This window comes from Balaenoptera borealis, assembly GCF_965194805.1.
Source record: "Balaenoptera borealis genome assembly, chromosome: X".
NCBI classification, from domain to species: Eukaryota; Metazoa; Chordata; class Mammalia; order Artiodactyla; family Balaenopteridae; genus Balaenoptera; species Balaenoptera borealis.
The window spans coordinates 20,788,779-20,906,391 of NC_138881.1; the positions used below are offsets into that span (position 1 = coordinate 20,788,779).

A 117,613-nucleotide genomic window follows, 5' to 3' on the forward strand; every position below is an offset into this window, starting at 1 on the left:
AGCTCCCCTGTGTTGAATAACAAACTTAGAGAGTTGAGAAGTAGGAGTATCAAATAACAGAATCTTACTAAGGTTTGGTAGTCTGATAGTACTCTTGTTTGCTTTTCTTAAATTTTCATTTAATGTGGGACTTGATGCCACAGTTGTAACCTTGTGCTCTTTTGGGCATTGGACATGCTGCCTTGTAGAAGTTTAAAAGCTGTGGTTCTGGTTGTTAACGTAAGTTTATAAGTTTTGGGGAAACATATTAATGTTACGTACTTGCTTGACTTTGAAGGGTTGTGTTACAGCATGGAGAACACACTTAAATGAAACAAGGTTTTAATCCAATCATTAATTTTATGTCTAACATGTCCCCATGTGTTTTGTAAGCACCTTCTACCAGAAATTCTGGAGTAACATAAGACCCAAGTTCACTAATTTATTGTAATTAATCTCATGTCAGAACTGAAACCAGAAGTCTTTTCTATTTCAAACATCCACATGAATTTCAACAAATTTGCAAAGCACTGTGCTTAGTGTAAACGGGAATACGCAAATACGAAAACAGTGGGCCTTGTTTTCATAGAACAGTGATTCTCAGCAAAAGTTGTACCTGGTTGAGAATCTGCCTGTAATGCGAGGTTATTGATGAAAGTACACTGTATATGTAAATCCTGTTGGCTCTCCTGTTAAGGTGTTTTCAGAATCTGACCAGTTCTCACCATCTGCACTGCTACTGTCCTAGTCCAAGCCACCAGTGGCTCTCACCTAGAATAGCGCTGTAACAACTCCTCACTTCCACACTTGCCCCACTGCAGTCTGTTCTCAACACAGCCAGAGTTACCCTTTTTGTAAGAGAGAATGCTGTGTACCACTCTGATAAATTATAAAGTTCATCTCACAGGAATGGGGGGCATCAGGACAGTAGCTTTGACATCTTCCAAATGATTTCCAGGTTGACCTAGAAAGCTCGCTCTACTATTTCACTCTTTGTATGTAACCTCCAAAGATGATGATGATGATGATGTGTGTGTGTGTGTTTTTGGTTTTTGCAGAGCAAAAAAAGAATTTTTCTTTTAATAAGAGTGTGCAAATAGCTGCACTCCCATAAAACTTCTGAAATTCTATTTCTAGAAAAATTTAATATGGTGAAAGGAAATGGATGCTTCTCTGGAAATACATAAAAATTTTTTAAATTACCAGAGATGAAGCAGATACCCTTAAAATATTGATAATCAAGAAACTGAGGTTACTAAAAAATTTCCTCTGCAGAAGTTTCCACAAACTCACAATACAAGGAATGGGTAATTCCTGTTGTTTAATTTGTACCAGAATGTAGGACACAAAAAGGAGGCAAAAAAGGAGACATTGTAATTCATTGTTCAAAATTATTATATCCTTGCTGCCCAAACGTGGAGAGAACACTACCAAAAACAAAGCAAAAGCAAACCACTAGAGACCATTCTCACAAAGTTATAAAATCCATACTAAAATATTAGTAAATTAAGTCCAGCATGCTATTGAAAGAGTAATGCATTCTTGTATGTACCTGGAGCTTTTAGAGGTGGAAAGGAAAAAGCATACCTTGAAGATGTATTTGATACAATTCAAAATTTTTTAAATGTAGGTAATGTAGAGAAGGACACTATTAACTTGATATAAGGTACTTAGAGAACTATCAGAATCATTGTTTTTAATGATGAAACATTGGAGCACAGTAACATCCTTCCATAATGCTGTAGGTGGGATAAAGTTTCAATTGGGTAAAATGTGGGGTTGTGAGGTTAATGAAATAACAAGGGTAAATTCAGAGGGTTGGGAAGTAGTCATCAGTTGCATTGCACTGTAATTCATATTATTGTTTGGTTTCTCTATATTCTCATTAGGGTCTGGAACAAGTCAAGAATATCAGCTACCACTTGAATTCTACAATATTGTTCTCTGGGGCTTAGCAAATGAGACAGAAATATTGAGAATGGAAGTGACAGAATGTTACTTACAAGGTATGATAAGATTGCCTAGAAAATACAACCCAGAAACTGAAAAACTTGAACTGCTACGAGAGTCCAGTGAGGTGACAGTTCAAAATAAACATGCAAAAATTATTAGTTTACTAAATAATTTACTAATTAGTTTACACCACACACATGTACACACAGACACACACACAAATCAGAAAATGCCATGGGTATAAACTTACCAGGTATAAATTTAACAAGATTATGCAAGATATATATGAATGAAACTAATTTGTTGAAAGACAAAAGAGGAGCATATGAGTAATGAGAAAATAGGCAGTACTCTTAGATGAGAATACTCGATATTATACAGATGACTCCTTTTTCTCCACCTATAAATTCAGTGTATTTTTTTTATAGTTTATTATTTTTTTAATTAATTTTTTATTTTTGGCTGTGTTGGGTCTTCGTTGCTGTGCACGGGCTTTCTCTAGTTGTGGCGAGCGGGGGCTACTCTTGTGGTGCGCGGGCTTCTAATTGTGATAGCTTCTCTTGTTGTGGAGCACGGGCTCTAGGCTCGCGGGCTTCAGTAGTTGTGGCTCACGGGCTCAGTAGTTGTGGCATGCAGGCTCTAGAGCACAGGCTCAGTAGTTGTGGTGCACGGGCTTAGTTGCTGTGTGGCATGTGGGATCTTCCCAGACCAGGGCTCGAACCCATGTCCCCTGCAGTGGCGGACGGATTCTTAACCACTGCATCACCAGGGAAGCCCAATTCAGTGCATTCCGAATAAAAATTTCAATAAGGTTTTTTAAAGAACTTGTCCAGTTGATATTAAAGATTTGGAAAAGTAAGATTCACAAGAATTGTAAATAAACCAGAATTCCCTGGCGGTCCATTAGTTAGGACTCTGCGCTCTCACTGCCGAGGCCCCAGGTTCAATCCCTTGTTGAGGAACTAAGATCCCACAAGCCACGCAGCACAGCTAAATAAATAAATAAGTGAATGAATAAAAATGTAAGTGTTCTTGATGGGGTTGGGGGGAATAGTAAATAAACTTGTTTAAAAGAATTATGATGGGAGAGTTGACATGTTTTAGAACATATGATAAAGCCACAATATAAGAAGTGTGGTATTGATGCAGAAGTAGATCAATCATTGGAACAAACTTTACAACCAGATACAAAATTTTAATAACACATGCTATAGGCAGCATTTTATGTCTGAGAAAATAGACTTTTTTAGTCAAAATCATGAGCCATTTGGGGATAAAAGATCTTTTATTTAAAACCTTATTTAAGATTTTTTTTTTTTTAATTTTTATTATTTATTTATTGGTTGGGTTGGGTCTCTGTTGCTGCGCGCGGGCTTTCTCTAGTTGCTGCGAGCGGGGGCTACTCTTCATTGTGGTGCGCGGGCTTCTCATTGCGGTGGCTTCTCTTGCTGTGGAGCACGGGCTCTAGGTGTGCGGGCTTCAGTAGTTGTGGCACGTGGGCTTCAGTAGTTGTGGCAAGCGGGCTTTAGAGCGCAGGCTCAGTAGTTGTGGCTCACGGGCTTAGTTGCTCCGCGGCATGTGGGATCTTCCCAGACCAGGGCTTGAACCCGTGTCCCCTGCATTGGCAGGCGGATTCTTAACCACCGTGCCACTAGGGAAGCCCTAAGATATTTTATTGAGACAAAATTATGAACAAAGAAATCTTAGGAGATTATTTTAATAGTTTGGATGAGGAAGGCAAAACAAACCCAAAAGCCTAAAGGAAAAGTTGGTAGATCTGATACATAAAAAGTTCAAAACTTACAGCCAAGGAGATTACAGATTTAAAAGATGATAGGTTGAGAGAAAATAATTAAAACTTACATGAAATGTGAAAGATTAATATTCCTAGTACAAATCAGTAAGATAGAATAGAAATGGGACAAAATACATATTGCATCACTTTAGATGGGCTAAAGACTAGCAGGAAGAGGGCTCATGTAGACTCATGAGCACACTGAGTGCTGCTGATTTGATTTGGGCAAAGATGGAAGTTAGTGGCAGTGAAGTCCCACAGGCAGGAGCAGACACGGCATCTCATCTCCATAGAGTTTTCTTTGTGCCTCAGGCTCCACAACAGGGAAGGGCTGTGCTGCTGCCAGTGACTCTTATACGGTAGGGTCTTGCCAGAGCAGAGAAAAGTAGTTCTGTGCTGAGCCATTGACTTTCATACTCAGGGATTATATCACTGTTCAGGAAGAGCTTAGACAAATACTCCTCTTAATGCTTGCATTTAAGGGAGTGTTTACAAACATTGGGCAGCAGGGTAATCACACTATTCTGGAGGATAAAGCACCATTATTGAACAATATGTCTGACTTCAGCTCTTTGGCAACAGGGAAAATCCAGCTTGCAAATATGTATAGACTGTATATAAAAGAAATGCAAGTACCCAATACACATTTGTGAAGTGTTCAGCCTGTCTAGTAATAAGAAACGTGAACAATGTGATTCACTTTCACTCATTAAAATTGACGAAAATTAAAAGGATTTATAGCAGCCAGTGTTGGTGAGGATATATTGTTGGTGAGAAGTATAAACTGGTACATTCTCTAAAGAGGACAGTTTGATTACATCTATCGAGATTTAAAATATCTCACCCTTCGACCCAGAATTCTGTATCTGGGAATGTATCATAACGAAATATTTGCTCATGTTCACAAAGACCTATGTAGAAGGATGTTTATTCCAGCATTGTTTAGTATGGCAACGATTGTAGGGCACCGAAATGTTAGTCAAAAGGGGATCATTAAGTAGCTTTTGTGGTACATTTATTCTGTTATGAAATAAAACTATAAGCCACCTTTGATTCAGCCCTGGTTAAAATGAAAGGTGAAAATATTGGTCCCAAAGGTGTTTTATGAAAATCCCGAGAGGGAATAATCTCTGTCTTAAAGTGCTTTGAGAATTCGTAATACAGTATAGGGTGTTGCTCACCTTAGCAAAAAGAATCGAGAGGAGTGTCAAAGGAACATGCTCCTTGTCGGTGTTAGCACTGAATCTGTTAGAATGACAAGTTTATTTTCTCAAACAAGTTTTTTGGGGGAAAGCCAAGACCAGCAAGTGAATTCATGCCACTTACATAATAGTGAAATTATACATTAAAGTTTATCACCATCAGGCTGGTATATCCGTTGCAATCTATATTCCTACAATAAATACATTCTATAAAATATAATTTCCTGTTACAAGCATACAGTGACTAATATATTTCCTACAACAAACATATAAAAAAACTAAGCAGAAATCATAATTTTAAGTAGTATACTCCAAGAGTTAAAAATCAACCCTTTATAAATGATATGTATGTCAAGAATATCGCAGTAGGAGCTTCAGTTAACCGGGAATGCATTTAATGATGCATTTAATGACGGCAAGATGCAGATTATAGCTCAGACTTAAAGAAAATCTTTCCCTTTCAAATTCTCTTCCCTTTCAAATTCTCTTAAGTCTTATGGGACTTTATGGTTTGTAAATCATCTTCAGACTTCTCCGAAGGGTTGTAAAAAATACAACAAAACCCATTAGTCCAGTGGGTTTTATTCTCGAAAGCACTATTCCAACGATCTTTTGTCTCAAAAGTTTCTCATCAACTACTATTATGCCTCATGGACTATTTTTTCAAAAATTGTATTGGCCTTTTCAAAGGACCAGTTTTTGGCTTTGTTGAGTCTCTATTGTGCTTTTCATTTCATTGATTTCTTACCTTTATTATTTCCTTTCTTCTACTTTCTTTGGATTTATTGCGCTATTTAATTTTCTTTTAGCTTTTCTTCTTTCTAATATAAACACTGAAGGCCAAGCATTTTCCACTTGGGACTTTCATAGCAGAATCAAACAAATCTTATTATTTATTTAGGTATAATCTACATTTAATAAAATGCACAAATCTCAAGTGCTCAGTTTGATGAGTTTTGATTATTTTATACACCCATGTATCCATCAGCCCAAACAAAATATAAAACATTTCCATCACCTCAGAAAATTCTCTCATGCTCCTACAATACATAGTCTTTTGGCATCTGAATTCTAATTAGGATGTTTTTCAGATTCAATAGTTTGTTTCTTTTTATTGCTGGATAGTATTACACTGTAAAGATAAAACCATGTTTTGTTTATCCATTCACCAGTTGGTGTACATTTGGATTATTTCCACTTTTTGGCTGTTAAGAGTAAACCTGCTATGAACATTAGCATTCAAGTCTGTGTAGATATATGTTTTCATTTCTCTTTTTTTTAAATTTATTTATTTGTTTGTTTTTAATTTTGACTGTGTTGGGTCTTCATTGCTGTGCGCGGGTTTTCTCTAGTTGCGGTGAGTGGGGGCTACTCTTCGTTGCAGTGCACGGACTTCTCATTGTTGCGGCTTGTTGCAGAGCACGGGCTCTAGGCGCACGGGCTTCAGTAGTTGTGGCACGTGAGCTCAGTAGTTGTGGCTCATGGGCTCTAGAGCACAGACTCAGTAGTTGTGGCGCATGGGCTTAGTTGCTCTGCAGCATGTGGGATCTTCCCAGGCCAGGGCTCGAACCCATGTCCCCTGCATTGGCAGGTGGATTCTTAACCACTGTGCCACCAGGGAAGTCCGAGGTCTGTTTAATATTGATTCTTTGAAATTTGTTGAGACTTCAGTTGTCACTTATATCTGGTCATTTTTTATAAATGCTCTATATGTAATAGAGAAGAATGAACAAAACTTTTTTATTGGTGAGTTTATCTTGTGGGTTTGCTGATCTTTATATATTTATGTCTTCAAATTTGGGGAATTTTCAGCCATTATTTCTTCAAATATTTTTCCTGTGCTAATCTCTTTCTGCTCTCCTGGGACTCCAGTGGTACAAATGGTAGACCTTTTGATATTTTTTTCACAGACCTGAAGTTCTGCTAAATTTCTTCAATTTTCTTTCTTTCCCTTTTTTGGATTGGATAATTTCTATTGATCTGTCTTCAAGCTCACTAACTCCTCTGTCATCTGTAATGGTTAATTTTGTGTGTCAACTTGGCTAGGTTATGGTACCCAGTGTTTGGTCAAAAACTGGTTTAAATATTCCTGTGAAGATATTTTAAAATATGTGATTAACATTTAATAAGCAGACCTTGAATAAAGCAGATTATCTCTATAATTGTGGGTGGGTCTTATCTAATCAGTTGAAGGCCTCAAGAGAAAAGACTGACCTTCCTTGAGGAAGAAAGAATTCTGCTTCCAGACTGCTTTTGGACTCAAGACTGCAACATCAATTTTTCCCTGGGTCTCCAGCCTGCTCTCCTGCCCTGAAGATTTTGGATTTGGCAGCCCCCACTATTGCCTTAAGCCAATTCCTTAAAATCAGTCAATCAAACCCTCTCTCTGTCTCTGTCTCACTCTCCATATATATATTCTCTTTATCACTGATGTTTTGCAGTTTGACTCCAATGTATCAAAAAAATGTACCCACAAGCTTCCAAAATGATCCCTAGAGGGCAGTGTTGTCCCCGTTGAGCCCATAGCACTTTTGAGACAATTGTCTCTTTTGACTGAGGTTGCTTTTTTTTTTTTTTTTTTTAATTATTTATTTATTTATTTTTGGCTATGTTGGGTCTTCGTTTCTGCGCGAGGGCCCTCTCCAGTTGCGGCAAGCGGGGGCCACTCTTCATCGCGGTGCGCGGGCCTCTCACTATCGCGGCCTCTCCTGTTGCGGAGCACAAGCTCCAGACACGCAGGCTCAGCAGCTGTGGCTCATGGGCCCAGCCGCTCCGCCGCATGTGGGATCCTCCCAGACCAGGGCCCGAACCCGTGTCCCCTGCATTGGCAGGCAGACTCTCAACCACTGCGCCACCAGGGAAGCCCTGAGGTTGCTTTTTGACCAGAGACTGGCTGGGTTGTAAGATCTGGGCTGTAGATCTCCAGTTTCTCATGGTCTCAAAGGCTAGACTAATCCCCTTTCTATAGACAAAATGACATGGATTCCAAAATTTTAAAGTAGGGGATGTACCTGCAGTCCACATAATCCTCATTTTATATAAACATAATTCACTAGATGAGCTCAGTAGAAGTAGGTATGTGATATATATATATATACACATATATATAATGAGGATTTTATACATATATATTTTATATATATGTATTACACATTTACTTCTATTGAGCTCATCCAGTGAATTTTTAATTTTGTATATTGTATTTTTATCATCTAAAACTTCCATTTGGTTAGTTTTTATAGTTTCTTTTTACTCTGCTGAGAACTATCTTTTCATTTATTTGAACGGTGTGTTTACCTCACAGAGCATAATTATAACAGCTTTAAAATCTTTGTTAATTTCAACATCTGCATCATTTTGGATTTGGCATCTGTTGAACGTGTTTTCCTTTGGGAATTAGTCACATTTTTCTTAATTCTTTGTATGTCAAGTAATTTTGGATTGTATACTGGATATTTTGAACCTAAAATAAGAATCTGGGTCCTGTTAAAGTCCTCTGATGGATGAGATTTTTTTTTAAAGCAGGCAATCAACCTAGTTAGCTTCAGTCTACAAGTTCTTGCTCACCTTCTGTGCGTAGTAGTCCCAGCGTCAGTTCAGTTTTCAAAGCCATTGCGCTGATACTTTGGGCTTATCCTACATATGGGCTCCTCAAAGGTTAGTTTGAGTGGTGTTTCATATAGTAGTTCAGTTCTCAAAGTCTTTGCTATGTTGCTTTGGGTCTGCCCCATGCATGCTCAGCTCAGAGGTGAGCCTGGAATTTATGCTGGTTCATACACAGAATTAATGGATCCCCTTCTCCAGCTCACTCTTTGTGATTCTTTCTACACTTTCCAGCTTTCGGGGGCACGTTTTCTCAGACCTCTGGCCAGAAGTATGGGGTTCCTTGGAGTTTTTCTCCTTGTACTGCCTACAGCAGCTCTGCTAGAGACTTCTCCTCTGACCAGTGCTGGGATAGAATGTAGATAAAAATTCGGTAAATCACCCCTGTATGAGTCACTTCAGGTTTTGACTTCCCTTCTCAATTCACCTCCTTTGCTTACTTTTCAGGATTCTCAAGTAGTTACTTTTTGTGTTCTGTTTTTTCCCCAGAGATTTTAGTTGTTTGAAGTGGGAGAGATAGACTGTAGTGGGCTTAACTCTATCTTGACTGGCACCAGAAATCGGTACATCCACAATATTTCTTTTAGTGAGAGTCTGTGAGTGGTAAATTACTTCTTCGTATGTCTGTAAATATCTCTATTTTGCCTTTACAATGGTAATTTACCTAGGTATAAAATCCTATGTCGCTAATAATTTCCCTTTTCACTTTGAAAATATCATTCCACTGTCTTCTGGTATCAGTTGATGGTTGATGCAAAGTCTGCTGATATTCTGATTTTCATTTCTTAGTGGTAATGCCTTTTTTCTCTTGTGGCTTTCAAGATTCCCTTTATCAAAGAAAAAGTACCCACAAACTTCTAAAATTCTCCCTAGAGGGCAGTATTGTCCCTGTTGAGCCCATAGCACTTTTGAGAAAACTGTCTCTTGACTGAGGTTGTTTGACCATAAACTGGCTGGGTTGTAAGATCTGGGCTGTAGATATCCAGTTTCTCATGGTCTCAAAGGCTAGACTAATTCCCTTTTTATAGACAAAATAACATGGATTCCAAAATTTCAAAGTAGGGGTTGTATCTGCAGACCACATAATCCTCATTTCTGGGTTTATAGCCTATTAATCCCTATTTCTTTCACTGATTCATGGAAATCTGCAGCTTTCACTTAAGGTTTTGGCTAGCTTCCTTCAGTCCTTAATTGCTTTGTATTTCTTTATTCCATTTAAGGTATTTAAATATATTTCAGACTAACTTAAAGCCACTTAAGGCCATCTCATTGGATCATTTGCCTCCCTTCCCCCAATTATCCATTCATTTATTTAACATTAATTGAGTTAATATGCCAGTTTCTATAGTAGACCAGGGGACAGAGCTAAATAAAACCCAGACCCTTTTCTCAGTGTTCCCTCAGCCTCTTCAATGCATTATTAATCCAGAGAGAAATTTCATGACGTAGAACAGTGTTTTAAGGAACATGTGAAGCTGTGCCAGAAAAGTCTTTGATTTAAATAACTTAGGGACTTCCCTGGTGGTGCCGTGGTTAAGAATCCTCCTGACAATGCAGGGGACATGGGTTCAAGCCCTGGTCCGGGAAGATCCCACATGCCGCGGAGCAACTGAGCCCGTGCACCACAACTACTGAGCTGGCACTCTAGAGCTCGTGAGCCACAACTGCTGAGCCCACATGCCACAGTTGCTTAAGCCCACGTGCCTAGAGCCCGTGCTCCCCAACAAGAGAAGCCACTGCAGTGAGAAGCCTGTGCACTGCAACGAAGAATAGCCACTGCTCGCCACAACTAGAGAAAGCCCGCGTGCAGCAACGAAGACCCAACACAACCGTAAATAAATTAATTAATTAATTTTTAAAAAACGTGTATTAAATAACTTAATCTGTTTCTTAGTGGGTGTGATAATTTTTGTCAGGAGAAACTTGTTCCTCAAGCTTCTATAAAGCCAGTCCTGCTACTTTCTATAAAATACATTACAGTAGGACTTCCCTGGTGGCACAGTGGTTGAGAATCTGCCTGCCAATAAAGGGGACACGGGTTCGAGCCCTGGTCTGGGAAGATCCCACATGCCATGGAGCAACTAGGCCCGTGAGCCACAACTACTGAGCCTGCGCGTCTGGAGCTTGTGCTCCACAACAAGAGAGGCCTGCGCACCGCGATGAAGAGTGGCCCCCACTTGCCGCAACTGGAGAAAGCCCTCGCACAGAAACGAAGACCCAACACAGCCAAAAATAAATAAATAAATAAATAAATAAAAATACATTACAGTAATATTTATTGATCCATGTGCAGGGTGGTTGTGAGATATTTTACAATATTTCCTGTCAAGTCTCATTCAGCAGAGAAATTGTTACTGGAAATAGTACTTTTGGGAAATGTTTTGTCAGGCTGAATTATTTGTTCTATAACATCTTGTGTTGAACCTGAAAGTATTAATAGACAAGTATTCAAAATGAATCTGAGTTTCTTCTTTCATCAATATTAATAATACCATTTCAAGTGGACGTTTGACAACATTTAATTTTTGAGCAGAAATAATAGAAATATAAATGTACTTGTATAATTTTGAAAATTAAATATTTGTTACCAAATATTCAAAAAAAAGGTTGTGAGGACTTCTCTGGCCGTGCAGTGGTTAAGACTCCGTGCTTTCACTGCAGGGGACATGGGTTCAATCCCTGGTTGGGGAACTAAGATCCCTGCATGCCACGTGGTGCAGCCAAAAAAAAAAAAAATCAAAAAACAAAACAAGGGCTTCCCTGGTGGCGCAGTGGTTGAGAATCTGCCTGCCAATGCAGGGGACACGGGTTCGAGCCCTGGTCCGGGAAGATCCCACATGCCGCGGAGCAACTAGGACCGTGAGCCACAACTACTGAGCCTGCGCGTCTGGAGCCTGTGCTCCGCAACAAGAGAGGCCGTGACAGTGAGAGGCCTGCGCACTGCGATGAAGAGTGGCCCCTGCTCGCCACAACTACAGAAAGCCCTCACACAGAAACGAAGACCCAACACAGCCAAAAATAAATAAATAAAAAAAAATTAAAAAAAAAAAAGATAAAAAACAAAACAAAACAAAACCAAACCAAAGAAGTTGATGGTTTAGGTTAGGGACATCTTTATTCATCATATGTGGTTGTTCAGAGCTTGGACTTTGAATTTCTGTTTAATATGCTAATTAAAAATATGAAGAATCAAAGTGTATTTAACTGTTAAAAAAATTTTTGAAGCATAGATGTGCCTTGTTTGGGGAAATAGCTATTGTTAGTGAGAAGCAAATAATTTGTATGATAATTTTGCCTAAATCAAATTTCTGTTAATTGAATGCTATTCCAAAAATTTATTAGAGAAACTTATACATGAACAAATTTGTTTTAAACCATGAAGTACTATATTAACAGGAAATATTACAGTTTGTAATAACAATTTAAAGGAATCCTAGGGCTAAAAGTATTATGAAGTGATTTCATAGACTTAGTTTACTTAAATGAGCAAGGCCATAAGAGAAAAAAATATGAATGAATAAATGTTCCCATTCAAAGAGAGGAAGAATGGAAAAATAGAAAGGAGAGGAGATCCCTCATTTTCAGTTTTTCATTCACAATTTGGTGTGCAGTCCTCCAGGGGATAGGACCAGTAGTTCCATTATTGGTAAAAATATTAGGATAAAATCCAAGAAATTGAAGAAAACATTGTAATATTAAAATGGAATTGAAAATATTCATGTAAATCCATCATTAAATAGTGTACTAGTTATCTGTTGCTACATAGCAATATTTCCACACACTTAGAGGCTTAACACAAGACATTTATTATATCACACTTTCTGTGGGTCAGATGTCTGGGCATAGCTTAACTAGACGCTCTGCTTCAGGGACTAACAAAGCTTCAGTCGAGGTATCAGCCGAGGCTGTGGTCACATCTGCTTCCAAGCTCACATGGTTGTTGGCAGGTTTATTCATTCCTTGCAGGCTGCTGAATTGAAGGCCTCAGTTTCTTGCTGGCTGTCAGCCAGAGGCTGCTCTTAGTTCCTTGCCAAATGGCCTTCTCCATAGGCAGCTTACAACATGGCAGTTGTCTTCTTTAAAGCCAGCAAGGGAGATAGTCTCCTTGTAAGGCTGGCATTAATCATACATACTATAATCATATATATTTGTGTGTGTGTGTGTATGTGTGTAATCATGTGCATCCTGTCACCTTTGGCATATACTACTGACTAGAAGAAAGTCATAGTTCTTCCCACTTTCAGGAGGAGGGGAGCACACAAAAGTATGAACACCAGAAGACAGGGCTCATGGGGGCCACCCTAAAGTCTGTCTGCCACAATATGTGTATTTTTTTTTAGCTCTGTCCATTGAAATGACCTAAAAGCAACGTCACCTCAGTAATAACGAACACCCCCTCGTGCTCAGGTTGTGGCTTCTGAAAAGCCATTCTGCCTTAAAGGGAAGCTGGGTGCTTTTGGAGAAATAGTTTATTCCAGGGCTGGGACACGGAAAGTACAAGGAGAGCTAGGGACATTTTCTTGTGCTAGAAATCCATAAAGTTCTTGAAGATCAATGGGGTTATGTTCCACTGACCACAGCCATGACATTTAGAACATTGTAAAGACTAATGGTGGCAATTAATTGAAACAAACGGATTCTATGAAAACCCGTGATTTGATAATGATGTTCAAAATAGAGAAAGTCTGAAAAATTTTATTTGTCACCATTTGAGGCAGCTATTAAATCAACTGTTTACTATGAAAATTGGTAGTTAATAGTAAAGAAGTAAGCATCTTATCCTGCCTTTTCAGTAGAATCTGTGTTTCAGGTAACCATATATCTCCAGTTGATGAGGGAAGCTCTACTTCACAGATGAATGCCAATTAGTAAATGTAGACGAGATGATAGATTTTGAAAAACATCACAAACTTTAATGAAATTATCAGGATCACTATCATCATCATAATGGTTATCAACTGGTGTTAAAATGAATGGATGGCATTGGATGTTTTTAAAATGCAAAAGTGAAATGGTCACTTCCTAGTTTCAGGGCAAAAATATAATTGTAAAATGGAGGGATTACGCAGTCATCACTTTAATCGAGTAATCAATCTTAAGATTATTAATGGATTAACCATATATTATGTGTTTCCTCTGATGCAATTCAATATGAATACCCATCGCCTATAAAATATTCTAGCCAAAAATGTTTAATAAGACTGTTACAGAAAATAACAAATAGAAGAACAAACTAAATAGCACCAAGAGGTAGCAACTAAACAAACCCAGAAGGTGGTATATCCTCAGAACAACTGTAGGACCATCTCTCCAATAGTCAACACTATAACGAAAGGTACCTAATAATTATATGCTATGGGTGGTCCTTGAACAGATCATGATTGGACCAAACAACTGATAAGGACATTTTTGTGTTATTTGGGAAATTTTTAATATAGTCTAGGTATTTGATGAAATGGAAAGACAGAGTTTGTTGACTTAAAAAAAGCAGGTTATAAAATAGCATGTACACTGTGATCCATTCTTGTAAAAAATACATACACACATATAATAGTATAGGAAAAGATCTCGAAGTACAGGTACTAAGGTGTTAACAATGGTGGATCTCTGTTTTGGTTGGCGGGGGAGGGGTTGTTTATGAATTTCCTATTGTTGCTGAAACAAATTACCACAGATGAGTAACTTAAAACAATACAAATTTATTCTCTCACAGGTTTGGAGGCCAGAAGTATAAAATGAGTCTTATGGGACTAAAATCAAAGTGTCTGCGAGGCTGGTTCCTTTTGGAGTCTCAAGGGGAGAATCCATTCCTTGCCTCTTCCAGCTTCTAGAGGCTCCTAGAATTCCGTGGCTCTGACTAAACATCACTCAGTATCTGTTTCTATCATCACATCACCTTCTCTGCCTTCTGATCCTCCTGCTTCCCTTTTATAAGAACCCTTGTGATTACATTGGGCCCACATGGATCATCCAGGATCATCTCTCCATCAAGATCCTTCACTTAGGGACTTCCCTGGTGGCACTCAGTGCAGGGGGCCCGGGTTTGATCCCTGGTCAGGGAAATAGATCCCACATGCATGCTGCAACTAAGAGTTTGCATGCCACATCTAAGGAGCCCACGAGCCACAACTAAGGAGCCCATCTGCTGCAACTAAGATCTGGTGCAACCAAATGATAAATAAATAAATAAATACATAAATAATAATAATAAAAAAAGATCGGAACTTCCCTGGTGGCGCAGTGGTTAAGAATCCATCTGCCAATGCAGGGGACACAGGTTCGATCCCTGGACCGGGAAGATCCCACATGCCACGGAACAACTAAGCCCATGTGCCACAACTACTGAGCCTGCGCTCTAGAGCATGCAAGCCACAACTACTGAGCCTGCGTGCCACAACTACTGAAGCCCGTGTGCCCTAGAGCCAATGCACTGCAACTACTGAGCCTGCATGTTGCAACTACTGAAGCCTGCATGTCTAGAGCCCGTGTTCTGCAACAAGAGAAGCCACCACAATGAGAAGCCCACACACCGGGCTGCACCCAACACAGCCAAAAAGAAAGAAATAAAATATACATAAATTTATTTTAAAAAATTTATAAAAAGATCCTTCACTTAATCACATCTTTAAAGATTTATTGGAGGGAGGAACCAAGATGGCAGAGTAGAAGGACGTACTCTCACTCCCTCTTGTGAGAACACCAGAATCACAACTAGCTGCTGGACAATCATCGACAGGAAGACACTGGAACTCACCGAAAAAGGTACCCCACATCCAAAGACAAAGGAGAAGCCACAATGAGATGGTAGGAGGGGCGCAGTCACAGTAAAATCAAATCCCATAACTGCTGGGTGGGTGACTCACAGACTGGAGAACACTTATACCACAGAAGTCCACCCAGTGGCGTGAAGGTTCTGAGCCCCACATAGGGCTTCCGAACCTGGGGGTCCAGCAATGGGAGGAGGAATTCCTAGAGAATCAGACTTTGAAGGCTAGTGGGATTTGATTGCAGGACTTGGACAGGACTGGGGGAAACAGAGACTCCACTCTTGGAGGGCACACACAAAGTAGTGTGTGCATTGGGACCCAGGGGAAGGAGCGGTGACCCCAGGGGAGACTGAACTAGACCTACCTGCTAGTGTTGGAGGGTCTCCTGCAGAGGTGGGGGGTGGCTCTGTTTCACCATGGGGACAAGGACACTGGCAGCAGAAGTTCTGGGAAGTACTCCGGGGCGTGAGCCCTCCCAGAGTCTGCCATCAGCCTCACCAAAGAGCCCGGGGAAGGCTCCAGTGTTGGGTCGCCTCAGGGCACAAAACCAACAGGGAGGGAACCCAGCCCCACCCATCAGCAGACAAGCGGATTAAAGTTTTACTGAGCTCTGCACACCAGAGCAACACCCAGCTCTACCCACCACCAGTCCCTCCCATCAGGAAACTTACACAAGCCTCTTAAATAGCCTCATCCACCAGAGGGCAGACAGCAGAAGCAAGAAGAACTACAATCTTGCAGCCTGTGGAACAAAAACCACATTCACAGAAAGATAGACAAGATGAAAAGGCAGAGGGCTATGTACCAGATGAAGGAACAAGATAAAACCCCAGAAAAACTAAATGAGGTGGAGATAGGCGATCTTCCAGAAAAAGAATTCAGAATAATGATAGTGAAGATGATCCAGGACCTCGGAAAAAGAATGGAGGCAAAGATCGAGAAGATGCAAGAAATATTTAACAAAGACCTAGAAGAATTAAAGAACAAACAGAGATAAAAAATACAATAACTGAAATGAAAACTACACTAGAAGGAATCAATAGCAGAATAACTGAGGCAGAAGAACGGATAAGTGACCTGGAAGACAGAATGGTGGAATTCACTGCTGTGGAACAGAATAAAGAAAAAAGAATGAAAAGAAATGAAGACAGCCTAAGAGACCTCTGGGACAACATGAAACGCAACAACATTCGCATTATAGGGGTCCCAGAAGGAGAAGAGAGAGAGAGGACCAGAGAAAATATTTGAAGAGATTATAGTCAAAAACTTCCCTAACACGGGAAAGGAAATAGCCACCCAAGTCCAGGAAGCACAGCGAGTCCCATACAGGATAAACACAAGGAGAAACATGCCGAGACACATAATAATCAAATTGGCAAAAATTAAAGACAAAGAAAATTTATTGAAAGCAGCAAGGGAAAAACAACAAATAACATACAAGGAAACTCCCATGAGGTTAACAGCTGATTTCTCAGCAGAAACTCTACAAGCCAGAGGGAGTGTCATGATATACTTAAAGTGATGAAAGGGAAGAACCTACAACCAAGATTACTCTACCCGGCAAGGATCTCATTCAGATTCGATGGAGAAATCAAAAGCTTTACAGACAAGCAAAAGCTAAGAGAATTCAGCACCACCAAACCAGCTCTACAACAAATGCTAAAGGAACTTCTCTAAGTGGGAAACACAAGAGAAGAAAAGAACCTACAAAAACAAACCCCCAAAAAAAGAAAAAGAAAAAAAAAACCCCAAAAAAACCAAAACAAATACAATTAAGAAAATGGTCATAGGAACATACATATCAATAATTACCTTAAACGTGAATGGATTAAATGCTCCAACCAAAAGATACAGGCTTGCTGAATGGATACAAAAACAAGACCCATACATATGCTGTCTACAGGAGACCCACTTCAGACCTAGGGACACATACAGACTGAAAGTGAGGGGATGGAAAAAGATATTCCATGCAAATGGAAATCAAAAGAAAGCTGGAGTAGCAATACTCATATCAGATAAAATAAACCTTAAAATAAAGAATGTTACAAGGACAAGGAAGGACACTACATAATGATCGAGGGATCAATCCAAGAAGAAGGTATAACAATTATATATGCACCCAACAGGAGCACCTCAATACATAAGGCAACTGCTAACAGCTATAAAAGAGGAAATCGACAGTATCACAATAATAGTGGGGGACTTTAACACCTCACTTACACCAATGGACAGATCATCCAAACAGAAAATTAATAAGGAAACAGAAGCTTTAAATGACACAATAGACCAGATAGATTTAATTGATATTTATAGGACAATCCATCCAAAAACAGCAGATTACACTTTCTTCTCAAGTGCACACAGAACATTCTCCAGGATAGATCACATCTTGGGTCACAAATCAAGCCTCAGTAAATTTAAGAAAATTGAAATCATATCAAGCATCTTTTCTGACCACAACGCTATGAGATTAGAAATGAATTACAGGGAAAAAAACTTAAAAAACACAAACACATGGAGGCTAAACAATACGTTACTAAATCACCAAGAGATCACTGAAGAAATCAAAGAGGAAATCAAAAAATACCTAGAGACAAATGACAATGAAAACACGATGATCCAAAACCTATGGGATGCAGCAAAAGCAGTTCTAAGAGGGAAGTTTATAGCTTTACAAGCCTACCTCAAGAAACTAGAAAAATCTCAAACAATCTAACCTTACACCTAAAGGAACTAGAGAAAGAAGAACAAACAAAACCCAAAGTTAGCAGAAGGAAAGAAATCATAACGATCAGAGCAGAAATAAATGAAATAGAAACAAAGAAAACAATAGCAAAGATCAATAAAACTAAAAGCTGGTTCTTTGAGAAGATAAACAAAATTGATAAACCATTAGCTAGACTTGTCAAGAAAAAGAGGGAGAGGACTCAAATCAATAAAATTAGAAAAGAAAAAGGAGAAGTTACAAGAGACACTGCAGAAATACAAAGCATCCTAAGAGACTACTACAAGCAACTCTATGCCAATAAAATGGACAACCTGGAAGAAATGGACAAATTCTTAGAAAGGTATAACCTTCCAAGACTAAACCAGGAAGAAATAGAAAATATGAACAGACCAATCACAAATAATGAAATTGAAACTGTGATTAAAAATCTTCCAACAAACAAAAGTCCAGGACCAGATGGCTTCACAGGTGAATTCTATCAAACATTTAGAGAAGAGCTAACATCCATCCTTCTCAAACTCTACCAAAAAATTGTAGAGGAAGGAACACTCCCAAACTCATTCTATGAGGCCACCATCACCCTGATACCAAAACCAGACAAAGATACTACATAAAAAGAAAATTACAGACCAATATCACTGATGAATATAGATGCAAAAATCCTCAACAAAATACTAGCAAACAGAATCCAAAAACACATTAGGAGGATCATACACCATGATCAAGTGGGATTTATCCCAGGGATGCAAGCATTCTTCAATATATGCAAATCAGTCAATGTGATACACCATATTAACAAATTGAAAAGGAAAAACCATATGATCATCTCAATAGATGCAGAAAAAGCTTTTGACAAAATTCAACACCCATTTATGACAAAAACTCTCCAGAAAGTGGGCATACAGGGAACCTACCTCAACATAATAAAGGCCATATACGACAAACCCACAGCAAACATCATTCTCAATGGTGAAAAACTGAAAGCATTTCCTCTAAGATCAGGAACAAGACAAGGATGTCCACTCTCGCCCCTATTATTCAACACAGTTTTGGAAGTCCTAGCCACGGCAATCAGAGAAGAAAAAGAAATAAAAGGAATACAAGTTGGAAAAGAAGAAGTAAAACTGTCACTTTTTGCAGATGACATGGTACTATACATAGAGAATCCTAAAGATGCCACCAGAAAACTACTAGAGCTAATCAATGAATTTGGTAAAGTTGCAGGATACAAAATTAATGCACAGAAATCTCTTGCATTCCTATACACTAATGATGAAAAATCTGAAAGGGAAATTAAGGAAACACTCCCATATACCATTGCAACAAAAAGAATAAAATACCTAGGAATAAACCTACCTAGGGAGACAAAAGACCTGTATGCAGAAAACTATAAGACACTGATGAAAGAAATTAAAGATGACACAGATGGAGAGATATACCATATTCTTGGATTGGAAGAATCAATTCTGTGAAAATGACTATACTACCCAAAGCAACCTACAGATTCAATGCAATCCCTATCAAATTACCAATGGCACTTTTTACGGAACTAGAACGAAGAATCTTAAAATTTTTATGGAGACACAAAAGACCCCGAATAGCCAAAGCAGTCTTGAAGGAAAAAAACGGAGCTGGAGGAATCAGACTCCCTGACTTCAGAGTATACTACAAAGCTACAGTAGTCAAGGCAATATTGTACTGGCACAAAAACAGAAATATAGATCAATGGAACAGGATAGAAAGCCCAGAGATAAACCCATGCACCTATGGTCAACTAATCTATGACAAAGGAGGCAAGGATATACAATGGAGAAAAGACAGTCTCTTCAATAAGTGGTGCTGGGAAAACTGGACAGCTATATGTAAAAGAATGAAATTAGAACATTTCCTAACACCATACACAAAAATAAGCTCAACCGCGATGATGAGTGGCCCCTGCTTGCCGCAACTGGAGAAAGCCCTCGCACAGAAATGAAGACCCAACACAGCCAAAAATAAAAATTTAAAAAAAAAAAAAAAAAAAAGCTCAAAATGGATTCGAGACCTAAATGTAAGACTGGACACTATCAAACTCTTAGAGGAAAACATAGGAAGAACACTCTATGACATAAATCACAGCAAGGTCTTTTTTGATCCACCTCCTAGAGTAATGGAAATAAAAACAAAAATAAACAAATGGGGCCTAATGAAACTTCAAAGCTTTTGCACAGCAAAGGAAACCATAAACAAGACGAAAAGACAACCCTCAGAATGGGAGAAAATATTTGCAAACGAATCAACAGACAAAGGATTAATCTCCAAAATATATAAACAGCTCATGCAGCTCAATATTAAAGAAACAAACAACCCAATCCAAAAATGGGCAGAAGACCTAAGTAGACATGTCTCCAAAGAAGACATACAGATGGCCAAGAAACACATGAAAAGCTGCTCAATATCACTAATTATTAGAGAAATGCAAATCAAAACTACAATGAGGTATCACCTCACACCAGTTAGAATGGGCAGCATCAGAAAATCTACAAACAACAAATGCTGGAGAGGGTGTGGAGAAAAGGGAACCCTCTTGCACTGTTGGTGGGAATGTAAATTGATACAGCCACTATGGAGACCAGTATGGAGGTTCCTTAAAAAACTAAAAATAGAACTACCATATGATCCAGCAATCCCACTACTGGGCATATGCCCAGAGAAAACCATCATTCAAAAAGACACATGCACCCCAATGTTCATTGCAGCACTATTTACAGTAGCCAGGTCATGGAAGCAACCTAAATGCCCATTGACAGACGAATGGATAAGGAAGTTGTGGTACATATATACAATGGAATATTACTCAGCCATAAAAAGGAACGAAATTGGGTCATTTGTTGAGACGTGGATGGATCTAGAGACTGTCATACAGAGTGAAGTAAGTCAGAAAGAGAAAAACAAATATCGTATATTAACGCATGTATGTGGCACCTAGAAAAACGGTACAGGTGAACCGGTTTGCAGGGCAGAATTTGAGACACAGATGTAGAGAACAAACGTATGGACATCAAGGGGGGAAAGCCGCGGTGGGTTGGGGTTGGTGGTGTGATGAATTGGGCGATTTGGATTGAGATGTATACACTGATGTGTATAAAATTGAGACTAATAAGAACCTGCTGTATAAAAAAATAAATAAAATTAAAAAAAAGATTAATTAATTAATTAATTAATTATTTTATTTCTTTTTGGCTGCGTTGGGTCTTTGTTGTGGCGCCCGAGATCTTCGTTGAGGCACGTGGGATCTTTCATTGTGGCACGTGGGCTCTTCGTTGTGGTGTGCGGGCTTCTCTCTAGTTGTGGCATGTGGAATTCTCTCTAGTTGTGGTGTGTGGGCTCTCTAGTTGTGGTGCATGGCTTCCAGAGCGCATGGGCTCTGTAGTTTGCGGCACGCGTGCTCTAGATGAGGCACAAGAGCTCAGTAGTTGTGGCGTGTGGGCTTAGTTGCCCTGCGGCATGTGGGAACTTAGTTTCCTCACCAGGGATAGAACACACATCCCCTGCGTTGGAAGGTGGATTCTTTACCACTGGACCACCGTGGGAGTCCCTAGTCACATCTTTAGAATCCCTTTTGCCATGTAAATGGTTCCAGGGATTAGGTCGTGGACATCTTTGAGGGGGGCCATTATTCTGTCTACCACAGAATATTATGTTTTTACTTTTTATTTTTGTGTCTATTTTATAATTTTATATAATGTGTATGTGTTACCTAAAATGTGTAAGTTAAAACTAGAAAAATGTTATAGTTTAATTTCAAGTGACATGAAATGTGGTTATTTATAAACTTTACCTGGCTCCATGTGAAGCTTGAGCTTCGCATCCAGTTATTTTCTTACTTTTTATTTATATTAAATCATAAAATTCAAATTCACAGTATGTTGCTAGAAATGGCAGCAAGTGTTTGGTAGCTGGGTCAGAGACTTTTGTATATTGGATTGAACAAGGACCCATGAATTGAAAAGTCATTTCTTCCATTTATTGTCTCCCCCAGCCGCTAAGGGGATGAAGTATCAGACTCAAATTCTGTAAGGATGAATGTTTCACCTTAGGAGAGTGGGTCTCACTGGGGGCAGTACCACCAAGGGTATGCTTTGAAAACACGTGGGGCTATTTTTGTTGTTACAGTGATTGACAGGAATCCCCTGGCAGGAATCTCCTGGCAGGAATCTCCTGGCAGTTAGAGGGCAGGGGCCAAGAATGTCATATGTTCTTCAATGCATGTGACATTCACAGGGATGAACTTTTCTACACCTTACATAATTTTCAAATGTCGCTCTAGCCAGTCGTGTATATCAGAAACCTATCTGTGATTGTCTCAGCCGAAGCCTAACCTCATTTTACATGTAAAGTCAAAGTACTTTTTTCTTTTTCTAAAATTTACTTTTAAAAATATGAGATGCTTCCACAAATGTGCATGTCATTCTGGTTCAGGGGCCATGCTAATCTTCTCTGTATAATTCCAATTTTAGTATATTGCTGCTGAAGCGAGCATAACTCAAAGTATTTTCTGAACAGTTTTAATATCCTGGAATTTTCCAGGAACGGAACTACTGTGTAAATTGAAAGGAGTGTGTGTTGTTTTGTTTGGAATGTTACCAAGAATGGTTTAATGTTTTAGAAAATCACACCAATGACATCAATGCCATTTATGGGCTGTGCTGGATATCTTCCATTTGCCCTTCGAGATTCACTCCGCCCTCTCTACCTCCCCTGGCCCTGGGAAGGGATTGTATCAACAGGTTTCCTAGCCCTCTAGCTTCTGGGTGGGTTCACTCATTGGAAAGCATGAGCAGGAGATCTGGAAGGTAAAAGGAGAGCGAGGTATGCTACTTGAAATGACCGTCAGGAACTAGGTGTTATCTGATCCATGGAAACATAAAGTTGGATGTGACAGCGGTATTCTGTTTGAAAATGATAACGTTATATATACGATTGAGTCCAAGCTAGTCAGAAGGCACAAGTAAACTGCCTGAAGAGGTGTTTTCAACTCCTACGGTACTTGCTCCTACCGATTTACTTCTCACTTAATCCACATTTATGGCTTCCCAGAGAGTTCTCTATGACTGGTTAACAGAGAAAAAGCACAGGCCTGGATTTTGCACAGTTTGCTGGAACCAGCTAAAGGCAGGAGGTAGCTGCATTCTAGCCTCTATTTTACCACTGAAAAATAGTGGTAAAAGAAAATATTCTAGGGACAAAACTTTGGGCAGTACATCTTATTGTTCACTTCATGTGGAAGGAGAGATGGCCTCTTTTCTCTCTGGGTATAATATTATTGGGAGATACAATCTGACACAGCCCAGAGTGTCCCTGCTTGTTCTTGTTTTATATGCCAAGAATGCAAGGCCCTGACCACTTTACCTGGCTCATTTCTCAGGGCTGTGTTTGCAGGGAGCTGTCTTGAGGGATGAGGTGATATTTCCTTCTGGGATAAAGAGCAGGCTTGCTGTAAAAGATGTGAATTTCCCAAGGCCAATATCCTTCGGCTGCGATGCAGACGTGCATTGTGTACACCTGGCCCCTCTGCACGGCCCCCTGTTGGACCTGGGGGTGTGGGGAAGCCACAGAAATATGCCGATGGTGCTCGCACTGCTTACTGTGCTGCTGGCGTCCAGGACATAGTAACAGGCTAACTTGTGAGCTTGTAAGTAGGAGAAAATCCCATACGCTGACAAATATCTGTTACACACTTTGAGGTTGGTTTTACAAGCCTTTTGCATATTACATGACTTGAACCTGATTTCACATTGAGGGGTGCAACTCAGAGTTCTTCCTCTGTAGTTTTGGTCCCTTAAGGAAAAATATTGCCACTTTTATGTTTGAATGGCTTATTTTTTTTCTCTATTCAGGCAAAACTCCCCTGGCAGAAGTGTCACTGCATATCTGTTGGAAAAAACAGGTAAATTTTAATGACTTCATGATACTATTTGACAAAGTTTCATAGCAAACAATACTAAGGACTAGGGGTGGGTAACATTACATGCTCCTATTCCAGTTGTTTGTAATTCTGTTTTGCCCCTTTCCTTTCCATAGTAAGTTTTTTTTTTTTTTTTTTTTAAATTTTTGGCTGCGTTGGGTCTTTATTGCTGCAGGCGGGCTTTCTCTAGTTGCAGAGAGCGGGGGCTACTCTTCATTGCTGTGGCTTCTCTTGTTGCGGAGCACGGGCTCTGGAGCGCAGGCTCAGTAGTTGTGGCGCACGGGCTTAGTTGCTCCGCGGCATGTGGGACCTTCCCGGACCAGGGCTCGAACCTGTGTCCCCTGCACTGGCAGGCAGATTCTTAACCGCTGCGCCACCAGGGAAGCCCTCCATAGTAAGTTTTAATCTTCTTAGAACTGTCCTTATTTCTCACAGTTCTAAATAATGGAATTTCATCATTTAGTCTGGAAAACCACAGGCCCTTCCTAATTGCTGGTGTAAGAAATCCCAGCAACAGAATAAGAAGATGATATTCTGGTTTCTTAAAATGTCCTTGATAATGTTATTTCTAACAAAGGGGACTTGTAAGACATCTGGAACTGAGAACTTATGGCTTGTTCTGTGAATGTAACCTTGGCCTTAAAAAGCCTGTAATTCTTTTTGTTTCTATTATTTAGTAATATGTTTCCCTGGTAATGATATTTAAATCGGCATCTCCATGGCCTAAAAGCTATGAATACCTATGATTTGTCTTTTTAATATTTATTTTATTTATTTATTTTCCTTATGTTTTTGGCTGCGTCGGGTTTTAGTTGTGGCACACCGGATCTTTTTGTTACCGCGCAGTCTCTTCGTTGCAGTGCGCGGTCTTCTCTCTAGTTGTGGCGTGCAGGTTTTCTCTGTCTAGTGGCGAACGGGCTCCAGGGCGCATGGGCTCTATAGTTTGCGACACGCGGGCTCTCCCATTGAGGCGTGCGACCTCAATAGTTGTGGCGCGCGGGCTTAGTTGCCCCGCGGCATGTGGGATCTTAGTTCTCCGGCCAGGGATCGAACCCACGTCCCTTGCGTTGGAAGGCGGATTCTTTACCACTGAACTACCAGGGAAGTCCCTTATGAGTTGTCTTTCATGGCCAAGTGAAATGAAAATTTATGTACACACAAAAACTTGTATGCAAATGTTTATAGAATCTTTATCAAAAACTGGAAACAACCAGATGTCCTTCAACAGGTGAGTGGATAAACAAACCGGTACATGCATACAATGGAATACTAGTCAGTCATAAGAAGGAAAGATCTATTGATTCACTCAATAACATGAATGAATCATTTTTTTAAGTAGTAAAATATGCATAACATAAGCATGGACGAATCTTAAATGCATTTTGCCAAGTGAAAAAAGCCAGACCCCAAAGACCCAAAAGTATTGTATGATTCTATTCATATGGCATTTTGAAAAAGGCAAGACTAAAGATATGTGTATTAGTTTCCTATTGCTGCTATTAAAAATTACCACAAGTTTATTCTCTTACAATTCTGGAGGCCAGAAATCTGAAATCAGTTTAACTAGGCTAAATAAAGTCAAGGTAGGGCTGGTTTCTTCTTGAACCTCTAGGGGAGAATTTATTTTCCATGACTTTTCTACCTTTTGGAGGCCACCTGTATTCCTTAGCTTGTGACTCCTTCCTCACATCACTCCAACCTCTTGCTTCCATCCTCATGTCTCGTACTACTTCCTTTGACTTTCTTGCTGCCCTCTTTAAGAACCCTTGTGATTACATTTAGGACCCACCTGGATAATCACATCTGCAAAATCCCCTTTGCCATATGATATAATATTCAACCGTTGTGGGGATTAGGACATGGCTATCTTTCCATATCACTATTTAGTTTACAACAGGACTAGGAAAGCAGATCAGTGGCTGCCAGGGATTGGGGGAGAGGGAAGGATTGAGTATGTAATGGGCTGCACAAGGGGTAGTGGATACATGACTCTACAATTGTCAAAACCTGTAGAATGGTACGCCACCAAGAATGAACTTTACTGTATGCAAATTTTTAAAAATCACTTTGGTTGTTAATGATCTCAGAGTGTGACAAAATAATTTAATTTTATTAAAAATGTATGACAACTTCACTAAAGAGGGTAGGGGGAAAAGCTGCTAAGAAACTGAAAAACAGTGTTTTCAAGCTCACGGATACAGAGAACAGACTGGTGGTTCCCAGAGGCGAGGGGTGAGGGAGGAGTGGGTGAAATGGGTGAAGGAGGTCAAAAGGTATAAACTTCCAGTTACAAATAAACAAGTCATGGAGATATAATGTACAGCATGGTGACATTTTTTTAAATTTCAAATTCTAGTAATGTATTTTCATCTTCGATTTCTTTTAATTTGCATTTGTTTTATATATTTCCACTTCATTTACATGAATCTTTTTGTTTCATTTTGTGCTTCATTTAATAATAGTTAATACTACTATATTGCATATTTGAAAGCTGCTAAGAGAGTAGATCTTAAAAGTTCTCATAACAAGAAAAAAATCTGTAACTTTGTATGGTGATGGATGTTAACTAGACTTATTGTGGGAATCATTTTGTAATATATACATATATCGAGTCATTATGTTATATACCTGAAACTAGTATAATGCTCTTTGTCTATTATACCCCAGTATATTAAAAAAAAAAAAGAAAGAAAAGAAAGCCTGTGTTTTGACTAGGTAATGTAAGGCTACCAACAAAAAGAACTGTACATAAATACTGTACTCTAGTTGGTAAATAGATACAGAAATATAGGTATGTCTGTATATGTAGGGTGGTATACTTAGATATATTTCCGGCTCTGACTGCTGAAATGGCCTAGAAACAGTGGCACTCCAGCAGCAGTAAGCACACCTAGCATCCAAATCTTTGTTTCTAAATACCTTTCTCCCATAAATGGAATCAGGGCTCCTTGAAGAAATGGCTAATTCTAGCACTGGGGCAGGAAGATACAAGATGAGTACAGAATATCTTGTGGGACCAGAGGAAAAAAAACAATAGGAGCCTACACTTGGCCTTTCTAGACCCCTGCTATGAATCATATGCTGTGATGTATATTCTGACTTTCATACTCTTGCTATAGTGTGTCCTTTCCCTGTAATAAACTGTACATTTGTAAGTTTTGTCATTTTGGGTCCTGTGAGTCTTCTTTAGTAATTGAACCCTGTTTAAGTGCCACTGTTAGTGCAGTTGTATCCATGTATTCAATTTTTGTAAAGGTTGCATGGGCACTGAGGGGGAAAAAAAGGTATATTTTCTAGTATACATGTTTCTTTCCAGGGAGCTATTAAATAGCAAGACTTATTAATGATATTATTATTTTTTATTGAAGTATAGTTGATTTATAATATTGTGTTAGTTTCAGGTGTACAACAAAGTGACTCAGTTATTTTTTTTCTGATTGTATTCCGTTATAAGTTATTACAAGGTATGGAATATGATTCCCTGTGCTATACAGTAAATCCTTGTTGTTTAGCTATTTTATGTATAGTAGTTTGTATCTGTTAATCTCATACCCCTATTTTGTCCCTCCCTCCCTCCCTCTCCCCTTTGGTAACTATAAGTTTGTTTTCTATGTCTGTGAGTCTGTTTCTGTTTTGTATATAGATTCATTTGTATTATTTTTAGATTCCACATGTAAGTGATATCATATAGTATTTGTCTTTTTCTGTCTGACTTACTCCACTGAATACAATATTCTCTAGGTACATCCATGTTGCTGCAAGTGGCAATATTTCATTCTTTTTTATGGCTGAGTTATATTCCATTGTCTATAAATACCACATCTTCTTAAGCCAGTTGTCTGTTGGTGGGCACTTGGGTTGTTTCCATGTCTTGTATATTATAAATTGTGCTGCTGTGAACATTGGGGTGCATGTATCTTTTTAACTTAGAGTTTTCATTTTTTCCAGATATATACTCAGGAGTGGGATTGCTGGATCGTATGGTAGCTCTATTTTTAGTTTTTTTAAGGAAACTCCATACTGTTTTCTGTAGTGACTGCACCAGTTTACATTCCCACCAACAGTGTAGGAGGGTTCCTTTTTCTCTACACCCTCTCCAGCATTTATTATTTGTAGACTTTTTGATGATGGCTATTCTGACTGGTGTGAGGTGGTACCTCATTGTAGTTTTGATTTGCATTTCTCTAATGATTAGTGATGTTGAGCATCTTTTCATGTGCCCATTGGCCATCTCTATGTCTTTTTTGGAGAAATGTCTATTTAGGTCTTCTGCCCATTTTTTGATTGGGTTGATTTTTTTTTGATATTGAGATGTATGAGCTGTTTGTATATTTTAGATAGTTACCCCTTGTCAGATGCATTGTTTGCAAATATTTTCTCCCATTCCACAGGTTGCCTTTTCATTTTGTTGATGGTTTCCTTTGCTGTGCTAAAGCTTTTAAGTTTGATTAGGTCCCATTTGTTTATTTTTGCTTTTATTTCTTTTGCCTTGGGAGACAGATCTAAAAAAATACTGCTGTGATTTAGGTCAGAGAATGTTTTGCCTATGTTCTCTTCTAGGAGTTTTGTGGAGTCATGTCTTATAGGTAGGTTTTTTTTTAAAATAAATTTATTTTATTTATTTATTTTTGGCTGTGTTGGGTCTTTGTTGGTGCATGTGGGCTTTCTCTACTTGCAGCGAGTGGGGGCTACTCTTCGTTGGGGTGTGCAGGCTTCTCATTGCAGTGGCTTCTCTTGTTGCGAAGCACAGGCTCTAGGCGTGCGGGCTTCAGTAGTTGTGGCGCATGGGCTCAGTAGTTGTGGCTTGCAGGCTCAGTAGTTGTGGCTCACGGGCTTAGTTGCTCCGTGGCATGTGGGATCTTCCTGGGCCAGGGCTTGAACCTGTGTCCCCTGCATTGGCAGGCGGATTCTTAACCACTGCGCCACTAGGGAAACCCTTATATGTAGGTCTTTAAACCATTTTGAGTTTATATTTGTATATGGTATGAGGGAGTGCTCTAATTTCATTATTTACATGTAGCTGTCCAGCTTTCCCAACACCATTTGTTGAAGAGACTGTCTTTTCTCCATTGTATAGTCTTGCCTTCTTTGTCATAGATTAATTGACTGTAGGTGTGTAGGTTTATTTCTGGGCTCTCTATTCTATTCCATTGATTTACACGTCTGTTTTTGTTCCAAAACCACACTGTTTGATTACTGTAGCTTTGTAATATAGTTTGAAGTCTGGGAGGGTTATCCCTCCAGCTGTGTTCTTTTTCCTCAGGATTGCTTTGGCAATTCTGGGCCTTTTGTGGTTCTGTATAAATTTTAGGATTGTTTGTTCTAGTTCTGCGAAAAATGTCATGGGTATTTTGATAGGGATTGCATTATATCTGTAAATTGCTTGTGGTAGTATGGCCATTTTAACAGTATTAATTCTTCCAATCCAAGAGCATGGGATATCTTTCCATTTCTTTGAATCACCTTCAATTTCCTTTATTAGTGTTTTATAGTTTTCAGTGTATAGGTCTTTCACCTCCTTGGTTAAGTTTATTCCTAGGTATTTTATTTTTTTGATGTGATTTTAAATGGGATTGTTTTTTACTTTCTCTTTGACATTTAATTATTAGTGTAAAGAAATGCAGCAGGTTTCTGTGTATTAATTTTGTGTCCTGCTGTCTTGCTGAATTCATTTATTAGTTCTAATAGATTTTGTGTGGAGACTTTAGGGTTCTCTCTGTGTATAGAGTATCATGAAATCTGCAAATAATGATAGTTTTACCTCTTCCCTTCCAATTTGGATAGGTTTAGTTTCTTTTTCTTGTCCTATTGTTGTGGCTAGGACTTCCAATACTATGTTGAATAGAAGCGGTAAGAGTGGGCATCCTTGTCTTGTTCCTGAACTTAGCAGGAAGGCTTTCAGCTTTTCACCATTGATTATTATGTTGGCTGTGGATTTGTCGTAAATGGCTTTTTTAATGTTGAGCTATGTTCCCTCTATACCCATTTTGGTGAGAGTTTTTATCATGAATGGATGCTGAATTTTGTCAAATGCTTTTTCTGCATCTATTGAGCTGATTATGTGGTTTTTGTCTTTCTTTTTGTTAATGTGCTGTATCACATTGACTGAGTTGCATATGTTGAACCATCCTTGTGATCCTGGAATGAATCCAACTTGATCATGGTGTGTGATTTTTTTTTTTAAGAAGTTGAATATTTTATTATTAAACTGTTTCTTATTTTCCTGCAAGGCTGTTGCTTCACTGTATAAAAATAGCACCAGCAAACACAGTATATTGCAAAATTAAGATAGTAATGTTCTTCACTGGACACTATACAACTAACAAACTTTTCTCCACTGTCATTTCTTTCCAGTGGCAAGTTCATTGAGTATTTTGACCCAATTCCAGGGATGGCTGTAAGCAAGTTACAATATTATATAAGGTTAAAATAGCAATGTTATCCTTGAATTACATAATTTTTATAACTAGTTTTACCACAGATAATTTCAGGAATTCTGAGTATTATAACTGGAGACTAGCCTAAAAATCACAGGGTGTTGTGAAAAAGATGCATAGTGTTTATCTGAAATCATTAGGAAGTTAAGGGGTATTTTCTTCAGGCAACATTGTTTCAAGTAGTTTCTTTTGCTAAAAGTTGCTTTTTAAAAATCTATCCACCACTAATTTAAGACAACTATGCTAGATTAAGTTGTTTCAAACTAGTTTATTTAGGGGTTCCATTTTCACTCCTCAATAGATGTTATGTATTTCTCATATGCTTCTTCACTCATTAGTTCATCTAGTTCTGAAGGGTTACTGAGTGTCATCTTGATCAGCCAACCATCTTCATAACAAGATTTGTTGACAAGTCCTGGATTTCTGCTAGAGCTTCATTAATTTCAGTTACTTCTCCTGATAGAGGAGAATAGAGTTCACTAGCAGCTTTCACATTTTCCAAAGCACCAAATTCCTCTTGTTCAATTTTGTCCCAACTTCAGGCAGACTACAGTAAATAACATCTCCCAAAGCTTCCTGTGCAAAATTGCTGATTCCCACTGTTCCAACACCGTTTTCTGTTGTTACCCATTCATGTTTGTCTGTGAATTTACGACCGGACAGCAGAGCGGGGCCGGTGCGCAGCGCTCGGATGGCGCCCGCCCGCAGTCCCCAGGGCCGCGGCGGGCAGGGCGCGTTGGGCGCGGAGACGGCGCACAGGCTGCAGATCGCGGCCCGCACGCTGCGCGCCACTTGCAGCGCCATGTTCGCCATGTTCGCAGGGGTGCAAAGGGTCTCCGCCTGTGTGATCCTTTTTATGTATTGTTGGATTCGTTTTGCTAATATTTGTGAGGAGTTTTGCATCTGTATTCATCAAAGATATTGGCCTGTAATTTTCTTTTTTTGTAGTGTCTTTGTCTGGTTTTGGTATCAGGGTAATAGTATCTTCATAGAATGAATTTGGGAGTGTTCCCTCCTCTTCAATTTTTTGGACTAGTTTAAGAAGGATAGGTATAAGTCATTCTTTGTATGTTTGGTAGAATTCTTCAATGAAGCTGTCTGGTCCTGGACTTTTATTTGCAGGGTATTAATCATATTGTTAAGCGTTTTTCTATCCTTCTACGTATAAATTTCTTTATAAATTTCAATGTCTTTTTTTAATGTCAAACTCTACTAATGTAAGTATTTTCATATTTGATTTCTCTTAATTTGTATTTGTTTTATATGTTTCCCCTTCCTTTACATTAATCTTTTTGTTTCATTTTGTGCTTCATTTAAATAATATAAAATTGAATTTTAATCCAATTTGTGAATCTTAATTTTTAATAAGGGAGTAGATTCCATTTTTATTTATCATGATCACTAATACATTTGTTTTATTATTCATGTCATATTTTTCTATGCTATTTTAATGTTTCCTTATTTTTTATGTGCGTTATGATTTTTAAATTTATTTTTCTCTTTTGAGTATTTGATTTTATCTTCTTTGTTTCTTTGGAAGGCCTACATATTCCTTTTGATGCTGGTAACTATGACTTCTTTTTTTTTTTTAGCCGCACTGCACAGCTGTGGGATCTTAGTTCCCCGACCAGGGAGTGAACCCCAGCCCTTGGCAGTGAGAGCATGGAGTTCTAACCGCTGGACCACCAGGGAGTTCCCTGGTAACTATGACTTTTAAGTTTTTCAAAAGCATTCTGTGGGTCTGCGGAAGGTCACGTACATAGTATTTTATTTTATTTTTATAATTTATTTTATTTTTATTTATTTTTGGCTGTGTTGGGTCTTCGTTGCTGTGCATGGGGCTTTCTCTAGTTGCGGTGAGTGGGGGCTACTCTTCGTTGCAGTGCACGGGCTACTCATTGTGGTGGCTTCTCTTGTTGCGGAGCACGGGCTCTAGGTGTGCGGGCTTCAGTAGTTGTGGCTCGCGGGGTCTAGAGCGTAAGCTCAGTAGTTGTGACGCATGGGCTTAGATGCCTCACGGTATGTGGGATCTTCCCAGACCAGGGCTCGAACCCGTGTCCCCTGCATTGGCAGGTGGATTCTTAACCACTGCGCCACCAGGGAAGCCCCATAGTATTTTAGTAGCAAGAAAGTTGTCCGTTACTGTTAGGGTCACTTCAGAAGGACTCTGGAGGCAACTTAAAGAAGTTCCCACTAGCCACAGTTGGGATAATTTGAACATCAATAAAAATAACTGCATTGGGGAATTCCCTGGCGGTCCAGTGATTAGGACTGCAAGCTTTCACTGCTGGGCCCAAGTTCAATCCCTGGTCAGGGAACTAAGATCCCGCAAGCCGCACAGCGCAGCCCCCCCCCAAAAAAAAATTGCAGTGGGTCGAAACACATTGAATATGTTTGAATCATGAGTTTATAATACTACCAAACAAACTTATTTTTTGCCTTAAAAAAAAACCTGATTAAGGTAGCAGACTTTCAAAATGGTGGGGTAAGGAGGTTGGGAGATACTCTCCCCGGTGAAATAACCATTTAACTAGTGAAAATTATTCTAAAAACCCAATCATTTAAAGTCTCTGGAATTTGTTCTAAGGACATACAGTGAATAGAGAAACATGTATTCAAGAAAATCTACTACAAACCTTAGTAAGAACCATGGGAGTCTGTGGCATTTGAGCCAAGAACTGCTTTCCATCCCCAGCTCAGTGTGATGGAAGCTCTATTCTTGGAAAATGCAGTCAGAAAGGTGCGGCCCCGTTTCCTCACAGCTCCTGGTCTAGAGCTATGGTTTCACTCCGGAAAGGGCAGGCCATTACCATCTCTCATCACAACCAGCTCTGTGTTGCAGAAGGTATATCCAGGCAGGTGCAGGGCAGAGGGCTGGAGCTCCCTCCCCCTGCCCAGCCTCCACTGTAGGACAGAAGTTCTACTACACGTGCGGGAGGCTGTGTAGTACTGGGCCGTGATCACTCCTGCTCCAGCTTGCTCACAGGGCAAAGGTTCCATAACAGGAGGAGCAAGATGAGAAGACCACGGGCTACTATCCCTGCCCACTTACCCTCTTCTAGAGCAGATGTGTCACTCTGGGAGAAGTGGGCCACCATCCTCCCCTCCCCCCAGCTCAGGTATAGTAGTGCAGAGGTCCCCTTAGAACTTAGACCTGTGCCTGCCACACAGGGTGTGTTTAATATCTGTTCCGTATTATTGTGAAAGACAATTTGGCAGAGCACGCAAATCTTTGGTTACAATCTTTTTCTCCACAAAGTCTAGCTGTTGCTCCATTTTCTTCTGAAAGCTGATGTTGCAGAGAAGCCTGAAACCAAACTGGTGTTGTTGCCTTATAGCAGAGTGGTTAAGAGCTCTGGTCAGACTGCCTCGGTTTGTGTCCTGGCTCTTCAACTTACCCTGGATGTGCGACCTTGGGCAAGTTACTCGACCTCTCTCATCCTTACTGTCGTCATCTGTAAAGTGGGGCAGCTCCTAGACCTCCCTGTCGTGGACCCGTTGGATTTGTTAGCCAAACCATCCTTCCTCTCTTTTATTTGTCTATTTTTTCTCACCCTAACCTGTTAGTTCTGGGACTTCTAATCAGAGTGCCCTCAGCCCCTGGCCAAGTATCTTCCTCCCTCCTCTTGGCCACCGTGGTGGATCCAAGGGCAAGCACAGAACATAAAGACAACCGGTGTCCTTCTGTGGTGAAACCAGAAGAGGGACCCTGCCTTTCTTCTGGGGTAACTGAGCTGGGACAACGTGAGCCCGGAGCTGCGTGTGCCGCTCTGGGGGAAGCCTGCCTGCTCCCACGCGGAATGAGAGAGCTGAGGCAGCTGGAGAGCACAGGAGTCCTGGCAAGATCGTCCGAGTTTCTGAACCCAGTCCCCTTAAAGGCCAGCACCGCCACTTTACTGGAACGCTATGAGGGTTAAACGAGAGCGTTCACGGAAAGCACCAAGTGGCGTGTGGAACTCAAGGTAAGCCCTCAATTAATGATGACTTGTTTTCTCCTGCCGTAATGATCGCAGGGTTTTTTCCCCCCTTGTTAAAAGTTGTCGCCAAATGTGTCTGTGTGTAGGTAGTTCATTTTCCCTGAAGTGTGGCAAGTTCCTGCAGTCTGCAGATACAGATCTTCCTCAAGCTTAGGAAGCCCTTTTTCTCAAAGATCTTTCATTGCATGTCTTGTCTGGGAACAGCGAGTACCTGGGTGCTGGTGCTTCCTCTCTGTTCTCCGTATCCATCGACCGTCTCTCTCGTCGTTCTCTCCTCCACCTGTGCCTGATGAGTTCCTGGGGGCGTGCACGTGGGTGACAGTGTGAATCCCAATAGCGCTTGACTCCTTCCTTGTTCTACCCCCAACCCTCCTGGGCCACAGAAGGCCTGGGAGGACGAAGCCCCTGGCTGCCATGAGGCAGCCCCTTTATCCGGAGGGGTCCCGGGGGGATGGGCTTCGGCCATTTCCCGGGCCAGGGCCTCTGTCTTTCTAGCAGCAGTGCTGGCAGGTACCTGCCATACACGACTTCTCAGTGACAGACTTCAGGCAGAGTCGGGGGAAGAGCGGCAGCTCTGCAGGATCCCACAGACCACTGTTGCACAGGCCTAGCCTGGGCGCTCAGAGGAAATGCAGAATCTCAGGCCCCATTCAGGACCCACTGCATCACAAGGAGCGTTTCTCACAACATCCCCAGGCGATTTGTGTGCCCGTTAACCTTTGAGAAGCTCTGCTCCAGAGCACAGGCCACTTTAACCCTTTTGTTCATAATCCTTTTTTTTTTTTTTTTTGGTCTACTCACAAAGTCATTCTTTACAGCAAAAACCTTCCCAGACTTTATCACCAGACCAGATCATGTCATGTCCTCTTTATTGCTTAGTTCAGCTTCATGTGAATTTTCCCTTAATGTAATGTTATTATCATAAAGTGGGGGCTCCATTGCCAGAGACTAGGAGTCTTACATGCACAGTCCACACTTCACTGAAACTTTAACTTTACTAGGTCAGATTCCTGCTGTGTCCTTGGCTCGCCTCACCTTTTGGAGAATTACGAAACTTTCCACATTTCTGCCAGATGCTTCTTCCTGTTTTGTTCTCAATTTGGGCTGTTTGTTTCTATTTGCTTGATGTCTGTATGCAAAAAACAATCAAAAAACATTTGTGGTTCATGTAAACACAGAGCACAATTCAAATTTGTTCCATATGAGATTCTCTAAAGAAGAATTCTTATGTTTGTAGTTGGTGAGAATATTTTTGCTTTAAACTTAAGGTTGAATGATCATTTCTTTTAGCATATTTATTTAATGTATTTTGGGGTGAAAAGTCATTATGTCATTAAAAAGGAGTCTTTGTTCAAAATGTGGAAGGTTTTTCAAGAGCTGCTTTAACAAACGTTGCTAGCTGAAAGGTCATCCTGTAAGATAGTTATGTTCTTGGCAAAAATTTAAAAGCATTAGCACATCAAGAGTTGGCGAAGGAATGGGGAACTGGGAATTCTCTTCTGCTGGAGGGAATGTATATTAGTACAGTCATTTTGGAAAGTAATATTGAAAATGTACCATATCCAGAAATTTTACTTCTTTATACTCCAAGAGAAAGTCTTATAAATGTGAGCAAAGAGGCATTTACCAGGATGTACTAGTATTTCTTAAAGCACTGTTGGTGTGTGGGCTTGGTTAAATTGCAGATTCCTCAGCCCTATACTGTACCTACTAAAAATCAGAATTTCTAGGAATTGAGGCCCAGGAATTTGCATCTTTAGCAAGGTGTTGTTCCCTTCCAAATTTGAAAAACATTGCTGTTTTCCTAATGTTGTTCTAATTTTATTTATTTTATTGCTTAATTATGCTAACTGTTTTGAAAATAAGTGGTGTTATATGGTCCACAGAAAAGTGAGAAAGGAAGCAACTAATATCTGTAATGCTCGCCTTACTCCAAAGATTCTTTGAAATTTGAAGATAATCTTTTCTTTGTATGTTTATTTGTGTTTGTTTTTTAAACTTGCTATGGAAAATTTCAAATATATACACAAAGAGAATAATGCATCAAGCCCCCATGTGCCCATCCTACAGCATCAACAACTGTCTGCTCAAGGGCAATCTTCTTTCATTTATATCCCCCACCCACTTAACCCTCAACCTCTTTCCCGCCCCCAGCCTCCCAGATTAGCTTGAAGGCCATCTCTCATAGCGTATCATTTTATCTGTAAATATTTTGATAATGTATCTCTAAAAGATAAGGGCTCAAAGATATAATCACACCATCTTTACACTTAAACCAGATTAACAATAATTTGTTTATATCAGCATTTATCCAGTTAGTGTTGATAGCAATCCAGTCAGTGTTCCCATTTCTCTGATTGTCTCATATTTTTATACTTATTTGTTTGACTCAAGTTTAAAATAAAGTTCATATACTTCAATTGATTGATATATTTTTTATGTCTTTTCTCATCTGTTGGTTTTCCCTCCAGTGTTTTTTTCCTTATAATTTATTTGTTGAAGAAAGAAGATCCCATAGTGTTTCCCACCATCTAGATGTTGTCAATTACATTCCCTGTTGTTTCATTGATAAGTTTCTCTGTCCTTACATTTCTTGTAAATTGGCAAAGAGCTAGGGGGTTGATCAGGTTCAGGTTTGATTTTTTTGGCCAGTGCATTGTGTACTTCAATTATGAGGCATATGTCTGGTTGTCACTCTGGTTAGCAGCTATTGATGATTGTTGCTTAGATCTGTTGATTTATTAGTGGTTGCAAAATGGTGATATTCTAATTCTATCAAGCCTTCTTCATGTATTAGTAGGAATACTTCTATTAAAAGAATATTCTTTTCATCAACTATTTGTTTAACCTGAGGTATAGTTCATACAGGATAAGTACTACTTGATCTTTTCCTTTACTAGTTTTCAAAATAATGGTTGGTTCTTTAGTATTCTCCAAAGGTGATCATTTTTTAGATATCAAGATATAATGCGGGGAGGTAGGGAGGTGGGAAGGGGGGCAAAAAAAAAAAGATATAATGCACATGCTATAAAATTCACCCTTTTAAAGTATATGATTCACTAGTTTCTTGTATACTCACAAAGCCGTGCTACCATCACCACTAGTTGATCATTTTTATTTACTTATTTTTAAATTTTTATTATAGTTTTAAAATATTTATTTATTTAGGCTGCTCCAGGTCTTAGTTGTGGCACGTGGGATCTTTGTTGCCGCATGAGGGATCTTTAGTTGCAGCCTGCATGCGGGATCTAGTTCCCCAACCAGGGATCAAACCTGGGCCCCCTGCACTGGGAGCGCGGAGTCTCATCCACTGTGCCACCAGGGAAGTCCCTAGTTGATCATTTTTAAAAGCCTCATTATAAACTCAGGAGCATACTTAATGTGTTTTGATCCATAGCAATTATTCTTTTAACATTCAAATTTTTTTCATCTTTAGCCAACTGGAGCCTCTTTAAACTGGCTCCTGAGACCTTTTGACACTTTTTCTTTCCTTTCTTTCTTTCTGTTATGAGGAGATATTCCTGGTTCATCTTGTACTTTTCTGCTCCAGCCCAGGAATCACAGGAACCCTGATTCCTTTAGTGGAAAATTGTATATAGAGGTCCCAATCTGGGTGCCTGGGGTGCTCATTATTACTGGTTATTCTAGACCTCATATATTGATTTTCACCTCTTTAGTGGAGCTAATTTGTTTGCTGTGTCCTGTGATTTATAATCCATGAGGTAGAATTCAGCTATTGGTGATTTTCAGGAATTAAACAATGTCTTATTCAACTGATGATTCGTGTGAAAAGTACTGTTCAAAAACCACCTAATTGTCAGTCATTGTTTATTTTAAAATTATTTCCCTTGGGGAGTGTGTGTGGTTTAAAGACTCAGAGTAAAAATTCTTACTTGGCATTAATTATAGTCAGCTGAATTCCAACATGATGCAACTTGCTCATGTTAAGATAAGTATAAGTATCAAGTACCAGATAAATGGTAAATTTTTATAGGGCATGCTTAGTTCAATAAAACTATGGTCTCTCTAGGGGAAAGTAAATTTTTTTTTAACCTTTGGGATATAATGTAATGAATTACCACAACTTTATTCAAGAAGGTCTGTATTTCTCATAAGCTAATAATTTATTGTTTCTTATTTGGATTTCCATCAGTCAGTGATGAGGAATGAAAAGCAACAGCTTCTTTTATTCTTTTTTTAACAGCTTCTTTTCTGAATAATCTTTTTCTGGAAAGATGATTGAAAGGTCTTGTATTATTCCTGGCTCAAGGACCTATAAACATGTCAGGGATTTTTAGTTAAGTTATTAAAACACTGTCAAAACCTTGAGTAGTTGCTTTTAACTATCTAATATACATTAACAGCTCTGAAGGAACAAATAAATTTTAGCACATAACCAAAATCCCTTTGACTGCTTTGAAACCATCTATTTTGTATTCACAGCATATGCCTTTGAAATGTTCTGCTCTCAATCTCCCTAAATAAAATTTCACTTTATTGTGTGTTTATTTAGGTGAGAAAATGAAAGCACTTAAGAATGCTTGTATTCAGCCATACACAGCCTCCTTATTCTGAGTTCCCCAAGGGCAAGCACCACATCTTTTTACTCCCTGTGCCCAGAATTTTCTAGGTCCCTAATACTAAAACAAGGAAGAAAAGTATCAATTCAAGAGAGGCTGCAGTAGGTCCTTTAAGTGCAAGGTGTCAGGTGCTTAACCACTTAGTGCTTGATTACCAAATGCTTTCAGTGATTTTAGGTGTCTTCAAGGTCCTACTGTGAATATTTTCACAACCTATATTGTGTTTTATTACATCGAACAATTCCTGATCTCTGCTGTTCACACTTCCTTTGAGCCTTCACTTTTATCACACGAGAATTTTATATTGAATGTAATTCCAGTAAAATGATTTTTATCATACTGTTTTTTACAGCCTTCCATAAATGGATTTGAAGTACAAATTATTTTCCCTTTTTTAAAAACGCAAAAAAAAAGTATAGCTGACCTCATCTGTACAGTCATCTATAGAATAATCTTTGTTGGACTCCAGTAATGGTTTATTTAATATAATTAGTAGAACTAGGCTATCCTTTCCTTTTTTCCCGTCAAAGTTAAGTCTCTTTATGGATGAAAAGTAATGGCAAGAGGCTCTTTAAAAGTATCGATACCTAAACTACTTCTGGTTTTGTAAATTGAGCAAACATCTTTTTCGTTTATGTTCCTTGACACTTTTTTCTTAAGTGCTAGTGGACTTAGAAGTATTTGATGGTAATTATGGAAGAACTAACAAGAATGCTGACATTAGGTTGTGTTCATGTTGCTTACAGTTACATGGTTGATGAGACCCCGTTCTTGACATGACATAGCATTCAAAGGAGGCCCTTGGAAAGTACTTAAACGCTGGTTATCAATATTTTGAAATCACATTAGTGTAGGTATACAAGCTATTTCTCACTTTTTTTTTACTTGAAAAAAACATTAGTTTTATTTACCTTTCTGTGAATAGTCTATATCACAGCCCAGTGGAATTTTCTATAAATGATGAAGACATGTCAGTTATCATTTAATTGCTTGAAAAAAATCAAGGTTAAAGCCTTGAGAGGAAATTTACCATCAAGTACATTCTCAGAGATTACTTCTTTTTTACTACATTTTAAATTTTATTTATTTATTTATTTTTGGCTGCATTGGGTCTTCGTTGCTGCGCATGGGCATTCTTTAGTTGCGGCGAGCGGGGGCTACTCTTCGTTGCGGTGCGCGGGCTTCTCATTGCGGTGGCTTCTCTTGTTGTGGAGCACGGGCTCTAGGCGCGTGGGCTTCAGTAGTTGTGGCACGCGGGCTTTAGAGCGCAGGCTCAGTAGTTGTGGCCCACGGGCTTAGTTGCTCCGAGGCATGTGGGATCTTCCTGGACCAGGGCTCGAACCCGTGTCCCCTGCATTGGCAGGCGGATTCTTAACCACTGCGCCACCAGGGAAGTCCCTCACAGATTATCTTACTGTACCTTTGCTATTCCTTTTTGAAAGCAATTTTATAATTGTAAGAGGTCTGAGGGAAAGGACAACTTGCATTCTGGTAGTTTTAAAAAGTTATGACAGGAAACTAAAATACAAGGCCTCTGTATTTGAAGAGATTTCACACCAATATGCTATTTGCCTTATAACTTTTGTTTTATTTACTGTTTAGAAGTATACTTAGTGGACTTCCCTGGCGGTCCAGTGGTTAAGACTCCGAGCTTCCAGTGCAGGGGGTGTGGGTTTGATCCCTGATCGGGGAACTAAGATCCCACATGCCGCACAGTGCGGCCAAAGAATTTTAAAAAAAAATCAAAAAAATCTTTGTCTAACATTTAGTGAATTGAACGAAGAAATAAAGCATATCAGATTCGGATTAATGTAAAAGCTACATCATTTAGCGTTTAACTAGTAAGTTTTAAACATAATTTGGGTTCCAAGTTCAGTATGGAAAGAGTATAAAAATTTCAGTAACGAAAATGCAAAATACACATTTTTGGAGTTGATAAATGTTTTATTTACTCAAATACATATTTTTCTTTCTCTCCTAATTCTTTTTAAACTTTGAAAGACTTAAGTAGTTTGTAAAAAAACACCCAAATCCCAATTCTGCTCCTCCCTCTGTATTTTTAAAAGAATGTGAAAAATTCATTATTTATGAAACAATCACACAAGACATATTTCATAGACTCCCCAACTTTGAAACACGGATAGAGAGAAAATATACATTAAAAATTCATGTTCATTGCAATGTGCGAAACCAGTTTCAAAACGTAACCCTTATTTTTTCCGCCGTAAACTAATAAAATCAATTAGACTCTCTGATTGAACGCTTATTTAGAAAAAAAATTAAACGGTTTGGTAGGTGCTCTAGGATAACCCTTCTCCCCCTCCTTTTGCCCACGCACCCATTTAGACTGGCAAGCCTATTTTCATTTTATTTCAAAGATTTTTTTTTTTTTAAAGCGAAGGCAGGGGACGGCGGGGGTTGCTAAATTTATCTTCTTCTCCAGCCATGGGGATGAAGAAAACACATTTACTGCGGGCGGGGGTCTGAGGGCCTGCAAACAACTCGAGCAGGCGCTTCGGCCAGGACCGGCGCGGAGAGGCGGTAGGTCTCCGGGGAGGGCCCGGGGGGCGGCCGCGGCCCACAGGAGATGGTGGGGGGCGGCCGGGCCGGGTGCGGGCCGCCTGCCTCTCCGTGGGGTCGGCGGACCACGGCCCCGCGCGGACTTTACGGCCGAGGCGGCGGCAGCGGCGCGTGTGTAGCGGCGGCGGCGGGCGGGAGCGCGGAGGAGGTGGAAAGAAGGGGGGCGCTGTCACGGAGACTTCGGCCGCCGGAGACCCCGCCGCAGCGAGGCCACTGGGCTCCCCGGTCGCAGGGCGTGAGCGCGCCAACCGGGACACCAGGGAGACACACCGGGCGAAGGAGGGGGCCTATGTACCCTTCCGCATTTTCCTGGGTCTCTCTCCCGGGCGGTGACGTGACGTGCTGACGGCGGGCCCGTGCCGGGGAGCTGGGCCGCTTTTTGTCAGCTCCGAGCTCGGCCCCTCCTCCCTCCCTCCGCCCGCCCCACCAGCCGGAGCCCGGCCCAGTGCTCCAGAGAAAGGCCGGCCTGCAGCACCCGCCACCGTCGCCGACCGCCCGCACGCCCGTCCGGTGAGTTCCGGGCGCCGCCGCGGCCGCGGGGCCTAGCACGCGCGCAGGGGCCTGGTCCCGGCCTGGTCGGCGGCCCGCGTGGCGCCCTTCCGCGCTAGGCCGGGCAGTGTGGCGCGCGGCGCCGAGCAGGCCCCAAGGAGGCCGCAGTTAGGCCCGGGGAGGAGCCCGGCTGCCCCGAGCGGCGGCGAAGCTGCGCTCCGCAAACGGGCGGGGGTTGGGGGAGGGTCGGCCGGTGGCCCGGGACGCGGCCGATGGGCCCCGGGTCGGTGCCGCGTCCGGCCCGGGGCACTGCGCGGGGGCGAGGCCTGGCAAGGAGGCGAAGGCTGCAGGCGTGAGGTGAAGGCCGCAGGCCGGCCGGGCCGATTTTCGCTATGTAAATATCGGTGAGGGGGGGGAGGGATGGGGGACAAGATGGCGGCGGCTCGGCGCCTGCTGCAGGGGACGATTGAGGAGGTTGCTGGGAGGGGGAGCCGCCATCTTGAAGGCGGCGTCTGAAGAGAAAATTCCGCTACAGCCCGTAAGGGGGGGTCGGAGAGCGGGCGGCGGCGGTGGCGGTGGCGGCGGCTCCGGTGACGGGTCCCGGAGGCCCGGCACGGCAGCGTGTGCGCGCGGAGGGGGCGTGCTCGCTCCCCACAGCGGCCATTGCCCTCGCCGCCATGATGTGCGCTCGGGCTCTAGGCGCTCGGCGGCAGCGCCACCTTCCTGCCCTGCCTACCGCAGCCCCCGTGACTAGCTGCTGCTTCCGCTGCATTTTAGCCGAGCTGCCGCAGGCGGTCTTCGTCGGCGCCCAGGCGCTGGGGCCATCTCGTTCCTCAGCGTCCCCGGCCCCGCGCCTTTCCCCCGCCCTTGTACAGGTCACTTGAGGGTCCGCCCAGGCATGTGGACTCACCACGGCAAGTGGGACCCCAAGACATTTTATTTTTACCCCAGTGAAGTCACACGTGAATTAGAGTGCCTTAGATGCGGTTGTTTTCTAACAGTCACTGCCTTATCGAGTAAAGAAAGAAAGAAAGGAATAAAATTTTTTAAAAAAATTGATAGGAAAGAAGTTCTCAGTCTTTCATGTAGTAAGGGGAAAAGTGCAAATTGCACAGCACGGAAACGGAGAAATAAAAATTTTACGGAGTCGTTTGAATTTCATTAATTTGGAAACAACTTTCTAGAAAAGGTGCATTTAAGCTATTAGCGATCTGTTGGTAGTATTTACTTTTTTTCAGGAGTAAGAGAAGGGCAGAAGGTTTTATTTTCTTATTGAAGGACAACGTAATGTGATGCAGTATTTATTGTTCCTGTACCTGGTATGGTATTTAGTTTCTCTGTTTGATTTGAAAAATTCTAAGGTGGAATTCCACTCCTTAAAGTAGTTTTGATTGCATACTACACTACTGTGAACTCGGTGCTAGGTGCTCTGAAAGATTCAAAAGGTTCTTTTAATGCAGACGGTGGCTCCAAGAAGTTCGTTGTTCAGAGGCAGATGAGATGAGGTGAAATGCAGTGAAGTGCTGCCGGGAAGGTACAGCCAATTATTGGGGTTTCAGAGGAAAACGAGGTTAGGTGACATTTCTAGAAGGTTACTGAAGGATGGGTAGGACTTTGTTAGACTGAGATGGGGGTGGGGAAAGGGCATTTCAAGGGTGAAGCTTCTTCAGAAAACAGCAAGTATGTGTAATTTGGCTGGAGTAGACGGTGTAGGTAGGGGAGTGATGGCTAAATAAGGTCGATGGAGCTTGCTTTCCAGGTGGAGGGGCTTATACTCAATGGGGGAGGCCAGGGAGCCCTCAAGTAGTAGAGTGATGACGCACCTGAGCCCGGCTTTATAGTCACTTACCCCTTCCATTGGCCTAGGAAGTTTCAAAGTTGAGAAATAGAGTAACAACCAGTGTTTCACTGCAGGAATGATTATCAAGAATGTTCAGAAGTTCAGATAATTTTGCTACTTTTTCAACAATTCATCTGTGGTAGGCAGCTGCTCCTTTTTTCTGTCCTAATTTCTCACTCCAAGTAACTTTTTGCTCAAGAGTTATTATAATCTCTGTAGTAAACAAATGGGGAGGGGTTTCTAGCTTTTCATTTACCGTGGTTGAAAATTACAGGACCAGTGCTGTGGGTTACTTTACGAAACTGAGGAATGAACCTGTAAGTATCCCCATGGTAATTTTTAAACAAGTCACAGTTTTGAAAAGTAGAAGAGCGATGATTAAAAAGGCAGCAGCCTTCAGGTGGTCTTTTTGGAATCCCTGTTCTTCCATCTGGTAAGAGGAGCCACCTTTTTGATTAAGAGGGTAATAACTAAGGCTGTTTGCTAAGCTAAGCCTTCTCATGTTTTGATTAATATTTGAACTATTCTCGATGCACATTTTGGGAATGTGTTTCCTAGAATTTTGATACGTAAATTTATAGGTAGCATAAGTATTCACCAGAAAGTTGTTTCAGTTTTTCCATTTTTCCTAAACTGCGACAGGTCAGAACAGTGATTGCTCCATGAGAGGAAGGGAAGGAACTGAATATTCTCATGTTTATCTTAGAGGGCTATGGTTTAGAAAAGTTTGAGACACAGTGCGTTCTAGGAGGCTGACTAGAAGCAAGTTGCTAAAGCAGTCTGTGGTTGTTGAGATGGTAAAGGTAAACATAAACTTGAAAGAACCAGTTGCTTTATATCTTGACAGCTGGGAAAGACATAGAATTCTAAAAGAGAATCATATTGCTGCACACGCAGTGCAGCAGCAGTACATGTTCCAGTACAGCAAGAGTGGATGATTAAGATTAAGAGTTGGACTTCAGTCATATAGTTAAGAAGACAGGCGTGTAAGGTTTGGAAGGATTTCTGTCGGAAACAGTTAAAGTGCTTTTTGCCTGAAAGGGTGGTCTGGAAAACTGGTGGAACAACAACTATCTTGGATAAATGAGGTGTTGGTTTTTAATTTGTGTATCTTTCAGATAGATGCAAGTTTCCTTTTTTAAAAGCATGCTCACAATGCATTGAAGAAAAACTTTTTTCCACATTGCTTTTTGTAAATGCTTTGTCTCTCAACCTACCTGGACTTGTATTGCCACTTATGACCTTGTTTGTACTATTTGTGTTTATGCACACTGGCAGTTCCAGAGTTTTTCTTTTTTACTCTTAAACTCCTCAACCTGTCCTTGAAACCCCTCAGCCTCAGCAGAGATTACCTAATCTTTTACTTAAGCCAGAAAGATAGACAGCCATCTGATCTAAGCAATTGAATTTTCTTCCTTCCACTTCATATTCTTCCTTTGTCTCTCCCTAGGCTGTCCTCCTGTTCTTCACTTGTGGCAAGAATTGGCCTCCTTCAGGCCCAGATGCTCTGCCTGTGGGATCCACTGGTCCCAAAGGATGGAGCTCTGTCAGTGTGATTCTGCCACTTGCATCATTGCCCTCTAACTCTGCTGATGCCTTTCCCTCTCCTTATAAACATTCCTAGGTTTGCTCATCTTACAAAAACCTCAGCTGTCTTAGTTCTCCTTTCACCAGCATTTTCATTTCTTTGCATTCCACTATTCCTAGATCCACTGTTTCCCAAATTGGGAAACTTCTACAGCATGTCAGCAGGTGTGTTATATAAAAGTGTTCTTTGTTTCAGAAACTCTATACCTTCTCTGCCTTCTGTTATGGGATTTTCCTCAAGGTCAGTTGTCTACCCTGTTCTCTTGAATCTTCTTGCGTGGTTTTGGTGCCCTTTACCATGCCCATCCTCTAGTTTCTCTAGCATTGCCTACTGACCACCTCCTTTCAGGTGTCTTACTGTCTCAACATGGCTGAAACCAAATTTATCTGGAACATAGTAGATGCCCAGTACTATTTATTGGGAAAAAAACTTTTTTTTAAACGCAGAGCCCCTAAAACAACTCCTGCTTCTAGCTTTCTTTCTGTTTATGGCACCATCATTTTTCCAGGCTCATTCTTCTGTGTCATATAGCAATGTAGGTATGTTTTAATTTAGCATTTAACCTTTTATATTTTAGATCTGTATTTATATTTTTGTTATCTTTTCTAAACTCTGGATGTAGAGACAGGTTCTCATTTATCCTTGTCCCAGAGCATTACCTGGTACATGGTAATGACAGTTACCTAAAAGCAATTCTCTCAGTTTTGGGGTGCAGAGAATTTTGTGTAGTTGAATCGTTTTCAACTATTCAAGCATCTGTCTAGTCACTGTATCCTTTGAGCAAGGGGTGTGCGCAGTAAGGCATATGCCACATAAGCTGAGTAGCCCCCGCCCGCAGCACTTAAGCTTGGGGTTAGTATGGCCAGTGTATACTTAGTCCTGTCAAATTAGTTTTCCAAAGAAATTTTTATAAAATCCAGGAATCTTGTAACTATATTTTACTCGAAGGGAGGTAACATTTTAAGGAAGCTACGTGGCCTTGAAGAATACAGCCATTAGGATTGAAAAAATATTTAAAATTTTAAAATTATGAAATATTTCAGAATTACTGAAAGGCAGGTATCGCCTAGATTTAACAGATCTTAATATTTTATTACATATTTGCTTCATAACTTTTTGTGTGTTTAAAGAAAGAAAACCTCACAGATTGAAGAGTGCCTCCCTATCCCATTCCTGTCTTTTCTTTGCCAGAAATAACCACTGTCCTAATATGTATGTACCACAAACAATGTCAAGTACTGCTTTATGTGTTTTAACTTTACATAAATGGTATCATACTGTGTTTATCATTTTATATATATATTTTTTCACTTAGCAATGTGTTTTTGAGATTTATTTATGTTGTATGTAGATCTAGTTTAGCGGTTCTCAAGAGTGTGCTCCAGGAATTCCCAGGGATCCCTGAGATTCTTCCAGCCTCATTCTTTTGTACACTGCACAAGTACTGTACAGAGCCTCCACGAAACGTGATGTCATGATAGATTGAACACAGACGCAGTTATGGGAATCCAGCTGTCCTCTATTAAGCCTGTCCTTGAAGAGATTTGCAGAAATGTAAAACAGTGCTACTCCTTTCACAATTTTTTGTTTTGAAAAATAGTTATTTAAAAATGTTCATGTTTAGGGCTTCCCTGGTGGCGCAGTGGTTGAGAATCTGCCTGCCAATGCAGGGGACACGGGTTCGAGCCCTGGTCTGGGAAGATCCCACATGCCACGGAGCAACTAAGCCCGTGAGCCACAACTACTGAGCCTGCGCGTCTGAAGCCTGTGCTCCGCAACAAGAGAGGCCGTGACAGTGAGAGGCCCGCACACCGCGATGAAGAGTGGCCCCCGCTTGCCACAACTAGAGAAAGCCCTCGCACAGAAACAAAGACCCAACACAGCCAAAAATAAATAAATAAATAAATAAATAAATAAATTTATAAAATAAAATAAAACACTCATCTTTAAAAAAAAAATGTTCATGTTTATATACAGTGGGTTTATTTTTTATGAATACTTTTAAGGTGTCTGAGATTTAATTTCTAATATAAACATCTCTAGATAGAACCCACATAAACAAAAACTCTTTGAGGTCCTCAATTTTTGAGTGTAAAGAGGTCCTGAGTCCAAGAAGTTTGAAAACTACTGATCTAGTTCATTCATTTTACTTGTATTTTAATGTATAAATATACTGTGGTTTATTTATCTATTCTTAGGGAGGGGCCATTAGGTTGTTAGCAGTTTTCTGCAATCTCACAACAATGTTGTTGTGAGCATCCTTATATGGGGTTCTTCTCTCTTGGGATTATAGAAGTAGAGTTGCTACATTCAAGAGTCTGTGCATTTGTCAGCTTTACTGGGAATTGCCAAATGTCAAATTGTGTTCCATTCGACACGCCCATCAGCTATGTATGAGCCTCTGTTTCTCCAGACCACTGCCAAAAGATTAGACTTTGCAGTTTTTTCCAATCTTTTAGGTATAAATGGTATCTCATTGCTGTTTTCATTTTGCATTTCTTAGATTACTCGTGTTGTTGAGCCTTTTTTCCCACGTATTATTAGCCATTTGAGTTTTCTGTGACTTGCTTGTGCCTATCCTTGGTCCATTTTTTATTGGATTGTTGCCTTTTTCTCATTGGTTTATGGTTATTCTTTTTATATTCTGAATACTAATGGCTTGTAGTTTTATACACTGAAAATACCATTTCCTAGTCTGTGGCTTATTCTTTAGCTTTGTTTATGGAATATTTTTTTGTGTAGGACTTTTTAATGTGAAAGTAGTCAGTTTCCTCAGTTCTTTTTCATTTATGGTTTATGTTTTCTTGTATCTGCAAGAAATTCTTTCCCTGCCCCAAGGTCATAATGATACTGTGCTTTTTCATATTTAGGTCATTAATTCATCTGGAATTTTTTTCTCTATTGTGTGATATAGGGATCTGATTTTATCTTTTTAATATGAATTTGCCAAGTAGTTCAGCCTTTCTCCTCACTAATTTGTAATGCAACTTGTGAAGTTTATCGTATTCTCACATATATACATCTGTTTCTACTTTCTTCTGATTTCATGGGTCTGTTTGACTATATACCTATACCACTGATTTAACAATGATGGCTTTATAGTTAAATCTTAATAAGTGTTCTTTTTCTTCAGAGTTTTAAAGCTATTTTCCTTCCTTTGTTTATTTTTGGGTCAGTTTGTTGGTTTCTATGAAAAACTGTTGGATTTTTATTGTATTTGCATCAAATTTACAGAATAATATATAGATACATATAGATGTATGCTAAGTAGTGGAGCTGGGGTCTGAATCTGGGCATAGTCTACTGCTTTTCATAAAGCTCTTGCACAACTTTTGTTAGATTTTTTGCTAGAAAAAAATTTTGTATAATTTTTGTTATTGTGAATAGGATTTTCTTTTAGATACTGTTTCTGTATTGATCATGTAACCTTGCTGAACTTTCGTATTACCATATTTCATAGATTCTGAAGTACATCCCGCCCCCATTTTAATATGTCAGAGATTCATATAGATCTTCATTTGATGGTGTCCTATAATCACTGTTGTCCAGGTAGCAGTCATGATGTAGTTATTGTTTTTACATGCACATACTTGGTCAAGACTCTTCATTTTGTCATCACTTAAATGAGTATGTGCATTGTTTTAATTGTGTTTTAATTTCACACCCAACAATACAACTGAAGGCAGAAGGAATTGTGAGGTGGGTGTCTTACTGGAAAGAAAATCACATAGATAATTATGGAGCATTTTAAGAAATGCTGCATCACCAGCACTCTTGTTGGTAGAGGACAATATTGTTAGGAAAGATTGAATAGCTATGAGTAGAAAAGCATTCCATAGTAGGACCCTGAATGTGAAGTTTTAGGAGTACTCTACCAATTTCTTTTTTTTTTTTTGCGTTTCATCATTTATTTAATGTTTAAGCTCTCACACTAGATTTTTACATGCTGGTGACCACTGACAAATTATTTCTCCCACAGAACTATAACCACATGTTCGCGGACAGTATAAATATATGGTTGAGCTAATGTTAATACACATCACCATTTTATCAATTACATAATAAAACAAATTGTCAAATATCCAAATATTAAGTTACACAGCTCAAAAAGCATATAAAATATTAAATGTCTGCTCAATTCATTAGCAGAAGCCCCTTTTTTTTTTTTTCAAGAGAGGTTGGGAATCACACTTCAAACAAAAATAAAATGGTAAACAACTTCAGATAAGTTTGAAAGAAAATTACAAGAATTTCAGAAATTTTATGATTAAGAATTGTTTTAGCTACAATAACAAAGTATTTCCACCTTTTAAAAAATATTTACTAAATTAAAGCACATATTCTACATGTTCTGCACAAGACAAAGACAACATTTTACTAAAAATATTTAATAGCCCCCTCCCATTCTTTTTTCAGGCCCTCCCTGTAGGTTGTACCCCAAAGTGCAAACATTAAAATTAACTGTAAGGCTTTTTTGTCTGGAGACATTAAAGACATGTGCTTCTTTTACAATGTAGATTTTCAAAATGGAGGTCTTCTATTACAGCACAAAATGAGATTTATAGAAAGACATTAAATAATCACTGTAAGACTTGGTTAATTAAAAAAAACCAAAATGAGCAAATCTGATGTATACTGGTATGAATGTGGAAGACGTAAGCATATTGTGAGCAAATAACATTATAGGCCCTACTTTCTATGTTTGAAATGATGGAAGGAATAAACCACATAAGGTCCAGAGTTTTCTTAGTTCCTGGGATTTTAGTTCTATGTGATACTAAAAATATACAAGTATTGTGCTGGGTATTTTGGCACCTAGTCTTTCTAAATTTCTTACATATTGGTAAGATTCTGGCATGGAAACAGATTTAAAGACATGACTCAGTACTGCATGATTTCAGGAAAGGTCAATTGGTACAAACGATAATAAGCACATTTTAAATGCTGAACAGCAAGAATCCTTTGCTGAGTGTCCAAGGAGGTTGATCATAACCCAGACATAGAAGTTGCAATTCTGCCAGGCTTGTGGCCTGGTAAAACTGCTTTTCGACACTCCTATGGAAGCTTCATCAGACTTCACGAAGCCAACGTGCTGGCTAACATGTACAACAAATTCCGTCCTGTCTAGGTTCCACTTCCGAGCAATGGCGTCAGGCACCCCAGTTTTATTGAAAGCAACAGTTGTTCCTATGACCATTGGAGTTTTTGAAGCACAGCCGCATTTTAGGACGATACTCCTCCAAATACAAAAGTTGCTTGCTGTTGAAAGCTCCACGCTGCTTTTGTCTTAGCAACTGTACTGCATCTTCATGTTTCATTCCACCTTCAATTAATGCTAGGGCGACAAGCACTGGACCTCTCCCAAGGCCTGCAACACAATGAACGGCAATACAACAAACAGGGTCTTCATGGAAGTTAATTTTCAGGAGACTTAACCAATCATCAACAGTCTGGTTAGATGGTGGTGCGCCATCATCAAAAGGCCAATTGAGAACATGGATGCTTTCTTTCTCCACAAGTTGCTTCACATATTCTTGCTATTGTGGTAAATCCATGCTTCTTAAGTTCCTCTATAAATTTGTTTAAGGTCACATTGGTTGGATTAAGAAATCTCATGTTCTTATAAGTGACTTCCACAGGAGCTGGGCGGTTCATTCGAGCCATGTTAATTTAGTTAAAAAAATACCCAGTAGGTTTATGAAAGAATTTAAAAACTTGAATACAGAAATGATGTGAAGAAACTGAGTCTACTTCAGTACACTCCACTTGAAATTCTCAGTGCTTTTGAGTATGAAGTTGAGAGTAATGGGAAATGAAATGAACCTCCTAACAAGAAGCAGCAATTCTTCAATTCAGTGATACTGAGGCAATAGAAAGGAAGTGCACTGAGCTTTACCCCATCCAGGTCAGAACTCTTGTAAAAACTGCTCTGTGGATTTCAGTTCAACACTTCTGTGTCCAGGTTAACCACTCATATGGGAGCTTCTTGGTAGAGTAGTAATGAACTTCTACAGTTCATTTGTCTGCACAGAAGTTGTGCTGTGCCTGGAAGTAATCTCCACTGCCCTTCAGAAACTCCATAAATGTATGACCAAGAACACCACGGAACTGAGGAATATGTCTACTCATTGAAGATTGAGGCCTAATCATACAGCTGGTCCTGAGGTGGCGGTGGTGGCAGGGCCAGGGCGGCGGCTTTGCGGGTATCGGCAGGGTCACCGGACTCCCAATTTCTTTTGCTGCTATTTTTTCTTCTATATATCCACAGGATATGATGAAAATATGTCTAAATAAGTCTAAAAGAATTGTCTTGATAAATCTAAAATGAAATTTCTAGGTAATAAAGTATAGCATCAGTTTAACTGGCAGGATATTTTTCTTAGATGTAGGTAAAACAAGGATGCATCTTAAAATAGGCGATATTTTTAGATTCAATGAAATGTGGGAGTAATAACAGTTTATTACAGTTTATAATTCTTGTATTTTCTGAATACATAGGTGTGTGTGAGTAAAGATGTTTTATTTTCCATTCCTTTTTGCCTCCTCTTTCTTTTTTGTTTGTTTTCTTTTTCTTCTACTTCACTGACTAATGCCTCTAGCACAGAGTTGCATGAAAGCATTGATAACAGACATCATTGTCCACGTGCTTTAATGGAGTGCTTCTAATATTTTATCATTAAGTATGATATTTTCTTGGTTTTTTTTTTTTTTGGAGGGAGGAGATATTTATTAGCTTATGTTCTCTTTTACTTAGCATTTTAGAGTTTTCGTTGATTTTTTTAAATGTTTTTGCAGCCTCTATTCGTGTGATGAATTGTATTCATAGATTTTGTATTTTAAACTGTCTTTGGAGTTCCTGGATATTTGCATCCTTTTGTTATTGCCATGTACTTTTTCTTTTTATGCTAACTTCTTAAGATGTGTTGCGGAATAATTCTTCTCCTTTGAAACAAGTTGTATTTCATAGAGATGATCTGTTTCTGGAAACTTAGAAGTCATCTGTGAAACTGTCTTTGCCTGGTGTCTTTTTTTGTGAGTTGTTTTTTGATTAATAGTTTGTTTCATGGTGATAAGTGTTTTTGGCTTTTCTTAAGTTGCTGTTATTTATACAAAATGAACTGTATTCTAGAAAAATATAAAATTTCAAATATATTGGTATAAAATATAGGCTACTCTAATGACTTTAAAGTGTCTAATTTCATTAATTTGTTCCTTTTTTTTCTGATGAGTACTGCCAATAACTTGCCTATATTAAGGCTTTTCAAATAGTTCTTTTTATTGACCATTTCTCTTTCTGCTCCATGTGGTTAATATTTCTTTCTTTCTCTTTTATTTGCATTTATTCTGACATTTAAAAAATTTAAGTTGGAAGTTTAGCTCATTAGTTTTAACATCTTTATTGGAGTATAATTGCTTTACAATGGTGTGTTAGTTTCTGCTGTATAACAAAGTGAATCAGCTATATGTATACATATATCCCCATATCCCCTCCCTCTTGCGTCTCCCTCCCACCCTCCTTATCCCACCCCTCTAGGTGGTCACAAAGCACCGAGCTGATCTCCCTGTGCTATGCGGCTGCTTCCCACTAGCTATCTATTTTACATTTGGTAGTGTATATATGTCCATGCCACTCTCTCACTTCATCCCAGCTTACCCTTCCCCCTCCCTGTGTCCTCAAGTCCATTCTCTACGTCTGCATCTTTATTCCTGTCCTGCCCCTAGGTTCTTCAGGACCAATTTTTTTCTTTTTAGATTCCATATATATGTGTTAGCATGCGGTATTTGTTTTTCTCTTTCTGACTTCACTCTGTATGACAGTCTCTAGGTCCATCCACCTCACTACAAATAACTCAATTTCATTTCTTCTTATGGCTGGGTAATATTCCATTGTATATATGTGCCACATCTTCTTTATCCATTCATCTGTCAATGGACACTTAGGTTGCTTCCATGTCCTGGCTATTGTAAATAGTTTAGCTCATTAGTTTTTAATCTCTACTCTTATATGCTTTTAAAACTATAAAATTTCCTCTGAACTGTAACTGGTACTGTGAATTTTATGTGAATTGATTTTTTATTATTTAGTTCTAAATATATTGTGGTTTTTATAATTTTCCTATTGCTCATTGAATTATTGAGACTCTTCAAATTTAAGGGAATTTTTTTTGGGAGGTGTTATTACCTCAGTGACATTTATTTCTAATTTTAATATATTATAGTTTGGGGACATTGATTAATAATTTGTATTTCTCTATACTAACAATGAACAACTTGAAAATAAAATTTAAAAGCCAGTACATTTGATTGATTGTTTTATATTTTGTTTTAAAAGCTAGTAGTACAATTTATAGTAAGATCAGAGAACATCCAGTACCTTGAAATAAACCCAACAAAGCTTATTAAGACCTTTAGTGAAAGCATTACTGAGAGAAATGAAAGAAGAACTCATAAATGGGGAGAGATACGATGTTCATGGATAAGAAGTATCAATGTTATAAACATGTCAGTTTTCAACGAAGTCCCAATCAAAACCCCAACTGGCTTTTTTTTTTTTTTTTTTTTAATAGACCAGTTCTCAGATTTATATGGAAATGCAAAGGGCCTGGAATAGCAAAGGCAGTCTTGAAAAAAAAAGTTGGAAAACTTACACTACCATATATTAAAGCTTAATATTATAAAGATGCAGTGATTAAAATAGTGGGTGCAAGGCCAGATTGATCAATGAAACAGAATAGTGTCCGAGAGTAGACCTACATATATAAGGTCAATTGATTTACAACAAAAGTGTGTTGGGATTTTGATTGAATGTAGAGGTTAATTAAGAGAGAAGTAATACTACTGATCCAGTATATTCAAGAGCAAGATTGATTTCTCTGTATATTTGTATTTAAAAAATCCCACTTAGAGTTTTCAGTTACTCTTATTAATGATATTTTACATTTTTAAGTGTTACATAAGAAAGCTTTTGTCTTTAAAATAAAAAGCTTTTGCCATCAAGTATATTAATTTTAAACCAGCACATTTTATGAATTCATTCTGATATTAAGATTTTAGTTGATTCTCTTGAATTTCCTGGATAAGTCATATATAAATAAATATAATTTCTTTCAATTAATAATTATATCTTGCATTTCATTATCTAATTGCATTGCTTATCAGTTCCCATACAATCTTTAATAATAATAGTGTTAGTGGGCATCCTTGTCTTAAGTTTGACTTTAAAAGAAATACTTTTAGTGTTTCACCTTAGTTTTAATACATGTCTTTTTGTTATAAAGTGATACTGATATCATTCTCCTATCTAAAAATACATGTTGTAACATGAACTAGTTTAAGATTTGCATGTTTGTTTTTTAAACCAGCTTTACTGAGAGGAAGTTGTTACAAAATTCACCCTTCAAAAGTGTACAATTCAGTGGGGTTTTTTTTGGTAGATTCAGAGTTGTGCTACCATCACCAGTAATTTTAGAACATTTTTATCCCTCCAGAAGGAAACTCTGTACCCAATTAGCAATCACCTCCCACCCCCAGCCCCTGACAGTCTACTTTCTGTCTGTATGGATTTGCCTATTCTTCATGTTTCATATTTATGGAATCCTGTAATATGTGGCTTTTTGCATCTGGCTTCTTAGCATAAGGTTTTCAAGGGTCATCTACGTGATAGCATGTACTAAGATTTCACTCCTATTTATTGTATTTTTTCTAACTGTTAAAAAAAATGTCTTTCTCTTCCAATTTGACTAGTTTAAGTAAAAAAATAGATGTTGAATCTCAACTTTTCAGCATCTATTGAGGCACATCAGGATTTTCCTTTTTTGACCTCTTAATTTGGGCCATTATTTGGTTGCATCCTTGAATTCTAGAATAACCATACTTTGTCAAGGTGTCTGTGTGTGTATGCACGTGCACGTGTGTGCACGTGTGTGTGTCTATATATATTATATGATGGATCACATTTGCAAAAACTTGACTTGGGATTCGTAATTAACCATGTTTGTAGTTTGGTTACATTATTTTTGTTAGGTTTTCTAAAAAACGGTAAATTAGTTTTATTTTAAGTTATGAATTTTATTTTATTTTGTTTTTATACAGCACGTTCTTATTAGTTATCTGTTTTATACATATTCATGTATATATGTCAATCCCAATCTCCCAATTCATCCCACCACTACCACCACCCCCCTGCCACTTTCCCCCCTTAGTGTCCATACGTTTGTTCTCTACATCTGTGTCTCTATTTCTGCCCTGCAAACCGGTTCATCGGTACCATTTTTCTAGGTTCCACATATATGCGTTAATATACGATATTTGTTTTTCTCTTTCTGACTTTCACTCTGTATGACAGTCTCTAGATCCATCCACGTTTCTACAAATGACCCAATTTCGTTTCCTTTTATGGCTGGGTAATTTTCCATTGTATATATGTACCACATCTTCTTTATCCATTCGTCTGTCGATGGGCATTTAGGTTGCTTCCATGACCTGGCTATTGTAAATAGTGCTGCAGTGAACATTGGGGTGCATGTGTCTTTGTGAATTATGGTTTTCTCTGGGTATGTGCCCAGTAGTGGGATTGCTGCATCATATGGTAATTCTATTTTTAGTTTTTTAAGGAACCTCTATACTGTTCTCCATAGTGGCTGTATCAATTTACATTCCCACCAACAGTGCAAGAGGGTTTTCTTTTCTCCACACCCTCTCCAGCATTTGTTGTTTGTAGATTTTCTGATGATGCCCATTCTACTTGGTGTGAGGTTTAATTACTATTATTATTCTTGTAATTTATTTTTAATGTATTTATTTATTTTTGGCTGCATTTGTCTTCGTTGCTGCGCGCGGGTTTCTCACTGTGGTGGCTTCTCTTGTGGCGGAGCACGGGCTCTAGGCGTGCAGGCTTCAGTAATTGTGGCTCGCAGGCTCTAGAGCACAGGCTCAGTAGTTGTGGCACACAAGCTTAGTTACTCTGTGGCATGTGGGATCTTCCTGGACCAGGGATCGAACCTGTGTCCCCTGCATTGGCAGGCGGATTCTTAACAACTGCGCCACCAGGGAAGCCCCCTCATTGTAATTTTGATTTGCATTTCTCTAATAATTAGTGATGTTGAGTAGCTTTTCATGTGCTTCTTGGCCATGTGTATGTCTTCTATGGAGAAATGTCTACTTAGGTCTTCTGCCCATTTTTGGATTGGCTTGTTAGTTTTTTTAATATTGAGTTGCATGAGCTGTTTATATATTTTGGAAATTAATCCTTTGTCCGTTGATTCATTTGCAAATATTTTCTCCCATTCTGAGGGTTGTCTTTTTGTCTTGTTTGTAGTTTCCTTTGCTTTACAGAAGCTTTTAAGTTTCATTAGGTCCCATTTGTTTATTTTTGTTCTTATTTCCATTACTGTAGGAGGTGGATCAAAAAAGATCTTGCTGTGATTTATGTCAAAGAGTGTTCTTCCTGTGTTTTCCTCTAAGAGTTTTACAGTGTCCGGTCTTACATTTAGGTCTCTAATCCATTTGGAGTTTTTGTGTATGGTGTTAGGGAGTGTTCTAATTTCATTCTTTTACACGTAGCTGTCCAGTTTTCCCAGCACCACTTATTGAAGAGACTGTCTTTTCTCCATTGTATATCCTTGCCTCCTTTGTCGTAGATTAGTTGACCATAGGTGCGTGGGTTTATCTCTGGGCTTTCTATCCTGTTCCATTGATCTATATTTCTGTTTTTGTGCCAGTACAATATTGTCTTGTTTACTGTAGCTTTGTAGTATAGTCTGAAGTCAGGAAGTCTGATTCCTCCAGCTCCGTTTTTTTTCCCTCAAGACTGCTTTGGCTATTCGGGGTCTTTTGTGTCTCCATACAGATTTTAAGATTTTTTGTTCTACTTCTGTAAAAAATGCCATTGGTAATTTGATAGGGATTGCATTGAATCTGTAGATTGATTTGGGTAGTATAGTCATTTTCACAAGATTGATTCTTCCAGTCCAAGAACATGGTATATCTCTCCATCTGTTTGTATCATCTTTGATTTCTTTCCTCAGTGTTATAGTTTTCTGAGTACAGGTCTTTTACCTCCTTAGGTAGGTTTATTCCTAGGTATTTTATTCTTCTTGTTGCAATGGTGAATGGGATTGTTTCCTTAATTTCTCTTTCTGGTCTTTTGTTGTTAGTGTGTAGGATTGCAAGATTTCTGTGCATTAATTTTGTATCCTGCAACTTTACCAAATTCATTGATTAGCTCTAGTAGTTTTCTGGTAGCATCTTTAGGATTCTCTACGTATAGTATCATGTCATCTGCAAACACTGATAGTTTTACTTTTTCTTTCCCAATTTGTTTTCCTTTTATTTCTTTTTCTTCTCTGATTGCCGTGGCTGGGACTTCCAAAAATATGTTGAATAATAGTGGCGAGAGTGGACATCCTTGTCTTGTTCCTGATCTTAGAGGAAATGCTTTCAGTTTTTCACCATTGAGAATGATGTTTGCTGTGGGTTTGTCATATATGGCCTTTATTATGTTGAGGTAGGTTCCCTGTATGCCCACTTTCTGGAGAGTTTTTGTCATAAATGGGTGTTGAATTTTGTCAAAAGCTTTTTCTGCATCTATTGAGATGATCATATGGTTTTTCCTTTTCAATTTGTTAATATGGTGTATCACATTGATTGATTTGCGTATACTGAAGAATGCTTGCATCCCTGGGATAAATCCCACTTGATCATGGTGTATGATCCTTCTAATGTGTTGTTGGATTCTGTTTGCTAGTATTTTGTTGAGGATTTTTGCATCTATATTCATGAGTGATATTGGTCTGTAATTTTCTTTTTATGTAGTATCTTTGTCTGGTTTTGGTATCAGGGTGATGGTGGCCTCATAGAATGAGTTTGGGAGTGTTCCTTCCTCTGCAGTTTTTTGGAAGAGTTTGAGAAGGATGGGTGTTAGCTCTTCTCTAAATGTTTGATAGACTTCACCTGTGAAGCCATCTGGTCCTGGACTTTTGTTTGTTGGAAGATTTTTAATCACAGTTTCAATTGCATTACTTGTGATTGGTCTGTCCATATTTTCTATTTCTTCCTGGTTCAGTCTTGGAAGGTTATACCTTTCTAAGAATTTGTCCATTTCTTCCAGGTTGTCCATTTTATTGGCATAGAGTTGCTTGTAGTAGTCTCTTAGGATGCTTTGTATTTCTGCAGTGTCTGTTGTTAACTTCTCCTTTTTCATTTCTAATTTTATTGATTTGAGTCCTCTCTTTTTCTTGATGAGTCTGGCTAAAGGTTTATCAATGTTGTTTATCTTCTCAAAGAACCAGGTTTTAGTTTTATTGATGTTTGCTATTGTTTTCTTTGTTTCTATTTTACTTATTTCTGTTCTGATCTTTATGGTTTCATTCCTTCTGCTAACTTTGGGTTTTGTTTGTTCTTCTTTCTCTAGTTCCTTTAGGTGTAAGGTTAGATTGTTTATTTGAGATTTTTCTAGTTTTCTTGAGGTAGGCTTTTATTGCTATAAACTTCCCTCTTAGAACTGCTTTTGCTGCCTCCCATAGGTTTTGGATCATTGTGTTTTCGAAAAATGGTAAATTAGTTTTGTAAAAAGATTTGAGATGGGTTTCCTCCTGTGTTCAGCTAGCTTTGGGAAAAGCCTAGAGCTTTTTGAAAGGGTAACAGACATCTTTCTCCTCCCCCCCCCCCATTTTATGGTGATTGGGTTCTCTATCTCTTATTGAGTTAATGCTTGTAAATTAACATTTCTTTTCAGTGTGCTAGCATAGAATTATAGACTGTTTTCTTACAAGTTTTTTACTTTTCCTGTATCTGTGTTTTTTTCTTTATTTCAAATTATGTATGTTTGTGCTTCCCCCCAGTTTCCTCCTTTCTTTTAGATTATTATCTAGTAGTAGTTTCCTATCTCCCCAAATCCCTGAAAAAAGCAGGCATGGATTTGGGCGGGGAGCGGGGGGGGGGGGGGGGCGGGGAGTGCAATGTGAATTAGCTGATTCCCTAGCTTTGCTCCAGAGAATGATCATGGAATTAATGCTGCTGATACTCTACCTGGAGCTGATACTCAGTGGAGCATGCCCATTGTTGGTCATGTAAGAAACAGGTGGGGAGGGGAGGGGGGAATAGATGAAGGTAGTCAAAAGGTACAAACTTCCTGTTATAAGATAAATAAATACTAGAGATGTAATGTGCAGTATGATGAAGGTAATTAACACTGCTCTATGTTATATATGAAAGTTGTTAAGAGAGTAAATCTTGAGAGTTCTCATTACAAGGAGAAGAATTTTTTTTTCTGTTTCTTTGATGTTGTATTTATATGAGATGATGGATATTCACTAAACCTATTATAGTAATCATTTCATGGTGTATGTAAGTCAAATCATTATGTTATACATCTTACACTTATAGAATATGGAATGTCAGTTATATCTCAGTAAAGCTGGAAAAAAAAAAAGATGAGCAAACAAAGAAAAAAAGAAGCAGGTCTGCAGGTGTATTGCAAACCAGCCCTTTCATTGTCCAGCATGTTCTTTTTTTGTTTTATGTTTAAAGGATTTATTAAGTTATAGGTACAAAACATACTCCTAATAGTATTAGCAGAGGATCAATGTAAAAATGCTCCATAACTTTGCAAATGTCAATTTAAAAATTTTGTTACAGTTGTTGAAAGGCCTGATATTATATTCTTGCCAGTATTTAAAATGTACAGAGAACATTGTTAGTGTCAGCATTGAGTTTACAGAGCCTAACAGACCCAAAGTGATGTATTTAAGAAGAGCAATAATAGGAAGCATGTGTGTTCATGTAGGTGAGGGAAAGAGTAGGGTAAGTATTAGTCAGGTTACTGTTTTGGTGCATATATATGGAATCTAAAAAAAAAAAAAAAGATTCTGATGAACCTAGGGGCAGGACAGGAATAAAGACACAGACGTAGAGAATGGACTTGAGGACACGGGGAGGGGGAAGTGTAAGCTGAGACGAAGTGAGAGAGTAGCATTGACATATATACACTACCAAATGTAAAATAGCTAGCTAGCTGGAAGCAGCTGCATCGCACAGGGAGATCAGCTCAGTGCTGTGTGACCACCTAGAGGGGTTGGATAAGGAGGGTGGGAGGGAGACGCAAGAGGGAGGGGATATGGGGATATATGTATACATATAGCTGATTCACTTTTATGCAGCAGAAACTAACACAACATTGTAAAGCAATTATACTCCCATAAAGATGTTAAAAAAAGAAGTTACTGTGTTGGTCAATTGGCAAAACAGTAATTTTAAGAAGTTTCCGAGTTTAAAAAGATTTAAAATAGTTTAAAAAACTGTAAAGCTGCAGTACATGTTTTTTACAGCTGGTTATTAGAAAACTAAGGAAAGCCGTCATTAGCTTGAATAAAGTAACATGAAAGTGAGACTGCTTTAGTTTAGGGGAAAAAACCCCTGAAATTCCAATGCATTATCAGAAAGATTTTCCAATACAAGGAGACATGTTGCTCATTAAGGAGGAGTTCGATAAGAAAAGCACTTTTTTTTTTGGCTGCACTGCGCAACATGCGGGATCTTGGTTCCCTGACCCGGGATCGAACCTGTGCCCCCCTGCAGTGGAAGCACAGAGTCTTAAACACTGGACCGCCAGGGAAGTCCCCTGAAAAGCACTTAACTAAATTAACAACTGTGGGAATGACCAGTTCAGAGATGAAGTAAATGCCTGATTTTGGGAAGGATGGCAAGTGCAAGAAAAAGATTAAAAAAAGTTTCTGATAATACCAACAATTCTTCATCATGTACTGCATTTGACAGAAATTAACCTTTTTTTTAAAAAAAAAATAAATTTATTTATGTATTTATTTAGGGCTGCGTTGGGTCTTCGTTGCTGTGCACGGGCTTTCTCTAGTTGTGGCGAGCGGGGCTTCTCATTGCGGTGGCTTCTCTTGTTGCAGAGCACGGGCTCTAGGCGTGCAGGCTTCAGTAGTTGTGGCACGCGGGCTCAGTGGTTGTGGCTCACGGGCTCTAGAGCACAGGCTCAGTAGTTGTGGTGTACGGGCTTAGTTGCTCCGTGGCATGTGGGATCTTCCCGGACCAGGGCTCGAACCCGTGTCCCCTGCACTGCCAGGTGGATTCCTAACCACTGCGCCACCAGGGAAGCCCAGAAATTAACCTTTTAAAAATTTCCCCTGACGGTTTTATTTAGTTTAACTCTTCTGTGTACTGTGTAGTTTAAATTAATTTCCATATTATGTCAAAACAGTCTCCATCCTTTGATCACATCAAGTGTTTCACAAAGTCCACTCCAGTATACCTCAACTAAAGGTGGTTATTAGAGGAAATCATGTGAGTAGGATTTCTGTTCAGAGTGTCAGGAAAAGCTGATAAACTAAACTATTTTTTTAAAACTTCAAAATCAAAATGAGTCATCTAAAGAGATTTGTTAGACATTATGATATACAGTAGTTTTATGTAATGAACATGGATAAATTATTGAGTATATTAAATAGCAATATTTCATGAAGGAGGCTGTACTACTTTACATAACAAAAACTATGTAGAAAGTGTATGCACTTCCTGGGACTTCCCTGGTGGTGCAGTGGTTAAGAATCCGCCTGCCAATGCAGGGGACACGGGGTCAAGCCCTGGTCTGGGAAGATCCCTCATGCCACGAAGGAACTAAGTCTGTGCGCCACAACTACTGAGCCTGCGCTCTAGAGCCCTCAAGCTACAACTACTGAGCCTGCGTGCCACAACTACTGAAGCCCGCGTGTCTAGAGCCCATGCTCTGTAACGAGAAGCCACCGCAATGAGAAGCCCTCGCACTGCAACGAAGAGTAGCCCCCACTCGCCGCAAGTAGAGAAAGCCCGCGCGCAGCAACGAAGACCCAATGCAACCAAAAATTAAAAAAAAAAAAAAAGTATATATAAAGAAAAAAAGGGTATGTACTTCCTAACATCAAGCTACAGTCTTAAAGACAAAGGCATTTAAAAAGTGTAGTGCTTAGTGTTTGTAGCACGTCAATGCAACTAACTTCAGAGGGTGTTTTGGCAACTCTTTAAAAATTTTCTTTATATTTTTTATTTTTAAAGCACTTTGTTGAGGCATGATTGACATATAAAAGCTTTATACATTTAATGTATACATTTGATGAGTTTGGGGATAAGTATACACCTGAGAAATCATCACCACCAGCAAAGCCATAAACATTCATCACCTCACAAAGTTTCCTCCCACCATGTCGTCATCGTTGTCTTCTTCTTCCTATTCTTCCTCTTCCCCTCCTTCTCCCTCTCCTTCTCCCTCTCCTTCTCCGTCTTAGTAAGAACACTTAACATAAGATCTACCCTTTTAGCAAATTTTAAGTGTACAGCACAGTATTGTTAGCTATAGACACTGTGCCATAAAGAGGATCTCCAGAACTCTGTATCCTTTGAACATTATCTCTCCAACTTCTCTTCCTTTTTAACCCCTGGGAGCCACTGTTCTACTCTCTGCTTCTCTGAGTTTGACTGTTTTAGAGTCCACATATAAGTGAGGTCATGCAGAATGTTTTTTTTTTTTCCTGTATCTGGCTAATTTCACTTAGCATAATGTCCTCTTCCATCCATCTTGTCACAAACAATGGAATTTTAAGGCTGAATAATATCCCACTGTATGTATATATCACATTTTCTTTATCTATTCATCTGTCAATGGACATTTAGGTATTTTGGCAACTCTTAATCTGAACATGAATAGGGGCTTTGGAAAAATAAGACTTTAAGAAGGCTCGTCATTTTAGGTCCAAATTTTTTATTTCCTATTTAAAAGCTCTTTAAAAAAAATTTTTTTTCATTTGAAGTATAGTTAATTTGCAATGTTGTGTTAGTTTTAGGACCAAATTGTAATAGATTTTGAAAGTTCGAACTCTTAGACTTTAAACAAACAAAACCTTGAAATTACTGATTGGCTCAGATGGTTTTATGGAAAAAACTAATCTGTAACAAAAACTTGGCATTGAATTTTTGAGCAAAGTGTACAAAAGTTCCAAGTAGGACAGGGCAAGGAAGGACGGGGCTCTGACATTTACAACAGGAAGCATTTTCTCTTCCTCTTCTTGGCACAGAGGGTGGGCAAGGTTTTTTGAAAATAAAATATTGTATTAGGGAGTAGAATTTGAATTAAAGCTATTAGCTTAATATTATTAATTATATATATCTCTTTCCTTATTTTTTGAATGTTTGATCTGTCAGGTGTTGATAAGAGTTGTAACTTTTCACTACTATTGATTTTTTTTCAGTTTCTATCATAGTTTTTTTGCTTTTACATATTTCCATTCTGTTTTGACACATACAAATTCATAATGACTTCAAATTCAAGATAGACTAGAGAAGACACACATTCATTTTTACTTCCTTTTGAAATCACATTGAGGAAGAAGTATAAAAATTCAGAGAAAAAAGAAAACCTGAGAGGTATGCCACTTGTAGACCAGAATATGATGAATTTCTGGTTGAATAAAGCAATTGGGAATCAATTAATGGCAAAGCCCTAGAGAGCTTAGTGAACCTGTGGCCCTATTTGGAAAGTTGGAAGGACCATCCCAAAATTGTCATTCTGTGTTTTCCCCAGTGTCAAAAGTGGGGACATCCGAGGAGAAAGAGCAAGCCATGGGCACAGCCAGATAATTAAAGTTATGGAAAGCCAAGCCTTTTACTTATCAGTATAGATATCTCTAGTGGTTTTCCTCCTGAGCTAATGCCAAAAATTTGGCTCTCTGAATTGCAAATTCATCCATAGGAAATTCCAAAGTGGGTACTGTGGGGAGAAAGTTAAGGACCGTGCTTTAGGTAGCTTGTAGTATCCTGAGGGAGATTGGACCTCCAGTACCTGCAAGATGGGCTACTCATCCACCTTAAAGGAAAGCCTGGCTAGTTACATGGTTCCTTTCTCTCCCTTGACCTCATTCTAGACGGGACTCCTTTGGTCAGAACTTAGGTTCATTGCTAGGCAAACAGGGTTTCTCACTTGGGCTGAGGAAATACAGCCCAGCTATCAGAATGTAACTCTAGACCCTCATCTACAGATAGGAATGGACAACCTGTAAGAACCATGCTTTTGAGGAAAACCATCAGTCTGAAAGAGAGGCACCAAATTCAACAAACTGAATAATGAAACAGCAGAGGAGACAGGTTAATATAGGGTACAGAATAAACTTTAAATCCTCAGAGATATTTGAGAAGATGCAGTATCCACTGAAAAAAGATTGCTGTGAAAAAGAAACTAAGTTTATTTTGGAATTAAAACATGATCTTTTAAGTAAAAATTCAGTAGATGGAGTGAAGATCAAATTAGCTTAGAAGGAAGAGTTTAGGGATTCTGAGCATGTAATAGAAAGACAAAGATAGAAAATACAGGAGAAAAAGTTAAAGCAATATGGAGGCTAGATTTAGGAGTTCTTACATCCTATAATAGAAATTCTGGTAAGAATGAACAGAGAAAATGGAAGCAAGTATTGAAACAGAAGAAAATTTCTTGAGTTCAAGAAGGGCTCAAATCTTTTGATTGGAAGATTCCCACTGGGTTCTGGAAGTAAGACCACCAGAGCTTGTTAGAGTGGTAGCAGTGAAAATAAAGGGGACATGATGAATTTAAGAGTGGATGACTATGAGACATATAAGGGCTGAATTGGTAAGAGAAGTGAAATAGCATTCCAGATTTGAAAATTAGATATCTGAAGAAATGATAGCTGCATTTCCCACATTGAACAATGTGGGAAAGAACTGGGAAAGAAATTCATAGCTTAAGAGGGAAGATATTAATTAGGCTTTAAGTGTAAATTTTCACCAGTTCCAATTTCCTTCTAAGAAAAATTCTGTTACAGGTGGATCTGCTTTTGTTTCTGTTTCCTGTAGCTTGAGCAATTCCATCTAATCTGTACGATACAGTTTGGTTTTCTGAGCATGGCTTAGGGAGAGGAACTAGAGTCAAGTCATAAAATTAAAAGGCATGGAGTTTGGGGAAGACCAAAAGCAGACAAATGATTCTTGTATGCTTATGACAAAAAGCAAAGTGAAAATATAAGCACCTTCCCCGAGAGGGAGATCATGAAAGTGTCTAGGCATCAAAAGATATATTATCAGCTCGGTGGTTTGTGACCACCTAGAGGGGTGGGATAGGGAGGGTGGGAGGGAGGGAGACGCAAGAGGGAAGAGATATGGGAACATATGTTTAACTGATTCACTTTGTTATAAAACAGAAACTAACACACCATTGTAAAGCAATTATACTCCAATAAAGATGTTAAAAAAAAAAAGAAATAAATTATATTCATTATCCCAGATTTAAGACAGATGAAATGCCACTGCTATACCTATTAACTTGGCATGGTATTTTTATTGCTTTATTTTGAAGAATTGAAGAAAATTATTGTGAATTTCCTGAGTTTCTCTCAAACCAATATTTCCCTTAAAATGGTACGTTTTTCTGTTGTGAATTCTTCCATAGCATTTTTAGGATCATGACTCCTGCATCTGGGAAGGGAATATTTTACAGAGCTTAAGGTGAGAGTGACGTCCCGGAAGTATTTTGAGGGCATTTGATAATCAGACTGAACATTAGTATGTGTTCGCCCAAAGTGTTAGGTTCTTGGTTCTCTGAACCGTTCTGCTTATTTGTCTTCAGATTCAACTGTTCTCTGGGCTTGGTTCTTGCAGCAAAGGTAGGGGCACTTTGCATTACATCATCAGCCTGCGCTCCCCACCCTTACTTTATCACAATCCTGAGAACTTTCCTGAGTAGGTTCTATCCTAAGAACATTGGTTTCATTCTGGTTGTGAGAGAGATTTACTTCTAACCCCACAGGGGTTACAAAGTTGAAGTATAGTCATCTCTGCTTAGAAGTTCAAAACATGTTTTTTTCCTGATTTGAGTTTTTATAATGACAAAATAGAAGGAAAAATAACCAGTCAAAACTGTTTGTTGAACAACTATTGCTTACCTGAGTCAAAATAAGGTGAGTGGACACCCTCCATTTGGGCCAGCATATCTGTTAGGAAATGGGTATGATGTGAAATGTTGGGAAATAAGTGTGTTATGGTAGCTTGGGTTAATATTTTAGAGCACCCTGAATTTTGGGGAACTGCTGAAGCTTTCTGAGCAGGGGAGTGCTGTGATCAAAGCAGTACTTCCGAGGATTAGTCTGCCCACAGATTGCAGGAATGCCCTGGCATTTGGCACCAGCCCTTACTTGTAGGTTCCTGGTCATTTGTTGTGGGAGTGGCAGAAAGCGAAAGGCCAGTTGAGAGGCTATTTTTGTTCCCTGGGGATCAGGAAATATGAAGCTGAGAGTGAATGGTGACAGTGGGAGTAAAAAGGGACAGATTCCTGAGAAGTTGTGGAGAAGGAAGGGACAGTCTGACAACCTGACCGAATATAAGCAGGGAAGAAGGAAAAGGCCTTAGTGGTCATGTCAGGAGAAAGCAAGGTTTTCTCCTGATGAAAATGTTCAGCATGGGACTTCTCTGGTTGTATAGTGGTTAAGAATCTGCCTGCCAATGCAGGGGACACGGGTGCAATCCCTGGTCCGGGAAGATCCCGTATGCCGTGGAGCAACTAAGTGCGTGCGCTACAACTATTGAGCCTGCGCTCTACAGCCCTCGAGCCACAACTACTGAGCCCACGTGCCACAGCTGCTGAGCCCAGGCGCTGCAACTATTGAAGCCTGCGCGCCTAGAGCCCGTGCTCCACAACAAGAGAAGCCACCGCAATAAGCCCACGCACCGCAACGAAGAGTAGCCCCCACTCGCTGCAACTAGAGAAAGCCCGCGCACAGCAACGAAGACCCAACGCAGCCCCCCCACTGCCCCCCAAAAAAAAAAGATGTTCAGCAGACAGTGTGGTGGAAGTGTTAGGTACTACCCTGAGTATGTGGATTTGGGGAATCATCTTTGTGTAAATGCTAGTTGAAACCCTGGAATAAAGAAAAAGAAGAGAAGAGGGCTGAGTGTCCCACCCTGGGCGGGGTTGCAGTAGTGGGAGAGGACCAGCAGAGTAAACAGTGCTTGGGAAGATGGGAAGAGGACTAGGATGTCACTTAAACTGAGGTAGGAGAGAATTTCAAAATCGAGGGGATTATCCATCAAACTCTAGTAGAAAAGCTGAGAAAAGGAGTTATTGTGCAGGTGGAGAATTCTTAGAGTTGATGGGTTTGGGTTTATGTAGGGAAATTGGGGAGAGGAGCCTTAAATACCTTAAGGAACCCCATTTATTGCCTTCTAAATTGGCTTGATTTCATGTATACTATGCCATTATGCTTAGAAAATTAGCTTATGTTTATCATTTTGTAATTACATTTTTAAAAGGAGAAAAAGAATTATGGCTAGAGGTGATTTTGATGGGGAGAGAGCAGTGACAGCTTATTCAGAGCATGTACGTTTTCCATTTTTTATAGTTGAAATGTTTTTTGGTTTTTGGTCCTTTTGTTTGAAGCACTTTGAGTAAATAACGTGAAACATGCTCCTTCCTGAAAATGAATAGAATATGTCTCAGAGTTGACAAGCTGAAAATCTGTTTATTATATTAACATTAATTAAATGAGTTTCTCATGGATATTTCATTAAGGAGTATATATATGTATATAAACGCAAGTTTGGCATCTGAAAATAAGACATAAATAATCATAATTTACAGCAAACAAGTAGAGTCAGGGAAAAAGGAACAAAGATAAAGTGCTATAGAAATTCAGAGGGGGGAGAGATTATTTTCAGCTTTTTCTTTTTTGTGTGTGTGGGGAAGGGGACTTGGGGGAAGATCCAAGCAGAGGTGATAGGGGAAAGGTGTTCTGGGTAGAAGAAACCCTGAGCCAAATAAGGAGTTGGGGTCTTATGTGGATATGGGGCATTTTTGTTTGGTTGAAGTGTGTTCATATGGTGGTCGGGCGAGGTGCTTGAAGGAGAGTTAGGGAAGATAATGAGAGAAAGATAGTTTGCAGCTGGAAGTTAGAAGATGGCAGGAGTTTCAACTTTATTTGCAGGCAGCAGGGAGCCATTAAACATTTTTTGAACAGAGGCCTGATATCACCTGGCTGATGCTTTAGAAAAATGATTCTTGTTTTTGTTATTTGAAATTTTAGTAAGCAGCATGCAGCACTTATATCATCAGCAAAAAATGATAAAAGTAAAAGAAAGATGCATCTAATAGAACCATTTAGGTTGGATTAGAAAGTGAGAAAGTAGAGATAAGGAAACCAGTGAGGGAGGAGGTTTATGTAATACTTGCAACATGAGTAAGCCCTAATCCCTGATGTGTGCTCTTTTGTAGCAATGATTAGTACTAAGTAGTATATTATTTGATTGGTTTTTTTTGTTGTAAGTTTTTGGCTTAAGTAGAAAAGGAAGCATTAAGTCATTGGGGTGGCTTGCAAAAACTCAAGGCAGACTGTAGCTGGACCTCAGAAAGGTCTAGAACCAGGAGCTAAAAAGCTATTATTGGTAAGCCTCCCTTCCCTGCTCCCTCTCCTCTATTTCTCAGGGCATTCACTGGATTCTTTTTATTATTTATTTGTAAACTTTATCTCACTAGTCTAAGCTGAAGTTGGAAAATGGCCTTCCTCACCTCCTATGTTCCAGCCACCAGGAGAGGAGAGGGAAGAGAGAGACAGAGGCAGAGAGAGAAAGATAGACTAAGTGACCTTTGCTCATGGTTTCGATTCTCAGGGATAGGACTTTGATTTTATTGTGCTCAAAGATGAACTTATTTTTACCGTTTTATAGTTAGTGCCAATCAACTATGGCCAGGAGAGTATACATACACTGCAGGAGTTTACTTTTCTAGATTGGGGGGTTAGTTTTTTGTGGGTTTTTTTTTTTTTTTTGGTGGCTTATTTATTTATTTATTTTTTAATTTCTTTGTTTTTTAATTTTTGGCTGCACCGGGGCTTCGTTGCTGTGCATGGGCTTTCTCTAGTTGTGGCGAGCGGGGGCTACTCTTCGTTGCTGTGCGTGGACTTCTCATTGCGGTGGCTTCTCTTGTTGCAGAGCACGGGCTCTAGGTGCACGGGATTCAGTAGTTGTGGCATGCGGCCCCAGTAGTTGTGGCCCATGGGCTCTAGAGCGCAGGCTCAGTAGTTGTGGCACACGGGCTTAGTTGCTCTGCGGCATGTAGGATCTTCCCGGACCAGGGATTGAACCCGTGTCCCCTGCATTGGCAGGCAGATTCTTAACCACTGCACCACCAGGGAAGCCCGATTGGGGGATTAGTTAAGAGGTCATTGTAAGTTAGGCAGAAATCCCAAAGGGTGTTTACTATGATTTTGCACTTTGAATCTTTAACCGTTGTTTAATGTATTGGTTGAAAGATAGCAGACTACATTAAATTCAGAGAAGTAATATGAAAATTGTGCAGGAATTTCCTCCTGATAAGCTACAGAGTATAAATTGAACCTTAATAAAGCTGGTTACCCTTGTGGGAGTGAGGAGTATACAGAGTGAGAGGAGACCAGAGTGCTGGGGTGCTGGAAATGTTCTCTAGCTTGATCCGGGTAGAGTAGTGATTACACAGATTTATGCATGTGTCACAATGCATCAAGACGTTTGCAGTATGTATGTATGTACGTATGTATGTATGATGTATGTAAGCAGTATCTCAAAAAGTTGAGGCAAAGCTGACTTATTTGATTTATCCACCTTTCCTTGTCATATAGATGCCCATGTATCATTATGTTTTTGGCAATTTAATTTTAACTTTTCCCTTTTATTTCAGATAGACACATTTTTTTTAAATTAATTAATTAATTAATTTATGGCTGTGTTGGGTCTTCGTTTCTGTGCGAGGGGTTTCTCTAGTTGCGGCGAGCAGGGGCCACTCTTCATCGCGGTGCGCGGGCCTCTCACTGTTGTGGCCTCTCTTGTTGCGGAGCACAGGCTCCAGACGCGCAGGCTCAGTAGTTGTGGCTCACGGGCCTAGTTGCTCCGCGGCATGTGGGATCTTCCCAGACCAGGGCTTGAACCCCTGTCCCCTGCATTGGCAGGCAGATTCTCAACCATTGCGCCACCAGGGAAGCCCTCAGATAGACACATTTTTGATAGATGTTCATCTGTCACATAATTTTTGGTGTCTCAGAAACGTAAATAGTATGATGACATTTTTTTAATACATATATTAAAAAGAGTAATACTTGGTTTACTTTTTCGCCTAATTTAGGAGCTGTGACTGATGAGAATTAAAGGCCATGGATGAAGATGGACTTGAATTACAACCACAAGAGCCAAACTCATATTTTGATGCAACAGGTATAACTACTTGGGTTGTTCCACTTCCCGCCTACCAGATTTGGAGTTGGTTGTCAAGTGGAAAAATTGCTAGATGCTGTCATTGATATTTACACTTAGGTATCTTGTTATCCTATCAAGCTTACAGATGTTAAAGTGAGTATATTATTATTCCCCTCCTTAAAAATTTGGCTCCCTCATAACCAACACTCATATTCTTGTCAGTAACAGCAACATTATCAAAACCTTAGTGTTTACTTCAGTCCTGTTAAAGTTCTCCCTTTGAAAATATTCCTTGCTTACATCTCTTCATTCTACTTTCTTCCACATAGACCATTATCCGGCTGGTAAAGTATAAACCTAAGGCCCTCCATGTTCTGACCCCATCCTACTTTTAAAATCCTCTCTCTCACAAGTTAACAAAAGGAGTCTTACCTCACTCCCCAGACTGTACAAGGAGAATTAAATTTATGAAGTTCTAAAAATGGGAAAAAAAGTATTCACAATTTTGGATTACTCATGGTTCCAGTTATATAACAGTGAAGTGATTATGCTAGGTTTTGTAATATAAAATGGTTTTATATCACACTAGCTACCTTATAAATAAAATGTTAATGAGTTTTCCATTGGACTTGAAATGACTGTATTGTATACTAAAGAAATAGCAATTAACTTTATCAGGAAATTAAATATTAGCGATTTTTAATTTTAACTTTTCTTTAATCTCTAAATCTAATGGTGGTTTGTGTATTTTTCTTAACAATTTGGGATAGTCTTTTGACTCACATTTGGTAATTTCAGCTTGATAATGATAAGTGCAAAGTTATGATTCTTTCTTCTTTAGAACATGAAGTATAATTAATGTGCTTGAAAGAGAGACTAAGCTCTTTCGAGAAAAACGCACACCATTTACTAGCTTAATGTTGCCACAAGCAAGCCTGGATCATGGGCTAAGGGGTAGATTGAAGGGCTGTTGCATTTTAGCCCTGATTGTTAACACTTATGGTGTTTGTTTATCTTTGAGCAAGTCACTTAATCTGCCAGGGCCTCCATTTTCATATGTCCTAATAATAATGAAACCTTTCATTACAGTTTTTCAGAACACTTCCCATATATTCCCATTTGATCATCACAGCAGTCCTGTGAGGTATGCATGGCAGATACTACTGTCCTCATTTCACTGATGAGGAAACCGAAACTCAGAGGTTAAATGACTTGCCCAAGGTCACAAAACTAATAAGTGTCCAAATCCTGCTCTCTGATTTAGATTTTTTTAAGCAGTACTCTTGCCACTAAATGCTTTCATCTTCATGTCTGCAAAATGGAGATTACAGTGATCTATTGCTTGATGTTAATATTGAGAATATTGAAAACAGTATAAAGCATTTTGTAGAAGTTCTATGGGAATTAAAGCAAGCACTCTTTATTAGTTCTAGGTGTAAATAAAATGGATATTAACTGGCTTTAAGATTTCTTACATTTTTAAAGGTTCTTTGGCCCTTGTTGATTATTTGTGTTTGTTTAAAAAAAAAAAAAAAAAGCCATGTGTCTCTCTGAGGGCCTGGCCATTGACACAGAGTCATTGAGTTAGGCAGCTGCTTGGACTCAGCCTGGTCTGAGTCACATCCAGAAGCACTAATCGACTGAATAGCTTTTTAGGTAAGACTTTTATAAAATATTGTTTGCTTTTCTCTGGATCAGGAGCCAAGGTACCAGATTTGTTTTATTTTATCTTACATTATGTTTTTGGCAAGGATATCTGATTTTGATTCTCATTTGTGGCATTTATTCAGAGTAGTATTTACTGAGCACCATAACCTGTGCAAACTGTGTGATCTTGGTGAAGTCATTTAATCTCACTGGGCTTCAATTGATTCAACCCTCTACCTTCATTTGTTAACTGCAGAGTGGACTAGAGTAGGGTTTCTTATGTTCTGAGGAACTGCCAGGGGGATTGGCATATGGGGGGATGGGAGGAAGCTGAACGGAGGCGGACTACCCTGGTGAGGTTGGGGCAGGCCCCACTCCAACTAACCTCACCTTCCATTGCTCCAGAGCAACTGCACTTTTATTCATCTTATCTGTCCACAGAGGCTCCTTAACCAGTTGTCTTTCCTCTTTAACTGTGGCCTTCTAGCCCTCTTTTTATTTATGGCCCGATTCTTTTTATATTCTAGATTCGAAGGATAGTTTCTGAATTTCCATAATCATAAATGGAGGATATTGGTGGGATATTGTTCTAGAACAAAGGAGGAGAAAGGGGAAATGAAGGGAAGTAAAAGAAAACATGGGAGAGATGGACAGGAGAAAAAAATATGAGTTGAAAGAGAGATAGAGCAAGAAGGGAAAGAAGTGAAAAACATATAATGAAGGAAAATGGTATATTTGCCACCTGAAGTTGCTTTACTTATTAATTTTTGTAATCATCCCTTAAGTACCTATGCATATGGGTTTAGTTTTAGTCAGCCTAGAATATTACTTTCATGAATATATTTTTGTGTGTGTGACTGCCTCAGTTACTTTGTTTTTCTTTTATTTCCTTACCTGTTAATTGATTTGGGATGAGTATAAAAGTTCTTGTATTAAGAATTTCTATTTCTGATATGATTCAAAAATAGATTCTCTCTTTATTTCTTTAATCTATCTTAATGTTTGAGACAACTGAGGAGCTAGTCTGTTTTCCTGGTAGAAATTAAGTAACATTTACATTAATTGAGGTAGTCATGCATGTCTACCTGAAATTTGTGATTTTAATTTTTTTTTTTTAAGGAGCTGATGCTACACACATGGATGGTGATCAAATTGTTGTGGAAGTACAAGAAACTGTTTTTGTTTCAGATGTTGTGGATTCAGACATAACTGTGCATAACTTTGTTCCTGATGACCCAGACTCAGTTGTAATCCAAGATGTTATCGAGGACGTTGTTATAGAAGATGTTCAATGTCCAGATATCATGGAAGAAGCAGATGTATCTGAAACGGTCATCATTCCTGAGCAAGTGCTGGACTCAGATGTAACCGAAGAAGTTTCTTTAGCACATTGCACAGTCCCAGATGATGTTTTAGCTTCTGATATTACTTCAGCCTCAATGTCTATGCCAGAACACGTCTTGACGAGTGAATCCATACATGTGTCTGATGTTGGACATGTTGAACACGTTGTTCATGATAGTGTAGTAGAGGCAGAGATCGTCACTGATCCTCTGACAGCTGACGTAGTGTCAGAAGAAGTATTGGTAGCAGATTGTGCCTCTGAAGCAATCATAGATGCCAATGGGATTCCTGTGGACCAGCAAGATGATGACAAAAGCAACTGTGAGGACTACCTTATGATTTCCTGTGAGTCTTGGGGTACAGTGATTGTCGAAGATGGTTTTTTTTTTTAATTAATTAATTAATTTTATTTTTTTTTAGCTGTGTTGGGTCTTCGTTTCTGTGCGAGGGCTTTCTCTAGTTGGGGCGAGCGGGGGCCACTCTTCATCGCCGTGCGCGGGCCTCTCACTGTCGCGGCCTCGCCCGTTGCGGAGCACAGGCTCCAGACGCGCAACCTCAGTAATTGTGGCGCACGGGCTTAGTTGCTCCGCGGCATGTGGGATCTTCCCAGACCAGGGCTCGAACCCGTGTCTCCTGCATTGGCAGGCGGATTCTCAACCACGGCACCACCAGGGAAGCCCCCTCAAAGGTGTTTTTGAAGGCTGTCTTTCCTAACTTATATCAGGGGTGAAATTTTCTTGACTTCTATAAAATTAAATCTCATAGACCTTCCTTCATTGTTGTTTCAGTTTGGAGCCTGTAAGACAACTCAAAATTAAGAAAAGTGGAATGGTACAGGGTAGAATCATTTCTCTGTAAGGACACAGTAGAAAGATGAGATTTCTTCAGTCTAGAGATCAAAGATTGAAAGGACTAGAACTGAACTTTGTGAAATCATGAAGGATGTGATTAGGCTGTTACCAGCCTTCAATAGAATTAGGAACCCTCTTGAAACTTAAAAGGAGTTCAACTTAGAGAAAAATGTATACCCAAACTACTTATATTCTTGTATATGGATGTACAGTACTACTTATGTAATACTATGTACTTATATAATATGTAAAATGCTCTTTATATAACAGATAGCATGGAAAAGAGCTCTGGCATAGTATTTAAACAAATATTCCAAAACATGATTTCAAGTATGATGGACTCATACTAGGTTATTGAAGAAAAGTAAGGTGTTTTGGAACACACCTCTAACATCTGGGAGAATAGCTATGTCTTCTTACAATTTATTTCTTGGTACCACTTTCAGAGATCCTGAGGATCCTAATCCTCAGTTAGATAGACCACAGTTCTGACCCAGTATGGAAATTCTAATTATGCCTCTAGGAACTAAACTTCAAACAAATAAAGACTTACAGACTATTTGCTTATATAAATGCACGAGACCATTTGCTTTGCTTGAATACCTGTTATAGAACAGGAATTTAATATGAAATATTGGAGTCCACCAGCATTTTAGGAAATACCTTTTAAAAGTTCTTAAGATTCTGGAAATCAGAGAGTTCTTCGTGTAAAGAGGAGGAAAATGCCTTCATTCAACACGTGTTTACTGTGCCCCTACTATGTGTCAGACATTTTTTTAGATAGTGCAAATATGGATATGTGCTAAATAAAAATTACACAAAACCATTGTCCTTGGAGAGCTTACAGTCTACAGTGGGAGAGAAAGATAGGTTACACTGTGATGCAGAGGTGTGACTAAATTGCTGTGGAGACAGAATGGAGTTGCTGACCTTTGAACTCAAGGATGAGTTCCTACTTTTGCAGGATGAAGAAGGACATGGATAGGAGGGAGCCATTCTAGGCAAATGGTATATATAGTATGTCAAAAAGGTCTTGGCTTCTGCTGGGAATAATGGGAACTTTAGGATGTACTCATATTTTTGTGCACTTTCTGTTTATTTACTTAAAATAAATTTCTAGAAATAATATTGCTGGATCAGAGGGTATACATATTTACAAGTCTGGTTATATTTGCTTCGGTATTTTGCCTAATAGAATTCCACCCACCAAGTTTATGAGAATGTCCCTTTCCCTACACTCTGACCAACATAGGGTATTGTTTTCCCTTTTAATTTTTGCCACTCTGACAAGGAAAAATGTAATATCCTGTTTCAAGTTTGAATTTATTTTAGGAAGGTAATCCTGGTAGTAATAAGGAATAAGAATAGGTGAGAAGAGATTAGTGCTAGAGAGAAGTTGGAATGGTTCCTCCATGAGATAAAGAAGATCCTAAGTACCTTCATAGTAATGGGAGTAGAGCAGGGGAGCTGGATTTAAGAGAGATTAGGAAGTAAAATGAATGCGATTTGGTGATAGATAGAATAGGGGTAAGGATTTGAGGGAGAAAGAATTCAAGGAGGACACTAAGGTTTCTGCCGTGGGAGATTGGGTGCCTGGTTATGCCATTACCTGGGAGGAGGAATAGATTTGGTGGAAAGAAAATGTTTCAGGACCTGTTGAAAGTTTAGGTTGCTTGCTGGGGACAATCTGGTGGATGTTTTCTGTAGGCAGTTGAAAATATGAATTTGGTGCTTTTGAGAGAGTTTGTGACTAGAGGAGGAAATTTGGGACAACAGAATATAGGTAGTACCCTATGTGGAAATGGGTGGTGGTCCCCAGAGAGTGCTTGTCAAATAAGAGTGTCAAGTATGGATCCTTTGGGCATTTAAGAAGTAGGCAGAGAAGAGCTCATGAAAATCAGGAGGTTTTAGGAAGAGGAGGAGGAGAAAAATCTTTAGAATGTTTTTAACACTGTGAAAGATAAGCAGAATTTCTAAGAGTGTTAGTTACTGAGGAGGGAGTGGACTTTTTCGTTAGGCAGTTAGGAGGTCATTGGTATCTTTTTTTTTTTTTTTAATTATCCTTTTTGTTTTATTTTTGTGGAAAGGCAACTTTATTTTTTTTTAATTTTTAAATTTTTTATGATTAAAACTATTGGGTGTAATATAGGCTCAAGGATGTATTGTACAACATGGGGAATATAGCCAGTATTTTGTAATAACTATAAATGGAAAGTAACCTTAAAAAATTGTATAAAAAGTTATTGGTATCTTAATTAGAATAGTTTCAGTAAAGCATGGGCCAGTGGAGAAGAGATAGAGGAGATAAGCTGTAATGGATTGAGAAGTTGGTGGAAGTGGTGGAGTAGGTGAAGCAGTTTGTATAAATTGCCGTTTTGGTCAGTGAAGGGACAGAAGAAGCAAGAGTACAGCTTTTGATGGTTGAATGGATGGTGGAAGTGTGTTGAGCGTTTATATAGGTTTACAGGTGCAGGACACAAACAGTTGAACAGAGACTGAAGATATAGGAAGGACTAACAGTTGGAGCAGGTTCCAGAGAAGAGGAACGGAGTAGGGTCCAGGGCAGTGGTGGAAGGCTGGTAGGTGAGTCCTAGAGAGAAAGAGTCCCCTTCTCTGAGACAGGAAGGCAGTTAAGGATCAGGAAAATTGGAGAGCCTGGGACAGTAAGTTTAAAAGGAGTGTTTGAATGTTGGGAGCTATTTTCTCTGTGTAGCAAATTCACCTGCTAATATAGAAGGACTTGCAGAGGTTGGGTGGGAGCTGAAGGGTAGTGGCAAAGGGTTGAAAAGCCTATGTCGTATGGGGATGGGCCAGGGCAGGAAGCTGAGAACTTACAGATTGCTGAAGGAACTGCAGGGGCCAGCTGAGATTGGGAGACTTAAGTTTGTATGTAAGATGCACTATTTAAATGAAAATGCTATTTTTAAATATAACTGCCGGCTTTTCTATCCCATGACTAGGCAACCCAGGGGTAAGGCTGGAGAAAGGAGGGAATTGGGTTCATTGTGCTTTATGAGGGAGGAGGATCTGGTGAAATACTTGAGAAAGCACTCTCTGTTCTTGATTTCTCTTTCCCTTTTCTGTCCTTTCTGTCTTAAACTTGTTAGCTAAGGAGTAAAGTGCATGGCATTAGTTCGACCTTCAGCTGCACACTGTCTCTTACCTTTATTACTCTTTTAGGAAGTCAACCCTCCAAGAAAGTCATCCAAAAAACCAGACGTTTCGTTAGTAATGGTTGACATAGTGTAGTAAATTCTTGTATTAGAGCTCAGACTTACAAAATTTTTATTAAAAATTTTATTTATAGTCATCTTTTTTTTTTAGGCCCTGGGTTTGTGCTAATTGATATAGATTTTAATATTCCTGAAAAAGTAAATACAGATAGACACAAACTGCTATTGTACTGTATTTTAGTATATTTTATATATGTACGTAAAATATATATTTTAATAATACAATAATTTCTTCCTTTACTTTTTATTTTCTCCCTCCCTCCCTCCCTTCCTTCCTTTCTTCTTTCTTTTAAAAATGGAATATCACATCCAAGCTCAAAGAATACAAAGAACACATATACAAGTTCTTATCCCCCTATTTCACTATAGTGAAATGGTTGGATTGGTTTTAGGGATGGTGACTTTTGGTAGTATCTTTTGTCTTCTCTATTATACAGACACTTCTTCACTCTTTCCCCCCACTCCATACCATCATCCCCTTTCCATTCAAAGTAATGATCACGATTAAACTGTTGGCTTTGGAATCAGACCAGATGACTGCCTTGGAATTAACTAGCTTTTCTCTTGTCTGCGTCCCAGTAAAGATACTTCTTTTATGCTACATTTTAACTTAAAACCTATATTGATTTCAGAAGTTCAGGATTGAGAAGGGCTTTGTAGTAAGCATATAGAGGAACTATGGCCTGATTTTATCTGTGATAGAGAATGCTGAGATGCCATTATTAGCAGTCAACTTTAATGCTCTTCATAATATGATGAGAGATGGTAGTATCTCTGAATTCCTATGATATTTATTCATCACTTTATAGGTCAAAGACGAACATGAACAGATGTGCAAATATTCTTTTTAAAAATTTCAGTAAGTCATTGAAGCGAAGAGTCTACTAAACAGCTTTTATAAAGTTTTTAGAGTCCTTCTTGACAGATTTCTTCCCTCTGAAAGTCTCATTTAAAAAGATGATAAAGTAGCAAGTAGTAGTGTCACGGGTAGTGTACATTGGCACAAACATTCTTTGTCACAGTATAGCTGCCTTTGAGGTCAGGATGACCTCTTCATCTAGTCTTTGCTCTCTAGATGTTGTGATTGCTTCTAAATTGATTGTATGTTTCTTGAGGACAGGAACTGTCTATTGCATCTTAGCTACTTATGTATATTCCCCATCAAATCCTTTGGCATATTAGATGTGAAATATTTGTTGAATAAATGAATGCTGTAGCTGAAAGTCTGTGGACATCACGCCTCATCCAAGGTATTAATGACACATTTCTTCCCTACCAGTAGCTGTGGCTGTTACTTGGTCCTGGTCAGGCTAGATATGGTAGCACTGCTTTATGGTACTTAGGAGTTTTCTGGCTCTCTGAAAGGTGGAGTGTTTGAATCGTCCACTTGTTACTCAGATGGTTTCTTAGTTCTCCATGAATCTGAGACAGCTGCCAGGCATCCCTGATTTCTCTGCAGTGGTCTTCACCCTCCTACAGTTTCACTTTTCAGCTGCATAGTCAAGATGCTATTTTGTGAAACATCAGTTTGTACAATAGGGAAAGTTGGAGAAGATCTGGTGATGATGAGTCAGGCACTGCCTTACAACAGCTGCGGGAAACAAAATATTCTTTGGGTGCCTCTGATACTAATATGATCAACGAAATGTCACTCTAGGTCTTGTTGACATCTCTCATGTCTTTTAATTAGGACAGTTAGGTAGGAGATGAATGGGAGTTAGGTGTTCCTTTCTAATCCTAGATTCTTAAGTTTTGAAATAAACTTTTTCTTTTGGTAATAGCTTTTCATACACATACCATACTGTTCACCCGTTTAAAGTGTGCAATTCAGTGGTTTTTGGTATATTCATAAACTTGTGCAACCATCCTCATGATCAATTTTAGAAATTTTTTCATCTCCCCAAGGAGAAACCCCATATCCTTTAACTATCACTCATATTATCCCTCTCCATCCTCTCCAACTCTAAGCAAGCCCTAATCTACTTTCTGTATTTGCCCACTCTGGACATTTCATATCAGTGGTATCCTGTAATATGTGGTCCTTTGTGTCTGGCTTCTTTCACCTAGCATAATGTTTTCAACATTCGTCTATGTAGTAGCATGTATCAGTACTTCATTCCTTTTTATTACTGAGTAATATTCCATTGTATGGGTATACATTTTAGTCTGTTCATCAGTTAATAAACTTTTGGGTTGTTTCCACTTCTTGGCTGTTAGGACTTCAATATCAACATTTGTGTACAAGTTTTTGTTGGATATATGTTTTCATCTCTTCTGAGTATATATGTGGGAGTGGAATTGCTGGGTCATATGGTAATTCTATGTTTAACCTTTTGAGGAACTGCCAGACTGTTTTCTAAAGCAGCTGCACCATTTTACATTCCCACTAGCAGTGAATGAGGATTCCATTTTCTCCACATCCTCTCCAGTACTTGTTAATACTGTCTTTTTGGTGATAGCCATCCTAGTGGATATGAAGTGTGGTATCCTCTTGTGGTTTTGATATACATTTCCCTGATGGTTAATGATGTTGAGCGTCTTTTCACGTGCTTATTGGCCGTTTGTATATATTCTTTGGAGAAATGTCTGTTTAGATCTTTTGCCCCCCCCCTTTTTTTTTTTTAATAAATTTATTTATTTATTTGGCTTTGTTGGGTCTTCGTTGCTGTGCGCGGGCTTTCTGTAGTTGCGGTGAGCGGGGGCTACTCTTCGTTGCGGTCCGCGGGCTTCTCCTTGCGGTGGCTTCTCTTGTTGCAGAGCACGGGCTCCAGGCACGCAGGCTCAGTAGTTGTGGCGCACGGGCTTAGTTGCTCCGCGGCATGTGGGATCTTCCCGGACCAGGGCTCGAACCCGTGTCCCCTTCATTGGCAGGCGGATTCTTAACCACTGCGCCACCAGGGACGCCCATTTTGCCCATTTTTAAATTGAGTTATTTGTCTTTTTTTTACTGAGTTGAAAGAATTTTTGATATATTCTAGATGCAAATCCCTTATATATGATTTGCAAATATTTTCTCCCATTCTGTTGGTTGTCTTCACTTTTTTGATAGCGTCCTTTGATGTACAAAAGTTTTAAGTTTTGATGAAATCCAGTTTATTTAAACAGGCATACCTTGGAGATATTGCAGGTTTGATTCCAGACCACTACAGTAAAGCAAATATCGCAGTAAAGCGAGTCACACAAATTTTTTTGGTTTCCCAGTTATGTTAACACTATACTGTAGTTTGTTACATGTGCAATAGCTTTAGGTCTTAAAAAAATGTACATATCTTAATTAAAAATATTTTATTGCTAAAAAACGCTAACCATCATCTGAGCCTTCAGTAGTCGTAGTAGTGACAGTAAAGATTACTGATCACAGTTCACTATAACAAATATAATAATCATGAAAAAATATTAAATATTGTGAGAATTACCAAAATATCACACAGAGACTCGAAAAGAAGCAAAATATATGTAAGCAAATGCTATTGGAAAAATGGCGCCGATAGACTTGCTTGACCCAGGGTTGCCATAAACCTTCAATTTGTAAAAAACACAGTATCTGTGAAGTGCAATAAAATGAGGTATGCCTGTAATTTTTTTTGTTGCTTATGTGTTTGGTGTCATATATAATAAATTGTTGGCTAACCCAAGGTCATAAGGATTTACACCGTTTTCTCCTCTAAGAATTATGTAGTTTTAGCCCTTATGTTTAGGCGTTTGGTCTATTTTGAGTTTATTTTTGTACATAGTGTGAGGTAAGGAGCTAACTTTATTCTTTGACATGTGGGTATTCAGTTGTCCTAAGCACTTTTTGTTGAAAAGACTGTTCTTTCCCCATTGAATGTTCTTGGCACCCTTGTTGAAAATAATTGACGGTAAATGGTGAGGGGTTAATTGCTGTACTCTTAATTCTATTCCATTGATCTATATGTCTATCCTTATACTGTTTTCATGTTATCAGAAATGGGTAGTGAATTTGCAAAATTTACTACCCTAAATATTAAAGTCTGAATTTTAAAGGCCAGGCAAAAATCCATAAGTGAGTTTTTAAAGGTTTAGCAAAATTAATAAGTTATGGCAACGTAGTGTGTTCTTATGGAAAACCAGGATACTTGGGTATGTGTGCTTACTGTTGATAGTAACATCAAAGAAAACAACTAATATGCCTCTGGAGTATGGGGCTTCTCCTGCCAAAGCCCGATCACTTGGCAGAGAGTCTCTGTTCTAATGTAAACCTTTTATGGTGCTTCATTTCTAATACACATTTTAATAAAATATGTGCTTTCAGTTATTTTAAGCAGTTTTTTGTTGTTGTTGTTTTTAAATTTTATTTATTTATTTATTTTTGGCTGTGTTGGGTCTTCGTTTCTGTGCGAGGGCTTTCTCTAGTTGCGGCGAGCGGGGGCCACTCTTCATCGCGGTAAGCAGTTTTAAAGAAGACAAACATTAACAAAAATTATAGCAAATAATTTAATCTTGGAACCTTTAAACTAGTTGGGTTAAGTGAAAGTTTATCAACATTTTTAACATGTTTATTGTAAACTTGGAAATTTTACTTGGTGCAGACCATAACTTTAATAAAACTTTTTGATGACAGTGAGTGTGGAGTAATAACATAGCTGTGTTCTCTCCATTTAGTTGTTTTTATATTCTAAGGTCAAAGACCTTTTCACTAAGATAAGATTGTATTCAAAACACCATGTTCTGCAGTATGCAACTGCTTTTATAAAAGCTGAATGTTAATATATCATTAGATTGGTTAGTTCTTAACTAATGCTTATTAAACTATTTTGGTGTAGCATATATATATATATATATATATATATATATATAATTTAAGTCCATTTGAATTAATATTTCAAGAAAGAGTTCAGGTACTAATGTGTGCAAAATGCTCTCAGACCCATCTTCTAATGGCCCTTGAGACAATGGGAATTTCCATCAGAAGATATAATTAAGTTTGTTTGGTGAGGTTTGTTTTTAATACAGTTCTCTTTTTGGGGAAAAATGTTTAGGATTGTGTTTATGGTTTGATTGTTATCAAGTCAATATGGACAGTTTTTAAAAATTTTTAAAACTTAAGCTTTTTTATCCCAAGAATTATTTAGTTGGAGATTTGTAACAAGTTGGTAACAATAAAAATAGGTAATAGTAAACCTTCAATAAATAATATCTTTGTGCCCGAACTTACTATATAATTTGTTAATTATAGCAACCGTATAACATTGGTGTTACCACTGTTTTACAGATTGGGGAACTGAGGCTCTGTTTAAGTAACTTGTCCAAAGTTACACATCCAACTAGCATTAGGGTGAACATTTGAAATCAAGTGTGTTTTATTCCAAAGTGTCTAGTCCCCACTCTCATATTGCCCTTCTTCATATGTGTGTGTATATAAAGTTAATACTACAGAGCAGTAGAGTTTGGGATAAATAGTGCTTATTGGTGGACAGAAGAGGCAAATAAAGTTCCAGTGATTTACTAAAATTTGCAGTATTACTGAATACCCAATTTCAAGGACGTTAGGAAATAATTTAGAGGGGGCGTAAACATTTTCTTATTTAACCCATCATAGCAGAATCTACCCAGACAGCCTCCAAACCCTTTTCCATTGTTTTTCTACCTCAGAAATGTTACTTTTTTCAAATTTATGTTTACATGAGAAAAAGGAATTGTATATAAACTATTATTTTTATACTCTTGCCCATGTTTATTTTTTCTTGTATCTTTTTTTTTTTTTTGACTAATGGTATTTTTATTTTTATTTATTATTTTTTTTTCTGTTTTTTTAAAATTTTTTTTTATTTTTAAACATCTTTATTGAAGTATAATTGCTTCACAATGGTGTGTTAGTTTCTGCTTTATAACAAAGTGAATCAGCTACACATATACACACGTTCCCATATCTCCTCCCTCCTGCATCTCCCTCCCTCCCACCCTCCCCATCCCACCCCCCCAGGCGGTCACAAAGCACTGAGCTGATCTCCCTGTGCTATGCGGCTGCTTCCCACTAGCTATCTATTTTACATTTGGTAGTGTATATATGTCCATGACACTCTTTCACCCTGTCACATCTCACCCCTCCCCCTCCCCATATCCTCAAGTCCATTCTTTGGTAGGTCTGTGTCTTTATTCCCATCTTGCCACTAGGTTCTTCATGACCTTTTTTTTTTTTTTTCCTTAGATTCCATATATATGTGTTAGCATACTGTATTTGTTTTTCTCTTTCTGACTTACTTCACTCTGTATGACAGACTCTAACTCCATCCACCTCACTACAAATTATTCAATTTTGTTCCCTTTTATGGCTGAGTAATATTCCATTGTATATATGTGCCACATCTTCTTTATCCATTCATCCGATGATGGACACTTAGGTTGCTTCCATGTCCTGGCTATTGTAAATAGAGCTGCAATGAACATTTTGGTACATGACTCTTTTTGAATTATGGTTTTCTCAGGGTATATGCCCAGTAGTGGGATTGCTGGGTCGTATGGTAGTTCTATTTTTAGTTTTTTAAGGAACCTCCATACTGTTCTCCATAGTGGCTGTATCAATTTACATTCCCACCAACAGTGCAAGAGTGTTCCCTTTTCTCCACACCCTCTCCAGCATTTATTGTTTGTAGATTTTTTGATGATGGCCATTCTGACCGGTGTGAGATGATACCTCATTGTAGTTTTGATTTGCATTTCTCTAATGATTAATGATGTTGAGCATTCTTTCATGTGTCTGTTGGCCATCTGTATATCTTCTTTGGAGAAATGTCTATTTAGGTCTTATGCCCATTTTTGGATTGGGTTGTTTGTTTTTTTGTTATTGAGCTGCATGAGCTGCTTGTAAATCTTGGAGATTAATCCTTTGTCAGTTGCTTCATTTGCATATATTTTCTCCCATTCTGAGGGTTGTCTTTTGGTCTTGTTTATGGTTTCCTTTGCTGTGCAAAAGCTTTTAAGTTTCATTAGGTCCCATTTGTTTATTTGTGTTTTTATTTCCATTTCTCTAGGAGCTGGGTCAAAAAGGATCTTGCTGTGATTTATGTCATAGAGTGTTCTGCCTATGTTTTCCTCTAAGAGTTTGATAGTGTCTGGCTTTACACTTAGGTCTTTAATCCTTTTGAGTTTATTTTTGTGTATGGTGTCAGGGAGTGTTCTAATTTCATACTTTTACATGTACCTGTCCAATTTTCCCAGCACCACTTATTGAAGAGGCTGTCTTTTCTCCACTGTATATATGCTTGCCTCCTTTATCAAAGATAAGGTGACCATATGTGCATGGGTTTATCTCTGGGCTTTCTATCCTGTTCCATTGATCTATATTTCTGTTTTTGTGCCAGTACCAAACTGTCTTGATTACTGTAGCTTTGTAATATAGTCTGAAGTCAGGGAGCCTGATTCCTCCAGCTCCATTTTTCGTTCTCAAGATTGCTTTGGCAATTCGGGGTCTTTTGTGTCTCCATACAAATTGTGAAATTTTTTGTTCTAGTTCTGTGAAAAATGCCAGTGGTAGTTTGATAGGGATTGCATTGAATCTGTAGATTGCTTTGGGTAGTAGAGTCATTTTCACAATGTTGATTCTGCCAATCCAAGAACATGGTATATCTCTCCATCTATTTGTATCATCTTTAATTTCTTTCATCAGTGTCCTATAATTTTCTGCATACAGGTCTTTTGTCTCCTTAGGTAGGTTTATTCCTAGATATTTTATTCTTTCTGTTGCAATGGTAAACGGGAGTGTTTTCTTAATTTCACTTTCAGATTTTTCATCATTAGTATATAGGAATGCAAGAGATTTCTGTGCATTAATTTTGTATCCTGCTACTTTACCAAATTCATTGATTAGCTCTAGTAGTTTTCTGGTGGCAGTTTTAGGATTCTCTATGTATAGTATCATGTCATCTGCAAACAGTGACAGCTTTACTTCTTCTTTTCTGATTTGGATTCCTTTTATTTCTTTTTCTTCTCTGATTGCTGTGGCTAACACTTCCAAAACTATGTTGAATAATAGTGGTGAGAGTGGGCAACCTTGTCTTGTTCCTGATCTTAGTGGAAATGGTTTCAGTTTTTCACCATTGAGGACAATGTTGGCTGTGGGTTTGTCATATACGGCCTTTATTATGTTGAGGAAAGTTCCCTCTATGCCTACTTTGTGCAGGGCTTTTATCATAAATGGGTGTTGAATTTTGTCGAAAGCTTTCTCTGCATCTATTGAGATGATCATATGGTTTTTCTCCTTCAATTTGTTAATATGATGTATCACGTTGATTGATTTGCGTATATTGAAGAATCCTTGCATTCCTGGAATAAACCCCACTTGATCATGGTGTATAATCCTTTTAATGTGCTGTTGGATTCTGTTTGCTAGTATTTTGTTGAGGATTTTTGCATCTATGTTCATCAGTGATATTGGCCTGTAGTTTTCTTTCTTTGTGACATCTTTGTCTGGTTTTGGTATCAGGGTGACGGTGGCCTCGTAGAATGAGTTTGGGAGTGTTCCTCCCTCTGCAATATTTTGGAAGAGTTTGAGAAGGATAGGTGTTAGCTCTTCTCTAAATGTTTGATAGAATTCGCCTGTGAAGCCATCTGGTCCTGGGCTTTTGTTTGTTGGAAGATTTTTTTTTTTTTTTTTTTGTTGGAAGATTTTTAATCACAGTTTCAATTTCAGTGCTTGTGATTGGTCTGTTCATATTTTCTATTTCTTCCTGGTTCAGTCTCGGTAGGTTGTGCATTTCTAAGAATCTGTCCATTTCTTCCAGGTTGTCCATTTTATTGGCATAGAGTTGCTTGTAGTAATCTCTCATGATCGTTTGTATTTCTGCAGTGTCAGTGGTTACTTCTCCTTTTTCATTTCTAATTCTATTGATTTGAGTCTTCTCCTTTTTTCTCTTGATGAGTCTGGCTAATGGTTTATCAATGTTGTTTATCTTCTCGAAGAACCAGCTTTTAGTTTCATTGATTTTTGCTATTGTTTCCTTCATTTCTTTTTCATTTATTTCTGACCTGATCTTTATGATTTCTTTCCTTCTGCTGGCTTTGGGGTTTTTTTGTTCTTCTTTCTCTAATTGCTTTAGGTGCATGGTTAGGTTGTTTATTCGAGATGTTTCCTGTTTCTTGAGGTAGGCTTGTATTGCTATAAACTTCCCTCTTAGCACTGCTTTTGCTGCATCCCATACGTTTTGTGTCGTCGTGTCTCCATTGTCATTTGTTTCTAGGTATTTTTTGATTTCCCCTTTGATTTCTTCAGTGATCACTTCGTTATTAAGTAGTGTATTGTGTAGCCTCCATGTGTTTGTATTGTTTACAGATCTTTTCCTGTAATTGATATCTAGTCTCATAGCGTTGTGGTCGGAAAAGATACTTGATATGATTTCAGTTTTCTTAAATTTACCAAGGCTTGATTTGTGACCCAAGATATGATCTATCCTGGAGAATGTTCCATGAGCACTTGAGAAAAATGTGTATTCTGTTGTTTTTGGGTGGAATGCCCTATAAATATCAATTAAGTCCATCTTGTTTAATGTATCATTTAAAGCTTGTGTTTCCTTGTTTATTTTCATTTTGGATGATCTGTCCATTGGTGAAAGTGGGGTGTTAAAGTCCCCTACTATGATTGTGTTACTGTCGATTTCCCCTTTTATGGCTGTTAGTATTTGCCTTATGTATTGAGGTGCTCCTATGTTGGGTGCATAAATATTTACAATTGTTATACCTTCCTCTTGGATCGATCCCTTGATCATTATATAGTGTCCTTCTTTGTCTCTTGTAATAGTCTTTATTTTAAAGTCTATTTTGTCTGATATGAGAATTGCTACTCCAGCTTTCTTTTGATTTCCATTTGCATGGAATATCTTTTTCCATCCCCTCACTTTCAGTCTGTACGTGTCCCTAGGTGTGAAGTGGGTCTCTTGTAGACAGCATATATATGGATCTTGCTTTTGTATCCATTCAGCCAGTCTGTGTCTTTTGGTGGGAGCATTTAATCCATTTACATTTAAGGTAATTATCGATATATATGTTCCTATTCCCATTTTCTTAGATATTTTGTGTTTGTTATTGTAGGTGTTTTCCTTCTCTTGTGTTTCTTGCCTAGAGAAGTTCCTTTAGCATTTGTTGTAAAGTTGGTTTGGTGGTGCTGAACTCTCTCAGCTTTTGCTTGTCTGTAAAGGTTTTAATTTCTCCATCAAATCTGAATGAGATCCTTGCTGGGTAGAGTAACCTTGGTTGTAGGTTTTTCTCCTTCATGACTTTAAGTATATCCTGCCACTCCCTTCTGGCTTGCAGAGTTTCTGCTGAAAGATCAGCTGTTAACCTTATGGGGATTCCCTTGTGTGTTATTTGTTGTTTTTCCCTTGCTGCTTTTAATATGTTTTCTTTATATTTAATTTTTGATAGTTTGATTAATATGTGTCTTGGCGTGTTTCTCCTTGGATTTATCCTGTATGGCACTCTCTGTGCTTCCAGGACTTGATTAACTATTTCCTTTCCCATATTAGGGAAGTTTTCAACTATAATCTCTTCAAATATTTTCTCAGTCCCTTTCGTTTTCTCTTCTTCTTCTGGGACCCCTATAATTCGAATGTTGGTGCGTTTAATATTGTCCCAGAGGTCTCTGAGACTGTCCTCAGTTCTTTTCATTCTTTTTGCTTTATTCTGCTCTGCAGTAGTTATTTCCACTATTTTATCTTCCAGGTCACTTATCCGTTCTTCTGCCTCAGTTATTCTGCTATTGATCCCGTCTAGAGTATTTTTAATTTCATTTATTGTGTTTTTCATCGTTGCTTGCTTCCTCTTTAGTTCTTCTACATCCTTGTTAAATGTTTCTTGCATTTTGTCTATTCTATCTCCAAGATTTTGGATCATCTTTACTATCATTATTCTGAATTCTTTTTCAGGTAGACTGCATATTTCCTCTTCATTTGTGAGGTCTGGTGTGTTTTGACCCTGCTCCTTCACCTGCTGTGTGTTTTTTTGTCTTCTCATTTTGCTTACCTTACTGTGTTTGGGGTCTCCTTTTCACAGGCTGCAGGTTCGTAGTTCCCGTTGTTTTTGGTATCTGTCCCCAGTGGCTAAGGTTGGTTCAGTGGGTTGTGTAGGCTTCCTGGTGGAGGGGACTAGTGCCTGTGTTCTGGTGGATGAGGTTGGATCTTGTCTTTCTGGTGGGCACGTCCACGTCTGGTGGTGTGTTTTGGGGTGTCTGTGGCCTTATTATGATTTTAGGCAGCCTCTCTGCTAATGGATGGGGCTGTGTTCCTGTCTTGCTAGTTGTTTGGCATAGGGTGTCCAGCACTGTAGCTTGCTGGTCGTTGAGTGAAGCTGGGTCTTGATGTTGAGATGGAGATCTCTGAGAGATTTTCGCCGTTTGGTATTACATGGAGCTGGGAGGTCTCTTGTGGACCAGTGTCCTGAAGTTGGCTCTCCCACCTCAGAGGCACAGCCCTGATGCCTGGCTGGAGCACCAAGAGCCTTTCATCCACACGGCTCAGAATAAAAGGGAGAAAAAAATAGAAAGAAAGAAAGAAAGAGGATAAAATAAAGCTACTATAATAAAAAATAAGAAAAAAAATTATTAAGAATAAATGTATTCAGAAAAAAAATTTTTTTAATTTTTAAAAATAGATTTATTAATTTTTTATAGTAAAAAATAAGAAAAATTATTAAAATTTATTAAGAAAAAAATTTTTAATTTTTTAAAATAAAAATATGAAAAAACTTATTAAAAAATTTTTTTAATTTCTAAAAATAGAAAATAAGGAAAAAATTATTAAGAAAACATTTATTAGGAAAAAAAAAATTTTTTTAAGTTAAAAAAAAAAAAAACGCGGACGGACCTAACCCTAGGACTAATGGTGAAAGCAAAGCTATACAGACAAAATCTCACCCAGAAGCATACACCTATACACTCACAAAAAAAGGAAAAGGGGAAAAATTAATATATCCTGCTCCCAAAGTCCACCTCTTGAATTTGGGATGATTCGTTGTCTATTCAGGTATTCAACAGATGCAGGCACATCAAGTTGTTTGTGGAGCTTTAATCCGCTGCTTCTGAGGCTGCTGGGAGAGATTTCCCTTTCTCTTCTTTGTTCGTACAACTCCCGGGGTTCAGCTTTGGATTTGGACCCGCCTCTGCATGTAGGTCGCCTGAGGGCGTCTGTTCTTTGCTCAGACAGAACGGGGTTAAAGGAGCAGCTGCTTTGTTAAAGGAGCAGCTGCTTCGGGGGCTCTGGCTCACTCAGGCTGGGGGGGAGGGAGCGGTACGGAGGAGGCGGGGCGAGCCTGCGGCGGCAGAGGCTGGCGTGACGTTGCAGCAGCCTGAGGCGCGCCGTGCGTTCTCCTGCGTTCTCCTGCGTTCTCCTGGCAAAGTTGTCCCTGGGTCACGGGACCCTGGCCGTGGCGGGCTGCACTGGCTCCCGGGAGGGGCGGTGTGGAGAGTGACCTGTGCTCGCACACAGGCTTCCTGGGTGGCGGCAGCAGCAGCCTTAGCGTCTCCTGCCCGTCTCTGGGGTCCGCGCTGATAACCGCGGCTCGCGCCCATCTCTGGAGTTCGTTTAGGCGGCGCTCTGAATCCCCTCTCCTTGCGCGCCGCGAAACAAAGTGGCAAGAAAAAGTCTCTTGCCTCTTTGGCAGCTGCAGACTTTTTCCCGGACTCCCTCCCGGCTAGCACCGAAGCCCGAGCCCCAGCTCCCAGCCCCCGCCCGCCCCGGCGGGTGAGCAGACAAGCCTCTCGGGCTGGTGAGCACTGCTCAGCGCCGAGCCTCTGTGCGGGAATCTCTCCGTTTTTCCGTCTGCGCCCCTGTTGCTGTGGGATCTGCGCTGAAAGCCGCGGCTCGCGCCCGTCTCTGGAGCTCGTTTAGGCGGCGCTCTGAATCCCCTCTCCTCGCGCACCAGGAAACAAAGAGGCAAGAAAAAGTCTCTTGCCTCTTCGGCAGCTGCAGACTTTTTCCCGGACTCCCTCCCGGCTAGCTGTGGCGCACTAGCCCCCTTCAGGCTGTGATCACGCCGCCAACCCCAGTCCTCTCCCTGGGATCTGACCTCCGAAGCCCGAAGCCCGAGCCTCAGCTCCCAGCCCCGCCCGCCCCGGCGGGTGAGCAGACAAACCTCTCGGGCTGGTGAGTGCTGGTCGGCACCGGTCCTCCGTGCGGGAATCTCTCCGCTTTGCCCTCCGCACCCCTGTGGCTGCGCTCTCCTCCGTGGCTCCGAAGCTTCCCCCCTCTGCCACCCGCAGTCTCCGTCGTGAAGGGGCTTCCTAGTGTGTGGAAACCTTTCCTCCTTCACGGCTCCCTCCCACTGGTGCAGGTCCCGTCCCTATTCTTTTGTCTCTGTTATTTCTTTTTTCTTTTGCCCTACCCAAGTACGTGGGGATTTTCTTGCCTTTTGGGAGGTCTGACGTCTCCTGCCAGCATTCAGTGGGTGTTCTGTAGGAGCAGTTCCACGTGTAGATGTATTTCTACTGTATCTGTGGGAAGGAAGGTGATCTCCGCGTCTTACTCTTCCGCCATCTTGCCCCTCCCTCTCGTATCTTTATTCTCAAACATTTATTGATAAACCACGATAAGCTAGGAACTGTGCTAGCTGTTAGAGATAAACAGTGGAAGTGTCTGACTTTAAAAGTTCACAGTCCTGGAGAGAAGACAAACAGAAACAGGTAATTACAGTTTAGTGTGAAAAGATATATAACTGGATGTACAAAGCATTTTGGAAGCACTAAGGGAAAAGACGTTGGGAAATTTTGGGTACACTAGGGTGAGCTAAATGCTATGAAAGTGTTATAAGCCAAAGTTCTGTGGAAGCTTGGTTGAAGACATAACTGAATTTATTTCATCTCTACTCCTGTGCATTTCCTTCCCTCTTATATTGTTTTGAAGCAAATTCCGCACGTCATTTCATTCATAAGTATTTCAGTATATAGTTCTGAAAGATAACGATTTAAAAAAAATGAAACAGTAATACCATTATCACATCTTTAAAAAATAATGTGGGGTGAACTTAATTTGAAGGGGGAATGAAATGTTCAGTGGGCAGCCGAGGAGGGAGGAATGGCAGAGAGGAGAGCATGTTTATTTGGAGGGAGCTGGGAAAGATCTGTGAGTGTTCAGAGACTTCTTCTTTGGGGTGCAAATAATGTCCCTGATGAGGTGAATGGAGGAAATGATGAGACGTGAGTGGCAAAATAGGGAAGGGCACAGTCATAAAGGCTCTTGAATATACTAAGAAACCTGCTCTGCCTTTTTGATGTGGGGAGTTGTTAGAGGGTTGTAAGCAGATTAATAGTAACATGCTTAGACTTACAGTTCAGAAAAGTAACCGTAACGGCGCTGTCGAGAGCAGACAAGGTAAGAGTAAAATCAGAAACCAAAAAGGTACACTATGGGAGGAGGTTGTAGTAGTCCAGCTGAGGAACAGATGTGAAATAAGGTTCTATCAGTAGAGTTTGACGGAAACTGCTTCATGACATACTTCGAAAGTAGGATTTGGATTAAATTTAGGGTTGAGGAAGAGGGAGGGTTTGAAGCTCCCTCTCAGGCTTGTGCAGCTGGGCAGATGGTAAAACCATCACTAGAGGCGGAGCACATTAGACAAGCTGAGGGTCTGTATGCATGGTTGCTGCCTGCCGCTGTCCACTGTACAGCCACAGTGCCAGCGGCACCCCGCGGATGCAGTGTGTGGTGGCCCTGGCCTGCTAGTTTAGGTGTTTTGACCAGTTGATCTGATGTTAGCTCCTAATTAAGCACAACTTTTGTCATAGTGTAGACATCCAATAAAAAGTTGTTCGGGGAATGAATGATAAATAAATCCAAATCTCTATATGTTTAATGCATAAACTCTGAGGATTAGTACAATCTAATGACTTGTTTATTGATTCTAGGGGCTATTAGTACAGGAGACATGGTAAAATATTTGTTTATTCCTTTGTTCTGTGGGCTGATTGTTGCATGTGTATGTATCTTACCATTTTTTTAATATATGCGCTCTATCAGTTTTCGTCCTTAAACCATTTGATAAACCACAATAAAATTTTAGAATTTAAAAAATACATATCCACATGGGAATATTTCTGAAATGTGAGAAAAGTCTTATTGAACTAAGACTATTTTAGAGAAGATGTCTAGCTTGTTCTGGTAAAATTCACAAAGGTTTGTGTTAATCCATCTAAAATTATTGTCTTTACTGTAGGCATTCTGAAATTTATTTAGAAATCAACACTAAAATTAGTGAATTAAGCTCTCAGTTTAACGTCCAATCAGGATGTCAGATTTATACTAAGAATAAAGTGCTCAAATAAGGTAAAGATGTTGTAGTCCTTCCCTCTCCCCACGACAAAAAAGATTGTGTTAAAAAGTCTACATCTTGTAAGTCTTAGAAGCAGTTGGAGCTTCAGATTGGCCTTGTGATTCATATTTACTGTTTATCTGCTTGAGACCTAGATAAAAATTGTCTGATAGCTTGCCCTTGGAACAGATCTCTGATTACTTGGTGGGATAATGGAGTTGGTCAGTGGAGAGAGAGGAGGAGAGAGGAGAGAGGGAGAGAGAGAACATGGCTGTCCTTTGATAGGGATCCTAGAGAAGCAACATGGTGTATGGAAATAGCACCTGTAGCTTAGAGTCAGCCAGCCTTCAACTTGGATGCCATTCCTGCTGCTCAGCAAGTTACTGACTTCACTTTGGCCTTAGTTTCCTTATTTGTGAAAAGGCAGTAATACTACCTGACCTAAAGAGTGGTTGTGAGAATTAGAGGTCGTGCGCACCAAGCATCCAGCACAAAGCATGCCTATCAGTAACTACTGGCCATTGGTGTTATCCACAGAGTCTCTCTGTTGGTGGCATCCATTGGGCTAGGAAGACTAACTCTGGACTGGCTTCATTCAAGACCTTCCTGTTGTCCCATCAGGGGATTTTGGGGTAAAGGCAGGCAGAGGGTGGGATTGTAATAGTCATTCCTTTTCCCCCTGAATTTGTTAAGAAGTCAGTTCTTGCTTAACTAGTTCTTAATCAAGTAGGGGTCTTAGACCAATTCAGTGCAATTTGGCAAATATTTTTCATTAATTATATCTCTGACACCATGCTGGAGATCAGTGTAACTTAGGATAGGCACTTGAATGTCTCTGATGCTTTAATTCCCTGTCTACAGAATGAGGCTAATTTCATTAAGCCTTTGAACCCCTCTAGGAAAGTTTCAAGAATTAAAGGAGATCAGATTATAACCAATTCTTTCAAATCTTTTATAGGCTATATAATAAAATTAAGATGAAATTTTAACCTCAGAAGGAGGGTTCTTGAAGAGGAAGGTAAGAGAGGGAGGTCTAAAAGTGAACTTTTAAGTGTGTTTATCTACTAGAGCACTTGCTGCCTTGGCAGAATGCTTCTTGCATGTTAGTCTTGTAGGTGCTCCGGTTTCACATCTGTTAAATGGAGATAAAACACTTAAGTCCTGGGGTTGTTGTCATTGATTTCATGATAAAATATAGCGAAACTACCCACCACAATGTCTGGGACATAACAGATGATCGTGAGCTTAGGTATCCTTCTAGGAGGAACTACCCATCCATGGTGTCTTCACTATCCAATACCACACGCCCACACCGGAACCCTAAGGATGTCGAATACCAAGTTTTTATTCTATAGTTTTTCTTTTGATTGGATTTTGGTTTAGAGGTTTAAAAAAAATTGAAGTGATCAGGTAGTAAGATGACTGTTGGACTCATCAGAGTAAGTTAGAATAGGCTCTTGGTTCAGAGAACCAAATTCTCTCTTCAGCAGCAGTACTGAGGTACGGTTTTATGAAAAGGCTTGGTTTCCCACCTAGGCATCCTAACATTTATAACCTGGCACTCTTGTTAAACCTTTAGAAAAGATGTGTGTATTCAGGCTGTCCCTTGAAGTAACTTATTTAGGAAGTAAAATCATCTTTATTTTTCTTTCAAATTAAGAAAATAATCTGTTTCAAGATCTCTCAGGTAGCTTCCGGTTCTGAAAGGCTGGGGTTTACTGACTGATCCATGTCCTCCTTGTGGGTACTGGTCATATAAAGACTTCAAGCTTAATTAGACTTTGTCGTTGAGACTGATTATGCCCTTATAGCACGGGTTTTCTTTCTTAATTGTTTGTGCCTTCTAAGAAATACACTATCAAGTTTGACTTACTTCTCTGTCCAGTTTTTTTTCTTCGAGTTCTTCTTTTTCCAGTGACTCCCCTCTTGAAGCTTTCTGTCTTTCTGACCCATTCTGGATTAGTTGCTTTTTAGGCTTACTATAATGCAGACATTTTTCTAAAATTTTCCTTTTCTCATTTCCTGAGACTAATCCACTGTTTTCTGGATCCCTATACCACTTTCTTCCTTGATTTACTCCCTTATTTTACTGGACCACATATCGAAATAACTTCCTAAGGAGTCTAGATTTGTATACTAAAAGTATTTTTTCTACCCTTTAAGTTGATTGATAACTTGGTTAGGTACGGAGGTCTAGGTTGAAGTGAATTTTCCCTGAGAATTTGTGATGGCATGTTTCATTGTCATCCAGCATTTGGTTTAGAAGCCTGATGCCATTTTGATTCTCATTGCTTTGTAGATGTTTCTTTTTCTTCTGGAAGTTTTAAAGATCATCTCTTTATCCCTGTTGGTCTGAAATATCATAGGGTTTTGTTTAGTTAGGTTTAGTTAGGTGTGGGTCTTTTTTCTTTTCTTTTCTTTTTTTAATATGTATTTATTTATTTGGCTGCGCTGGGTCTTAGTTGCAGCACACGGGATCTTCGTTGCGGCATGTGGGATCTAGTTCCCAGACCAGGGATCGAACCCAGGCCCCCTGCATTGGGAGCGTGGAGTCTTACCCCCTGGACCACCAGGGAAGTCCTGTGGGTCTTTTTTCATGTGTTGTGTTATCATGCATAGTGAGCCCTTTGAAGATTCATGTTCTTCAGCTCTCGGAAATATTATTTTATTTAATATCAATATATTGCAAGATGAATTAAATATATAGTTTCTAAATTGCGCCAACCACATTTCAAGTGCTCAGTAGTCACATGTGGCTAGTGCAGATATATGGAACATTTCCATCATCGCAGAAAGTTCTCTTGGTTAGCACTGACCTGAAGCCTCAGTGAAATTGCAAACATGATCTCTTAAAACTCAGAGAAGAGATACAAAGGTTCAAAAAATGTATTACAAGACAATAGAGGCAGAAAACAAACTGACAGAATTCAGAAAGAAATTGAAAAGTAAAAATATGATCAAGATAAAAGCTACCACAGAAACAACTATAAGCATAAATATGCCTCAGTATATAACCAGGGGCAGAGGGACACCTGGCTTTAGAAAATCACAAAAATGAAATGGTTAAAAAAAAAAAAAGATATAAATGATTATGGAGAAGATGGATAGATATGGGAGACAGATAAAGGAGACAAATGCATATAAGTGAAATTCCAGAAGAAGGGAATAACTGATGAATTAGAAAAATATTTATAATGGAAGAAATTTTTCTGAAATAAAGATTGGACTCTTCAAGGAACTTTCCTGAAATAAAGATTGAATCTTTCTTTCAAGAAGTTGACAGAATGATAAAACCACTAAGTCATAATCACAGTGATGTTTAGTGAACTTTGGGGATAAAGTATTATAGGGACATCCACACAGAAATACTCAGTGCTAGAAGACAGTGGAATAATCTCTACAAAGTTCTGAGAAAATGTAACCTAAGAATATGGTACGCCTGTATTTTGCTATAGTTTTGCTATTGATAATGAGATCGTTGATAAGCCAAATTTTTCTTCAGCTTTAAAGTTTAAAATACCAGATGAGATGTAAAGATGATTATTACATAAGGCTTGAGGTAACTGTGATGCCAATTTTTTTTTTTTATAGAAAAAACTGGGAAGAAAATTTACTAACTAATGATGCAATATCTGGTTAGTGAGACTATTGGTGATTTTTTTTAATACTAAATTTTATACAGTAAACATATATTTCTTCAAAAATCAAAAGATGAAAATAGAGGTCTGAGTTCTAAAGACAGGTACCTCTTCACTCTCTCTCCCACCCCTCTCTTATTTACTGACTGGGCAAATCATGTATCATCTCAGAGCTTTCCTTTCTTTATCTGGAAAAGGTAAGAATCAAATGAAATAAAAGTACATAGAAATGCTAAGGAAATTGAAAAGTACATAGAAATGCTAAGGAAATTGCCAAATGCTATGCAAATGGTAGTTATTATTAGAAGTGGTCTTAATTTCCAGAAATTATGCTCTTCCATTTTGGAGAGGCCTTATTCTGAAGCTTTAGTTCTTCATTACAGCATTAGAAGAAGGCACTTATGCAGAAATCATACGTATGATGACTCAGTTTTATCAAAGCCTTCTTTGTCTGTTTTTAGAAATTCATTTTTAATGGAACTTTAAAATCACAGTGAAATTTTTAGTACTTAACAGGACCACCAAAATGTTTTTTTTTTTTTTAAATCACTTCTGTAATATTTCATATTCAGAATAATTTCATAGGTTGAGTTAGTGGGACACATTCTCAAGGTGAAAATCTGAAGGTGAATTCTACTTTTGTCTAATAATAGAATAGCTTTGCTAGGCTTTGGTAAGTCTGTATATTTCAGATGTGTTTCCCACACATGTATGAAAGCAAACAGACATGTCTTACTCTAAGTTACAGGTAAATGCATGACATTTTGCAAGCTCCAAAATGGTTGGATTTTGGTCATCAGAGGTTTTATCTTATGAGTACCAACAAACTTAACATATGCAAAAACAGCTAGCCTGACTTTGTTCTTTGTAAACACAAGGACATTTGATTTTCCAGTACATGTTAGAATCAGTTTTGACAAACCTTGCCAAAAGAGGCCAAGCTTCATCAACAATATCAAACTATTCAGAGATGAGTTCTCTGAAGACGTACAGATTTATTCAGGACTCTCCTGCTTGTTTGGTGAGATCTTCAGCCTTCTAATGCCATCTCAGTTTGAAGTTCCAAAGCCACCTTTAAGAAAATAACAGTGGCCCTGTCAGCTGGGTATGTCATAGAAATATTTAGCTTTGAAAAAGGGTAAGTACACATCAGGCCAGAAATAAGGGCATAATGTCGATTCTTTCCCTCTACAAATCATTTTTATAAAGCATAATCAAGATAACTTGAATTTAGGTAGTTATATTCAGTTCAGGGAACCTCTTTTTGTTCTTAAAAACCACAGAGGATTTAACCATCTGGTCTCTTTGAACCTTCATATCGGTAAGCTTGTCCTGGATCAGCTCATTTTCTCTAGCTTCTCAAGCTCTTAACCCATCTGCCATTCTCTTACAGGTGACCAAGGCCCTTGCCTCCTGTTTCATGTCCACAGTTGAAGCCACCAGCCATGAATTCTTCCAACTTTCTGCATTACAGTCTTCCTTTCCCATCTCTAAACACAACATAAGCTTCGTTCTCATCCATGTTTACCTTCCCAGGTCTCAGAAGGATAGCGTATTTCTCCTCCTATTTAAGGAAAATTCCTTCATCTTTATGCCTCGTTTCATCTTCTCCCTGTTCTTCTGAGATCTTGATCCCAAAATTTCACCAGGTTCTCTGGCTTCAGCCTCTCACTTTTTATTGTATTTTCTCTCACAGACTGAGCATGCTCGAGTATTTTTAATCAATTAAACAGAAAAGTCCTTGATCCTGTGATGCATTCTAGTTTCTACCCTTTGTTCTCCATTTTTAAATTGGACTTTTTGAAGAAATTCACACCTTCCATTGAATCCTCAACCCACTCTAATCTGACCCCTATATAGCCTTCACTATACTGCTCTTCAGCAGGAACAGCAGTGACTTCCAGGTTACGGTTGTCAGTGCAGACATTCCCCTTTGACTTGTGTGCATGCTGCATTATTGCCATGGGCCTTACTAGGATTCTTGGAACTTCTAACTCCCTAGCTTCCTTTATGACCTTCTACCAACCTGTCCAGCTTTCCCTTCTCAGGTTCCTTTGTGAACTCTTCTTCTTGTCCCTCCCTTAAACCATGACATTCCCTAGGATATCCTCAGCCCACTCTTCCCTCACACTGCAGGTTCTCACTGTGTGATCTCAAGGCTTAGTTAACACGGAACTGATGGCTCCCAAATCTGTGGGTCAGCCTTCAGCTTTCAGATTTGAGTATCTAGCAACTGACTTCACATCTCAGTCATTCCTTGAATCATTGATTCATCAGTATTCTGAGTGTCTACTATCACCAGACTCTGTCTTAAAAGACTGAATAATGAAAATACAGATTCTGCTCTATCAGTGGGAAAGACGGGGGCAACACACCCCTAGTGACAACACAGTGAATCGTATACTCTGCGAGAAACAAGCAAAAGGTTCTGTGATCACAGAGGGATAGGGACAGGCACTGGCTCTTAGAGCTTTTAGGGATGTTACCCTTGGACCTTAAGTTAATTAATTAAACATGCAGAAGAGAGATACTTTCTCTAATTTCCTTCCATTTCTTCCGCCAGTCATTCAGTCACCCATATCAGAAACCCCATGGTTATCCTTGGCTCCTTTTGTCATGTTCAGTTTTCAGTTGGGCACCAGGTTCTGCGATTTCAGCCCTAAGATACGACTCAAGTGTAGCCCTCTTCCCCATCCATACTACCTCTGTCCTAATTTTTGAGGCCTTGTCATCTGTCACCTGCATTATTGCAGTAGACTCAAAAGTGATATCTCTGCTTTATGTTTTGATCCCTTTGAATCCACCTTTCTCAAGGCCAGCATGGTGTAGCAGAAATGGTGATCTGACCTTGTCACTGCTCTGCCTATGAGTCTCCCACCACCTACAGCAGAAGTTCTCAAACTGCTGATCAGAATCCCTGGGGCAGGGTTCCTCTAAATCTGTCTATCAGGCCCCACCCCTGCTAATTCTGATTCTGTAGAACTGCTTGGCGAGGGCCTGTGTTTTTAAGTTCCCTGAGAGATTGTGGCACCTGACCAGACTGAAAAACCTCCTGCCTACCAAGGTCAAGCATGAGCCCGCCCCTCTGCCTGGTTGTACAAAGCCCTCCGTGACCCGGCTCTAGCTTAGCAGTCAGCCACATTTCTCACCATGTGCTGCGTGTCTACTTGTTTAGGTAAAAATCATCCAATTTTATGTGAATCAAGTTAGAGATTATATTTGTGAAAAGGGCTTTTGAAAATGGTAACTTTTATTTAAATATCTGCTATCATTATTTGTCATGTATTTCCTGCCCTTTTAGTGGATGATGCTGGCAAAATAGAACACGACGGTTCCTCTGGAATGACCATGGATGCAGAGTCGGAAATCGATCCTTGTAAAGTGGATGGCACTTGCCCTGAAGTCATCAAGGTGTACATTTTTAAAGCTGACCCTGGAGAGGATGACTTAGGTAAGAGGAAACCTTCAGTGTAGTATACCTCCTGATCAAACACTTCAACCTAATTATTTTTTGGTGGTTTAGACTGAGAATATTTGTAATCTTTTCTGAAGATAACATTTTAAGCAAGGGTTCCAATATAGCAGTAGAAAAGTATGTAAAATGTAGTAAGTGAAACAGGTGGAAATGAAGTCTTCACATAAATTCTTGGAGCCTTCATCTTCTCTGATAGGTGGCACTGTAGACATTGTGGAGAGTGAGCCTGAGAATGATCATGGAGTTGAACTACTTGATCAAAATAGCAGTATTCGTGTGCCAAGGGAAAAGATGGTTTATATGACTGTCAACGACTCTCAGCAAGAAGATGAAGATTTAAGTAAGTAGGTGGCCTTTTTGTGGGAGAGAATTTTATGTTCCTGTAGCTCTTTTTTTTTTTTTTTCTTTTTTTAAAAAATATGGCCAGTATCTGAAGGAAACAAGTAGGATTATTGTAGAGATTATTATTCTGCTGTATTTCAAGGGAAACATCAATGACTTATTATGTGTGCTTAGAATGTTGCTTTAAAAACAAATTAAGGAACTATATTCAGTATCCTATAATGAACCATAATGGAAAAGAATATGGAAAAATAAGATTATTAAAAAAGCACATTATGGTAAAAGCCAAGAAATGTATGATTCATTCAATAAATATTTATTGAGTGCTTACTACGTGAAAGCTATGTTCTAGGTGTATAACATGTGAACCTTCTTTCTACTTGTCTATTAACTGAATTCAAGTGAAAATATCTTTTCCTGTGATCTCTGTAAACCTAGTCACACAAGTTTCTATAATTTTCTACTCAGATGTTGCAGAAATTGCAGACGAAGTTTATATGGAAGTGATTGTAGGAGAGGAGGATGCCGCTGCCGCAGCGGCAGCCGCTGCCGCGCATGAACAGCAAATCGATGACAATGAAATCAAAACTTTCATGCCAATAGCATGGGCAGCAGCTTACGGTAAGTTGCGTTGCAGCTCTTGGGATTGAATTGGTTCTTGAACATGAATTCATGATTGAAAACGGTTTCTGTGGTCTTAGGTTTCAGAAATCTGAAATACCAGTACCCTGTAAGGGTTATTTGATTTGCATAAGAGTAGAGGAAGATTATAAAGTCTACTTTTTGTCTTTATTTTTAACAGGAATTTCCTTCATGTGTATATTACGTAGAAGGAAGTACTGCAAGAAGTACACAGGCTTTCAAGCTGAAACTTTTCATCTTGATTATATGTGGCCCATGACTTTACAATTTTGGGAGACAACAAGGGAGTCCATGGCCATGGGGCAAAATGCTGACATGTGTTTTTTAGATTTGGAAGCTAGGCATTTCCTGTGGTCTTGCTATATAATAAATGTGGTCATAAAACCCATTACCTAGAATGGGGAATTTCTGTCATTCATGAGTATCATGGCTAACTTTCGTTGTTATAGTTAATAAAGAGTCCCTAATTCTTTATAATTTATAATACTGTATAATTTTGTTTTTTAATGCGCATTGTTAGGTAATAATTCTGATGGAATTGAAAACCGGAATGGCACTGCAAGTGCCCTCTTGCACATAGATGAGTCTGCTGGGCTTGGCAGACTGGCTAAACAAAAACCAAAGAAAAGGAGAAGACCTGATTCCAGGCAGTACCAAACAGGTGAGGGCACATGAGTTCCACAGCGCAGCGTGCTTTGCGAGCTCTCAGATGAAACTCTAGTATGTATCCCCAAAGGTGTTGTGATGACATTTTAGCTGCTAGACCACATAGCGCTTTTGTGTTTTGAATTTGAAAATATAATTTTAAGAATTCAGTGATATTCATGAATGATTTCCTTGGATTAAAAAAAGAAAGAAAGGGGGAGCGGATAAAACATGGATGAAAAAATTCAAAACTCGGGTGATTTTTATGTGGATATGAAAAGAAATCCCTCAAATATGTTGGAAGCATTAACTTTTTTTAAAGACCAAATATATTTAAAGAATCTGATTATGTCAGCATAAAGCAGGAATACTTTACAGAGCAGCAAGGCAAGTACTTCAGTTCTTGTGACATATTCTTGTCTATTCTTGTATGCTGATTTGCATATTAAAATTCTGTAGACATATTTAAGCTTTACTGTAAATTGACATAAGTTATGTTGTTAGAATAACCAAAGCAGAAACTGTGATTATGAAACTTTGTTTTTATCAATAATTTCCCACCAATTTCTCAATTGATACAGCTGCAGTCACTAGTTGGTAGAAGTTACATATTTATTCATTTATATATTTTTTTAAACTGGAGGGAGTGAGGTTGGTACAGTCATACTGAATGGAGTTTCCAGACCAGGTTCTCTTTTTGATGAGGCTGCTGTATCTCTTATGTTGAAAAATTGTAAAAGGAATGATGCTAAGTAGCAAATAGCCTAACATGGGAGTACTTGCCCAATAATGTTCAGAACACATGCTTTAAATTCTTGAAGAAACCGAAACAGAACTTGGTTTGATCACTCATGCTCCTTTCTTTTCCTTTCTTAGCAATAATTATTGGCCCTGATGGACATCCCTTGACTGTCTATCCTTGCATGATTTGTGGGAAAAAGTTTAAGTCGAGAGGTTTTTTGAAAAGGCACATGAAAAACCATCCTGAACACCTTACCAAGAAGAAGTACCGCTGTACTGACTGTGATTACACTACCAACAAGAAGATAAGTTTACACAACCACCTGGAGAGCCACAAGCTGACCAGCAAGGCAGAGAAGGCCATCGAATGCGACGAATGTGGGAAGCATTTCTCTCATGCTGGGGCTTTGTTTACTCACAAAATGGTGCATAAGGAAAAAGGAGCCAACAAAATGCACAAGTGTAAATTCTGTGAATATGAGACAGCTGAACAAGGGTTGTTGAATCGCCACCTTTTGGCGGTCCACAGCAAGAACTTTCCTCATATATGTGTGGAGTGCGGTAAAGGTTTTCGTCACCCATCAGAGCTCAAAAAGCACATGCGAATCCATACTGGGGAGAAGCCGTACCAATGCCAGTACTGCGAATATAGGTCTGCAGACTCTTCTAACTTGAAAACGCATGTAAAAACTAAGCATAGTAAAGAGATGCCATTCAAGTGTGACATTTGTCTTCTGACTTTCTCAGATACCAAAGAGGTGCAGCAACATGCTCTTATCCACCAAGAAAGCAAAACACACCAGTGTTTGCATTGCGACCACAAGAGTTCGAACTCAAGCGATTTGAAACGACACATAATTTCAGTTCACACAAAGGACTACCCCCATAAGTGTGATATGTGTGATAAAGGCTTTCACAGGCCTTCAGAACTCAAGAAACATGTGGCTGCCCACAAGGGTAAAAAAATGCACCAGTGTAGACATTGTGACTTTAAGATTGCAGATCCGTTCGTTCTAAGTCGCCATATTCTCTCAGTACACACAAAAGATCTTCCGTTTAGGTGTAAGAGATGTAGAAAGGGATTTAGGCAACAGAATGAGCTTAAAAAGCATATGAAGACACACAGTGGTAGGAAAGTATATCAGTGTGAGTACTGTGAGTATAGCACTACAGATGCCTCAGGCTTTAAACGGCACGTTATCTCCATTCATACGAAAGACTATCCCCACCGTTGTGAGTACTGCAAGAAAGGGTTCCGAAGACCTTCAGAAAAGAACCAGCACATAATGCGACATCATAAAGAAGTTGGCCTGCCCTAACAATACTTCTACAGACTTTTGTAGAGATGTTGGCCTTGAAGCAGAAAATTCATTTTAAAGCCACAGTCTCGTTCACATACAATACTGTATATTGATTTATGCTGTGTACAAATAGAATTATTGCTTCTAGTTGACTTTTTTTTTTTTTTTTACCATTTGTTCAATAGTGTGTTCTGAATTCTATTCAGTTTGTTTAATAAATGGGGAAAAGCAGCAACAAGCAATTGCAGCAACAAGCAAGTTGCAGCAACAAGCTTTTAATAAAGTAATCCCTGATTCTATACTGAGTTTTTCTATCTTAGAAGTTTTATATTTATTTAAATATTTACCTTGCTTACCTTGATGGTACTCTTCTCAGACCATTTAACTTAAAGTTAAGGTAATTTTAGATTGGTAACTCTGAAAGTAATGTTGACTTATTTTTTTTTTTCCCATAAATTTCTCACAATCAAATTGTCAGAGACATCTACTAATATAAATGGGAGATTTTATGGTCAGGTCTAATTATCCTAACATGGGAGTCATTTACTCATCTTGTTTTAATATTTTCAGACCACATGACAATGAAAGTTTCCATTTGAGCTTTTGTGTCCCTGGCATCGCTGAGTAAAGAGCAGTGGCTGGGTTTGTGTTTACCTTTCGTTTTGTTCAGCAGACAGAATATACTTTTGGGGGTGCTTTCTTTGGAATATTTACATCTTTTGTCAGCATAGCAAACTTTCAGAAAACTTTATTGAAAAATTTTGCTTGATCCTGTTGTATTTTGTCTGTGCTACTTTGTGTTGGAATGGTTGTGTGCTACAGATGAGACTTACTGAGGACTGCATTTGGAATCTCCTAGAGGTAATTAATTCGTGGCTCGTAGGATCTTTTGCAACTTTATATATGTAAATGTACCCTGAATTATGTATATGCACATATATATAACATGTATCTGTGTGTATTGCTTATTTTACATATTTATACACACAACCCCAAGTAGTAGTTGTTGAAAATCTATAATGAAAAGTATTAAATTTACAATAACATGAAAGACGCAGGGATGCATGAGAGAGCATTTTGTAAATCATGCTCTTTGGAGAGACTACTCAGGTGAAGAATTAGAAGGAAAATAAGGACTAGTATTTTTAAAGAGTAAAGGTATTTTCTTTTAAATATCTTTGGTAACTGAAAAATAGAAGTTAAGATGTTTCTAGATAGAATGTTTTCATATAACTTCAGCTCCATGCCTTTATATTTTTCAGAAAAGCTAATGAGAATCCAGACATAACTCCCTCAGTTCTCTCTGAGAAGCTCATGAAGGGATTCTGTGTCCCCAAGTGAGGGGACTAAGGAAGCAGTTGCTCCATGTACCACAGAATGGGTGCTAATTACGACTTACACTGGGCAAGTTCAGCCTGCTCTGTTACTTCTTCGTTACAGCTGGCAACCTTTCAAAAACTTAACACTCAAGCTGGCTTTGATTAGAAGATAAAGGTGTGTTTTAAGTGCGTGAGGAAAATCTGAGGCCTTATTTGGAACATCACCAAGTCTTTCACAGTTTCGTTTTTCTTTGAAAGTTAACACTTTTTAACAGAGAGTTCTGAATCAGAGTCATAAATTCATAAAGTGAACTTGGTTAGTTAGAATTTGGTTATGTTAAGATGAATCTTGGAGAACTGAGAACAGGTTTTGGGATCCCTTAAATTGGCTGTCGGCACATGAGTATCTGGTACAACATGGGAGATTTTGGAGTTTTCTCCCCACTTGTTAGCTGCCTTGCCAGTTCTTTATGGTGTTCCATCCCCTTTGTGCTATTAGGTTTTTAGCTTTCATCTTTCTCTTTGCCGTTGATATTTGTATGCAAGAGTTATATTTATAGGGTTAGAAATCTAATATTTGGTGTTTGGCAAGCCTCTGAAGTGCTAGGTTGATTTAGTCCAGTTCTAAATCAAGTGCTTTAGGCTGGTATAACTCCATCCTGAATGCCAGTCAAAGCCAAGGCATAGGAATGCCTGTGCCCTCTTGGCCCCCGTAATGTGCTTTTTTTTTAAAAGTAACTTAACCATCGTGTGATTCATTGCCCTGCAGTACTATTGAAAGCTCTGTCTGTTTTTTTGTGAGAACCTTTAAAATCTCCCTTAATTTTTATTTTTCCCAGAAGTAATATAAAACACTTAAATGAATGTGGAAATTTGTTGATTTTTAAACATCCATAAAAATTAATATAAAACATATAAGTAATTGGTCATGTATTTTTTTTAAATAAACTGAAAGATAAAGAACACAACAATTTACACACTTTATATTTCTCTTACATGGATGGTCTGGAATCATACACAGTTCTGTTCTTTTTAAAGCACAATATTGAAACCTTTAAAAGGTATTTAAGGGTTTGGTCAAGTGAATATGGTAAAACGTATTTGTCTGTATAAAGAGAAAAAAAATTGTAGTCACTGTTATGTACTGACATTAGTTACAACCTAGTTTTAATTCTTAAAACAATTTTGATTAGCAAAGCTAAAAAAAAAATGGTTGTTTCAGTTAAATGTTTTAAAGAGGTACAGATTTTTACAAGGACATAATATAAGTTATTGTTCTGTAGAAATATCCTTAAATATTGTATGTCCCTCCCTCTGTACACTTTGTAAAAAAGGTAAAATACATAAAAAGAAAATCATATAGGGATGTGTGACATTATTGTAATTGTGTACTTGAGAATAACGTGCAAAAATAAAAATCAGAATATTTTCCTGTTAATGTTTAGTCTATTTGATACCAGTACTAAGTTAATGCTTTTTCTTAAGAAAAAAAAAATGTACAGTTTTTGTAAACCTAATAAACATCAAAAGCAGTGGATTATTTTCATTTCCCCATTTCTTAATTCCTTATATGCAGCAGTGGAATGCGAAATGCTTGATCGCTTTGAATTTTGTGACTTGGATTTAAATACTAATAATATTTCAGTTCTGCGAATTTGCAAGTAACATTTCAGAGAAGTTAAGAGGTGATTGGTGAGTCCTTTGATGAGCATGTCCTTGAAATTCATTTTTTCTTTTATCTTCATAAAGGATTTGTTTTATTAGCATCTCTAATTCCCCTGAGATAAATTTTCCCATGCATAAAGTGGTTTTTGAGAGCACTTATTTCAGCATCAGTCCACAGCCCAGCCCCACAGCAGAAGCCGTGCCCTAGAGTTACCCCTTTGTGCCCAGTTTGGAGGGCTTTAGTAGACGCTAACATACTAGAGAATGATCATTGTTATAATAAAAATCGGAAGTTAGGTAAAAGTTATCAGGACTCAGAAGAAAATAAGGAAATAGATTTGAGTCATCTTTGATTTTTAAAGATGAGATCCTGCAGTTATTTAACTGTTGGAACAAGTGTTTCCCTAATAGTTGAAACACTAAATAATCAAAATTTGAGGTAAACGATCAAGAAAACATGGTGAATGTCACTGTCCAGAGGCATAAAAAAGGCAAAACTACACCATGCTGAAAAACTTAACTGTAGTAGAACACCTGACAGATGAACATCTTGCTGGTCTGTGATGCCAACCAGTCAGATAGTGTACTGCTCAGTACTCTGGGAATCTCGGTGTTAACAATTTCCTTTATTTCTCACAAATTCTAGGATTCATGGAAGGAAAAGCTTGACCAGTTGAAATCTTGAAAGGGTGATAGTTCAGGGCAGTGGTTTTCAAAGCCTGGCAGCAGCGGCAACATTATAATCACCTGGACTTTGTTAAAGATGCAAATTCTCAGCCCCACCTCAGACTCACTGAATCAGAAACAGGGTGTGGGACCCAGTGATCTGTGTCTTTACACCTCCTCCAAGTGACTGATGCATGCTCAAGTTTGGGAAGCACTGTTTTAGAGCACTTGAGGAACTTAAAAGATTACTGGTGCATTCATTTTGTGTAGTAGACAAGACACACACACACCCCCAAACCCCAGAAGGAAGCAGTGATGGTGAAATGGGACTCAGTTTATACCTTCACTTTCATATCACTTTACTCCTTTTGAAATGTGAGTCTGTCAGCCAATAAATGTATCTTTTAGTACACATGTAAATAGCCTGTATGTACTTCATAAATCTTGTATGACCTCCCCAAAGTTACATTCCCCAAAGGTAAACAGAATTCAGAGGAAGATTCTCCAAGTAAAAAGGAAGGGCTGAAAAGTGTGTGTTAAGTGGCCCAACATTACTTAAGTAATTCATATCTGAAAAACTATTTTGCCACATTCTGCAGCTGTTTAGATAAGGCCAAAATTAAGTTTGCCCTTTTGGATTTTGTTTTATCTTTTGTGTATGTATTGTTTGCCTTTTTCATAAAACAATTCTTGGATTTGTTATATATCGTTCCTGTTATTTTTGACATCTTTGCTATTGTAAATAAATTCCTATTTTGTTTTAAGTTACCCTAGTGGAGTGTTGGCTATAGACAAGGCATACACACACACACACATACATGGACATGAGGCTTAAATCACACAGTTAATAAATCCCCAACACGGTATAAGCTGGAAGTGATGTGACCCCTTCAGTAGTTCAGCACTTCTAGCACCAATGAAAGTTATCACTGTTGCACGTAGATATAGCATCTGCACCTGCTTGGGCTTTAAAATCATTTTAATGGCCCCTGAGATGGAAATTCTTAGTCAACCAAGTTTGAAGTCAAAGTAAAAAATCAAGAATTATTTTCCTTTACTTGGTTTTTCCTATTCTCTTTGTCTCTCGTGTTACTTGTGTTGCTGATATTGGTGAACGCAAGGGATTTGGCGTTGTAGTGACTTGCTGGTGGTGTAAAGCCACTAGGATAGTTGGCTACAGAAAACCTGCATAGGACTTTCAGATGGCGTTTATTCATTCATGATGTGAATTACCACAGAAATATCTAAACACATTGATGAAAACGGAATAGTTAACTAGACCTATATTATTTTACTTTTCAAGAGAGGCCAATTTCTGCTTTTCCTTCATGCTTGTGTTTGGCTTTAAATGCAGAGCCCATTTCCTTTTGCCTGAACTTTGAAATAAGGGGAGGTATTCCAAAGCCATCTGATGGGGTTTGGAAGGTTCTAATCACATCCGTCCTCCTCTCTGGTTTCTAACCACATTGAAAATAGACATAAGAAACCACCCACTGGGTGTGTGACTTAATATAGTAAAGCCGGATTGAGAGACCCAGAGGCCGAATTTCCCTAGGAGGGAAATGGATTTCCAGTCTAGGCCCTGACTGATGCAGCCAGTCACGAAAGTGTGGGGCCCACCTTACCCTCTGTGAGCTATAGAGAGACTGCTTGGTCTCCTACCAGAGAAATGGAGCAAACGGGATCGAAGGGCTGCAGCATCCTCCCCAGCCCTCCCGGGGGAGGCAGAGGAGAGGTCCCTTAGGCCATTCTCATAAAAAAAAAATAAGGGTTAGTCCAATTCTGGGTTACCCTCTGGCATTGGCCCACTAGCAGAGATCTTTACCTTTGGCCTTGCATATTCGTGTCCGTTTTCCCCCTCTTGAGGTGGTGGTTGTGACAGACTTTCAAAGGTGTAGTTCCTGTTTCTCCCGGGGTAGTATGCTTCAGTTTTTCTTCAGAAAAAGTAACTTCTAAAGGGCAAATTTATTTAACTGTACAAAGATGGAAATCTTGCAAGTTATTTTTATTGCATATTTTCATAACAAAATTTGGAAAAATGATGATCCGCGATGCCACTTTGCTTTATTAAAGGGCTTGTTCATCTTTGTTCTCTTCCAGTCTTAGTGCATACACATAAATCTTCTATGTGTCTTGTAACCACAGCATTGATTCTATTCTATGTTCAGCAATTTTCAAACATCAAGTATTTCTGAAACTTGTTTGACTTAAAAATTTTTTTAATTCACATTCTGTTTGGAGAGAATATGGAAAGTTTAGAATGATACAGAGAAGAAAGTAAAATGCCTTCCCCTCTTATCCCATTACCCGGAACATTATTATCCTTTAAAAAATATCTTTACTGAGTTTTATTAGATTTTTCAATTGTAAAATACATGTTATTGTAACATGCTGTACAATACAAAATAAGTATAAAGACAGCTTAATTACCTCATCCCTACACTTCCTTCAAGCTGACTTCCTTGAGGTAATCATAGTTAACAGACTGTATGCCTTCCCTTCATGATCATACAAAACTGTACAAAGATAGATGCGTAAAGAGAGCAAGAGGACGTTTGGAGGAATGTAAATTTTTTTGACCAAAATGAGATTATGCATCTTTGCAAGTCACTTAATATATCCTATCCATCCCTTTGGGAAAGTAGACCAAACTCTATCTCATTCTCTTTAATAGCTGAAAAACTTGCCAGAGGTTGTACGCATCATAATATAGTCAACCTAGATACTGTTAGAGCATAGAGAAATCTATTGATCTTTATATACTTTTCATGGACCCAGCTACTTTACCACGTAATCTTCCCAATTCTAATTCGCTTTAGTAGTCTTTTGAATTTCTGTGTGTGCAGTCATATTGCAAAAAGATGTCAATTATTTCCATTTTCTATTTTAGGTTAGCTAGAACTTCTAAAACAATGCTGAATAATATATATTATAGCAGGCATTTCTGTTACTCCTGCTTTTTTTTTCCTTTTTAAAATTTTTAAATTAAGATAATTGACATATTACATTGTATTAGTTTTAACTCCTGCTTTTAATGGCAATACTTCAGCACTTAACCACTTAGTATAATGTTGGTTTTGGAAAAGTAGTGTTTACCAAGGTTAGTTTCCTTCCACTATTATTTTATTTAGAGATTTTATTAGGAATGACTAATTAATGTTATCAAATGTCTTTTAGCGACCTATTGATATAATTACTTGACTTTCTCTTTGTTGGTGTAATGAAGTATACTGAATTACATGGATGGGTTTTCTAAAGTTAAACCATATTTGCATTTCCAGGATAAAATCATGCTACTTAGGTAATTTTTATTGTTCTTTAAATATATATATATATTTTTAAATTAATTAATTAATTTATTTGACTGCGCCAGGTCTTGGTTGCGGCATGTGGGATCTAGTTCTCTGACCAGGGATCGAACCTGGGCCCCCTGCACTGGGAGCATGGAGTCTTATCCACTGGACCACCAGGGAAATCCCAGTTCTTTAAATATATTGTTGCTTAAATAGGCTAGTATTTTATTTAGAAGTTTTGTATCTATGTTCATAATTCTGGTGTTTTCTTGTTTTGTACTATTGTCATCAGGTTTGACTATTAATGTAAAGCTAAATCCATAAGATAAACTTGGAAACTTTTCCATAATCTGGAATGGTTTAAAAACCAGAGGCATTATCTGACTTTTGAGGATTAGATAGAACTCAGTTGTGAAAGCATTCGGGTCTGATGCCTCTTTGTAAATGGTAAGTTTTTACTTTAACGACCTCTTCTACATTAATTGGTCCACCAGCTTTCCTTCTTAAATAAATTTTCGTATCTATATTTCCCTTGGAAATCATCCATTTCTTCTAGATCAGTACTTCTCAAACATTAATGTGCATTCACATCACCTAGGGGAGGTTGTGAAAATGCTAATTCTGATTCCGTGGGCTTGATGTGGGGTCCAAGATTCTGCATTTCTTGCAAGCTCCCTGGAGATGGTGATGCTGGTTCATGGACCATATGGTCCAAGCCCTCTAAGAATTCAGTGGTTCTCAATTTTGATCGAACATCAGAATCACGTGAGGCAGCCTTTGACCTGCCCAGTGCCCAGGCCACACCCCAGACCAACTAAATTAGAATCTCTGGGAGGGACTTAGGCATCAGTAATTTTCCAAGTTGCTCAAGTGATGACAATGTGTGGCCAAAGTTGAGAACCACTTTTCTAGATCTTCTATTTATTGCCATAAAGATGCACAAAATATTCTCTTATAATTATTTTATTCTCTTGCATTTCTGGTGATATCTCCTTTCTCATCCTGAATGTTGTATATTCTTTCTCTCATTTTTCTTTAAACAGGCTTCCATAGGTTTGGCTGTTTCATAGATAATATCAAAGAAACAGCTCTTAATTTTATTTATTCTTTATATTTTTTGGTTTTCTATTTAATCAATTTCCTCTTGCATTGTTATTAACTTTTTCCTATTTTCTTGTTTATTTTGTTATCTAGTTAAAATGTCTTATGTTTTATACTTCATTTATTGTCATTTCTTTTCAAACGAACTCCTTGAAAGCTGTGCATTTCTTCTGGTGTACAATCTTAGCTATGTCTGTTACATATGAATTTTTCTTTTTCATAGCTTTCGAGATAGTTCTACATATCACTTTTTATTTCTTCTTTACAATAGTGTTTAACTTCCGAGTAGTAAAAGTTTTTTTTATTAATCTCTTTAGTGTTGATCTCTAGTTTTATTGGTTTGGGTTCATAGTATGGCCTGTATATCCTCTACATTTTTTGGAATTTTATAGTTTTCTTTTTGGACAAGGCATAATAAGATTTTTGGGGGGGGGAATAGAATACAGGCATATTAGTATAATGTATATTTTTCCATTACTGATATAAATTTATAGATAAAATTGAGCTTATAGGTTATATTTTCAAATCTATATTCTTGCTACTTTTTGACTACCTGGTTTTTATTTTTTTATTTACTTTTTTTGAATTTTATTTTATTCATTTGTTTTTTATACAGCAGGTTCTTATTAGTTATCTATTTTATACATATTAGTGTATACATGTCAATCCCAATCTCCCAATTCATCCCACCATCCCCCCTGCCGCTTTCCCCCCTTGGTGTCCATGCGTTTGTTCTCTACATCTGTATCTCCGTTTCTGCCTTGCAAACCAGTTCATCTGTACCATTTTTCTAGATTCCACATATATGCATTAATATACGATATTTGTTTTTCTCTTTCTGACTTACTTCACTCTGTATGACAGTCACTAGGTCCATCCACGTCTCTACAAATGATCCAGTTTCATTCCTTTTTATGGCTGAGTAATATTCCATTGTATATATACACCACATCTTCTTTATCCATTCGTCTCTCAGTGGGCATTTAGGTTGCTTCCATGACCTGGCTATTGTAAATAGTGCTGCAATGAACATTGGGGTGCATGTGTATTTTTGAATTATGGTTTTCTCTGGGTATATGCCCAGTAGTGGGATTGCTGGGTCATGTGGTGATTCTATTTTTAGTTTTTTAAGGAACCTCCATACTGTTCTCCATAGTGGCTGTATCAATTTACATTCCTACCAACAGTGCAAGAGGGTTCCCTTTTCTCCACATGCTCTCCAGCATTAGTTGTTTGTAGATTTTCTGATGATCCCCATTCTAACCAGTGTGAGGTGATACCTCATTGTAGTTTTGATTTGCGTTTCTCTAATAATTAGTGATATTGAGCAGCTTTTTATGTGCTTCTTGGCCATCTGTATGTCTTCTTTGGACTTTTCTTTCGGTGACCTGCTTATTTATATCCTTTTTAAATTTTTGAAAAAATATTAAAATCTCCCATCATATTGGTGTTTTATTCAGTTTCCTTGTATTTCAAGTTTTGCATTACGTATTTGGCATCTGTACATTTTTGTTACATAGATATATGACATTTCTTCATGACTGTACAGAGCATCGATTTTTGTCCTCTTTAACGTTTGATCTTGAATTCTGTTTTGTCTGATACGCGTTTCCTATTTCAACAATCCTTTCTTATCGCTTATATTACAAATCCTCAGTCATGCTATCATAATCTGTTTATATGTAAGCGTACATTGCAGGATTCATTGCTACTGTTGTTTCTTATTCATCTTATCTTTCCCCATTTGACATCTCTGTGCTGAATAAATTGTCGTTTGATTGGCACATACCAAATGTTTGTTCCCTCATGTCTGGTATGTGGGTGTATTATATTCTTTCTGAGGCCTTGACTACCCCAAAATATCTACTTTTGCCTTCCCAACTAAGACAAATGCTATCTTAGTTGGGAGGTATAAACTTTTCACAGTTGGTAGATGTTGTTTCACTGGTTCTCTTTTGTGTATGTTGCCTCTTCCTTTGTTTCCTAAAGTTTATATGGTTTTTAAAAAAATCTGTGGAATTCAGAAATTTCATTACAATATATATATATAGAGTGTGTGTGTGTGTGTGTGTGTGTGTGTGTGTGTGGTGTTTTAATCATGTCTGGAAGTTATTTGTTGAGCCTTTTCTTGCTGATGGGTCAAGTCTTTCTTTAGCTGAAGGAAATTTCCATACATTATGTGTGTAATTATTACTTCTCTGACCGGCATTTTGCTTCTTTGAGTATTCGTATCATTCACATATAAGATCTTCTGGATTTGTCTTATGGTCATAAAATGGCACCTAGAAGAAAGAATCTCTTTAATTCCACATCCCACCATGTGATTATTATTGTACTGAAAAATTTAAATGTTTGAAACCTATGTCTCTTGAAGAAAGAAGCTAGAGAGTGGTAATGTTTGTAAATGTGTAGCTTGTCCTCATGGACTAACAGTGCTGCTGAGTTATTTTTATCTAGTAGAAGGAACTTCAGTCAGAAGTTTCCTGCCATAGAATAACAGCAGTCTGGGTACCCCTCTTGCCTCAACTTTAAATAAAGAAGCATGTGAAAAGATCTTAATTAAATGCTTAGCACATAGTGCTGGATAAGAGTTCCCCATATCCTTTCTCAGTATGTTATAAATCTTGTTAAGCTAGCAAGAATGAGAGCATTTATTGTCACAGACATTGCCATTATTTCTGAATATTTTTTCTCACATTATTCAAATTTAACATGCAATGCCAACCTTTGTTTCAAAATGAACCCATTTACACTCTCACCAGTAAAATATGAAAATATTAAGTTTTGGTGACTATGTGTATGAGAAGTCCCGTTGCTACACTTTCTCACCAAAGCACATTTTCAGACTTTTAAGTCTTGCCAACTTTGTGTGTGTAAAAAAATTACATTGAGGCTTTAACATATCCCTAAATATGAATAATATTGAGCATCTTTTCACATGCTTATTGATCATTCATGTTACCTCTTCTGTGGAAGCCTGTATAGATTTTTTTTTGCCCATTTTTCTGTTGGATTGTTTGCCTTTTCCTTGTTGATCCATACACTTTCTTTATATATTCTTGATATTAGTCCTTTGTCAGTTATGTGTCATTTAGCAATCCCTGCAAATATCTTCTCTTGCTCTGTGGCTTGCCATTTTACTCTTTCTATTGTTTTGTTTAATGAACATAGGTCTTCATCTTAAAGAACTAAAATTGAAATATTTTCATTTTGTTTAGTGCTTCATGTGTCTTAGGAAAGCCTTCCCTTTCCTACAGTAATGAAGATACTCTCTGACGTTACTTTGAAAAGCTTTAAAGTTTGACTCATCACAACTAAGTCTTTAATCCACAGAATCAGTTTTAGGATATGTATGAGTTAGGCATCCAATTTAAGTTTTTTCAATTTCGAATTGATAGAAGTTCAACTCTACTGAAAACCAATACTGTCTCCACTGGTTTTCAGAGCCAGCTCTGTAATATGGAAAATATTCCTACATATGTGGGTCTGTTTCTAGGTTCTCTGTTTTGTTCCATTTGTCATTTGTCTTTTTCTGCAACTATACCACACTGTTTGAATTACTATAGTTTTAAAAAACATCTTTATTAAGATATAGTTCACATACTATAAAATCCACCCATTTAAAATATACAATTCTGTGCTTTTAGTATAATCAAAGAGTTGTGCAACCATCACCATGATCTAAGTTTAGAATATTTCATCACCCCAAAAGGAGTCTTGTACCCACTAGCAGTTATTCTCTGGTCCCCCTCTCCTCCCAGCCTCTGGCAACCACTGGTCTATTTTCAGTGTCTATAGATTTGCTATTCTGGTCATTTCAGATAAATGGAATCATATAACATGGGCTCTTTTTGGCTGGCTTCTTTCATTTAGCATAATGTTTTCAAGGGTCATCTGTATTGTGGCATGTATCAGTAGTTCATTCTTTTTTATGACAGAATAATATTCCATTGTATGGATATACAACATTCTGTTTATCCATTAATCAGTTAATGGACATTTGAGTTGTTCCACTTTTGGGCTATTATTTTTTTAATTTCATTGAAGTATAGTTGATTTACAATGTGTTAACTTCTGCTGTACAGCAAAGTGATTCAGTTATGCATATATATACATTCTTTTTCATATTCTTTTCCATTATATTTTATCACAGGATATTGAATATAGTTCCCTGTGCTATACAGTAGGACCTTGTTGTTTATCCATTCTATATATAACAGTTTGCATCTGTTAATCCCAAACTTGCAGTCCATCCCCCCCCACCCTCCCTCCCCCTTGGCAACCACAAGTCTGTTCTCTATGTCTGTGAGTCTGTTTTGTTCATTTATGTTATAGTTTAGATTCCACATATAAGTGATATCATATGGTATTTGTCTTTCTCTTTCTGACTTACTACATTTTGGCTACTATGAATAATGCTGTTATAAGCATTTGTGTACAAGTTTTTGCATGTACGTGTATTTTCATTTCTCTTGGGTATATATACTTAGGAGTGGAATTGCTGGGTCATATGATAATTCTATGTTTAACATTGTGAGCAACTGCCAGACTATTTTCCAAAGCAGCTGCATGAGTTCACATTCCCATCAGTAGCATATGAGGGTGCCAATTTCTCTATATTCTTGCCAACACTTGTTATTGACTGTCTTTTTGATTATAGTCATCCTCATGGATGTGAAATTTTATCTCATTGTGGTTTTGATTTGCGTTTCCCTAATGACTAAGGATGTTGAACATTTTTTCATATGCTTGCTGGCCATTTGTATATCTTCTTTGGAGAAATGTCTATTAAATCCTTTGCCCATTTTAAATTGGGTTATCTGTCTTTTTGTTATTGAGTTGAAAGAGTTCTTTATGTATTCTGGCTACCAGTCCCATGACTTATATAGTTTAAGAATAATTCTTATATTTCTTAGGGCAAGTCTACCCATTTTGTTCTTCTTCAAGTGTGTCTTGGCTTTCTTGGTTCTTTGCAATGCCCATATACTATAAAGTTTGGGGGCTTATTATGTGCTTACAAATGTATCATTCCTAACATTTTCCTTTTTAAAAAATATTTTTACTTATAAACTTACGATGTCCTCATGCTTTAAAATGAATCTCTTGTAAGCAGTATATAAGCAAATTTTTAAAAATTCAATACAATTTTAGTCTTGTTAACTGTAATTGTTTTAATGTAATCAGTGATATATACTTGATATTTGTCTAACCTGCTGTATATTTTCTACATTTTTATTATAAAAAATTTCAAGCATAAACGAAAGCAGTCAGAATAGGATAATAGCCCCCCATTATCCAGATTCAATAATTATCAATATTTTGCCAGTCTCCTTTCATCTATCCCTCCCATCCCATTTTATGCTGTATTGTTTTAAAGCAAATCCTAGATATCATGTAGTTTCACTGATAAATACCCAAGTATGCTTCTCAAACAGATGGCATTAAAAAAAATATAACTACTACACCATCATCAGATGTAGAAACATTTACAATAATTGCTTATCATATATTATCCAATCCATATCCAAATTTCCCTAATTGACTCTTTTATTCAAATAACAGAAGTTTGCTGAGTACTGCCTTATCTCCTAACTACTTTGGGACATTAGCCAAGTTAAAATCAATAAGTGCTATAAACCACTTTATGTTGTTCTTGTCAGATTTCACCACCAGGGTCATAGATGATCTGTGTTTCGAATGTATACACAGCTTGTGTAGAAAGGTTTGAATTAGCTTACAGCTTAAACCAATCCAAACAAGCCAAGTGGAGACTGAGTC

At 38.6% G+C, this 117,613-nt stretch overlaps 2 protein-coding genes, 1 long non-coding RNA gene and 2 pseudogenes across 10 annotated transcripts; 1 reads left to right on the forward strand and 4 right to left on the reverse strand.

Moving 5' to 3' along the window:
- Positions 1–3,239: 3,239 nt before the first annotated feature.
- Positions 3,240–24,101, reverse strand: LOC309620031. The gene is made up of 2 exons (XR_014239389.1): positions 11,609–24,101; positions 3,240–11,287 (listed from the first exon to the last, which is right to left on the reverse strand). It is a non-coding gene; the product is annotated as an uncharacterized lncRNA (long non-coding RNA).
- Positions 24,102–30,145: 6,044 nt separating this feature from the next.
- On the reverse strand, positions 30,146–34,373 carry LOC309619931 (glycine cleavage system H protein, mitochondrial pseudogene; annotated as a pseudogene). The gene has a single exon. The product of its transcript is annotated as a glycine cleavage system H protein, mitochondrial pseudogene (transcript).
- Positions 34,374–37,485: 3,112 nt separating this feature from the next.
- On the forward strand, positions 37,486–106,647 carry ZFX (zinc finger protein X-linked). Of its 6 annotated transcripts, none has more exons than XM_082375591.1 (8): positions 37,489–41,509; positions 70,610–70,698; positions 73,447–74,016; positions 99,947–100,096; positions 100,317–100,460; positions 100,931–101,083; positions 101,625–101,765; positions 102,626–106,647. In XM_082375591.1, exons 2-8 carry the CDS (start codon positions 70,638–70,640, stop codon positions 103,807–103,809), a joined length of 2,403 nt encoding a protein of 800 aa, XP_082231717.1. In that variant the 5' UTR covers positions 37,489–41,509; positions 70,610–70,637; the 3' UTR covers positions 103,810–106,647. The 6 variants fall into 6 exon arrangements, with proteins under 6 accessions (XP_082231721.1, XP_082231717.1, XP_082231716.1 ...); XM_082375590.1 differs by having other exon boundaries at positions 37,490–42,058; XM_082375592.1 differs by lacking the exon at positions 37,489–41,509 and adding an exon at positions 42,079–42,431.
- LOC309619922 (protein tyrosine phosphatase type IVA 1 pseudogene) lies at positions 48,385–51,129 on the reverse strand (annotated as a pseudogene). Its single transcript has one exon. The product of its transcript is annotated as a protein tyrosine phosphatase type IVA 1 pseudogene (transcript).
- Positions 51,481–70,603, reverse strand: LOC309619959 (uncharacterized protein; the record flags this gene model as incomplete). The annotated part of the gene is made up of 1 exon (XM_082375962.1): positions 51,481–70,603. The coding sequence occupies exon 1, from the start codon at positions 51,613–51,615 to the stop codon at positions 51,481–51,483; it is 135 nt and encodes a 44-aa protein (XP_082232088.1). The 5' UTR covers positions 51,616–70,603.
- Positions 106,648–117,613: the final 10,966 nt, after the last annotated feature.

Bases quoted from the DNA above. Each gene is read 5' to 3' on its own strand.
- ZFX (XM_082375591.1), top strand. From the start codon at position 70,638: ATGGATGAAGATGGACTTGAATTACAACCACAAGAGCCAAACTCATAT. The intron at 74,017-99,946 runs GTGAGTCTTGGG...CTGCCCTTTTAG, and splicing joins GGACTACCTTATGATTTCCT to TGGATGATGCTGGCAAAATA. The intron at 100,097-100,316 runs GTAAGAGGAAAC...CTTCTCTGATAG, and splicing joins CCCTGGAGAGGATGACTTAG to GTGGCACTGTAGACATTGTG.